We start from the raw sequence: 144,179 nt of genomic DNA, 5'->3' as shown, positions 1-144,179 counted from the left end.
AGATTATAATAAATAGCAAATATGAGGAAGTTATAGAGGCTGTGTAACCTTCCCAAGATCCTCTGGAAGTGGCCCACCTTTAGCTCCTGACGTCCTATAGCATTGTCTTCCCAGAGTCAGATGACAGCCTTGCCACTTGCTACCTGGGTGATCTTGGGCAGTTATTTAACCTCCCAGACCACGTCTGTAAAATGCACCTACTTCTTCAGGTTGGAGTTAACACTCAAGAAGTTTGTATATTTGAAAGTCTTAGCACAGAGAAACTGCTAAATAAATGTCATATAGACTGAATTGTACCCCCCCCGCCCGCCCTCCAAATTCAGATGTTAAAGCCCAACCTTCAATATGACTATATTTGGAAATAGGCCTTTAAAGAGGGAATTAAGCATAAATGAGGTCATAAGGGTTGGGCCCTAATCCAGTATGACTGGTGTCTTATAACAAAAGAAAGAGACACTAGGGGTACATTAACAGAGAAAAGACAATTTGAGGACATAGTGGCCAACTACAAGCCAAGGAGAGAGGTTTAGGAGAAACCAAATCTGTTGATACCGTGATCTCGGACTTCTCACAGTCTCCAGAACTGTGAGAAAACAAATTCCTGTTGTTAAGCCACCCTATTTGGAATATTTTGTTATGCAACCCTAGCTGACGAATGCACATGTTAATTACACTTCTTTTTCTTTCTTTGTTTTTTGAACACACTCAGACATTCAAAGGCAAATCAGAATTTGAACTAGAAAAATTTGACCTGCTTGAGCCCAGCTTGAGCCGCTAGGACTCAAAACTTGGAAAGACAGCAAAGGGTGGGCAGTCTGTCTTCTCAGTGTCATAGTGAAACACTCTTTACAGGCCTGCCAAGAATTATTGAATGGTCTAGGCTGAGTAGTGGGCCTTTGCTTGAGTTTCTGTTTACTATTGACCAAAGGCCACTTTGAAGTTACACCAGAACCTATAGACTTGTATCCTGTAGAGATGTAAATGAATTCTGAAAGGTAGAAAACATAATCCTCAAGTTATGGTTCTATTGCTTGTAGGACAACCAATTTTTTGTCTAATCCAACCATCTCATGCCAACATTCTTTCTCCAATGCCTGTATAATTCCAATTCCTCTAATTCTCTTTGGAATCAGTTTTACCACCCTTCGCTAATGAATTGAATAAATCTCCAACATGTGTTCATTCTATACTTTTATAAGAGTTATATTTTTGACTTTTTGAAGAGTATACTTTAAGTGCAAGGAATTCTAGTATTTCTAGAATATAAAAATCATACTTCAAGGTAATATAAGGCCTTCTTGGATTGTAATTTGCTTTTTTATTTCTAGGTTTTCTCTGTTTCCATATTAGCAGTTTTAAAGCACCAAGGTTCAGGAAGCATAATAATCTATTAGTTACAGAAGAATTTGATTCCCTCAACAGACAGAGCAAACCTGAAGCCAAATGGTTTTCATCTTTTATTTACTCCTTCTCTCCTTTCCACCTTGCCATGTACTGACAGAGCCCTTTAATCTGGGCTTTTTATTCTAGTTCTTTGTCTCAGGTGGTGGGAAATATCTGACAGGATACAAGGTATGAATGACAGCAAGAGGTTCCTCCAAGGCCAGTTGTATTGAAATAGGGGATGGAAGCTTTAACCTAGTGGCTTTTGGACTGTAGTTCTTGGGCTTTGCATCTACCTCCCTAAACTTTCCCTCTCTCTGCCTCTCCTCCCCATAAATACACGTCAGCCAGAACAACTCCATTTATATACTAAGATTCAGGTAAGATTTCATTTGAATGATCCGTTTCTTAGGAGATTCATTTAACCCAAAGAAATGAAGTTTTAATGATGGCAGAGGCAACTGTGGTATAGTGGGAAGAATCCTGAAGTTAAGACACATGGTAAGTCCTTGCTTTGCCCTTTACCACCTGTGTAATCTTGTGCAGATTACTTGATTTCACAGAGTCTTGAGGTCCATATTTATAACACTACCTTGCAAGAGAATTGTGAGTGTTAAGAGAGATCACGTAAAGTGACGTGTGATTGTGAAGCGTCGCTATGAACAACTTTTCAGGCATTGCCAACATGCAATGGAGGAGATGTTTGGGGACCATAGGAGGAGCCCCTAGAACTCCTCAAATCATGCCAATTAGGTGGCCACCTAGTCATATGGCTATTGATTTTAACCTTAGCATATGAGCAATTGCTCCCTCACTAACTTATATTCCTTTTGCCACCCATCTGGTTCTCCAGTTTCTAATTAAAATTTGGAAGTTTCATGGAAACTCGGCAGGAACAGTTTTTATGAAATGTTTTCTCCAGTGAAGCAGATTGTGCTGCTCATCCGAGTCAGTTCTCAAATGAATTTAACTCTCAGCCCTGCAACCTTCATACGGAAAGGCAAGGAAGGCAAAAATGGAGGTGTGATGAACAGTGCCAACTGGACTGTCTCATGCTTCTGACTCATTTCAGAACCATTATAATGTCAATAGAAACATCCCCTCTATCCCCATATTTTTTGCAAGGAAATGCTATTAGTAAAACAAGGTCCAGAGAGAAGCAGCCCATTAACACCGTGCTCAGGCTTAAAGACAAAGCAGGGATAAACATACAGAGATCCCTTGGTCACTGGATGAAAGGGAAGAAGTAGCATTGGAAAGATGGGAAGGGAAAAGTCTATGTACGTAAAGTAGGGCAGATATCACACAATAATAAATAGCTATTAATTACTAAACATTTACTATGTTCCTGACACTGTGTTTAGACATAAATTATCTTGTTTGATCCTCACAATTGCTGTATTAGTCAGGGTAGGCTAACTGCCATAACAAACAATCCCCAAATCTCAATAACTTAATAAGGTAAAGGCTAATTGCTTACTCACGTCCCCATCCTCCCCAGGACCTTGAAGTTCTTTACTGGACTCCATATCCTCCAGCAGGTGAGGGGAGAGGGAGAGAGTGCTTGTGGGGAGGATCCCATGGGAGGGTTCCTTTTTTTATTATTTTTTATTATTTTTTATTTTTTGGCTGCATTGGGTCTTCGTTGCTGTGTGCTGGCTTTCTCTAGTTGCTGCGAGCGGGGGCTACTCTTTGTTGCGGTAAGCGGGCTTCTCACTGTGGTGGCTTCTCTTGTTGCAGAGCACGGGCTCTAGGCATGCGGGCTTCAGTAGTTGAGGCACAGGGGCTCAGTAGTTGTGGCTCCCGGGCTCTAGAGCACAGGCTCAGTAGTTGTGGCGCACGGGCTTAGTTGCTCCGCGGCATGTGGGATCTTCCCAGACCAGGGCTCAAACCCGTGTCCCCTGCGTTGGCAGGCGGATTCTTAACCACTGTGCCACCAGGGAAGCCCATGGGAGGGTTTTTACGGTCGAGGCCTGGATGTGGCACGCATCACTTCTGCCCACATTCCGTTGGCCAGAGCTCAGTCACATGGCCCTACCTAACTGCAAGGGAGGTTGGGAAATGTCCACTATGCATATGACCAGGAGAAAAAGGAAACAAGGCATGGTGAACACATAGCATCTTCCATAACAACGCATCATTACCCCCATTTTACAGATGAAACTGAGTTTTAGACAAGTGAAGTACCTTGCCTAATAGCACATAGCAAATGAGTGGGAGAACCTGGATAAGTTCTTGGTATGATACATTCTTGGTAGAGCCCAAGAACATGACTGCAAATTATTAGACTTTGCAACTAGAAAAGAAACTGTCTCTTCTCCTGAGCACATTCCCTAAGCTTGGGCATTTCCTGAAATTTATGAGGTAACGTGGACATTATGGTTTTCAGGACTATAATGGAGAGACAATAGTGGGTGAGGACAAGATAATCCAAGGGTGGTACCTTCGTAATGTACTTGATTCCCTCCAAAGGTGCAGGTCTGGCTCCCTGGCTTGGTCCCCATGTGTTAGATGATAAAATTGAGCTCATCTTGTGCTGCTGCAGACCCTGAACCCTTAACCATTGTACATTTTCTCAAAGATTCCTTTAAGATTCTCTTGTTTAATAGCATCTGCTGTGATATAGCTGCAGGGACATCTACCACATTTTAGACTTGAGGACAGGGAGTTAGAAGCTACACCACCACTTCCATGTCCCACTGAGCAGTGGTGTCCCAAGTGTGTCACCTGAGGCTTTTACTTCCCTATTCTGTGTTCCAAGCATGTAGAACTATGAATACCTCCATAAACTCACCCTGTTCTCCAGGCCTTCTCATTCATTGTTTCTTCAGCCCAGATGGGTCTAGAATCACTGGGGTGGGCCTAGACATTGGGAATTTTTTTTCACTCCCTTGGTGGTCCTATTTTATGGCGAGGGAAGAGGACAAACGAAAGGATTGGTCTAAGCCGATCGTGGCCAGTCACATTCTCCTTGGCCAGATGGACAAATGAATGTACTCCTTATCATTCAAGATAGATAAGATTTTGAGGAGTTCACTCTCATGACCACAATTATTTTTCTGATTGTCCTAGACTGACTTGAGTATCTTTCCAAGGGCTCCTGTAATACCTTTAACCTATTCCTATCATAGAACTAATTAGTCCATATTACATGATAGACCAGTCTAGGAGATGCTACGCTAACAGTTTGGAAGACTGTCTATTCCCAGTGTGCTTTTGTAGCTCTCTAAGGCCTCCCTGAGGCTACCACTGCTCTGCAGAACACAGAAGTGGTGGTGGTGGGTTCTGGTTCCTTGCCCCAAGTCTAAAAGGTGGTACAAATGGCACCTTTCCAGGGTATCTTTATATCCCATGGAGAGAATGACAGCTTTTTAAAACATTGACCCCTCTGTATTCCCCTATGTCTCCCAATTTTAGACCCCTCCAAATGGCCCTGCCTTTCTATGACATCCCCAGCTCCCTACTCCTGCATGAATTCCATGTCCAACTGAATGAAGGTTGCTTGAGGCCAAGATTACCCAGTACCTCACCGAGGAGAAGGCCCAGGCTGGTGCCATCCCCAAGGTCAGCGCTGTGAGGTGTAGATGCCTGGGCAGGCCCCTCACTGGGGAACCATCATGTATGTAAGACTCACAGATTTCAAGCCTGGCTACTGGATTGTTGTCCACTATGATGAGCCACTAGGGGGAAATGATGATAGTGTGAATGGGAAATAATACTTTGAATGCCAGGCCAAGTATGGCACCCTTGTCAAGCCATCAGTTGTGACAGAAGGGGACTTCACCGTGGAGGACTATGGATTGGAGAAGATGTGATGCCCAAGGAAGGACATCCCCCTGGCTCCAGGTCCTGACCCATCCACTCATTGCCCCTCCCTATGTGCGCCCAAAACCCATTTTAATTTTATTCCCCTTTCCCTTACCATTGACTTTTGAGACGTATACATTCAATTTGCCAGAAACCTGGGGGCAAAAAACCTACTCTGTCTTTGGTGATACTGTTTGTTTTTCTAGCATGCCCACCTCCTCTTCTCCTTCCCACCCTTGAGGTTCTGTTCAAATGTTATCTCCTTGAACTTGAGCTCAGAGCTTTTAAGCTCTCCAGGGAGAAGAGAATCAAGGAAGGGGTTCTGGGAACGTTATAAGGCTGATGCTGGGCTGCTGATCCAGCCACCAAGTACCGTGGACCTGCCTTAGGGGCAAGGTGGCTCTGTGTGTGTGAGTGTGTGTACATTGAAAATTCTGGGTGCTGTAACACCAGAAGCACAGGCCTGTTTGGTGCAGAGGTTGCAAGATGGGCACAGAGAAAGAGACATCCTCTCCTGACGCTCCCTAAGCATCTCTTAGGACTGTCAGTGGTTGGCTGTCTTGGTACTGTAGCAATATCCAAAATATACAGAGGCTCACTCTAGACAACTGGACTTTACTTCTTTTGCACTAATGTAAAGCAGTGCAAACAGCAGACAGCAGAGCCCCTTAGTAGACTGACCAGACTTTCTGTTTTCTTCTTCTGTCAGGCAGTATTAACTAATTAACAATGAATAGGTTAACCACTCTGGACTCCGTTCTCCCGGAGCTCTTGCTCTTATTAATGGGACAAGTACACTAGTGAGAGTAGAATAGACTCTCCTGATCAACAAGATGAAACTTTAGAATCATTATGGTTTGAGCACTGAAACAAATGTGGCTTCATTTTGCACCAAAGGCAGATGAAGCAACACATGCCAATTAAATTGATGAAACAAAACCCCTTTAATGTGATATCTTATTTTCTTCTTCATATCGCCCATGTGCTGAACTCATTCGATAAATGTAGACTGAGTGCTTGTTATGTGCCAGGCACACTTGTCGGCACTGGAATGTGGCAGGGAACAGAGAGAGACGTTTCTGCCCCCGAGGAGCTTCTTGACTGTGAGTGGAAGTTCTTACTCCATTCTCAGAATCTCTCCTTTGCGGGCATCTAGCTGTGTTAGAGGGAATTCAAAAGCAGCTTTAATATTTCCCCTGAACAGGTAATCAGTATGGGAAGAAAGGAATTGTGACTTTGACCCCTATGAATGGAAGGATGGATGTCTTTGTTCCATGTCTGTTTTCTACGTGTAAGAAGCAATCAGCTTCACTGATTATGTACTGTTGAGGGTGACCTTTCCATTTTTCTGTCTTGGAAATGTGTAATTTAATGTGAAGCATCTACTGGTGGGCTGCAAGTACAAAGAATTCTCAGGATAATGAGCTTGATTTTCCCCCTTGAAATCAATTCACATTTATTAAGCGTCTTTTATAAAAGCGGCGTGGAACAAGGTGCTTCACATACATTATCTCATTTAGCCTCATTTAAGCCTCCCAATCACCTCTAATGTAGGCATCATTAGCCAGCGTTTTCAGACAAGATAAAAGGGGAACGAGGAAATGTTCACTCAAGGCTCTGAAAAGTGCTAATTCACTTCCAGGGGATGAATACGCTTCCTGTCTGGTTTCTATTAGATGGATTTCAATAAACATTTTTAATATTAATACCTGCCTCACATTTGCATAATCCTTTCAACTTTTCAAAGCACTGTCACCTCGTTCACATCTCATCTGATGCTCATACTAGCCCTGTACTAACAGTCGAGAACTATTTGATGGCATCGTTTTTTCGAGCCTACATCTCTGCAGAGGAACTTGCTTTGGTTGCCATAGCTAAGGTTCATGATGAAGCCAATAGGAGTCTTGCTTCCAGAAATCGAATCCACATCTTCATTTGCAGGGTCTCCCTGGGAGGGTGTGATCTGCTGCTCAGTACAGCAGTGCACATCGGTACTCTCCTACCAGAGCTAATCGCTATGGTTACATCTGCCCCCAACATTCCCTAAAACTCTAGATTTTAGAAATTTAAGTGTCTTTACTACTACCCTGTCCTTGTCTGGATCTTCCTGCCATTCAGTTTGCCCCAGTTAATGACAGAAAAAAAAAAAAAGAAAGGAAAAAAGAGGTTTGTGTGCTTGTGCAATGAGGTGCCTTTATTCTCAAAAAAACCAGATACCAGCCTAAATGAAGCAGGGAGGGGGTGACAGCAGATGAAGCATAAAGCAGGTGCTTACTTAATTGCTGCAGCTGGTGCCAAGTATTTGGCATAATTTTTCTCCTCATTTCCAATTATTGGCACTGGTGCTTATTTAAATTTTTAGCTGAAGCATTTGAGAAGAGTCTAGGAACTGCTCTGCCCCTCTCTTCCAGGAAAGCAAGCAGGCAGTTTCCTTACAAATATTGTAAGTAAATACAATCCTGAGGATTTTTTTTTTTTGCCTCAAAACGACTCATTGATTATGGAAAGGGAAATTGGCTTACATGTCAATGTCAAATTGGCAAATGGACATTTTATTTGATTCTTCCCAAATTGCCATGGGTTGAATTTTTTTTTTTTAAACATCTTTATTGGAGTATAATTGCTTTACAATGGTGTGTTAGTTTCTGCTTTATAACAAAGTGAATCAGTTATACATATACGTATGTTCCCATATCTCTTCCCTCTTGCATCTCCCTCCCTCCCACCCTCCCTATCCCACCCCTCTAGGTGGTCACAAAGCACCGAGCTGATCTCCCTGTGCTATGCGGCTGCTTCATGGGTTGAATTTTTAATTTGCTTCCCAAGACTTGATTCCACTGTTCAAACTCATCTGTGGGATTTAGATTTCAGAACTGTGGGTCTGAGCCCATAGCTTCCTCAGGTGTTTTCTTTAGAAATCAGGTTGTTAAATTCACCAGTTGATGTGGCACATTCATTGCACTATTGGACTTTCCTCCTTTAAGTGGTGAAGGGAAATGTTGCAACAATATTGAATGCAAGTCATTTGATGCCCTGTCATTCTACAAATATTTACGAAGAGTGAGCACTGTGCCAAAACCTTATGTAGAACAAACAACTGTGCCCCAACAATACCAAGAACCAGGAGGCACGCAAAGATAAATACAATAAGGTCTTTTCCTTTCAGCGGGTTTGGTCCTGAAAGAAAATGAGACAAGAACAAGGAACAACAAAATGCAGTTCTAAAGGGAGGAACGGTAATATGATAAAGAAAAGCACGGGGATCAATCACTTCTGATGGCAGACATAGCATAAAGGGAAAAGGTCTGCATTCCCACCCATTAAGGTAATTTGACTTAGAGGATGCTATTCAGTTACTGTATTTAAGGTGATATTTGATTTCTGTGCATTTAGCGGACCTTTATCTCCTTCTATTGGCTCTAATCTGTGTTTGAATATGTATATAGTACAGTTATATATACATATATGTATACACACACACACACACACACAAATGTATGTATGTATACAGAAAAAATATATATAGTACAATTTTGAACTGACTTAAAAAAATTTTGGAAATATATTTCAGGTTGCATTTGAGGGAGGGGGAATGAGAGAAGAGAGAAAGGTTGTAGTTCAGAGAAGGCATCAGGAGACGTGGGTTCCGGTCTTCTTTTCACCTGGGTCACCTGTGTTCCTGGGTCCCTGGGGGCTTAGCCTGGGTGACCCCCAAGGTGCCTTTCAGTCTAAATGGTCTGAATGTGATGCCTCTCGTTTCGTGCTGATGGGAGCAAAGGACAGTGGAGGCTTGAGGGCATATCAGAGGTGCTGGAAGTGGGACAGAAAGAGTGGTATTTGGGTGAGACACTCTCAGCCTCTCTGCTTCCTCAGCTTCCTATTTAAATGCCACATCATTTGTAGAAAGCCACAAGTTCAGAACCACTCACAGTTTATAGTGGGCCTGATTCCTTTCAGTTCCCAGTGGGTATAGCACTGGCTCTGAAGAATGTAGAGCATGGCCTAGAAAAACATGTCTAAAAGATCTACAAGCAGGCTAAAGTTTGTGCTGAGCTGTGTCCACAAATCAGCCTTGAAGGCAAAGAAGTGAATTCTGAGGAACAGACAGAAGGAAATTGGGGAAAGTGTGGCGTGAGGGATGCCATGTCTCTCCGTAGTTCTTTCCTGTCTCGTTTCACAGCCAGTAATCGGACCCAGGCCCTAACTGGCCACATGCCCAGAGGTTGCTGCTGGTTCCCCAACAATCCCCTCCCTTCAGACTCTTTCTGTCCAGTTCACACATCACTGTTCGTCCTCAGACATGCCACTCACCCTGTTGCTTCCCTGCATGGCGATTTATCACGAGTCCCTGTTACCTAGTGCATCCCATCTCAGCCCAAGTTTCGGGGTCATTCATCCAAGAAGCATGGTATTAAAACAGGAGACCTCACTTTAGCCTTGGCCTTTGCAGCATTAAAGCTGTGTGACTTTGGGCAAGTGGTTAAACTTCCCTCGCCTTCATTTTCCTTCTCTGTAAGATGACTGGGGACTGAGGTCTCCAACTGTAAATGATCTCTTGGAATTACTGATCCAACGTGATGGCCCTGGTCTCACACAACCCAGGAGTGCCCAGATTCAAATATGCTGACCCACAATCCCAATGGCATCTATAAACTTGGCAGGCCTCGGGTCCCAGGTTTTAGTTTTGGAAAGGTCACCATGCTGGCTTTCCAAGGCCATCTCCTATTATTCTCCATAGCGTTCCTCTGTTCCAGACAAGTCTGTGGTCTCAAGAGCTCTGAATAAACCTAAATGTTTCCATCCTATCTGCGCTGGCTCTGAGCCACTGCGACTGCCCGGAAGCTGCTCCTGGTCCCCTACACCACCCCATGGCAGTCAACTTCCAGATTAAAGCCCAGCTAATCCAGAAGCCCTCCCCGGTACCTATACCTAACAATGGCCACTCCTTTCCATGGTGGCAAACTCAATAGCCATATCCTTGGTCTCAGTGGCCTTTGGCAATCTATGCATTTAAAACTTCCAATCATTCCCCCAAGAGTGCTTTTTTAAAAAAACATAATTGTCATTGTGCAATAATTCAACAATGTATCATAGACGTTTTCTCTCACTGTCTCAGTCTTCAGAGGGTGTTAATGAATGCCTTGGGACTCTGCTAATTCTTCCCCTGTTATTTTATTTTTATTTTTTATCTTTTTGGCTGTGTTGGGTCTTCGCTGCTGTGCACGGGCTTTCTCTAGTTGCGGTGAGCGGGGGCTACTCTTCGTTGTGGTGCACGTGCTTCTCATCGCGGTGGCTTCTCTTGTTGCGGAGCAAGGGCTCTAGGCACACGGGCTTCAGTAGCTGTGATGCGCGTGCTCAGTAGTTGTGGCTCGCAGGCTCTAGAGCGCAGACTCAGTAGTTGTGACGCATGGGCTTAGTTGCTCTGCAGCATGTGGGATCTTCCCGGACCAGGGCTCAAACCCGTGTCCCCTGCATTGGCAGGCGGATTCTTAACCACTGTGCCACCAGGGAAGTCCCTTCCCCTGTTATTGTTGGGCAATTGTTTAGTCTTTCAATATCATAACTATCTCGGTACATATGACTTTTTGAATATTTTACATTATTTTCCTAGTCAACTCAGATGCATTGTTATTGTAAGACATAAACTTTTTGCAGCATCTTGTAGTTCGGCAACACTTGCACGTATCTCTAGTTGACTCGCGCGCGTCCACCTCTAACAGGTGTCCCAGACCTCCTTCTCTGTGCCTTCAGCCTCCACGTACTCCCCCTGCCACCCTCACACTCAGCAGATGGCCTTGTCTGAGGCACTGCATGACTTTGCATCCAAGGTCCCGGCCTCTCCAACTATTCCCTGGTTCAGTGGTTCTCAAACTCCAGGTGTGTTGAATTGCCTGGAGGGCTTATTAAAACACAGATTGCTGCCCCCTTCCCTGAGTTTCTGACACAGTAGGTCTGGGGTAGAGCGGGAGAGTTGCATGTCTAACAAACTGCTGTGGTACTGAGGCTGCTGGACCAGAGTCCACACTTGGTGAACTCCTGCTCTAATTCTTTCCTCAGATATCAGGGGAAATAGGTTAGCTTCTCTAACTTGTATCCACCCCACTACCTGTCCTCTGCACCTCCTTCCCATCTGCTCCAGGACTGAGCTCCTACTCCTCATCTGTTTTTTTCTAGTGTCTTCAATCTGCACCACTGAAACTTCCCTTACTCCATCCTTCAAGCACCCTCCCATCACTGCTATTTTATTTTATTTTATTTTATTTTAACATCTTTATTGGAGTATAATTGCTTTACAATGGTGTGTTAGTTTCTGCTTTATAACAAAGTGAATCAGCTATACATATACATATATCCCCATATCCCCTCCCTCTTGCGTCTCCCTCCCACCCTCCCTATCCCACCTCTCTAGGTGGTCACAAAGCACCGAGCTGGTCTCCTGCGCTATGCGGCTGCTTCCCACTAGCTATCTATTTTACATTTGGTAGTGTGTATATGTCAATGCTACTCTCTCACTTCATCCCAGCGTACCCTTCCCCCTCCCCGTGTCCTCAAGTCCATTCTCTAGTCTGTGTCTTTATTCCTGTCCTGCCCCTACATTCATCAGAACCATTTTTTTTTTAGATTCCATGTATATGTGTTAGCATATGGTATCTGTTTTTCTCTTTCTGACTTAACTTCACTCTGTATGACAGATTCTAGGTCCATCCACCTCACTACAAATAACTCAATTTCGTTTCTTTTTATGGCTGAGTAATATTCCATTGTATCTATGTGCCACATCTTCTTTATCCATTCCTCTGTTGATGGACACTTAAGTTGCTTCCATGTCCTGGCTATTGTATATAGTGCTGCAGTGAACATTGTGGTACATGACTCTTTTTGAATTATGGTTTTCTCAGGGTATATGCTCAGTAGTGGGATTGCTGGGTCGTATGGTAGTTCTATTTTTACTTTTTTTTTTTTTTAATTAATTAATTTATTTTTATGGCTGTGTTGGGTCTTCGTTTCTGTGCGAGGGCTTTCTCTAGTTGTGGCAAGCGGGGGCCACTCTTCATCGCGGTGCGCGGGCCTCTCACTATCGCGGCCTCTCTTGTTGCAGAGCACAGGCTCCAGACTCGCAGGCTCAGTAATTGTGGCTCACGGGCCCAGTTGCTCCGTGGCATGTGGGATCTTCCCAGACCATGGCTCGATCCCGTGTTCCCTGCATTGGCAGGCAGATTCTCAACCACTGCGCCACCAGGGAAGCCCTATTTTTAATTTTAAGGAACCTCCATACTGTTCTCCATAGTGGCTGTACCAATTTACATTCCCACCAACAGTGCAAGAGAGGTCCCTTTTCTCAACACCCTCTTCAGCATTTATTGTTTGTAGATTTTTTGATGATGGCCATTCTGACCGGTGTAAGGTAATACCTCATTGTAGTTTTGATTTGCATTCCTCTAATGATTAGTGATGTTGAGCATCCTTTCATGTGTTTGTTGGCAATCTGTATATCTTCTTTGGAGAAATGTCTATTTAGGTCTAATGCCCATTTTCATATTGGGTTGTTTGTTTTTTTGATATTGAGCTGCATGAGCTGCTTGTCAATTTTGGAGATTAATCCTTTGTCAGTTGCTTCATTTGAAAATATTTTCTCCCATTCTGAAGGTTGTCTTTTCGTCTTGTTTATGGTTTTCTTTGCTGTGCAAAACCTTTTAAATTTGATTAGGTCCCATTTGTTTATTTTTGTTTTTATGTCCATTTCTCTAGGAGGTGGGTCAAAAAGGATCTTGCTGTGATTTATGTCATAGAGTGTTCTGCCTATGTTTTCCTCTAAGAGTTTTATAATGTCTGGCTTTACATTTAGGTCTTTAATCCATTTTGAGTTTATTTTTGTGTATGGTGTCAGGGAGTGTTCTAATTTCCTTCTTTTACATGTAGCTGTCCAGTTTTCCCAGCACCACTTATTGAAGAGGCTGTCTTTTCTCCACTGTATATTCTTGCCTCCTTTGTCAAAAATAAGGTGACCATATGCATCACTGCTATTTTAGTAATAACCTTTCTCCTACCAACATTACCCAGTTCTAACTAACAAGCCAAATGTCTTTCCTCCTGCTGCAAATTTTTCTGAGCTTGAACTTGATCTTCACTTGCTGCTTCTACTTCTTATCCACATATTTCCTTTTTAATTCCCAGAAATTTCCCAAGCTCCACTACTGAAACTCTCTGGAAAATTTTAAATTACCCTCTTCCCAAATCCAGTGGCCTTTCTTTATTATGTAATAATAGCAGTTGACGTTGATTGACTTCTAACTGTGTTCCAGGCATTGTGCTAAGCACTGTGTATATATAATATATATTTTATATATATATATATATATATATATATATATATATATATATATATATATATATATACATATATATATATAATCTCATATGAAGATTGTCCTTATATCAATTCTATGTAGTAGGTAATATTTCAGATTTTAAAAAGCTAGGGCTCATAGAGGTTAAATAATTTGCCCAACGGCTGAAGCGAAGGAGCCAGAATCAGACCCAGCTCTAATTCTACATCCCACGTGTTTAAACACGACTTGGAACATACATCAGAATCCCTAAGCACCTATTAAAATGCCAATTCCTGGCTCCAGAGACAGAGGTTCCAAACCAGGGGTGGCTGAGGCCTAGGAGTCTGAATTCTTAATAACCCCCCACGTGGTTCTGAGGTGGGTATTCCCAGAGGCACATACATTCTGAGAAACAGTCCCTCTGTATTGACATAATCGGCCACTTCCTTTCTTTAAACACTTCCCTCGGTTGCTATGATACAACATTCTTCTCTGGCTCTGTGGGCTCTCCTCGTCTGCTGTTCTCAATCTCCTGCTTCCTCTCCTACCCAGATCAATGCCCCAAACTCTGCCTTCCGCCTTCTCCTTCCTCTCCCGCCTATCCCTAGGAGCCCGTTCACTTGCAGCTCTCCAACTTGGGCAGATGGTTCCCAACCTTGCCCTTCGTGTGCCAGCATCCTGGTGAGAGTCATGGAGCAGCACGACATGATTTTGGAACAGTGATGACCTATTGCCCAGACCCTGGACAAAAAGGTGAGGCAGGTGCCATTGATTCTGGTGCCGCATTGCCCCACACCACCCTTGGACTTTCCTCTTGCCTGGAAGATCCCTGTGCTTTGCAACTTTCTAATCAAATCAGTTCAGCAAAAGAGCTGATTATTTTACACAGTCACCCTAATGTGTTAATCTCTCACTCACTTGCATTGTTAATAGCCGTTTTTCTCTTTTTGTGGGTTCAACTGTTGTTTGCATGTTGACATTTCAGGTTTCACTTAGCAGATAGGGGGTATTTAGAGGAAAACTGGGACCAAAGAGGAAGGAGGGTGAGTTGGTTTGGGAGGGCTCCTTCTCTTCCCCTTGAAATTTTTTGAACCTGAGACTCAAAGGCAGCTGGGAGGGCAGGCTTTGGCCTTTCTGGCCTCCTGCACACCAGGGCAGTGGTAAACAGTAATTGCGGCTGCTGCAGACCTGTCCTAAAAGTACAGAGGGTGAGGACAGACTGCAGATCAGCTACTTGGCTGGCTTCCTGCCGCACTCCACACTCGGAATGGCTGGCTTCTCTTCATCTTTCAAGTATCAGCTTAAATGTTCTCTTCCGAGAGATCACTCCTGACCACCCTGCTTACGTAGGCCCCTCTGGGTGATTCGCTGTGCTGGCAGCTGTTTTCCTTCATTGCATTTATCACAGTTTGTAATTATCCTACTTGTTTATTCATTTGTTCTTCCCGTCCCTGTTTGGACAGTAAAGCTCAAGAGGGCAGAGACTATTCAGCCTTGTTCCCCACTGTGCTTGTAGCATAATGCTGGCTCACAGTAAATATTCAGTGTTTGTAGCAGGAGTGGCTGGATAGCTACACCTCCACCACCTGGCACTTAATGACTAGTCCTTGAACTGAACTAACTAACTGCTCCCAGTAGCTATCCCAGTGCTGAAAGACTTGAGGCAGTTGGAGAGCAGCTTGTTCACCTCACTGCTGGGATAACGCTGGGAGTGGCCTGGGGTGGCATCAGGAAAATTTGTGAAAGACTTTGAAAAAGGAAAATGGATTACTAGGTATCCTGTCTAGCACCCAATCAAGTTATGAGACTTTCATTGTCTTTGAGCTATTTTATACAACTTTTTAAGTTGTATAAAACTGATAGCAATACAAATGAGTCATGTCAATAGGGATGCAAATGAATTTTGTCTAGTTGAGGTGCAATTGATTATTGCCCTGTGGATATTGATCAGTTTTGCATCCATTTGTAAATTCATATTAACTTTCCTGATTGCCTATATATGTGTGTTCTCTAAATTCTCCTTTGAACTGGGGGGTAACATCTTGCTGCTTGCCTCGTGAATTAGGTAAGTAAAAATCTCTGATGTGCAGTAATTTTATATGTGTACAGGAGTCATGATTTTAGCCTTTTAAAAAAATTATCTTTTTAAATTGGATTTTATCAAAATCAAGAACTTTTGTGCATCAAAAAATACTACCAAGAAAGTGAAAAGACAACTTATAGGATGGAGAAAATATTTGCAAATTGTTTATCTGAAAAGAGACGAATATCTGGAATCTATAAAGCATTAAAACTCAACAACAAAAAAACAAAAAACCCAATTCAAAAATAGTCAAAGGACTTAAATAGACAGTTCTCCAAAGAAGGTATTAAATGGTGAATAAGCACATGAAAAGATGCTCAATATCATTAGTCATTAGGGAAATCAAATCAAAACTACAATGAGATACCACTTCACACCAATTAGGATGGCTGTAAAAAAAGAAAAGGAAAAAAAGGGGGGGAATAACATGTTGGCGAGGATGTGGAGAAGGTAGGAATATTAAATGGTAGCTGTTGTGGAAAACAGATTGGTGGTTTCACAAAGGTTAAGCAGAGAACTCCCATATGACCCAATAATTCTACTCCTAGGAATATATCAAAAGAATTGAAAGCAGGGGACTCGAACAGATATTTGTATACCAGTGTTCATAGCATTATGAACATAGCATACTCACAGTAGCCAAAAGGTAAAAATGACCCGTGTCTGTCAACAGATGAATGGATAAACAAAATGTGATATAGATAGATAGATAGATATGGTGAATATTATTAAGCCATTAAAAAGATATAAACTGGGGGCACATAAACATGTAGATTGTCCTCTGAGCCATGGGAATGGCTGATAGAGTAGGGAGAGAAGAACACCCAGCCCCAACCCTGCAGAACATCAGAGCCTATGAAGGCATAGGCTGAAGAAGAGGAAAAACTTGAGTGTGGTATCATGGAAGACAAGACAGACTAGAGACCTTACTCCTGACGTCTAGCATCTCACTGCCCAGTGACTTGGGGTCACTTCAGTGGCTGCTTAATTCTTGTCCTGTGAGAGGGCATCATCCACCAGATAATAATTCTGTTCATAAACAATATTTTAAACAGCACACTTTATTGTCAGAAATTGTGCAAAATAATATAGGATGCATAAGGACATGATCAAACAAAAAACAAATCTGGACTTAGCTGGGAGAGACGTTTTTCAAAAAAAATTTGCAAGGGGGGTAGAGGGACTCTTGTGATAGGAAAGGAGGGAGGACAATTGCAACAGGGAGAACCTGCAGGGGTCTCAAGGGTCGGGCAAATACAGGGTTTGTTTGCTTGCTTTTGGTCTTATTTTAATAGAGAGGCATGAACAGGGCTGGAAAGAACCAAATGTGGGAAATTTGAATGAAAGGGTGGCACGATCAGACTGTAGATCAGAGAATAATTTATGCTGAGCCCAGTCTGTTCCCTGTATGCTGGCTCAGGCTGACGGTGGGCCCAACTTCAGGGGCTTGGAGGAAGGAAAGCAGCTCAACCGAAGTTTGGTTAACAAGCATTTCGATCCAGTTGATCAGTGGGGATGAGCAGTCCAGTTCATAATTTATGAGGCAAAGAATGGGAATTTGCGGGGGTCTGTGTGTAGCTTTGTCATAGGTTAAACAGGCGGCATCTGAGGCTTATCTAAGTCATATGGGAAAGAGTGGTTCTTTGCAATAGCTCTCTTCCAGATCACAAAAACTGGGAAATTCCTTTAATTGGCCCTGTTTTCCAGGAGCAAAGGGCTCAGGCAAAATTCAGCATTGTCACTGTGTGCTGGGATGTGAGTTCCATGCCCCCAGTCGGGGTGACACCCTGGGCCTCTCAGTTGGCATAGATATTCCTCTCCAGGGACTTACAGATTACCCCTTGCTGTGACCAGGCTGTGAGCCCCCTTTCCCAAGTGTTTATTTAAGTCTTTTGATTCCTTCCTTGAAGGAGTGTCCATGCCTGACTTACCAGGAGTCTGTTTTATTCTCAAGAATGCATCCAAAACAGGCTCAGAACCTCTGCTTGCAAACCACCACCCCACCACCGCCGAGGTGCAGTCCTGAGGTCGAAGGATTACCCCTTGGAAATCTGCCTCCCATGGGCTGAGTTCAGCTCACAGAAGTGCTTTGGCCCAAAGGGTGTTTTGCTTTAATTTTTAAACTTGAATTGGATGCCAATATTAAAAATCAGAATATTGAATCTAAAAATCCAGATTGCCAACTTCTCTAGAAAAATGGATTGCTCTAACAATCCTGGCCTGCATTTCTATTGTATGCCTCCTATACTATTGAACAAAATTCCTGACAATAAAGTATGCCATTGAGAAAGTTCTATTTATGGATCCCAGTATTACTTTGGGTGCTGTTGCTTTTATATGGCTGAAGTAAGGAAAGGCATGAGCCCTCCATCTCCTGTTTACCATTGTTCCTCAGAACCTATTCAGTCATTTAGCTTATCCCTCTGTGTTTAAGTGTTTCCATTTCCTACTACCAATTATCACCTTCAGTATCAGAACAGCTAGTCAAAGAGGTGTTAGTTTCAGAGAATATGTTAATTAAGGCATCACTGAGGAAAATTGCTTACTATTTACATCTGGTTGCCTGACCACATAATAATGATATGTATCCTTAAATACACAACAGACCTACTTCACTGGACGTTTCACTTGACTATGCAACACGCTCTGTACACAGTTAACTTGTGTTCACAAACTGTGAAATCGTGTGATATGTATTCTTATGAAACCCTGTACATACGTAATTAAATTTGACTTTCTCCTGGTAATCTGTCTCATGTCAATTTAATTCTTAGACCAGCCAGAAGAACTTAGACGGATAGAGGTTTTCTTTCCTCCTCTATAGCCTCGATGGGGGCAATTATGTCTTTTCCATGATTATAGGCCCAGCCAGCCCTTGAAGAAGGATCCAGAGTTACAGCAGCCAACATCTTTCATTATTATAATGTCTCCCCACTTTGCAGTTTCCTGAATGAGGCCTGAAATCTTGATACCCACAGATATTATATGACAAAAAATAAGTGCATCAGTTTTCCGGTGACATTTAGTATTCCTGGTCTCTGCTTCTCATCTCATTGACCTGGTAAGTGTCTCCCTATCTCTTAATCACAAGGCTCCTTCTCCACCACTGCCTCAGAGAGGCATTTTATAGACATCCTGTCTCTGTTCTCGCCTCCTGGGAGCAGGCCTAAAAATGACAGTCAATTCATTTGGCTAACTGGTATATTGCTGTCTCTCCACTTTGCTTCTCAACGTCCATCCAACCACAGTGTTCGTGCTCTGGCTGCCTCTTCCAGGCACTTACACAAGCGAGTGACCAACCTCTGACCAGATCGCAAAAGATAACAATTAGATTGTGTCTCTGTTCATGGGCTGAGCTGTACTACGGAGGTTGTGGAGATGCCTTCTGCCAGATCCTGGCTTATAAATGTACAGGAAGTACAGCTGACCGTGCCAAGTGTTCGAGGCCTGGGCAATGTCAGTCCTTTGGGTGCTGACTAGAGTCTTTCTCAGCACTTACAGAGCCCCCGTCTGCCTCCATCTTGGTGCCTACAGGAAATTTGTCTTTGGCTACGCAAGCATTTATGTGGCATGAATTCTGAGACCCCAGGAAATCCCACCTGTCTACTCCCTAACTTATTCTGCCATGCCTGAAATCGCTTTAATCACCAACACTCCCATTGATCAATTAGAGTCAAAGTTATAAAAACCTCTAGGAACAGTTAAATTTTGTAAATGTAAATTCTTTATTGAAGCACAGCATACATACATAAAAGTACACAAATCATAGGTAGAAATGAACCACTCATGTAGTGAATGCCAGAGTCAAGAAACAGAATATTGGGCTTCCCTGGTGGCGCAGTGGTTGGGAGTCTGCCTGCCAATGCAGGGCACAGGGGTTCGAGCCCTGGTCTGGGAAGATCCCACACGCTGCGGAGCAATGAAGCCCGTGCACCACAACTACTGAGCCTGCGCTCTAGAGCCCGCGAGCCACAACTACGGACGCCTGCGTGCCTAGAGCCCTTGCTCCGCAACAAGAGAAGCCACTGCAATGAGAAGCCCACGCACTGCAACTAAGAGTGGCCCCTGCTCGCCGCAACTGGAGAAAGCACACACGCAGCAAGGAAGAGCCAACGCAGCCAAAAATAAAAATAAAAAAAAAAAAAAAAAAAAGAAACAGAATATTACCATTTCCCCAGAAGCCCTGTCCCGCCATGACCTTGTGCCCCCTTCCAGTCACCTCCTCTATACCCACCAGGGGCGTCATTATCCTGACTTGTCACAGATAGATTACTTTTCCTTTTGTCTTTTATATGAATAGGATTGTGTCATATGTATTCTTTTGCATATACAATGCTTCTTTTGTTTAGCATTACATTGATGAGATTCATCTATGCTAATGCATATAGTTGTAGTTTGTCTGTTTTTATTGCTGTATAGTATTCCATTGTGTGAATAAGTCATAATTTATTAAACTATTCTAATGCTGCTGAACATTTGGGTTGCTTCCAGTTTTTGACTTATAAATAGTGCTAGTGCTTTCTAATTCAGGTCTTTTGATGAATATATGTTCACTTTTCTGTTGAAGGTATTCTGAGGAGTGGAATATATAAGACATAGAATATACCCACATTCAGCATTAGCAGATACTATTGAACACCTTTTCCAAGGTGATTGTACCAATTTACACTCCCATCGGCAGTATATAAGAGTTATAGTCATACCACATCTCCATCGGCACTAGATCTGTCTTTTCCAGTTAGCCATTCTTGTAGGTGTGTAATGGTGTGCATTGTGTTCTTAACTTTCATTTCTCTGATAACTAGTGAAGACAAGCCCTTTGTTTTATGTTCATTGGCTATTTGGACATCTTTTTTGTGAACTGCCTATTCAAGTCTTTAGCTAATTTTTCTATTGGGTTTCTGCCTTTTACTTATTTTTAAAGTTCTTCATATAATCTGACAATTTGTTAAATGTGTCTACTGCAATATTTTCTCCCACTCTGTGACTTAAATTTTTTTCTTTTTTTTTGGCCACCATGCGTGTCATGTGGGATCTTAGCTCCCTGACCAGGCATCGGACCCATGCCCCCTGCAGTGGAAGCATGGAGTCTTAACCACAGGACCACCAGGGAATTCCCCTTAACTTTTCATTTTTTAATAAAGTCTTTTAAATGAACCGAAGTCAGTAATTTATTTTTGTCCTTTATGGTTAGCCCTTTGTGTGTCCTATCTAAGAAAATTTCTCCTGCCCTAATGAAGAGATCATGGAATATCACGAAGAGGTTTTCCTGTGTTTTCTTTGAAGGTGACTAATATGTATGGTGTGAATCAAGTTAGGAATTGAGTTGTTTTTTTTTTTTTTTACTGTAATCTTAAACTGGCTCAGAACTATTTGTTGAGAAGTCCATACTTAAACCTATGCCATTAATCATAGGATTATATAAGTGTGGATCTGTTTCTAGGCCATACTCAAGAAGAAGTTAATTGTTAAACTAAATCACAAGAATTTCCTCAAGAAATGCTACTTTCCTCAAGTAGCATTTATTATATTCTTATTATGAACTATGCATCATTCTAGCCATTTTAGCTGCATTGTTTTGTTTTAAACCTCATAACCCACTATGAGATAGTTATTACTATTATCTCCATTTTATAGTTGAGGAAATAAAGACTTACTCAATTAAAAACTTGCCCAAGATCTCCTAGCTAGTAAGTGACAGAAACCTAACTTGATTGTGGGTCTGGCTGATTTTGAAGTGGAGTTCTTTATTATACTGTTTCCCAGAGCAGCATTTTTTTTTCTGGGGAGGGGGGAAGGGTGGCGGGGAATAAGGGTGTGTGTGTGAGAGGAGGGTGATGGAGTGGAGTGGGGACCAACTTCCCTCACCCCCACCACATACCTATCGTAGTATTTTGTTGCTTTATTTGAGTTATGTAACATTGGTGTCCATGTAAATTTTCATATTCATTAAAATAGAACATTTTATAGATTGGGAAGCTGGTAAATGCCCTTGAGGGCATTATGCTAATTGTGATAAATCAGAGAAAGACAGCTACTGTATAATATCACCTATACGTTAAGTCCAAAAATTCAAATTCATAGAAACAGTCTAGGATGGTTGTTACCAGGGGCTGGGAGGGTTGGGGGACTGAATGGAGAAATGTTGGTCAAACTGACAAACTTCCAGTTATAAGATGAATAAGTTGGGGATCTGAAGTATACAGCATGGTGATTACAGATAATACTGTATTATATATGTGAAAGTTGCTAAGAGAGTATATTTTAAATGTTTTCACCACAAAAATGTAATAGTATATATGTGAGGTGATGGAGGTGTTAGCTAACACCATGGTGGTAATCATTTTGCAATATGTAAGTGTATCAATTCAACACATTGTACACCTTAAACTTACGCAATGTTGTATGTCAATATATCTCAGTAAAGCTGTGCCATTTACCAGGCACTTCATATATGATAGAATATTTTTTTTTCTATATATTTGTTCTTTCTTACTAGTCAACCTTTGAGAGTAAGGAGTGACTTTTACATATTTGTAACCCTGATGATTATGACAGTGCTCTGTCCAGAGCAGGCCCCTAATAAATATTTGCAGTTTTTATAGTTGTTGAGCAGTAATTGCTAACTTGAGATTTCCTGATCAGGTAGGTTGTCTAGCCTGTATTAATTGTTTTTAGTTCAGATCATGTGATCTATCCCTAACATATATTTTCTATTTTCTCTCCTTCAATAACTGCTGCCTCAAAGGGAGAAATGCAAATCTTTGGCTGAATGATCTGGTAGCAACAGATCTGAAATTCTTAAAATGTTAGGACCAGAAGCTATTTCTCACACAGTTGATGAGTTAAAAAGAGAGAGAGAAAGAAAGAGTATGGGGCTTCCCTGGTGGCACAGTGGTTAAGAATCTGCCTGCCAATGCCAGGGGACACGGGTTCAAGCCCTTGTCCGGGAAGATCCCACATGCCACGGAGCAACTAAGCCCGTGCGCCACAACTACTGAGCCCACGTGCCACAACTACTGAAGCCCATGTGCCTAGAGCCCGTGCTCTGCAACAAGAGAAGCCACTGCAATGAGAAGTCCGCACACCGCAAGGAAGAGTAGCCCCTGCTAGCCTCAACTGGAGAAAGCCCGCGCGCAGCAACAAAGACCCAACGCAGTCAAAATAAAAACAAATAAATATGTAAATTTAAAAAGAAAGAATTTGACAGAGAGAGAGCCACAGAGAGAAAACAGGGTCTTGTCGAGAAACAAGTCTTCCCAGTTTCTAGACCCTCACCAGGCCTGTGGCTCTGAGTTCTGTGCTTCTATTTCTAACATGCAAAATGGGGCTAATAACACTGCATGCAGCACAGGCTTGTTGTAAGAGGAAAATGAAGCAACAGACAAAATATATCAAAAATGGTAGAAAATGCTATTAAAGGTCACATATTGGTAGAAAGGAAATTGAATACCAGGTACAAGTGTGTTTGGTTTTATCGATAATAAATAAAAGAACAGAATATTTTAGATATTTACTAAAAAAGGAACTGCTTGACAAAATAATTCAATGTAGTATAATGTTAAATCGTGAGGCTTCCTACTGCTTTAAATATTTTAATAAACTTTTTTTTTTTTTAAAGAAATTCACGTTCTTTTATTTATTTATTTATGACTGTGTTGAGTCTTCGTTTCTGTGCGAGGGCTTTCTCTATCTGCGGCAAGTGGGGACCCCTCTTCATCGCGGTGCGCGGGCCTCTCACCATCGCGGCCTCTCTTGTTGCGGAGCACAGGCTCCAGATGCGCAGGCTCAGTAATTGTGGCTCACGGGCCCAGTTACTCCGTGGCATTTGGGATCTTCCCAGACCAGGGCTCAAACCCGTGTCCCCTGCATTGGCAGGCAGATTCTCAACCACTGCACCACCAGGGAAGCCCTAATAAATGTTTTTAACTGAAGGTTAATCTGATTGCATTTTGAAATAATTGAATTTACAATAATTTAACTTACAGATTTTTAAAGATCATATTTACTGCATTGGGTAAAGCAGGTTGTATCTGTAATTTACTGTCAGGGGTAGAAGGAGGGCTTGAACTGGTAGATATTGTTATCTACTGTTTGGTGCAAAAGATGTAAAATGAGTGTAAACGTGCTAAGGTTTTCACTAAAATGAGCCCGCTGTGAAAGTCAGTGGCGTGCCAGTTCAATTCAACAAATATTTAATTAGCGCTTGTGATTTCCAGGGAACCGTGTTGGGTACCGAGGAGGAAGCAAAGATGAATAGCATCAGCCGGAGGGAGACAAGACACGAACCCAGTAACTAGGCTGTAAAGCAGAATGGGGCATCATAATTTAGAAAAGGTAAAACACAGGGAGAACCTGGCAGAGCTTAAAATAATTTAACTTTTCCTGCCTGCATTTTTTTTCTTTTCTTTCCTTCTTTCTTTTTCTTTTCTCTCTCTCTCTTTTTTTTTTTTTTAGTAACTATTGTGGCTCTCTTTTCACCTGTGCCAAGTCACTTGGCTGCAGAGGATTCGCGACCCTGTGAAATCGCCCCTATTCCCTCTTCAGCCTCTTCTCGCATCTTCGATGAGCTCCTCTGCCACCAGCACTGCATTTGGAATGGCATCTACTGTGTGGGTGGTGAAGCGATGGAAAGCTATTTTTGTTCTAATTATGAGAACTGTTTTATTGGGGGGAGGGGGGCAGAGGGAGGAGAGGCAGATCGGAGACTGAGACGCTCAGCGACCTTGCTCCGAGGAGGCGTTTCTAAGGTTACTAGAAAGAGGACGGCAAGTGATATTCAGGCAGGGTTTTTTCTAAAACGAAGTAAATTTTCAGACGAGGGGCGTGGGCTTAGTATGAGCTGTGCCACACGAGATTAGATGTTGGGCTTCCCAGAGGGTAATGGAAGAAGGCCCAGGAAAACACCGAGCGCGGCGACTTCGGGAAAGCTGGGAACCTCCACCTTCCCTCCCGGCCCTGTTCTCCCTCGGCCTTTGTTTCCCGGGGCTGTTTTGGCTGTAACACAAAGTCGGCGCGCCCGGGAACGGTGTCATTTAAGTGAGACGCGCGGCCGAGCCGGACCGGAAGCAGCGCCCAGCTGGGACCCGTAGGGAGAGGCGGGGAGCGCGCGGCGGCGGCCGTTGTGGCTCTGGCAGTGGTGGCGACAGTGGCGAGGCTACGCAGCCGGGGCGACGGGTCTGGTGCCGCAGCGGCTCGTTCAGGCCGTGCGTCGTCGCTGCAGACGCGGGCAGAGGAGGGAACAACGACTCAGCGGGAGCACTTGGCAGAGGAGGGGAAGGGGTGTGTGAGAGGGCCATGAGTGTTTGGGGTCGGGGAGAAGGATCTCGAAACTTGTTCCTCATATGCTACTAGTTGATTTTTTTTTTTTTTTTTAAATGACAGATTCAGAAGACACCCCGCGTCTCCCTTCTCGAATTTCTGTTGGTTCTTGTCAGTTGATTCGTAGCCTGAAGTGAGTGAGAACTTTTTAATGCAACTACTGAGTTCAGATGGGTATGGGATGGATGAGAAACAAACGAGACAGGGGGAACAAGGGTAGGAGGTGGTGTCCCAGGGTGTAGGAACATCATGACGGTAATAGTAGTTAAAATTGGGAGGGTTTTACTGTACCAGATGTTGTTCTAAAACTCTTTATATGCGGTAACTCATTTAATGCCCAGTTCTGTGATACCGGTACTTTCATTAGCCTCCCTTTATGGAGGGGGAAACAGGCTCCTAGAGGTTAAGGAGCGTGCCCAGAGAAAGACCTGAAACGTCTTTAATGCAGAGCCAGGATTTGCGTTCTGGCAGGCTGACCCCAGAGCTTATCTCTAAGCTACCCACAATGGTTGTCCCCCATCAGGATGTGAAGAAAGTGAGGACATACGACAAGGAGTGAGAGGCTGGTATGGTTTGAACAGATGTGATAAAAACAGCGGAAGTAAGGAGTTGACATGGTAAAAAGGTGTGAGATCCAGGTGTGTCTTAGTGAGGGTAGAGTTGAAAGTGGCCTAAACCTTCGCCTCAGCCTTGGCTAGGGCCGGCCTCTCTTGAACTCTGTGGGGCAGGGAAGAGAGATATACACCCATACACGTAAGTTTGAAAATGGAATTATGAAGATCACAGACTCATAGGATTTAAAGATTGTTTGATGTAGCCACCTTATTTAGCAGATACAGTCAAGTAATCCATCCATCTGCCATTAATGTATATCCCAAATTCTAGGTAATGCTGAAACCAGGAGCTGCTTTCTAACACAACTGAGTGACAATTGAGATCTTTCAGTATTTCTAAGAATTTTGATTTAAAAGTGAATAGGAACAAGATAAAGGTATCTAGAACAAAGGACAAGGTGGTTTACCGTGAAGAAACTGTTTCAAAGAAAAAGGAAATCTTCACGTATGTTGAAAGAAGATAGGAAAATTTTTATCAATTGATCGTGTACTGTTCACAAATCCATTAAGTCTAATGGAATACAGTAATCAAAATGTTAGCATATTCCAGAGAGTCAGTTTGTAGTAGTTGAGATCATGGGCTTAAGAATCAAGCAGATCTGCTTAGCTACATATTTGCTCTGTATAATTGATTTACTTTGTCTTTGATTTCTTCATCTCTAAAATGAAGGTAATAGTTCCTAACTTGCAGAATTAGAAGCAGTGTTTGTAAAGAACCTAGCATAATGTCTGGAACAAAGTTGATAAATACCAGCAACCGTTATTACTCTGAATCAAATAAAAGTAAAGCATTGCTGAACCTTGTATGCAATGACATGTTAGCTTCTAGACCTGGTTTTAAATGGAAAGGTCAAAGAGTAATCTTCCTTGTTGGTAATTAAAGTGAAAAACATTGATTCATTTTCTGAAGGGTAAGTTTGTTACTTCAAAGTGATTGAAAGTTTTAGATGGCTAGATAACCCCTGATATGCCCACCACAATCCTTTAAAGCTGTTGTGGCTTTTAAAGATAACTTATTTTTGAACTATTCTGTTTCCTGAACTATGGGCAATTTAGGTTCTAAGTAACTGACTGTACTTCTTTACAGATGCATGGTCATGGAGGCTATGACTCTGATTTTAGTGATGATGAACACTGTGGAGAATCTAGCAAAAGGAAAAAAAAGTAAGTAATTTTTTATTGATCTGTGTTTCCGATCCTTTCTAAATTGAGATGAGGTATAAATAATATTTAAAGTTTTTGCATTGTGTTTACATGTGAAGACAGCGATGCTCTACTGAATGAATTTTTGTTTATTAAACTATAATGAATTGACTCAAAAATTTGAGAACAGTTATGTAAAAGATAAGTAATGTTTATGCTGTGAAGGGATTTATGGAAAGGGAAGCATAAGGAAAAAAAGGAAATCAGTTAAAGCTCTTGGATTTCTCTGTTGCATCTATTTTTCATTCAACTGTCAAGGACCCTACTTGCAACTGTCATAGCTAAGAAGGGGCTTGGTTGGTTGTCCCTTTGCTAGTACCTGACTTCAAAATGAGGTTACTGTGGAGAATGAGATTGTGATGCAGCACAATTCTTAGGATTTTGTGAATGAGCAGACTAAGTGGCCAGAGGAAGGAGTTCATGGAAGTCTTTATTGAATGGAAGAGGTAAGAACTCTTAGCAGATAAAGCCTGAGCCTTACAAGGAGGCCATATCGTGGTGGAGTGCCTGTGTTTAGGGAGGGGCATTGTTTTCAGCCTTCAGTGCTTAGAAACTTGATTTTATCCATTAACTTAGGAGTGGTTGACTGATTCATGTTAACCAAACTTAAAAAAGTTGGTTTATTATTTGACACTGAAAACAATATATAAGCATACTAGTTGGGACTGAACATTTTTGTTGGGTACTCAGTCTTCATGGATAACCAAAAGAATAGAAATAATTATATAATAAATTACATTTTTATGTAATGAAATGAAATTAAAATGCTTTACATTTTCAAGGTTTTTCATTCAAAAATATTACTTTGTAAGAATAGAATTTGAGCCAATCTAGTTGGATAGTCTTGTGTGCTCTAGGATTGTATCTATTTACGTAACTAGGGCTGATCACCTATAGTCTATATATCATCTATAATCAGCCCTTCTTTTTCCATGTTATCAGTTACTGAAAGCTTTGTTATCTCTACTTTACAAACAAGGAAGTTGTGGCACAAAAAGATTAAGTAATTTAAGATTAAGATAATTAATGACAGAGCCAAAATTTGAACCAAGGACCCCAGGTGGTGTGACACCAGAACCCATGCATTTGTTAGTCTCGTCTTCTCCATTTTATAGGTATTAAATAAAGTTAAGATATTAATTAAGCTATTAAAGGAGATGTAAAATATCTCATTAAAGATCAGTGAGTCTTTAAGAGTTGAATTCTTTAAAACATGTTCCAATTATGAAAATAATAAAGAAATAGGAAACACTCTGAGAAAAATGAGCTCTTCTAATAATTTTTCTTCTTAACAAACCAGGACAGTTGAAGATGATTTACTGCTCAAAAAGCCATTTCAGAAGGAAAAACATGGAAAGGTGGTCCATAAACAAGTTGCTGCAGAATTGCTGGATAGGTATGGTACTTCAATGTACATTACTTTTTTTTGGTTTGAGATGTTGGTGATTTGATTATATTAATTAAATATAGACATTTGAATTTGCTTGAAATAAAATTTTTCTTAACAGGGAAGAAGCAAGAAATAGAAGGTTTCATCTCATAGCTATGGATGCTGTATCCTTTTATATTTCTAGATTTTGTGACTAATACAATTTTTTAAATCTATTTTATTTCATAAAATCTTGTGAAGTCAGATAGACATAAATTTTATATTTAAAGATAAGTGTTTATTGATATGGAATTTTGCCATTTATACTTCTGAGTACAATTCTCTTTTACTAATATATAAGAAATATTTAGAGGCAAAAAATAATAAAAAACATATTACTAATCTTCTATAAATAGGTTTACAAAGTCCATGTACTTGCAGATATTTTTTCCAATCGATCTTTGTCAAGCTGTCAACATTTCTCATTTTTATACTATTATCTTCAGTCTCATTTTAACTCTTACTCTTTTCCTACCTGGTTCTTGGCTATTTAATGTCTTGGTAAAACTGTGTTTAATAATAGGTCTGTTTGATCATTAGAGAAATGCAAATCAAAACCACAATGAGGTATCGCCTCGCACTGGTCAGAATGGCCATCATCAAAAAATCTACAAACAATAAATGCTGGAGAGGGTGTGGAGAAAAGGGAACCCTCTTGCACTGTTGGTGGGAATGTAAATTAATACAGCCACCATGGAGGTTCCTTAAAAAACTAAAAATAGAATTACCATATGACCCAGCAATCCCACTCCTGGGCATATGCCCTGACAAAACCATAATTCAAAAAGAGTCATGTACCACAATGTTCATTGCAGCACTGTTTACAATAGCCAGGACATGGAAGCAACCTAAGTGTCCATTGACAGATGAATGGATAAAGAAGATGTGGCCCATATATACAATGGAATATTACTCGGCCATAAAAAGAAACGAAATTGAGTTATTTGTAGTGAGGTGGATGGACCTAGAGTCTGTCATACAGAGTGAAGTAAGTGAGAAAGAGAAAAACAAATACCGTATGCTAACACATATATGTGGAATCTAAAAAAAAAAAAAAATGGTTCTGATGAATGTAGGGGCAGGACAGGAATAAAGACACAGACTAGAGAATGGACTTGAGGACACAGGGTGGAGGAAGGGTAAGCTGGGACAAAGTGAGAGAGTGGCATGGACATATATACACTACCAAATGTAAAATAGATAGCTAGTGAGAAGCAGCTGCATAGCACAGGGAGACCAGCTCGGTGCTTTGTGACCACCTAGAGGGGTGGCATAGGGAGGGTGGGAGGGAGACGCAAGAGGGAGGGGATATGGGGATATATGTATACATAGAGCTTATTCACTTTGTTATACAGCAGAAACTAACAGAACATTTTAAAGCAATTATATTCCAGTAAAGATGTTAGAAAAAATAAAAATGAAAAAAAAATAATAGGTCTGTTTGTGGACTGTCTCAGGCCTGCTGTGGCTTCAGCTTTCAGGCATGAATTGGGGCTGTCTTTAAGTTATACCTTGTTTCTCTGTGATAGCCATCTCTCAGCTCAATTTTTTGGTAAGACTGTGGCTTATTACATAAGCCGCTACCACTGGCCATCCATATTACTGTTGGGAATATTGGAGAGTGAAAGTATTTCTGGGTATTTATTACTGTGGTCAGGATAGGGAGAAGGGGACGATGTCAATTAGATATACCCACTATCCTGTGGTCACCACTTTCACTTTATTGTTCCTGATCCTTTTCTTTAAGTTACAGAAGTTCTCTTGTCACCAATTTATTTATTCCTCTTATCTCCTAACCCAATAGCTTAGCTTTCCCATGGATCTCATCTGCTGCTGCTCCTTTAGCATTTCAACATCTACTCTTCCTCCTATTACACCACTCAGTTGGGGGTGTTAGGGCATCTAGTTACAGCCTGGTGAGGGTGAAAGTCTAGATCCCCTTTTCTTGCATGGCTGGAGGTGGGGCCATAGATTTTCTGGAGTGTTTGGCTGGAATAGAGTAGTTACTGCCTAAAAGTTATCTTTCCTGTTAGGCTGCCTCTCTCCTGATTATTTTGTTAGAGGGAACAGACTTTTGTTGGGACTTCTTTTGTCTCTGCTTGTAGGTATTTCCAGCTATCCAGCTTCTTCACCTCCAAGTCTGGCATTTATTAAGCAAAAAGAAAACCTGGGGAACTCAGCACCATGTCATACCATGGGTCCTGAGGTCCATAGCTGGTCTGCCTTCTTCTCTCTACCTTTCAGAGTCTTCTTATGTTTGTTTTATATATAATTTCCAAGGTTTTTAGTTCTCAGTGGGAGGAATAGGGAGGAGTGCAGTTGACCCTTGAAAAACACAGGGTTTGAACTGTGAGGGTCCACTTATACAAGGATTTTTATTTTACTGTATTACTTGTGTAAATATGGGTATTTATTTTACTGTAGTACTAACGATCTGCAGTTGGTTGAATCCACAGATGCAGAGGGCTGATTATACATTATGTGCAGGTTTTGGACAATGAGGAGGGTGGGTGTTCTGTCCACCCTGTTCAGGGATCAACTGTACATCTTTGCTCCATCTTCCAGGAAGCAAAGTCCCACCTACCACCTGTTTTTGTAAATAAAAGTTTTATTGGAACACAGCTGTGCTCATTCATTTAGGTGTTATCTGTGCCTACTTTCATGCTAAAGTGGCAGAGTTGAGTAGTTTTAACAGAGACCGTATGGCCTGCATATTTACTATTTACAGGAAAAGTTTGCTGACTTGAGCTCTTGAAAGATTTAAGTGACTTGCCAGTGTCACATGACCAGTTTGTGATAGACCAAGAGCTAGAACCCAGATCTCTGGGTATCTGGCTTTTCTCTTTTTTCTTTTCTGAAATGTTAATTGCTTTGTTGCTCGTTTCAGAATTATGTTTTGATTCGCTATTCTGTTAGAACACATTGTGATCAATTAAATAACTGTTTGTCTTTAATATAATAGGCTGTAGTCACAGACAATATTATGTCAGTTCTGTTATGTGTGTGTTCAGCTCTAGAGAGAGTACCATGGAGCTTTTTAAAACAAGTAAAATGCTCATGTGTCTTGTTGTGTTGCACTGAAAATAAACATGACTGTAGTTTCTTTGAATATTAAAAGAGAGTATAAAAAAATAACGTGATTTCTTATATTTACTTCTTTTTGAAAGCCTCATGTTAGGATTTAATTTAATAAAAGTTACATCTTCTATTTTGGAGGCTTTATTGTTACTGAAATAGCTAAATTATATTTTATAATGAAGAAAAATTCTACTCCTCACCTTTAACTTTAGAAACTATAATTTGTTTTTCATATTTTGATGATTAAAATGAGTGGTGGTGTGAGGCTGTATATAGGAAGCTGTCCTTCTCCCCAGAGAGTTATTGCTTGAAAATGTTCAAAACAATATAGAGTATTCATTAGAAAGTGAAAGCCCCTCTACTGTACCGTGTTCACTCTTAACAGTTTAATATTTATCCTTTTAGATCTTTTTTTAATTTATAAGCATGGATAGCATATATTTGTGTATTTTTAAAAAACGAAATAGACTCATACTATGCTTTTTTTTTCCCTACTCAGTAATATGTCATTGATACCCAACTACTCCTGAACAAGTAAAATCCTTAATTTTTTGCATTTCAGTATCAAAGGCATACAAAGTTTGTAAATGACTATATTTTATACTATGGTGGCAAAAAAGAGGACTTCAGGCGATTGGGGTAAGTGTCATAAAGTTTATTTTACATAATGGGAGGTAGGTATGGGTGTCTTTGAAGACTCACAGCTACTATATCTTCTGATTCTGTCATTTTCTCCTGCTTTCCATTCCAGTTTTGTTGTTATAAGGTGGAGAGGCCATTCGAAGCTTCTAGCTAAGCAACTCATCATGAACCCCATTTCTCTGGCAACAGGCCTCAGGCAGCCTGCTGATCCTGGCAATAACAGGATTATGTGAGGAATACTCACGTGCCTGATTATGCAGTGATTTTTTTTTTTTCCCCCACAAGGATCTTTGAAATAATGAACTTTTTAGACCTCAGGTTTGGGATTGCTTTTTAAAAGATAGGGCAAACAAGAGACCTCACTCTAATTATTTCCCACACATGAAATTCCTTCTTATATCTGAGGCTCTTCTGTCAGAGCCTCTTGGTTTTGTGTGGGTTTTTTTCTCTTTACTTAACGATTTTCTGAGTTGATAGTGCCCTGAAAAACTTTATACCAGCTCATCAGCCACAAACTTAGCTCTCCTCTGAATTTAGCCTGTATTTCTCAACAATCCCTTGTTCTGTCCCCAATCTGTTATCATGTTGAAAAATCATCTCCTTCAGTTCTCTTCCTTCCTTACTCAGTCTTCCTAGGAAGCTGTAGTAAAATGAGGTGTGGAAAAATTCTTTATATATTTTTAAAATTAGATCACAATAGGATGGTGTTACTTATTTTAGGTTCTGAAACTTATTTTCATTCATCTTCCTTATCCATTTAGTGTTTATTCAGATTTCTCATCCTAGTTTTGGTAATTTAGCACCCTTTGTATAATTGAACCAGCGCTAGAGATGGGTGGATGCCTTATCTGTTTGTTTCTGTAGCAGCACTGTTTATAACTGCCTTTTGAAAATACTGAAATACTTTTTATAAATATACATACATACATATAAAACTGTCTTTGTGTATCTTATTTTTACTCAGGTGCTCAAAAATTTCACACACTGTTTAACTTAAATTTGACTAATTTTGTTTTCATATTGAATTTGAAATTGTTTTATTTTTCAGGGAAAATGACAAGATAGACATGGATGTTATACGAGAAAATCACAGATTCCTATGGAATGAGGAGGATGAAATGGACATGAATTGGTAATTGTACACGTGTGAGACATAATGCATCAAATGCTATAGTCTTGTCTCTCCTGCTCCCTGAGTGTTTTCTTGTTTTGTCGCCTGTCCAAAGCATTTGGCCCCTGCATGGAACAGTTCTGAATTGAGAACATAAAACCGTGCCTCAGATTATTGAATCTGGTTTGATTCTTTTGGTAATTTTTAACAATTTTAACTGACTTCTCATTGCTTGACTTTGTCTTTAAAAAATAATTTATAAAATTTTTACAATATTATTTGTTGTCTTGTAGTATGCTTCTTTTTAAATTTTAAAAATATTTTGGGAAAACGTAAAACCTGAAAATGGTTTTAAAAATTCAAACATTACAGAGGGTAAAGAGTGAAGAGTCAGTCTCCTTCTCATCTTTGACTATTAGTCTTCCAGCTTCCCTCCCTAGAGACCCACTATTAATAGTTAATATTCAGATATTCTATGCACATGTAAGTAATAGACCTCTTTTAAAACATTAATGTTTATATCATATGCGTTATTTATTTGACATTGCCTCCAAGTAGCAAACAATGGTTGAATTTCTAAATGTGTAAGATTTATATTTTTTTAATGAATCTAGGGAGAAGAGACTTGCAAAGAAATACTATGATAAATTATTCAAGGAATACTGCGTAGCAGATCTCACCAGATACAAAGAAAATAAGGTATGCCTTCCAAATATTTATAGAAGAAGGTTCTTATTCACATACAGTATTACTTTTTGATATACTATTGTGCCCTGTATTATTCTTTTGAGATGCTAATTCAATTCTAAGTTGTCCTCCATCTATGAAGTATCAATTGGACCATTTAACCTTGATAGCTGTGGAATTTACAAAGGGCCCCGAAGTCAAGGGTGCCTCTTTGTGAGATGAGACATGAAAAGTCTAAAATGAAACACAGGTGGCTACTGAATCTTGTTTTATCCTGACTCTAATCCAGAGCCTCTAGTCGTTATGATTTGACCCTTTGAATGATGTCTTCTTTCACAAATGATGTTTGAAATTGATAGGCTTTTTTTTTTAAATGGATTACCATATAAAGAGGCAGATGCACATCTTCTGTTACGTAAATGTCTATTCTAGTAAAATTAGCTCTTATCAGTGCCAATTAGTAATGGCAAATTTCCCTTCCTGCTTTACATCTTACTTTAGTTAATTTTTTTTTAATTAATTTTATTTATTTTTGGCTGCATTGGGTCTTCGTTGCTGCATGCAGGCTTTCTCTAGTTGTGGCGAGTGGGGGCTACTCTTCGTTGCGGTGCACAGGCTTCTCATTGCGGTGGCTTCTCTTGTTGCCGAGCATGGGCTCTAGGCGCACGGGCTTCAGTAGTTGCAGCATGCAGGCTCAGTAGTTGCGGCACATGGGCCCTAGAGCACGTGGGCTTCAGTAGTTGCAGTGCGTGAGCTCAGTAGTTGCGGTGCGCAAGCTCTAGGGTGCGTGGGCTTCAGTAGTTGTGGCATGCGGGCTCAGTAGTTGTGGCGCACAGGCTCTAGAGCGTAGGCTCGGTAGTTGTGGCGCATGGGCTTAGTTGCTCCGCAGCATGTGGGATCTTCCTGGACTAGGGATCGAACCCATGTCCCCTGCATTGGCAGGCGGATTCTTAACCACTGCGCCACCAGGGAAGTCCTATTTTAGTTAATATTAAAGGGATTTAAAAAAAATAGAAGTAGAGTTGATTTACAATGTTGTGTTTCAGGTGTATAGCAAAGTGATTTGGTTATATATATTTTTTCCCTTTTTTCGATTCTTTTCCATCATAGGTTATTACAAGATATTAAATATAGTTCCCTGTGCTACCCAGTAAATCCTTGTTGTTTATATTATATATGGTATCGCGTATCTGTAATCTCATACTCATAATTTATCCCTTCCCCCATATTCCCCTTTGGTAACCATACATTTGTTTTCTGTGTCTGTGAGTCTGTTTCTGTTTTATAAATAAGTTCATTTGTACTATTTTTAGATATCCGCCTATAAGTGATATCGTATAATACTTGTCTTTCTCTGTCTGTTTTACTTAGTATGATCATTTCTAGGTCCATCTATGTTGCTGCAAATGGCATTATTTCATTCTTTTTTATGGCTAAGTAATATTCCGTTGTATATATATACCACATCTTCTTTATCCATTCATCTGTCGATGGACATTTAGGTTGCTTCCATGTCTTGGCTATTGTAAATAGTGCTGCTGTGAACGTTGGGGTGTGTGTATCTTTTTTGAATTAGAGTTGTCATCTTTTCCAGATACACGCCCAGGAGTGGCATTGCTGGATCATATAGTAACTTTATTTTTAGTTTTTTAAGGAACCTCCATACTCCATACTGTTTTTCCACAGTGACTGCACCAATTTACATTCCCAACAACAGTGTAGGAGGGTTCCCTTTTCTCCACACCTTCTCCAGCATTTATTATTTGTATACTTTTTGATGATAGCCATTCTGACTGGTGTGAGGTGATATCTCATTGTAGTTTTGATTTGCATTTCTCTAATAACTAGCAATGTTGAGCATCTTTTCATATGCCTGTTGGCCATCTGGATGTCTACTTTGGAGAAATGTCTATTTAGGTCTTCTGCCCATTTTTTGATTGAGTTTTTTGGGTTTTTTTATATTGAGCTGTGTGAGCTGTTTGTACATTTTGGAAATTAAGCCCTTGTTGGTCTCATAATTTGCAAATATTTTCTCCCATTCCATAGGTTGTCTTTTCATTTTGTTCATGGTTTCCTTTGCTATGCAAAAGCTTTTAAGTTTCATAGGTCCCATTTGTTTATTTTTGCTTTTATTTCTTTTGCCTTGTGAGACTGACCTAAGAAAATATTGCTACAATTTATGTCAGAGAACGTTTTGCCTATGTTCTCTTCAAGGAGTTTTATGGTGTCACGTCTTATATTAAAGTCTTTAAGCCATTTTTAGTTTATTTTTGTGTATGGTGTTAGAGTGTGTTCTAATTTCATTGATTCACATGTTGGCTGTCCAGCTTTCCCAATACCACTTGTTAAAGAGACTGACTGTCTTTTCTCCATTGTATATTCTCGCCTCCTTTGTCGAAGATTAATTGACCATAGTGTGTGGGTTTATCTCTGGGCTCTCTGTTCTGTTCCATTGATCTGTATGTCTGTTTTGTGCCAGAACCATGCTGTTTTGATTGCTGTGGCTTTATAGTATTTTCTGAAGTCTGGAAGGGTTATGCCTCCAGCTTTGTTCTTTTTCCTCAGGATTACTTCGGCAATTCTGGGTCTTTTGTGATTACATATAAATTTTAGGATTATTTATTCTAGTTCTGTGAAAAATGTCATGGGTTATTTGATAGGGATCACATTAATCTGTAGATTGCTTTGGGTAGTATGGCCATTTTAACTATATTAAGTCTTCCAGTGCAAGAGCATGGGCTATCCTCCGATTTCATTGAATCATCTTCTGTTTCCTTTATCAATGTTTTATAGTTCTCAGCATACAAGTCTTTCACCTCCTTGATTAGGTTTATTCCTAGATATTTTTCTTTTTTTTGGATGCGATTTTAAGTGGGAATTTATTTTACTTTCTCTTTCTGATATTTCATTGTTAGTATGAAGAAATACAGCAGATTTCTGTATATTAATGTTGTATTCTGCTACCTTGCTGAATTCATTTATCAGTTCTAGTAGTTTTTGTGCAGAGTCTTTAGGGTTTTCTGTATAGGGTATCATGTAATCTGCACAAAATGACAATTTTACCTTTTCCCTTCCAATTTGGATACCTTTTATTTTTTCTCATCTGACTGCTGTGGCTAGGAATTCCAATACTGTGTTGAGTAGAAGTGGTGAGAGTGGACATCCTTGTTTTGTTCCAGATTTTAGCAGGAAGGCTTTCAGCTTTTCACCATTTAGTATTATGTTGGCTAAGTGGGTTCCCTCTATACCCACTTTGATGAGAGATTTTAATCATGAATGGATATTGAATTGTATCAAATGCTTTTTCTACATCCATTGAGATGATCATGTGGTTTTTGTCTTTTGTTGATGTGATATATCAGATTGATTGATTTGCATATGTTGAACTATTCTTGTGACCCTGGAATGAACCCAACTTAATTATGGTGTATGACCTTTTTATGGATTGTTGGATTTGGTTTGCTAATATTTGTTGAGGATTTTTGCATCTATATTCATCAAAGATATTGTCCTGTAATTTTCTTTTTTGTTAGCGTCTTTGTCTGGTTTTGGTGTCAGGGTGATAGGTGGCTTCATAGGATGGCTTTGGGAGTGTTCCCGCCTCTTCAGTCTTTTGGGAGAGTTTGAGAAGGATCAGTATGAGTTCTTCTCGGTATGTTTGGTGCAATTCCCCAATGAAGCCATCCAGTCCTGGACTTTTGTTTGCAGGGAATTTTTTAAATTACAGATTCTATTTCACTTCTAGTGATAGATCTGTTCAAATCATCTGTTTCTTCTTGATTCAGTTTTTACAGGCTATTTCTAGAAACTTGTCCATTTCTTCTAAGTAGTCCATTTTGTTGGCATATAACTGTTCATAATATCTTCTTATGATTTGTTGTATTTCTATAGTGTCGGTTATTATTTCTCCCTTTCATTTCTTATTTTATTTATTTGGGTCCTCTCTCTTTTCTTCTTGGTGAGCCTGGCCAGAAGTTTGTTGATTTTGTTTATCTGTTCAAAAAACCAGCTCATGGTATTATTGATTTTTCTGTTGTTTTTTAATCTTTATTTTATTTATTTCTTCTCTGATCTTTATTATTTCCTTCCTTCTGATGACTTTAGGTTTTATTTGCTCTTCTTTTTCTAATTCTTTTAGGTGGTAGGTTAGGTTATTTATTTGTGAGTTTTCTTGTTTTTTGAGGAAGGCCTGTATCGCCGTGAACTTCCCTCTAAGGACTGCTTTTGCTGCATCCCGTAGATTTTGTATGGTTGTGTTTTCATTGTTGTTGTCTCAAGATATTTTTTATTTCCTCTTTGATTTCATTGTTGACCCACTGGTTTTTAGTAGCATGTTGTTTCATCTCCATGTAATAGTTTTTTTCCTCGTCTCTCTTTCTGTGGTTGATTTCTAGTTTCATGTAGTTGTGGTCAGAAAAGATGCTTGAAATAATTTCTGTCCTCTTAAATTTGTTGAGCCTTGTTTTGTGTCCTAGTATGTGGTCTATCCTAAAGAATGTTCCATGTGTGCTTGAAAAGTATGTGTTTTCTGCTTTATTTGGATGTAGTATCCTGTAGATTTCAATTAAGTCTAACTGTTCTATTGTGTCATTTGGGATCTCTGTTGCCTTATTGCTTTTCTGTCTGGAAGATCTGTCCATTGATGTGAGTGAGGTGTTAAAAGTCTCCTACTATTATTGTATTCCCATCAGTTTCTCCCTTTATGTCTGTTATTATTTGTTTTATGTATCTAGGTGCTCCTATATTGGGTGTGTATATGTTAACCAGTGTGATATCCTCTTCTTGTATTGATCCTTTTATCATTATATAGTGTCCTTCTTAGTCTTTCTTTATGGCCTTTGTTTTAAAGTCTGGTATGAGAATTGCTACCCTCGCTTTCTTGTCATTTCCATTTGCGTGAAATATCTTTTTCCATCTCCTCACTTTCAATCTATATGTGTCTTTAGCCCTAAAGTGGGTCTCCCGTAGGCAGCATATTATAGGTTCTTGTTTTATTATCCAATCTGCCACTCTGTGTCTTTTGATCAATGTTTTTAGTCCATTGACTCTTAAAGTAATTATTGATAAGTGTATTTATTGCCATTTTAAACCTTGTTTTCCTGTTGATTTTGTATTTCTTTGTTCCTTTCTTCTTTTTGTTTTTCCTTTTGTGCTTTGATGGTTTTCTTTTGTATTATGCTTGAATTCCTTTCATTTTGGTTTTTGTGAGTCTGTTGTATGTTTTTGATTTGTGGTTACCCTGGTTTTCAAGTATGTTAACCCATAACTCTATCTACTTGCTTTAGACTGGTGGTCATATCAGGTCAAACACTTTCTAAAAGATCTACATTTTCTTACTCCCTTCCTCCACATTTTGCAATTTTGATGCCCTGTTTCTCATCTTCATGTTTATCTTTTTGCTGTTCATTGTGATTATAATCGCTTTCACAGAATTTTTTGATTTTTTTTTAATCTATGTACTGCCTGATTTAAGTGGTCTTCAATCTTTTTATGTATTTACTTTTCCTATTGTGATTTTCCATTTCTTATAGATTCCTGCTTCTTTTCTATTTAGAGAACACCTTTTAGTATTTCTTTTAGAGTAGGTTTAGTGTTGCTGTATTCTTTTATTTTTTCTTTGAGAAATTCTTTCTCTCTCCTTCCATGCTTAATGATAATCTTGCTGGGTAGGGTATCATAGGTTGCAGGTTTTTCCCTTTCAGGACTTTAAAGGTATCTTGCCACTCCCTTCTGGCATGCAAAGTTTCTGTAGAGAAATCAACTGATACCCTTATGGCGGTTCCCTTGTAACTGACTCTTTGTTTTTATCTTGCTGCCTTTAGAATCCTCTCTAACTTTTGCCATTATCATTATGACGTCTTGGAGTAGGTCCGTTTGGGACCCTCTGTGCTTCCTGTATCTGGATATCTGTTTCCTTCTTTAGGTTTGGGAAGTTTTCAGCCATAATTTCTTCAAATAAATTTTTGATTCCCTTTCCTCTTTCTTCTTCTGGGATTCCTTTTATTGCATAGATTGGCGTGCTTTATATTATCCCATAATCTCATATGTTGCTTTCATTTTTTTTTTTTTTCATTTGTCATTCTGTCTGCTGTTCTGATTGGGTGATTTCCATTATTCTGTCTTCCAGATCACTTATTCATTCTTCTACCTTATTTAGTTTGCTATTTATTGCCTTTAGCTTGGTTTTCATCTTGGCAATTGGGTTGTCTAATTTTGATTGGCTCCTCTTTATAGTTTCTAGTTCCTTGTTATGGTGATCTGCATTTCTGTCAATAGTCTTTCTTAATTCCTTCAGCATTTTTATTACCTCCTTTTTGAGCTTGGGGCCTGGTAGGCTGGAGAAGTCTGTTTCATTGTTCTTTCAGGGGATTTCTCTTGTTCTGTTAATTGGCAATAGTTCCTTTGTTTTTTCATTTTACTTACATTTCTTTGACTCTATGAATTTAGGAGAAACAGTTATCTACTGTGGCTGTTTTTATGTCAGAGCAACCCTGTGTAGACTGTGGGAGTCCAGTATTCTTGGTGCAAGGGTTGTTTTTGGTAGGATTCTTGCCATATCTTTTCTCAGGGTGTGTTGGCCCTTGTCCCCTTGCTGGCAGTGTGTTTGGTGGTGTTGTGATCAGAGCCTGCATTGGATGTTGGGCAGAACCTCCTCTTTGCTCTGCGGTTGTCACAGCCCTGTCAGGGGCAGGGTCTGCTCCCCAGTTGTAAGAGTAGAAGCCCCCGGGTCAGGTTCTAAGCTGCAGTGTGAGGTAGGTGGGACTGGAGCACTCTCTCTGGGAAAGGAGCTGCTGTGTATTCTTCCCCAGTAGCTGTCCGCTGGGACGTGCAACTCTGATGCTGCCTGCCACCTGGTGCACGCGCCCACAAAGATCACTGTTGTTGGCACTGCCTTCGGTGTCTGGTTCCTCTGTGGGAGCACCGGTAATCGGCTTGGAGGTCCCTTAGGCACGTATGCATGCTCACAAAGCCACTGATGCGAAAACCTACTGAAGGTGTGCCCACTGTGGGAGCTCCGGTAATTGGCTCAGATTTCAGCCCTGCCTCCACGTGTGCGCATCCACAGAGTTTGCAAAACCCTCAGTGGCCGGAGCTATGTCCCATTGCAAGCATGCTGATAATGAGGCTGCTATGGCAGAAGCACTCTCTTTCCTGTGCACACCCCCGGTTTTGGCCCAGGCCACACTCCTGGCGCTTCAGGCTGTCTCCACGCAGCCAAACCAAGTCCTCTCCCCAGGTGTGTCCACTGAAGCCCAAGTTTCACCACCCAGTTGCTGTGCACTTCAGGCACGTGTCTCTGGCTAGGAAGTGCAGCTACATGGCGGGGATCATCTATACTGGTCTTTCTTTACCCTGTAGGGCTGCAGGCCAGCTCCTGTGCTCTTCTCTCGAGCCTCTGAAGCTCCCTATCTGTCCCAGCAGACCTCCCAGCTGGTGAAGGAGGTTCCCAGGGTGAGGGGACCTTTCCTTTTTCACAGCTCCCTACCAGGGGTGTAGGTCTCATCCCAATTCCTCTTCTTCTCCCTGTTCCCTTTGTCTTCCCCAGTTATGTGGGGATCTTTCTTGCATCTCTGGTTGTATAGGATCTTTAAGCTTTCAGTAGGTATTCTCTGAGAATTGTTCTATGAGTAGATGTATTTTTGTTGTATTTGTGGGAGGAGGTGAGCTCCATGTCTCTCTGCCATTTTGATCGCCTCCTCTAGGATGATTTTTATTCCTATCTCATTTTTCACATTTTTAGCTACTGATAGATAAATTGACCCAGAAACAAATGATCTCAGTTTGAAATGGGAGGGGAAGGGATGTTGCATAAATCTGTATGTTTTGGATAGTGTGCGTTTGTATTAAGAAAGACAACCTATTTAAAAAGCTTTTTTTAAAAAAAAAATTAATTAATTTATTTTTGGCTGCTTTGGGTCTTCGTTGCTGTGCACAGGCTTTCTCTAGTTGCGGTGAGCAGGAGCTGCTCTTTGTTGCGGTGTGCAGGCTTCTCCTTGCAGTGGCTCCTCTTGTTGCGGAGCACAGGCTCTAGGTGCGTGGGCTTCAGTAGTTGCAGCTCTCGGGCTCTAGAGCACAGGCTCACTAGTTGTGCATATGGGCTTAGTTGCTCCGTGGCATGTGGGATCTTCCCTGACCAGGCCTCAAACCCGTGTCCCTTGCATCAGCAGGCAGATTCTTAACCACTGCGCCACCAGGGAAGTCCCTAAAAAGCTATCTTAGATTTGTTTATCCTAAGGATTTCTTTTCATTTAAATAGTTAAATCTCAGAACCATAATTGGTTTAATAATTTTTCACTAGTGCCTTTAATATGTGGGTTGCTTCACAATATTCTTATAGATAGTAGTAGTGTGCATTTTTATAACCCTGTTTACAAACCCCAGCACTTGGTGTGTCCCCAAAACATCCTCAGTTTCTTGTAAACTAGCTCTCATCTCGCTAATAGTTATTGACCATATTGAATCCAAAAAGCACCACAGCAGTTGGAGTTACTTGAAGGTATTATACTGCAAGTTGAGGGTGAAGTATAAGTCTTTCAAGGAGCACATAACAAAACTTTTTCAACCCTGGTTCGTTTGTTGATTGTTTTCCAGTATTTATAGAGGACTGGGCTTGGTGCTATGGGTTAAAGCATGGTGTCTGCCCTCAAAAAAAAACTATAGTTGAGGGAAGAAAGTGGACATAAATAATAGTTAAATATTTATATTCCCCATTTATAAAAACACAGTATATTACTGGAACTCATACTTTATAGTGCATAGGGACTTCCCAAAAATAAATAATAATAAATCATTTAAATAAATAAAATAAAGTGCATAATCTTGAAACAAGTTGTGTTTTTCTACTAGAACATGATGAGTTAGTTAGATACCAGGGTAAGTGCAAGTAAGAAATCACATATGACTTGCAGGTTTTGAGTATAGATCCTAGAGAAATAGGAAATATGGAGAGAGGGACATCTTTTTCTTAAGGCTGTTTTTTAGAGCAGTTTTAAGTTCACGGCAAAATTGAGGGAAAGGTACAGAGATTTCCCATATCCTGCTCCACACATACCAGGGGGATCTTCTTGGCAAAGATAATGATTGTTTTTTTTGGCATACTATTTTGGAGAAAGAGTAATGCTGCTGACTTTCTTACTACTATGCATTTTCTCATAGTTTTACTTACACAAAGACAGTGTTTTATTCATTTTTAATTAACAAGCTCCTAGCCAAGTGCCTAATATATATAGTAGATACTTAGGGCATTTTTAGTGAATTCCAGCCTTTGTTTCACACCCCCATTTCCTTCTTTGTTGCTTTTTCCCTTTCATCATTGAGAATTTGGTTGGATCATTGTATCAGTTAGGGTAAGATTCAGATACAGGGACCAGCAAGCAGTCCCAAATAACAGTGGCTTAAATGAACTACAAGTTTGTTTTCCTTTCACATAAAAGTCCAAGTGGATGATCATGGAACTTTGTGTTGTCAGGAAGTCAGGATACTTCTCTCTTATTGCTTGCATGTGTGACCTCCTTGTTCTAGAGGGTAGAGTGAGAAGAAAAGGAGGCTAAGCACCACACCCTGAGTAATTCAAGTGTTTAATCCAACATATCAACAGGAATATTTGTCAGGAAAGAACAGAAAAACATATTGAGGCAAAACCTCTATGCAGTCTTTAACTAGTAGGACATATTGTAGTTGTTTGTTACATTTCTTGTCCATCATAAGATTATAACCTTCTTGGTGACAGACACTTATTTTAATAATCACTTTATACTCTCAGCAGAGTGCCAAGCCCAGTAAGTAGTTGCTTAATAATTGTTGAATAGATTAATGAATGAAAGAAAAAGTTTGGGAACTGTTGCTGTACACATTTGACTGTGCTTCAGTAGACATTCCAGCATCTGTTAGATGACAAACAATCCTCACATAAATGTATGGGCTTAAAAATAGAATTAAATACAGAGTTATTTCGAATTTTTTATTTCTTTTTTTCCTAGACTGGGGGATTTTATTTTATTTTCAGTTAGAATATTTTGAAATATTTTGAGCCCTCATTTGCATTTAAAATACAAAATTGCCTAATTCAAATAATAGATGATTAAAAAATAAAATAAAAATAAGCAAAGTTAACCAGGCATTGAACGCTTCATCTGAATTATCTTTCTTAATTACAACAACCTATGAGATTAGGATTTTACTCATAAAAAGGAAATAGACTGAGAAGTAACTTTCCCAACCTCACAGCTAGTTAATAAGAGCTTGCATTGGGTCAGCATGATTCTAGAGCTGAGCTTTTAACTGTATGGTAAATTGAATAGAAAACTAAACCATTTACTAAAATTATAGTAATTTAGCATATGAATGTGAGTCTTATAAGATAGTGGAGAAAACATTTTAACATTGTATCATTTTTAGCCAAAAAGCAAATACAGTTGACCCTTGAACAACATGGGTTTGAACTGTGTGGATTCTTTCACTAAATACGTACTATAGTACTACACAGTCTGCGGTTGGTTGAGTTTGCAGATGTGGAACCCTGGATTTGGAGGGCTAAGTGTAAATTTATGCTCAGATTTTCAGCTGCGTAGTGGTCAGTGCCCCTAAACGCCATGTTCAAGGGTCAACTATAAAGTTATGTTTAGGAATCAGGAGGGAAATTTAACAACTTTCCACTTTAGGGCTCCAGACTGGTACCACTGCTCTTTCCTGTTCATTACTATGCTGTTGTAGTGGGAAAAGAGCCATATACAAATGAATGGTTGTGGTTGTGTTCCATTAAAACTTTATTTATAGAAATAGGCAGCAGGCCTGTAGACCATTATCTGCTAACCCCTGGTGTACTATACACCAGATACTATTATAAGTACTTTATATGTATTATTCCATTTAAACGTCTTAACCCAAAGCAGGAGTACTCGTGTTACCTCTATATGAGGCAACTGAGCCATAAATAGATTAAATAACTTGTCCAGTATTATATAGCTGTCAAGTGATGGAGGTAAGACATAAACCCAAACAATCTGACTCCAAAGACTGTACTCTCATATTATAGTATACTACTTCTTTATTGTACTATAACTTCTTTTTTTTTCTGTCAGTGTTATAGAACAGTATATATTTTTTGTTAATTTACATACCTTGTCCCTGGCACCTATAACTTTTAATAAGAAGTCTAAAAGTAAAGAGGGGCTTCCCTGGTGGCGCAGTGGTTAAGAATTTGCCTGCCAATGCAGGGGACACGGGTTCGAGCCCTGGTCTGGGAAGATCCCACATGCCGCGGAGCAACTAAGCCCGTGAGCCACAACTACTGAGCCTGCGCGTCTGGAGCCTGTGCTCCGCAACAAGAGAGGCCGCGACAGAGAGAGGCCCGCGCACCGCGATGAAGAGTGGCCCCCGCTCGCCGCAACTGGAGAAAGCCCTCGCACAGAAACGAAGACCCAACACAGCCAAAAATAAATATAAATAAATTAATTAATTAAAGAAACGTTTAAAAAAAAATACTTTAAAAAAAAAATAAAAAAATAAATAAAAGTAAAGAGGATTGGACTTCCCTGGTGGCGCAGTGGTTAAGAATCCACCTGCCAATGCAGGGGACACAGGTTCAAGCCCTGGGCCAGGAAGATCCCACATACCACGGAACAACTAAGCCTGTGCGCCACAACTACTGAGCCCACACGCCACAACTACTGAAGCCCATGCACCTAGAGCCTATGCTCTGCAACAAGAGAAGCCACTGCAATGAGAAGCCTGTGCACCGCAATGAAGAGTAGGCCCTGCTCGCAGCAACTAGAGAAAGCCGGCACACAGCAATGAAGACCCAACACAGCCAAAAATGAATAAATAAACTTTTTTAAAAAGTAAAGAGGGTGGGGCTTCCCTGGTGGCGCAGTGGTAGAGAATCTGCCTGCCAATGCAGGGGACACGGGTTCGAGCCCTGGTCTGGGAGGATCCCACATGCCGCGGAGCAACTAGACCCGTGAGCCACAACTACTGAGCCTGTGCGTCTGGAGCCTGTGCTCTGCAACAAGAGAGGCCGCGACAGTGGGAGGCCTGCGCACCGCGACAGTGGGAGGCCTGCGCATCGCGATGAAGAGTGGCCCCCACTCGCCGCAACTAGAGAAAGCCCTCGCACAGAAACGAAGACCCAACACAGCCAAAAATAATAAATAAATAAAAATTAAAAAAAAAAAAAAAAAAGAAAGTAAAGAGGATTGTTCCTTAACAGAGAGGTTGGTTAATTGTTCAGATGTATTTTTAAGTACCTGGAATCCTATAAGGAGAGAAAAAACTATCATGATGGGAATTAGGTTTACTTTTTAGATTAGTAAGTGTCATTATGTTAATTGTTGGCTCCATGTTAAGATTTATCTACAATTTAAATTATTGTTTAAATTTACTCTGGCATAAATGTATTTTTTTTTTTCTTGTCAGTTTGGATTTAGGTGGCGAGTAGAAAAAGAAGTAATTTCAGGGAAAGGTAATTCTTTTTCTTTATTTTAGTTTTTAATAGGATAAGGTTATTTTGTTATGTTATTGAAGTCATTGGGTAAGATTATTCCTAATGTATACAATAAGTGATTATCTACAAAATACAAAGTAAAATTAGAGAAGGTGTATTAATGATATATTGCTAACAAAGTTCAAAATATAATGCTTTAACGTTTTTTACCTTTAGAATTTTTGCTTCTAGGATATTCAATTGCAGATAAGTAGAAAATGTTCAAAGAGTTAAAAGTTTCCTAAGAAGGAAACTATCAACAGATGAATACTTGAGTTTTTCTCTTTATTAATTTTTGGAATAATGTGTTGGTATTACTGTATTCCAGTCAAATCCACATTTTGCAGATAGAAATTAAATATTACTTTGAACCTAATAGAATTTTTAGACGGGCTAGTTCTTAGGGAGTCACTGAGTTTGAGCCCAAATATTTACTCTGACAGAAAAAGAACAAGTATTTGGTAGACAATCAGTAAATGCTTTTTCTATGCATTGTAATCTATTCATAAAATTTTTCTGAAAATTTAATATTTCTATACTATCTCATGCTATAAAATTAGCTTTGTATTATTGGTGATTGCATTTAAGTGTTAATCTCTATACTATCTCATGCTATAAAATTAGCTCTTTATTGGTGATGGCATTTTAAGTGTTAATGCTTCTGAAAACTACATAGGAACATTAAGGAGATAATTTTAAACTAAAAACTTTAAAAAATCTTTGAAAATAAAGGTTTCGTTTTTAAATGATTAAACATTTATGCTGTCAGTGTGGCTCTTATACATCTTCCATAAATTAAGATCAGCCCTAAAGGTACTATAGAGGAGAAGGAAAAAGAATAATTTTAAAGCTATTTTTAACTTTTCTTAGCATTACATTTTAGTTTGTGCTTTTACCTAAGACAATGAGAACTGTTGAAATGTCTATCACAATTTTAAAATTTTATACTTTTATTGAATGGAATTTTCAAGTGACAGTAAGTAATGCTGCCTTTAAAAAAAAATTGATGGACATTCTCTAAATTCATGTAATTGAAAAAAGTTTTAATTGAGAAGGGGAAAGAAAGCTATTTGCTGTGATTGAATCTTGGTGCTTTTTTAACAATAGAGCTGTTGCTAAACATACAGATTTAATGAAGTATTTATTTGGAATGAGTAAAACAATGCCAATTTAGAAAAGTTATCAGCCTTTGAACTGGTAATTTTCAAAATTCATTTTGACAGTTTCTTTTTTATGAAAAAAAGTCAGTTCCTGTTGGTGCAAATTATTGAGATATAAATCCTTTTTTTTAGTTTGTGCAAATAAGTTTGATCTTGTCTTTTTCTGTTAGTTAGTAATTGTTGAGTAGTTTATTTTTTTTTCCCCTCTTGGATCATCAATATTAGTCCTTTTTTGCATAAGGTTTTAATACACAATGGATATGATAATAAGGTGTTGATTTTAGTGTCAAGTGATTCTAAAATTTAGAGCATCAGGTTTGATTACTTATTCTACTTAATCTCAAAATGCTAGTTAAAATGTGCTTTAAATGTCATTTTATGCTGGTACTTAAATGCTGTATTAAAAATTTCAATTTTTATCAATTTTAATATTATTAAATATTGAAAAAGATTGTCCCAGGTATAAGTGCATGTACTTTGGAAAATATACTTATTCTTTTAGGGTATTAGTGAGTACACTTTTTTAGTACTTCCATCTTCCAAAGTGTAAGATTCCCTCACATGGAGTCACTAAAAATCTGAATCTTAATATAAACAGTCAACTTGATAGATGGTCAACTATCTATCAAGTAAAGAATTCTGGAACTGATTTTTTTTTTTTAAACAGTTCATTCAGCAATTTGATTTGATTGTTGAACATACCACAATTATTGTGGTCAGTTTTTTAATGATTATTTTATAGAGCTAGGAATTTATATATGTATGTCATATATGTTATGTATGTATGTTGAGTAAATTTCAGAGGTAATACCAGATTGTATAGATAAATATTGTCACCAACCATCATAGCTAATATTCCTTCCTTTATTTGCAGGCCAGTTTTGCTGTGGAAATAAATGTTGTGATAAAAAAGAAGGCCTAAAGAGTTGGGAAGTTAATTTTGGTTATATTGAGCATGGTGAAAAGAGAAATGCGCTTGTTAAATTAAGTAAGTTGACTTTAGGTGGGGTATGATTGATTTCTTCAAAGTTTATCTAGTAATTTAGATTTTAAAATATATAGGCTAATTTAAGATTCAATTTAAAATTTTTAATGTGTCTTCTTGGAAACTCTTTTTTTCTCAGAGCTTATGAAAGTTGCAGGAGTGACATTAGGGGAAATAGTTCTAATGCCAGATGTAAACCAGTAATTCGTGAAGTGAAGACCTCTTTCCATTAATTTGAGAATGTCACCAGTGCAGAGTGAGATGCAAAGTATCAGAAAAGGCAATGTAAAGTCTCACATTAGCTGATAGCCATATTGTTATGGTGTAGACTTAATTGTGTCAATAAAGAAAAAATTTTAGGAGGGCAGATTGTTCTTGATATCAGTCTTAAAAGCTTAGGATTATAACCCAGAATACAAAAGTTTCTCTTAATATACATGTTTTAGGATCTGTTGCTCATTCTTTTTTTTTTTGTTTGTTTTTTTCTAAGCTAGTCTTTTATGTGTCAGCTTCTTCTCTGCATCATGTTAACAACCTTCTCTGGTTCCTAAATACGTGTGCCCTTAGAGTGTCTGCCCACTCCGGGTAGAAATCAAGGATTTCCCCATGTGCCACTTGGTACACACCAATGAAGGTTGGTGTCTGAGTTCTTCCTGGAAGTGCTTATGAGGAAGAGTCAACTAGTGTGAACTGAGATTAAAGCAAAAAAGAGACCACAATAGAGGAACTTTTTTGCAAGTTCTTCTCCATTTGAAAACTCTTAGAGTACTTCAGAGGAAATGACTATACCCACACTATTGTTATTAGATGTTTTTGATGTGAGATACAATTAATGCTGCCTGTGAAACAGTTTGCTTTTAGAATAACTTGACAGCACCACTTTCTAAAGCAATGGCAGAATATTTTCAATTTCTCAAGCATTCTAATACAATTTTTATTATATATATACATTTTTTGAGGTGGGAGAGAATCAGATTGTTTTCTTCAGATTATTTGTTTCCCCTCTTACAGTAAAGGAATGTAAGGAAAAATGACAATTTATGATATTAAAAGTAAAGTAGCAGTGCAGTTATTAAAATTTAGCAATTCCGTGGTGTTACTCTTTTTTTTTTTTTTTTTTTTAGGATTATGCCAAGAATGTTCCTTTAAATTAAATTTTCATCACAGGTAATATGATCTTTTAAAATGTGGTTGTTAATTTTAGTAGTCTTGGACGTAGTCACCTGCACTGGATGTCTAAAGTAGACTTGAATGGTTGATGGTTTAATTAGTTGATTGTATATAAAATCCACCATTACCATATGACCACATAAACCAGGGAACTGGAAGTTCGTCATGCCTAACTCTAGCCAAGCAGTTGTAAATGTGAAGGTCTGTGCAGGGTGGTAGATAGATGCTAGAATTTTTGGTTTGGAATCAGTGTTCAGATACTGTAATATTCTTAGAAACTATATTGTAAAGCAGGTCTTCATAAAGTGATTCCTATGTCTCATTTAAACATTGTTTTAATTAGAGTTTGTCATTCTTACAAAGGATTATACCTCTGTACTCATTTTAGATGTTAAAATCAGGCTCCTATTGAATGAGCTAGACTGTGTCTGCCATACTGAATGGGGGAGGAGTATCAGTGTTCTGCATTGTGCAGTATATATAGATGGTAGGCTTTCCTATGTATTCCTCTCAGCTAATCTACTTACTAGTCTTCTTGGGCAAGCTACTTAACCTATGTAAGACTCAATTTTATTATCTCTAAAAATGAGTATACTAAGGTTATTGTGGGGATTAAATGAAAATGCATATAAAATGCTTGACACAGTGTCTGGCGTATGGTAAGTCAAGCATAATGAAGTCCCTGGCATTGCAGATGTTCAGACAAAATCTGTGTAACCTGGCATGATTGTGGTGGTCAAGCTTCATGTCCTGAGTAACACTTGAAAGTCTTAACAGTAAGATTATGCAACTTTATAAAATGTATATATTAGTATATTAATTTAAAATCAGCTGTGTTCTAAATGAGCCTTATCTAGTATTTTAGCTATTAAAAATAAATAAAAAATTTTAAATTCTTAAAATTAGCAAAGTTTTTAGATTACTTGATTTCCCCTCTCTATCAATGATACTGAAAGGTAACAAAGATGTTTTTTTGACGTTGAGTTTTGAGCTTCATTTCAAAATTGAAATTATTCTTACAAGAGGCAAAAAGTTATTACTGTATTAAACAGTATTGTAGTATTTGGTGTATCTTAATTTGAAAGGTCTGATAAGCAAGTTTGTTGAAAATAATCTACTCTGTTGTCTCTTCATCCTCTTTCCCAGTCCCAGTTTCAGCATTATCACCTTTTCCTATTTAGTGTTTCTTTTCTTAACCAATTAAAATCAGTTGCTTGCCATCTATGGTACTGACAACCTTGTAAACTTGGCCTAGAAGAGATACAGCTACAGCAGTAAAAGGATAAGTGGTCTAAAGTAGCCATATGAGTTAACAGTAAGCCTTTCCATCCTCATTCTATTATACCTTTGCTGTATTCCTTTATTCTTAAGAGAAGAATTTTCTATTTACTGGTGGTTGAGAACTGTTAGAGTGGTTTCTTCTTGTTGTATGTGTTTTTTCAAAGTGTAGGTAGATATGAATTATGTGGAGGGAAATGAGATTTGATTTTGTAATTTTTTTAGAATGGCTAAATGATAGAATATAGAAAGGAAATGAGTAAAACTATGATTTACATTTACTAAGGTTTATACTCAGAACTTATAAAAAATAATCCTTTGTCTCAGAGTGTTCAGGCTTCATAATCTTATAGAATTGTTTTAATTAACATACTAACCTAAAAATATTTACAGACTCATTTAAGGGTTCCTTATTATGTAAACTACATTTTAAAAATGAGTACTTTAACTGATTTGATTTTTTTACCCATTGATTTTTATTTTTTATAAAATTCAGTTGAAAAAGTTAACTTTATATTGTTCAACATAAAGGAGAAAAGAAGTCAAGTCAAAAAAAAGAAAGGATAAAGCCAGAAAAGATTGTGAAGAGCCATCACATAAAAAATCCAGATTATCTTCTGTAGAAGAGTCCTCTAAGAAAAAGGATAAAGGTAAAAGGGAATTAAAATATTTACTCATATTTCTGAACATGAAGTATAATATGCCATATGTCTCAAATGTTGAATTTAATTAGTAAATGCATTTAGAATTCTGTTTTATAGTAGTTGAAAGGAAACTGGTTGGAGAATTTTAATATGAATTTACAGTAACTTACAGGAGTTTCAAGAACAAGGTTGGTTTTGATTCATTTTTGGCAGATAGTATAATATTGCAACAGCATTCTAATTTCTGGATTTGTTACTTACAGACTTGTTACCTTGAGCAAGTCACTGAATTTCTTGTGTTTCACTTTCCTCGTGTACGTAGTGGTGATGTGAATACCTGCTCTCTATACTGCTGGTGCTTATTGTGGAGAATCAAATAAGGATGTGAAAGGCACTTTGAACACTGTAAATCAGTACATAACCTATAAGTCAGTTTAACATTGTAACACTGTGATTTCAATTATGGTCTGTGATTTTTCTCACTAGCTTATGAGCTTCTTGAAATGATAGAGGTTGATATGTATGTTTCCTCAGAACCTAACATGGTGCTGTGCACATACAATTAGTAAATAACTGTTAAATTCAAATCCAAGTCAACTGCTACTTTTCCTCAGCAGTCCTTAAGCTGTCTAAGCCTTAGTTTTTTCATGTGTAAAATGGTCATGATAATCGTACCTAGTAGGTCATAGGATTTTTCAGAAGTTGAAATGAGATAATGCATGTAAGCAGTTTGCATAGTACTTGGTACATAGTTAGCTATTATGAAGGTTACTGCTAGTTGCTTTTTCAGTCCATAATAAAGTAGAGTCAAATTGACTGTAACTTAGAGTGAATTGGACTTAAATTAGGTAGGTAATGGTAGATTGAATTAGGTTCCAGCCAATGTTAACATAATACTTGAACAGGAGAGGGCTGCCTTGCTCCAGCTATGAAAATCATTAGATATGTTATGTTCTTACGTACATTTTTTTCTTCTAACATGTCATGATACATTCAAGTATATGTATTGCCAAGTTTTTGACTTGATAAAATCGATAGATGTTGAGAGGAAAAATACTGATATTCTATTGTTTATTGAGAAATGGTATTTGAAACAGAATACCTTTTTTGTCTCTAAATCATGTTCCAAATTTCAAAATAAATTTTAATTAATAAGTGTGAGAATCTCATTTGAGTTTTTAAAAATTTTTATTTATCCTCATGTGCCAGTAAAATATTTAGTGTATTATATCTGAGGATTTTGTAGCATTCACTATTATATAATATATTTATATCATAGTATGATACTATGTTAATCATTGCATATTCCAAATAAAAGAAGAACCAATCCCTACCTTGTAAAAGTTTATTCAGTACCTCCAAAACAGATAATTAGGTAGCTGGATACTCAGGGCTAGGGATGGGGTTGCACCCCTCAAATTATAATATATATGCATGTGATCTTCCTTATAGATGTTTTTCCTTTAGTGTTTCTATATTTCAGTAGGTGATACCTCTGTCAACCTAAAAACTAATATCGGAAATCGGGAAATTATCCTTGATGCCTTCTTTTTTTCTCGTTATTTATGTAAATACTATCAATTTTACCCCCAGGGTATGTATTTCTCATGTTCTCTCTAGTCTAGATCGAACTACCATGTTCTCTCATCTAGGCTACTACTATATTATCCGTACTGATTCTAACACTGTCTTGTCATCCCACCTCCCTCTCCTTAATCCATTCTCCATCTAGTAGTGATTTCCTATGTTCTTAGGATATAACCAATATCTGGACAAGGCCCAAAGGCTCTCTGTATGATCCAGCATACAAGGCTTGTTTATCACTACTCTTCACCTTACGTTCACACTCCACGCACATAGCCTTTCAGTTTCTAGGAAATGCCGAACTTCTTTCTGTTTAAGGACTGTATAGGTGCTGCTTCCTCTCTAAAACCTCCAGTCCCATCCTAACTCATCCTTCAGATTTAAGCTTAAATGTCACTTCCTCAGGGATCCTTTCCTGACCATGAATCTAAATTCGGACTCCCATTTATAATGCTGTCACAACCTTGGAACTTTTCCTTCATTACACATATGACAATTACATAAAACATAAGGAGAACAGGGGTTCTGTCTGCTGTGTTCATTGCTCTATCCCTAGCACCCCACTAGCACATGTAAGGCATAAATAATAAAGAATAAGAAAATAAAAGACTTGAAGATTGTTTCAGGGCAACTTCAGAGATAGAAAACCAAAGCAGAGTGGAATTGAGACATCTGTGTCTTATTTACTGTTTATTCAGAGAACCTTTCATAGCAGAGAGCACAGGATATAGTTCTTTTTTCCAGCTTCTTTGGTATAAAGCAGAAAATGACAACATCTTAGCAAACTTTTAGGAAGACCATGTAGACCTCTTTAATATCTTCTCATCTGGGATCGATCATCTGGAACTAGGTTGATCTTGATATGATACTTTCTTGCCAGGCCACCTTAATTTGGCCCAGACTTGAATAGTAATTAATAAATGCTTAATATCTCAGCTGCATTTGGACTGTCGTCATTCCTCAGAACAGTTACTTTCTTGATCTTTTTCCTATCTTTTCAGCCTCTCCTCAGCCTCTTGACTATAATTCCTCCTCCATCTTACCCTTGTTGGAATTGCTCAAGGCTCTTACAGAACTTCTTTTTATTCTCTCTGTTCTCCCTGTGTGATCTCATCAACCCCGTTAGCCTTAGGTTACCATCATACAAAATGTTAAATAAGTGGATGGATGGATGGATAATTGGATGGCTAGATAGCTGAATGGATAGAGAGGAAATGTAAGAAAGATCAAAGCTTGACTTTGAGGACCAGTCTGCTTTGGCAGCTGTGAACAGAACAGGGTATTTAGGTAAATTGTCTGGGCAGGAAGTTCAAGATCTTATCCCTCCCACCTCCACCCTGCCCCCAAGCTCAGTTCCTTGGATAGGCCTTTTCTGACACCCTTCACCCCACTCCTCCAGGCGAGATTAGGTCCCTGTTAGCACGTTCTGATAGCACCCTGCACTCTCCTTTAGAAATACATATCATTCTTGGAATAATTTTTCTGTTAAGGAAGGGACTTTGTGACTTGTTTAGTTCTCTATCCCCAATTCCTAAGCACAGTGCTTGCTCCACATAGTAGGCATTCAGTAAATGTTAGGTGAGTGAGTCAGTGAAATCAACCAGTTTCTCAATGTTGAAAGGAACATCAGAGATCAGCCCTGGAATCATGATCAAAAATATTTTCTGTGGTTTTACCTTTCAAAATATGGTCCTTTGCACTGTCATCACTTGGGAGCTTGTTAGAAATGCATAATTTCAGACCCTTCCAGATCTCCTAAATTAGAGTTGCACTTAAAGTTCTCAGAATGATTCATATGTACAATAAAGGTTAAGATGCACTGCTCTTTATCATGTATTTGTTCTGCTTTAGCTTCAACACCTCCAGGGAAAAGGAACCCATTTTCCAAAATACTCCTTTACATTTCAGACAGCTGTAATTGCTAGCAGGTTTCTCTTAACATTTAGCCCAAACGTACAACTTCTTCCTTCTGGTTCCAATTGTGTCCTTTTTTTAACCTATTGACACTTGGAAGCAGGTATCATTGTTCCTTACATGACAGAGAAGAATACATTTCTTTTGCCATTGGAAGTTTAGCTATGTTTTTGTTTTTTGTTTTTTTTAAACTTCAGGTTTATTTATTTATTTATTTATTTATGGCTGTGTTGGGTCTTCGTTTCTGTGCGAGGGCTTTCTCTAGTTGCGGCAAGTGGGGGCCACTCTTCATCGCGGTGCGCGGGCCTCTCATTATCGCGGCCTCTCTTGTTGCGGAGCACAGGCTCCAGACGCGCAGGCTCAGTAATTGTGGCTCACGGGCCTAGTTGCTCCGCGGCATGTGGGATCTTCCCAGACCAGGGCTCAAACCCGTGTCCCCTGCATTGGCAGGCAGATTCTCAACCACTGCGCCACCAGGGAAGCCGTAGCTATGTTTTTATTTGCTCTCTGATGACTAGGAAATAAGTAGGAGTGAAGAAACAATAACATAAAGCAGTTGTTGCAGTCCAGGCCTTGGCTTCCTTTGGAATCTTTACCCTGTAGTTCTCACACCCCCTTGTCTGGCCTTAAGGGGCCATTCATGCGACAACTTGGGCTAATTATGAGACCTGTCCAGGGACGTTGGAGGAATTGTTACTCTCCATCTGTCTTCTGTTCTTTTTTGATTTAGCAGCCTTCAGAAATATTTCCCCTGAGGTCTTACTGCAGGAGATTGTATAATGATGATTTTTTTAGATTACTTTAATAGATCTTCAGTACTTTTTCTCTGTTTCCCTCACTGGGTAAACCATTGTAGAATTGAAAATGTTTGTTTTATGACATAATTTTTTGTGTGATTTTCAGTTACAGAGAATTCTCACCTGTACGTGATCATCAAAAAAGATTAAGAAAGATTAAAAGATTTTTTTAACCTTCTTTTTCTTAAAAGATTAAGAAAAGGCATTTATTTGTAAACTGCTTTCAGATGTTGAACATCTGTAGATAAAATATTGTTTGTATTGCAGCTAATCTATGAGGGTTTTTTGGGGTTTTTTTGTTTTTTTGCTTTTTTTTGTCCTATCAACATGAGATATTTTTTTTATAGGTGTTCATTATTTTTTATGTTTTGTGCTAGGTATTCCAGTCTGTACAAGAGCATAAAATACCCTTCCCTAAAAGAATCTAACATTTTAATTAGGGAGATAAGTCTAAGGAACAGGAAAGATTAGAAGACAGGGAAGTGCTTTCCTGTAAGACTATACACTAGACTATTGGGAAGAATTCCAGTTATAGCTATAGCTGTTACACCACTGCAAGGTAATTCTTGACAAAACAGTGCTGGGTTTTTTGTTTTTGTTTTTGTTTTTCAGCACATTCACTCTCAGTGAAATCAGAAAATTCTATCAACAGTATCAAGTTTTTATTTAATAAAAGTATACAAATTCAAGTTATTTACAATTTGGGTTTCCCACAAACTGTGACTTGTTCTGATGTAAATTTTTTGTTTTTGTACTGTGTGAGAAAAATCATAGAAAAAAGAGCAAAAGTGTATTTCTTCCCCAAATTAGAACATTTAAAAGTTTCTTATGTCAAGTATAGAAGAGCATAAATTTTTTTTTTCAGTAAATACAGTGGATAAACATTTTAACTTCACATCATGAAGTATGAAGGAAGAGAACAAGAGGGATGAAGTTGGGATAGAAAAATTGGGGAGGTGGATTAAAATTTAAGAAATATTGCTTATATTGCACAAGGCTGAGTGATCGCTTGTCATTTGGTGATTTTGATTGATCAAATTAAATATGTGGTTTGTACATAGAAAGCAAATGTTAGCAACGGTTGTTACTGGTCAGGTTTTTAATAAGTCCTGTAGTTTTCATCAGATTGGATTTCATTGAATATTTGCTACAAATTTTATTGTTTTTTCCCTGCAACATTCCAAAAAGTATTCACAATGACTTACAAAAATATATACTATAAGATTTTTTAAAGGTGAAATCAAAATAATGGAAAAATAAGATAGAATAGGAAAGTAAAGCTAGAGGTAAAATTAATACAGACAAATATTTACCAAAAAGTCTTGCATAATTGCAAAAGTAGATCACAGATTTGTCACTGTTCTTCCTCACAACCAAACGAAAGAAAGGAAACCACCAGTAGAATGATTAATTGTACCCATACAATATTAAAGAGAACTCACAGGGTGTTCAGCTTTTTCCAGGCAGTTTTGAGAGCAGAATCTACTGTGGGTTCATAAAAGGGGGTATCCATTTGTGATATAACAAACAGTAACCTTGTATCTCAACAGTAATACAATGTAGAATTTCTTAAAGAACTTGCAATAAATAGGGTCTAACAAAGTGTAGTTCAATAACATATCTAATTTATGTTATAATATCTGGACTTATTTATAGAAATTTAGAGATTTGAGACTTCTAGCCTTACTTGTAAATTTATAAACTTAAGAATTAATTTTTTTCTGATTTTAAAGTAATATATATTTATGTGGCAAACTCAGGAAAATATTTAGTAATTGCTCCAAATCACCATTCAATTTAAACTTTATTAGCATTTTAGTATATAATTCTTTTTTTTTAAGTTTCTTTTTCTTTTTTTAAATTTTATTAATTAATTTATTTATTTTTGGCTGTGTTGGGTCTTCGTTTCTGTGCGAGGGCTTTCTCTAGTTGTGGCAAGCGGGGGCCACTCTTCATCGCAGTGCGCGGGCCTCTCACTATCGCGGCCTCTCTTGTTGCGGAGCACAGGCTCCAGTCACGCAGGCTCAGTAGTTGTGGCTCACGGCCCTAGTTGCTCCGCGGCATGTGGGATCCTCCCAGACCAGGGCTCGAACCCGTTTTCCCCTGCATTGGCAGGCAGATTCTCAACCACTGCGCCACCAGGGAAGCCCCTAGTATATAATTCTTAAGGAGAATTTTTAAGTGTTCAGTAATCAGAAATTTTAGAGAAATAGAATTTTAAAGATATTTACTGTTTAAAATTTTAATGAAGAGGGAGATATCAGTGGAGCTATTCTTCTAGTTTAGGAATACAACATATTCCTTATGAATTATTTTACTCATACCATTTTGTTTTCAACACATTTGAAGTGTCCTTAAAGCACTGACACTTCCTTTCTCCCCATGTGAATCCTAATCTATCAGTAGTTCCTTCTTCTAAATTAGATTAAGTTTCCTGACAGCTTATAGAACATAGCCAGGCATGAGACGATAGATTTAAGCTATCTGAGGATGGGGTAGCAAGTATATATATTTTTAGAAAGCATACACAGGTTAAAATGCGAAATTTTATAGTTTTTGCCAATTTCCAACTATCTGTTGCAGTGAGAGGTGTGAAGGCCTATTTAATGTAAAAAAATAACATTGCCCTTCTCCAATTCCAATTTTTATTAAAAAATCTTTTGGGGAAAGGTCTTGACTGACTTGTTTATATTCATTCTTTTGTTTCCTCTTCCTTCCTTCTCCCTCCCACTGTCCTTCCCCCAGCCCTCTCAAACCTCCCTCATTTCCCAGAAATAATCTTATGTCTCTTCACCCTCCTCAGCTAGGTCAAACTTCTAGTGGTAGGGAGAGGAGAATACTGTAGCCAACCTGAAGAATCTCTAGCTTAGCTTGGTTCTTGAAGTAGAACCATTTCAAGCAGGGGACATGTACCTTTTTATAGTTTGCCAAACCCAGATATCTTCTCAGGTGGTCAGTGACCTGTCTTAGGTAGTCTTGGCAATTTTACAACTCAAATTCTGCTGTTTCTATTATATATTTCATTTCCATTTGGATAATATTCAGTTACCCTTTTACCCTCATTTAACATATGGATTATTTACACCAGATCCATAAAGAAAAACCCAATTTCTATGGGGAAAAAGAATTTTAACTTGCTTTTGTTGATTGTCAGCCATAATCGCAAGTGGTTTAGTTGTGTACCTCATTTAATCATAGTAATGGGCATATAATAACCCATTTTGCAGATAAGAGAACCAAGACCCAGAGAATTTACATAAATTGCATAAGGTCAAATAGTTGGTTAATGGCAGAGCTATGATTAAACACAGGTTTATAACTCCAGAGTCTGCTCTTTTACTTATATCATCAATAACTGTTCATCAGTGAATCAAACGTTAGTCCACTCTTTATACCTCAGTTTGGGCAGATATATTACACAAATCCACATTAAATGATTTGATCTGTGTCTCAGTTCTATCTGTAAAATGGGTATAAAGAGACTTGACTTCATTGGATTATTATCAGAGTCAAGTGAAATAATAAACATGTAAAGCATGTGTCTTATATGAAGTAGTCTTTGATAACCTGTAGCTATTATATCAGAGAAAAGGAAAATACTGGACATTAGATTTTGTGTTTGTTCTTCACAATGGGTCAGATCAAAAGTTAAGTCTGTAAAAGTCTGACCTGTCCATTGTTTTCATAATTGGAGACTTGCCACTTCTTCAGTAGGCCAAGTTATTTAGGTATGTAATATCCAGAAAAACCAAGATGATAGACCTACTTGCATTATTCAGAGCATATAGGGAAAATTATATGCAGTTTGCATTACATTCTAAAAGCAACATTGAAATCTTAAAGCAGGTCAAGAATAGAACAACCAAAGTGTTGTCAGAACTTGAAATGTTGTTATAGGAAGAAGGTTGAAGGAACCGTAGATGTTTAGCTTAGGAAAAAGTGAAGAGGGAAGGGGTAAGGAGGTAGACATGGAAACTGTAGATATTTTCAAGACTGCTACTATGTAGGAGACTTATTTTTGGTGGCTGGTTGGCAGAACTAGAGTCTATGGATAAAAATAGCCCAAGGACAGATTTTTGCCTTAATTTAAGGAAAAATTTGTCAATTAGAACTATCTGAAGAAAGGAATGGAGAAATGGGCTGCTTCAGGAGGTAGTGAGGTGTTTAGATTGGACAGCCACTTGTTATTGGAAGTATTACAGTAAGGTGTTCATTCACTGGATAAGGGCTGGACCTCCAAGCTCCCCTTCCAGTACAGAGTCAGTGACTTAGATTCTGATCCCCACTTGTCAATAATTACTGTGTAGATTTGATACTGATAGAAATGCAAGCATCGTTTTGTGTTGCCCGTTCTTCTAAATGTTATTTCCTTAGCAGCACCCTTCCCACCTCTGGCAGGTTGTAACAGTTATCAAAAAAGTGATTTGTAGTTACTGTCAACCTCATGGAACTAGGTGTTTTAGATTCGTAGTTAAATATTAATAGATTCATAGGGTTGTAAGGGACCTTAAAGGTCATATAATCCAATCTTGTAGATTTGATTCTCTAAGGATATTTGATCACTTTTTCAGGATGTCCTCTTTCAAAGAGAGTTATTTTATAATGTTATTCTAAACTGATTGTATTTTTTAGTAAAACTGGATCGTCTGCTATCAGAAAACTGGTGTAGGAAAGCTGGCATGTGGGCAGTACTCTTGAGAGGGAACAAGAAAACAGGTGGTTGTAAGGCCTTTTGAAATTAGCTGCCCACTTTCAAAGGCCTTGTAGGTTTGTTCTCTGACATCATTAACGGGATAACACCATGGTGATAACTTTACTAGGCCTAATTAGTTTTTCTGTGCTTTCTTTATCTCAGTTAGTGAATTTTCATAAAAATAAGAGCAGAAGACTGTTTTGTTTGTTTGTTTTGTTTTTGTTTTTTGGCTGCGTTGGGTCTTGGGTCTTCGTTGCTGCGCATGGGCTTTCTCTAGTTGTGGCGAGCAGGGGTCTACTCTTTGTTGTGGTGCGCAGGCTTCTCATTGAGATGGCTCCTCTTGTTGCAGAGCATGGGCTCTAGGTGCACAGGCTTCAGTAGTTGCAGCATGCGGGCTCAGTAGTTGTGGCTCACGGGCTCTAGAGCGCCGGCTCAGTGGTTGTGGCACACGGGCTTAGTTGCTCCGCGGCATGTGGGATCTTCCTGGACCAGGGCTCGAACCCGTGTCCCCTGCATTGCAGGCGAATTCTTAACCACTGCGCCACCAGGGAAGTCCCAAGCAGAAGACTTTTTTCTTTTCACATATTCAGTTTGGGACACTGGCGTTCCAGTGCTGGCTGTGGTTGAGTGGGAATCTTATTCCCAGAGCTTTATAATTTTATCATCTTCGTGTGTCGATCGTTAGAAGCAAAACCCCCACTCCCTTTTTTTTTTTTTTTTTTTTTTTTTTTTGCTGTTTTTGTTAGAATTTGTGCTAGAATAGATTCAATTAGGATCAAAGTTCAGACATACATGTTGATTCAAGGATCAAAGTCCAACAGGAAAAAAGGCTAGAACCACCATGGCAAATCAGTACTGTTTTATTTTTGTGTTGTGTTTAACTAAGGTACATTCTTATTGACAGGCCAAATTTGTGTCACTTCTTTTCCAGACTAATGGTCATTATTGGAGAGGAATTATTTGCTAACATAATTACTTTGTGGCATATAATTTTGTTGTCTCATAATACATGTTTCAGTATTTGATAATTTTTAGTTGACTAATATAGGGCGATTCATTTGAAACATGTCTATTTTGTTATGTTTTAAAAATAAAATACATTGTTTTTACTGATCTTTAAAGGTAATACATGATTATTGTTTAAAATATAAAAAAATTTGGAAATGCTTAAAGAGTAAAACTATCCCAGGCCCACAAGTAATATAATCACTGTTAAGTTTGGTTGGTCCTTACAAATTATTTATATATATATGTGTGTGTGTGTGTGTGTATTTATTTATATACACACACACACTCATAAATAATAATATATATATCTATATGTAGATACAATGTTTTAATACAGATTGTATTATACTGTGCCTGCTTTCTGTAACTTTTAAAAATTTTGATATAGCATACACATTTTTCTATGGTAATTCAGATGTGCTATGGTTTTTTTTTAATAGCTGTATAGTATTTATTTAACCAAGCCTTAATCCCTAATTGGTGGGGATTTAACTTGTTTTCTTTCGCTGTTGTTGTTATACAATGGACATCTTTGTACATACATCTGAGGTGCTCGTTTATTCTAAGTAAATAATTAAGTTCCTAAAAGCAGCATTGCTGGTCAAAGGGTATCTATATTTTAAAGTGATCTATATTGCCAGATTTTCCTCAAGAAAATGGTATTTACTCCTAACAATGTATGAGAACATCTGTTTCTTCATTGAAATGGACTTCCTCTAGTTAATGTAATCAGCATTAATTTTTTTTTAAGTCTGACAAATTTTTTTTCATAATTTAACTAGCTAGTCCTATATACTAGTTCAGTTCTTAAGGTCTTGATCCTAATGTAAATACTCTCTACAAAAATCTTAACCTGCATGTCTTTTGTATGATCAATAAAAATAAGAAACTAAATTAAAGACAACTGTATTGCAAGAGATAATTCCTTTATAATATAGAGTTAATATTGGAATTGTTACTTTAACTCAGTATAACTTATAGAAGTTTCCCATGAGACTCTAAATCCTTGGTCTATTTGCTGAGGCTCTTTGGTATATCTCAGCTTATTATCTTTCAAAAGAATTTATTGGTCTGGAAAAGTGCATTAAATTTTCAGAGAGCCATAAAAGTTGAAGCTAAACCACAGGTACATCTGGAATTTATTTAATTGCATTGGTGGGTAGTTCAAAATGTGTTTTAAATGTAATGTGCACATTTTAAAAAATCTCTTTTAAATGAACAGGAAGCGCTGATGAGGAAGGAAGTACTTCAGAATCTGAACTTTGGAAGGGCCCACTACCAGAGACAGATGAAAAATCACAGTAAGTCCTGATAATAGTATTAATAGACAATGATAATGCATACCTTCTCCATCAGTCTAGGAAGCTATGACCACAGCCATTTTTGATAACAGTTAATGAAAAACTTAGCATCATGAATGTCTTTTTAAAGCCAAGGACCACCTGGCCTGCTAAGGTCAGAGTTTTTTCCCAGCCATTGTTTATGGCCATAAACAGCCAACTTGTCCAGCTCCCTCTTGGTGAGTAAATCTTTCCTCAGCTCACATTGTTTCAGAGAGATGCTGTTTACTAGCTTCCAGAGCAGCCTATCCATGATATTCTGATTATCATAAACCTATACAGGGGAGCCCCTTGCAGATATATACAGGTGTATAAGTTTTCTTGCCAACAGCCACCTTAGCCCCGAGAGATACACAAGTCAACACATGCATTGTTCTCTGCTATTGGTTGGAAGAGCTGTCTGCATATAGGCTGGAATATTATCAGTTCTTCTCATATACTGGGATGTTCACCACTTGAGCTTTATCTGTTGAAAGGGGATAAAATAATACCTACTACAAAGAGTTTATTGTGAAGATTTAATAGAATAAAGAATGTAAAGCACCTGGTCTGGCACAATACCTACCAATATAGTAAGTGCTCAATAAATTTTAGTCCCATTTTGTTACTCTAGGCATATTGGTTCATAATAAGAGACCTGTTGAATCAATCATAATTCGCTAATTTAAGCTGATTATAAAACATATTGCTAATTATATAATATGTTCTCAGTGTAATAGAATTCAGGTATGTTGGAAAGAGGTTTTTTTTAAAAAAAAAAAAAAGATTAGTTTTTTTCTATGACCTTAACCTTTATTTTTTTCAGCCAAATAAAGAATTCCCAAATGAATCGTCATTATAGATCAGATTATAAAAAAGGTATCGCTATCCTAGTAAAACTATCAGCTGAACTTTTGACCATATAACTTTCCCTTGAAGAGCTGAAAATGACAGAATAGGTCTTGGAGTCAACTCACCTTTTTGGCAGTAAAGATACATGAATAAAGTCTAAGAGGGATTTCATAATCCAAAGCTCTTTGTGACCTTATAAAAACTTGACATCAGGTACTGACATCTAAGTTCACACAGAAATTCAGCTAATTTCATATATTTAAGTTCTTACTATAATTTAAAAAATTCCACTGCATTTTGCTGTCATGCTTCGGAAAAGGGACAGTAGCCAGGAGAATACCAAATTGTAGGTAATTTTAAATCAACTTTATCTGATTCTGGAATTAATTTTTTTAAAATTTGGACATGGTTGTGGTGGCTGTATGCATTCACAATTATTTAAAATCAAATGATGGAGTCCCATTGTGAATCTCTGATCTAAAAGAACATTTTCTGAAGAGACTGGTACACAGAATTTGTCCAGCTTGATTCTCTGTTCCCAGAAGGGAGAAAAGCAATTGTACATACATTTAATCTTCAGAACAGCTCTATGAGGAAATGTGATGTTCTTTATTTTATAGATAAGGAAACTGAGCCCAGAGAAGTTAAATAACTTGCTTGCTCAGCAAATAAGTGACAGAGCTAGGACTTAAAAAACACTGTCTGACTTGAAAACCTGTGCTATTTCCATTGTACTTCTCTGGCTCCTAGCACTAGTATTTATTTAGTACTTTACAATTTTCATAAGAGTTTAACACATTATAGTTTAATATCTCCTTTCAGAGTTCTGTTCTTTGTTTTAGACATAATCTTCACTACTACAGATACACATTTACTCTTCTCAGAGTAATAAAATCTGCAGCCTAAGCAGATTTTCCCTATTCCTAGGAGTAAGACTTGTATTTTTCCTTAAAATTGTTTTTTTCATTCATTTTTTGATCAGGCTATAATTTGAAATGAGAATGAACAGAGTAAGTTATAAAGTCAACCAAAAAGTAAAGAGAAGCAATGACATTTCACAAAGTACTTCAAAGTAAAATCTTAGGTAATAAATACGTTCAGGGAGACGTGCCAACATATACATTTTCAATTTAATCAGTCTTGGTATAGTTATGATTATTTTAGAAGCCAAGAATTATTTGATACCTGAATCATGAAATATATTGCTATATAAATGAATCAGCAAATATGTTGGATTAAAATATTTTATTTTTATTAATCTCATATAATGTGTCACCTAGTAATTTTTTTCTCTAATTGTTGATTTTAATCAATATGTATACTTTTTCTTTTAAATAGGGAAGAAGAATTTGATGAATATTTTCAAGGTTTATTTCTGTGAGATGGAAGAGGGATGCCTACATTCCTTAATGTGAAAATATACTTTGAACCTCTTCACAAAATTTTGTCTACAAGTTGCAACTTGAGTGGTTTGTCTTTGGAAATAAAAATACAGCTACTCTCAGGATGTCAGATGCTTTGGAAGTTTTTCAGTTTTATTGGAGGCACTTTTCCCTATTTATCTTTTCAGTTGTTTATCTACAACTCTGTTCCATCTGTAGCTCCTAGAGTATGGACCTAGTACATCCTCTAGTACAGAGATCCATTGTGCCTATATTTTTGTAGGTTTTTTTTTTCCCCACTGATTCACATTTAAGTTCCCTTGCCTCAGCTTAAATTTTTAGGATTATTGGGATCTCACGAAATTACAAAGTAGATTAAGTATGTCTTCGCGTACCCCTCTTTTGAGTACCTATTTTGTCATTAGCTGCCTTTTCTTTTTTTCCTTACATTTCTCTTGCTTCCATCTCACCTCTACCACTTAACGGAGTTTGTTACAATCAAATTTGATTCCCCAGTGTATAGGTAATTTTTTATAAAGTAAATTAATACCACAGGGGGCCAAATGAGATTCCAGTAGTCTAAAACAGCAGATGTGTTCATGAAACTTGACTCTTCAGCAGAGATTATACAGTAACATAATTTAACTGAACAATACTGTGTGCATAGAGCTTGTCTCAGATACAGTCATACAGATATGGATATACTTATATGCAGAGATATTTTATAAAATGTAACTTTTTTTTATAAATTTATTTATTTTTGGCTGCATTGGGTCTTTGTTGCTGCACGTGGGCTTTCTCTAGTTGCGGCGAGCAGGGGCTACTCTTCGTTGCAGCGCGCGGGCTTCTCACTGCGGTGGCTTCTCGTTGTGGAGCACGGGCTCTAGGCGCACGGGCTTTAGTAGTTGTGGCACTTGGGCTCAGTAGTTGTGGCTCACAGGCTGTAGAGAGCAGCCTCAGTAGTTGTGGAGCACGGGCTTAGTTGCTCCACGGCACGTGGGATCTTCCTGGAGCAGGGATTGAACCCATGTCCCCTGCATTGGCAGGGGGATTCTTAACCACTGTGCCACCAGGGAAGTCCAAAATGTAACTTCTTAATTTGGGGTTCATACCCACAAGAGTCAGTGGATGTGCTTCAGGAAATCTAAACACTCCTAGAATCTATGTGTAAACTTCTGTAATTATGTGTGTTTTTTGGGGAAAGGGTCCATAGTTTTCATCAAATTTTCAAAAGGATATATTGATTTTTTTTTTCAAAAGGTCAGACCCATTTTTATAAACAGCCAAGAGGTTAATAGAGGAGAAGATGCATGATTTGGTGAGTAAGAGAGGACCTGTAAAAAATGATTGTACCATTCCAATTATTTTGTTGAAGATATGCTATTTTAAATGACATTTAAACATGGAATGATTGGCATTAAACTGTAAAATAGGCAATTATAGTATCTTATTTTTAAATAGTATCAGATTATCTTTTAATTAAACAGTTGTTATTCATTAAATATCATGCTTCTGTTATGTGTGAGACACTGCTACAAAAGAAGTATCTAGGAAATAATTATGCAGTCATTTCTAAACCATCAGAAAACAGTAAATCAGTATTGGTTTATTAACCAACAGATAAGTAAACAATTTTGTTTTGTCGTTCTCAGCTCACAACTTTTAGTGAAAAAGAATCTTGATTTCTGAGGAAAGTGTTGAAATGTCCAGCGGCAAAACTTATATTAGTAATAGAATATATGAAGCTAAAACATTTTATGATAAAAATACAGTTTATTGGTCATCAGAAAATAAAATTCCTGCAAAACTAAACAGTGACTAGGAAGAATATTTAAAGACCCTTTTAAAATAGATCCATATATTTGGTATTGCAAGTATGGTTTATGGACATCAAGTTCATTTATAAATTTAGATCATTATATGTAATCAGTGTTTAATCCATTCATACACAATGGCAGATAATGGGAGTCATATTTTAAAGGAGTCTTTGGAAAGGCCTCAAGATGATGCGTTTAAAGATTTTTTTAAATTTAATTTTTATTTTATATTAGAGTATAGTTGACTTACAGCACTGTGTTAGTTTCAGGTGTACAGCTAAGTGATTCAGTTATACATATACATATATCCATTCTTCTTCAGATTCTTTCCCCACATAGGTTATTACAGAATATTGAGTAGATTTCCCTGTACTATATAGTAGGTCCTTGTTGATTATCTGTTATCTAGAGTTTAAAGATTAATTCTCCAGCAGACCTATCTTAATCTTGGCCGTAGTGTAGTCAGTGGTGTTCAGCAGACCATTGGTTTGGGATATGAAGTTATGCTTTCTTATACTTGCTCTTAAGCAAAGTTCCTATTTTTGCAGACCTCCTCATCTCTGCCCCTCAGTTCATTTTCTAGTGAATGAGGAGAGGAAGTTGTTTGAGCTGACTGATATTTTGGGGTCTAAAATTATATAAGGCTTAAAGGAAGAGGGTTTCTTATACAGTTTCTAAAATAATCCTAGAAGTGTGGTTTCAAAATTATTTTAAGCAATGAAAATAAGATGTACATATATCACCAAAGGTGATAACATATAGACAACAATCATTTGGGTGTATATATTGAGTTTTTTTCTCCCTAAAAATATTTTATTAACTTCCAGGCACTCTTCATTTATATGTTTGTTACAATATTTATTCAAAATATTCATTCATGTTTACTGAGTGCCTACCTTGTGCCAGGCACTACTCTAAGTGTGAGCATAGAGATGTGAACAAAACAGACAAAAAGAGGCAAAAAAATCTTTCCTCTCGTGAACCTTATATTCTAATGTGAGAGGAAGAATCTCATAATTCTACAGTACCTGACTTACTTGTAAAAATGTAACAAATGGTGATTTATTTCTCAACTGCTTAAAACTGAACACTGTCTTCTCTATAACAAAACATTTGAGGTTCAGAGACCAATTCATTATAATTTAGATACGTTTTACAAGAAAATCTGTGGTATAATTAATATTTGGTCTGTTTTATAATTTGGTCATTACAGGTAAGAAAGAAATCTTCTCTGATGTACGGATATGTACCATGTAGTAGAAGTAGTTGATTAGTTTCTCTTGACAGGTCAATATTTAGAATTCCTGGTAGACAGTCCTAGTAATCATTTTTAAAAGTAATCTCTGTTAAAAGTCCTTCTGAACTGTTTTTGATAGTAATGTTTTTGCATAATCAAATCACATGCTTCTTAATAATGCATAATATTTATTAGCTGATTTAACTTGCATTAGGATTATCCAGGTAATGTCTTACAAATTGATAATTCTTTCAGTGAGAATAGTTCTGAATGTAAGAATGTATTCTTAGTTACACATAAAATAATTGATTTCAGACTTGGGGGAAAGGATGGGTGTAGGATGACGATGTACTTTTAAGCTGCTAAAAGTGGTGTGGTCTTCACTATTATCAAGGGTAAAAAGTGGAGGAAAGAAGCATTTCAGATGGAATAACATTTAACATCCTTTTTCTTTGTTTCTTATATAGTATTTACATACGTTACACATTCTATACTCTATTTACTCTTACATTAAGACATGTTGATGAGAGACTTTTGGATCAGGAAGGGATGTGAGGTGTGAATCATGATTATTATTAATGTTATGGGTTGAATTGTGTCCCATCTGAAATTCCTATGTTGAAATCTTGACCACTGTACCTTAGAATGCGGCTGTATTTGTAGATAGGGCATTTAAAGAGGTAGTTAAGGTAAAATGAGGTCATATGAGTGGGTCCTAATCCAATATGAGTGGTGTCCTTATAAGAAGAATGAGGACACAGACCCACAAGAGGGAAGACTGAAGACCAGGTGAAGACACAGGGAGAAGATGGCTATTGGCAAACCAAGGAGAGAGGCATCACAAGAAACCAACCCTGCCAACACCTTAATCTTGGACTTCAAGTCTCCAGAATTGTGAGAAAATAAATTTCTGTTGTTTGTTTAAGCCACCCAGTCTGGGGCATTTTGCTGTAAGTAGCCCTAGTAAATGAATACAGTTAATAAGAACCTTTAAAGAAAAGAATTGGTGACGAATTTCAGGATTATATTATTTTTAATTTAAAACAAATTGGCACCAAAAATGCACTTATTTTTGTCTTATTTTGCACTTTCGTTGAACTTAACTTTACCCTCAGGGCTTTTAGGCTAGCAGTATATTTTCTCATGCTAGTCACAGGGTAGCTTTTCTGAAGATTCTCTTACTCTGTTACTTGATGGTTTGATGAATGAAATTTGCTGATGTTCTTTTGAATGTTTTCTTGTTGTCTTCAAATGTAGAAACAATATTTGAAATTTAGACCAGTTGGACTGTATTACAGCATTAGACATGTTTTGGACTTTTTGTCATCACCACCACCTCCTGAATCTTCTGCAGCTAGTAAAAAGGAGAAAAGCAGTATTATTGGGAGTCAGTGGATATACAGTGTTTTTTTCCTAATATTAGTGTAACTTTATAGCCTACTTCATAGTTTTAACCTACAGCAAGTACTAAGGGTTTGACCATTTAAAAACTTGAATTCATATTCAGAATTAGTCCATTTAGAAAATAAAATCTAATAAATGATTAGCCAATTAACATCTCAGTTTCACAAAAGAACCACTGAACTATGCGATCCGGGAATCTGAGTTGTTGCTTTGTGCCAGGCACAAAGCTTGTTGCCTGGAGATAAAATAATATATTCTTAGTTTACAGAGACTTCTCAGTGTAGTAGGAAAAAAATTTGGAAGTAATTTTTTATGTAAATAAGGATAGAAGATCCATATCCAATATACTGAATACTAAAAAAAAAAAAGTTAGGAGCCACTTAAAGGGCTTGATAACCTGTTCATCATAAAATTGAGGTAAAGATTAATTGTACTAAGAAATACCTTTTCTGTTCACTTGCTTGTTATCTTTTTGAAGTGCAAATCAGATGTTATCACTTTCCTGTTTAAATCCCTTTAAGGATTTCCCAGTGCTCTCTGGAGGACAAATCCTTAGCAAGGCCTTCAAGGCAACACACTGTCTGGCAGAGCTTCCTGCATTCCCAGCTTCATCTGGCACTTTGCCCTCCTTTGTAGCTCTCTAGACTCCAGCTACACCAGTTTTTAAGTTCTTTAATTGCACCAAGCTTATTTCCACTTCAAGGCCTTTGTGCACATTCTGTTCTTTCCTCTTCAACTCCTCCTCCTTTCTCTGCTTAGGCAAAGCCTACGTAGTCTTACGTTTAGCATAAGCATCCTTTAGGAAAGCCTTCCCAGTTAGCATAAGCATCCTTTAGGAAAGTCTTCCCGGATGCCCCAGGTACATACCTCATGCTTCCTCTGATAGTTATAGTTAGTTAGATAATCAATTGTTCATTTGTTGGTTTGTCTAGCTCCCCCACCAGGTGGTAAGCTCTATGAGATAAGGACCCCATCTTTCCCCAGGGCCTGCCTAACACAGGGCCTCATACAGACTACACACCCAATAAATATGTAAATGGATGTATATCCCAGAGTCAGTAACTCCTGTTTTTATTCTGTTGAAGGATATCCTTAACCCTTTAAGCAAAATGCTTTCTCCCTCTATGAATTCTTTAAAATACCACTAAATATAAGAACCATCTAAAAAGAATGTTGCATCTTCTTTTTTTTATGAGGCCTTTCCAGATAGAGATGATTTCTTTGTTAAACAATAAGAATTTCTTACAAAACCTTTTGAGTGTTGAGCTCTTGAGACAAAATATAAAATCATGATATTAGTATTCCACTTTCCAGATGACGTTTGAGGCATCTGATGAACTAATAGGTGATCATAAGCATCTTAACAGAGGCTTTCTGAAGATTATCTTCAACCTAACTGAGTGACTTTAGGAGTAGAAATTTCATCAGGATAAACAGCACTAAGTAGAGACATCTGAGGCATAGGCAAAGTCTTGGGGTACCGGTCAAGTCACCCCACTCAGCTGACCAGCTTTACATCTAGGGCTTCCTTAGGTCTGGAAGTGAGGCTGGAGATCTGTAAAACCTTCTCATTATCTGGAGAGGAACATTAGGCTCAGACAGGTTAAGCAAGATGCCCAAAGTCTCACAGCTAATGCATAATGTTAGGACTAAAATTATTTTCTCACCTAATCCTGATTGATCCCACTGATTCTATGGTTTTCATATTATTTCTAAAAACTCAGTATTCTGCAGAGGTACCTCAGGAGCCATATTCTAGAGTGGATGAAGAAACCTAACCCTAACCTCTACTTCAACTGGACCAATCAATTCCATCTGGAATTACAAAGTAAGATCTTGTTTGAGGGGGATAAAAATCCCTGAAAACCACTAATCCGCTTCTTGTAATTACCAGTCTGTGTGCAGTAAAGCAAATTTCCTGTTTGCATTTACTTTTTATGCTTTTGTCATGAGATTAAGCTCTGCTTGACTTTCAGCTACTTTACAAGAAGTCAAAACAGATTCCATCTTACCTTTTTCAGTCGTATTTCCTTCTTCCTGCTTTTTCTTCTCTTCAGTTACCTTCATCTTTGCATCATACTCATCAGCTAGGGATTTCCATTCCACTCTGTTGTTTTGAAGGCCATTCAGCATAGGTATGATTTCTCTGTGAAACCGTGAGAACTCCTAGATAGAATTTTAGGTCAGAAACTACTTAGATCATATAGTTCATTTTTAGTACTTTTCATATGCAGAGAAGGAGCCCTAAGGAATTATTACAGCGCTCAGAGCTGCTAGGATGAGATTAGCTCAGTGCCTCAGAAGTGGGAAAGGTAGCTGTTTTCCTTCCTGCCTGCCTAAGTAAGTCTGTTCCATTTGCTTACATCTGAGTTCTCTCACCTTTCATTCCACCCCTGAATGAGAGATTAAGGTAATACCTCAGACTACCTTGGAGAAACAAGGACACCCCTAATGACTTTCCTTGAGGGTGACTTTGATTTTGGTTACAGTTTGAAAGAAAAATTCTCATCCAGAAGATGATATATTTCACTCAGATAATCAGTTTGTTTACTTACCTTATATACAAAAGTACAAAGTCAATAAATCCAACTTGAAGTTTAGGTAGTTCATCTTTTTTGTTTCTGTCCATCATAGGCTAGAAAGAGAAATAAATTCTTTAAAGATCTTTTTCTGAGATTCAGTGAACAAGATAGACTGATTTGTATTGATAATTTTTAATAAGTAGTGCATTTTTATGTCAAGGTCTTTACAATTGGTTGTTGCTGCAGCACTCACTATTCTCTCCAGATCTCCTTGTTCCCAAAATTCATTTGCAACCTGACGTGCTACCTGCAAAGAGGGACATGATTCATGAAAGTGACTTGTTTGCATTTTATTGTGACATTTAAGGATAGAATTTATAATTAATGCTTGAGGTGTTGTTATATCATGTGCTCTTTGGTTTTAAAAGGATGTCATTTACAGATTATATTGAAATGGGAAAAGGGTATTTCTCTTCCTACTTCAGCGTGGTAGACTCATTCTAGGAGTGCCTATCTCCTATTTGCTATTGCCACCACCTCTCAACAATAAAAGGGGGAGATGGGAGATTGTAATTCCATTACATTCTGCTTCATGCTCTAAAGCTTCCCAGATCCTCCTCTTGTCCTGCTTATCTCTTAGCATCTAGCATGTATCTGCATGTGTGTTTGTGCACATACATGCAGTTTAGAACACAGCTTCATCTGATTATGGTGTGAGGATATTTGAGGGTCCAATTATAGTTTTTTAAAAACCAGTATTGTCAAGTTTATTGAAAACCTGCTAGCTGCCTTACATTGGCATGAGCCAGGCTTACCAAGAGGAGTAACATGTGACCTTTATCTTTAAGATGCTCACAGTCTAATGAAGACAGTCATGTAAACAATGTGGTAAGTGCTATAATAGTAACAGTATGAACTGCTGTGGATCAAGGAGAAGGGAGAAAGATAAGGGAGGTTGCATTTATGCTGTATCATCAAGGATGACTAGTAGTTTGCCAATAAAGAAGAGGGGGAAGACTATGTACAGATAAAATTAAACATCCAGCTTTTTTTTTTTTTTTTTAATTTTTGGCTGTGTTGGGTCTTCGTTGCTGCGTGCGGGCTTTCTCTAGTTGCGGCGAGTGGGGGCTACTCTTCGTTGCAACGTGCGGGCTTCTCATTGCGGTGGCCTCTCCTGCTGCGGAGCACAGGCTCTAGGTGCGTGGGCTTCAGTGGTTTTGGCTCACAGGCTCAGTAGTTGTGGTGCACGGGCTTTGTTGCTCCGCAGCATGTGGGATCTTCCCCGACCGGGGCTCGAACCCATGTCCCCTGCATTGGCAGGTGGATTCTCAAGCACTGCGCCACCAGGGAAGTCCCCAACATCCAGCTGTTATGTGAGTAGGAGCTTAGAGTGTGAGGCGGTGACATGGGAAAGAGTGAAAAGAAAGAAACTGGGGAGCAGGAGTTAAGGACAGGTAATGACAGGCCATGTAAGCTTTGCTGGGAAGTTTAACCTGATTCTCTGGGCCAGTAGTTCTTATTCTTTGAGCCATAGGGTCCCTCCGAAGTGCACGAGTGGCACAAAAGTGGATGCCAAGAGAAATTTAAGCTGAAGTAACTTTGCTTTTTTCTCTTTTATAAAGTGATCTTTGTACAACTTTTTGTGTGAGAAAAATAGACTTTGCTTCTTTCTTTAAAAAAAGGTTGAAAACCTCCAGCATTGGGGAGTTTAGAAGGCTTTTAAGCAATGCTGTGGCCAAGCAGAGGTCTATTTATAAGCAGTCCCAGCAGCAGCTCAGAGGAAGGTTGGAGAGTTCATGATAAGAGAGGATCACTTAGGAGGCTGCCACCATAGTTCTGATGAAAGAGGGAAAGTATTAACTAAGGTGGTAGCAAGAGTGATGGACAGGAATGGTTTTGAAATGAGGGAGATGGACTCAAGCAAGACCCCAGGTTCTGGCGTGGGTGATGATGTAGACAAAGAATAGAGAAGGAAGAGCAGGCAGCCAGTGCAGAAGGAGCACAAGTGTTTGGTTTGGGGGTTGATGGCTCCGATTATTCTATCTTTACAGATAAAATCCACATTTATAGTTGAACCCAGTGAATTCTGGCCTCTTCTGCTTAGGGTTTTCCCTGTGCATTAACTGAGGGAGAAAGAGAAGCTTCTTTCATTGATTGATTAGTAAGAAACCAAGTGGTAAATGAATGGCTCCCACTCTCACTCCCCAAGGTTGGGGAAGAACTTCCTTGGAAGACGCCCTTAAATATGACCTCGCAGATAGTGCCATCTGGTAACTGACAGCACACTGAAGAGGAGATTGTAAGTGCAAAGCCACCCTTGACGGATGAAGGCACTAATGATTCATCCTTGTCTCGTCCTTTATCTCCTCTATTAAAAATGCAGACACTCCCTGAATAATTTTATATAAACTTCTTACAGCCAGTCCAGTGATAAAGGAATTCTTTTCAGAAAGCATTTTCTTTCCAAGGTTCCCTCTATTTGCCTTGTTCTGGGCTTGACCAAATGACCTATTGTCTCACTGACATTTGTGAGCTCTTGAAAGCTGTTTGCTTTTCTTCACTAACAGAAACCCAACAGGGAACATTGTACTTTTGTCTTAACTTCTTAAATTCCTTTTTTCTTCTTTGTAAATTATAAACCTATTGTTTCAGAGGACAAGACCAGGGTAATGAAGATAATTGCTTACAAAATATATTGTCATATAACTGATAGCTGTCATTAAATTCTGAGGTTGCCTGATACCTTCATGTTCTCTTTCACATGGGACCTAGACAGAGCCCGAGTATGCGATAGAAAAGGGGAACTACTCGCCTGACTTTGTATCTCCCAGGGCTTGGTTATAGCTGACAGGTCACACGCAGTCATCATCATTGCCCTTTAAAAGAAAACAAAAAGTGTTAAAATAGAAATATAAAACAAGTTATTTTTGCCAAAAGAGAAATAAAATTCTGACTACTCACATGATAATCTCTTTTTTGGTTGGATCAATGGTTACGTATTTGATGGCCTCTTCTTCAGTTTGCATTTTTTCACAGGCATCAACAATTTTTTGAAACATGGTTCTCTTCCTAAAAAAGGTACAGCTGTGCAACAATTTTAGCATATAAGACCAGAGATAAAAAGTGTCTTTAATGCGTGCTTTTCAGGTTTCATGTTCCCAGTTTTCATCAAATGTCCATGTAGTGGATCAAAGGGGCAAGGGGAGCAGAACAGGGAATGGCTGTGTAACTTTGGCATAGAAAGGGTTTAAGACAGAAAAAGCACCAACCAGAAAGGGAAAAAAACCGGTAAGTTTGAATACATTAAAACTAAGAGTTACATGTGACAAAAAAAGATAACATAAAGGCCACAGGCTGTGATGAAACACTGTAATGCATAAAACCAACAAAAAATTAGAAGCCAAAATATATGAAAAGATATGAAAATACAAGTGTGAACGATAAGATATCATCTCACACTCAGATTAACAAAATAGATTTAAATAAGCCCAGATCAAGAAGAATCCAGATATGGGATAACAGGGAGTCTTGTATGCTGCTGGTGAGAGTTTAAATTGGCATACCTACTCAGGAGTGCAGTAGATTTACAATGTGGTATAAAATTAAAAATATGCAAACCCTACAACAATCCCATTTCTAGATATGTACTTTACAGAAACTCTCATATATATACAAGGATATACAATGTAGGCAGTGATGAAAAATTGGAAATAATCTAAATGTCCATGAATAGAAGAATGGCTAAATTATGGTATATTCACACAGGTGAATATACATTTAAAAAGAATGAACTGGATTTCCATTTACCACCAAGCTAAATCTTCAAAACATTGTTGTGTGAAAACAAGCTGCAGAAAGGTATACACGGTATGATACCATTTATGGAAAAATTTTAAACACACTTAATGCCATATAAAAACATGAATGGGAAGGATGAATACACAGCAATTATCAGGATGGTGGTATCTGCGAAGGAGAAGGGAGAGGGTTTTCATGATAGAGTGGGCATGGGATGCCTCAATTGCATCACTTTTTCTCCTTAAAAAAAAAAAAAAAAGATGTAAGACAAAATCTTAGCATTTGTTGAATCTGAGCTATAGCTATTTGGATATCAATTATATATTTCTAAATATCTGTCTTCATGTTTGAACTATTTAACATAAATTTTTAATGAAGAAGGATCAGAGAGGCACAATTTAATACTGCCCATCCAAGTTGTTAAATACTTAGATCCTATAACTTGTTCACCTTGTTCTAATGCATTTTAAACTTTACAATTCACCGACAAGAAATTGTGCGGAAGCTTGGAGTATCTGGCCTCCTTGGTAATCATTATTATTATTATAAATAGGGTAGTGCTCTGCTGTATATAACTCAGCATTTTTTGAGTTTGTTAATGTGCATCAGTATCACCAAGATTTTTCAGCTCTCAGACTCTGGCAGGATCAGATGTCTGAGCCTGCAACTCTAAATACCAGATTGTGGACTACGATGAATTCACCAGGACACAAGGCACCTCGTAAGGTTTTGTCGCGTCGATCTTCTGGCAGTGCACCTACCTTGCTGCATATTCTTTAATTCAAATTTCTTCAGATAAACGAATTAATATTAGGGGCTTAGCTTTTTAAAATATGTTTCCAGATGTCATTATCAGGCATCTTAAGGGTATTCTATTGATAATCCAAAAAGAAAAGAAGTGTGTGTGTAAATAAATACCTTTTAACTTTAAGGCAACAGACCATTTACGGAAGGCAGAACCACACAGAGTACAAGGGAGTTCTGTACTTACTTGAAATATAAAGCCAGGTCAGTTGCTATTATTGCAACTTCAAACAAATGAATAACTGTTTCAAACTGGCGTTTATTTAGGTTCTGGAAGATGTTTAAACTCTGTAAGATGAAAACTCACAATAAAGTGCCATCATTAATTTGCCTTTGATTCAACATACAAACCAAACAATGCTTAATAACATATAGATTATCCTATTATAGAAAGAAGAAAAACTAGGTCTTTCACTTTTTTTGCTTTCAATTTTCTCTCTTGGATTAGGTTACCCATCTACTGTACTTTGAGTAAGGTAATTTAAACTGTAAAAACAGATATCATTAGCAAATATTCAGGTAATCAATGTATAAGACTTTGGAGCAAATAAAAGTGTTTTCTTCCAGGACCATTTCAACAAAAACAATTGATTTAAAATTTTCTGTAGTAATTGAAGAGCCTTAATAAAGAATATCTGGTATTTGTCCTATTGTTAGACATGTTGAATTATTTACTAGATAATTTCAGAGTGATTACAGAAATTGCTGGAAAACTTTCAGAAGCTGCAGATTACAATAGTACTCACATACACATAGGAAAAAGTAAATTCTTCCAAGTTGTTCTTAAAATGATGTCTTGCAATTATATTTTACAAAGACTTAACTATACCTTTCTTCAAAGAGTTTCCCACTAATTATCTCTTCATACATGGATCAGCCTCAATTTTTAGTGTTCTAGAAAATGAGAGTGTAAATCTGGGAGTGTTTTTTAAAAGGTATGATATTCCAAAAACACCATTTTAGGAATACAGGCCAAAGGACAAATGTATAGTGGTTTTGCCAAATGAAGTTAACAGTTATGAAATACAGAAATATTCCACTGGAAAGGAGGAAACAGTCTATTCACCTATGTAGAGAGAGAGGCAGCATAATGTAGAAAAGAATACTGGGTCAAGCACCAAATAATAATAGTAAACACTCACCTAATGCTTACTACTTCCTGGGCACTGTTCTAAGTGCTCTATGAACACTCTTAATTGCACAACAAACCACAGCATAGAGAGGTTAGGTAATTGCTCAAGGTTAAACAGTACACAGCAGAGCAGATATTTAAACCAGAGCAGCAGGGCACTACACTGCCTCTCAGCAAGGAGCCCAGGTTCAGCTCCCAGCTTCCCCACTTGGTAGTTGTGTAATCCTGAACACCTCACTTAACGACTGTATTTGTTATATCAAATGGGGATATTAACAGCTGCCCTAACTGCCTAGCACGCAGTCTGTGATCAATAAATATTTATGGAATGTTGATGCAAATGAGATAACTGGGAATGCATTTCAGAACTATAAGTTGCTACAAAATTTACTTAAATTATTTAATTATTATATATCAGTATATATAAAGTTTTGAGGTAATCCCCGGGTAAAAATAGAATTGCAAACCCAAGACCAAATATAGCTGTGTCATTCCAGGAGATTGAAATATTAGCAAGAAGTAGACTAGAATTATGTGTTACTGTATACATAATACAAACCTCCACTTAAGTCATCTTTTTATAACACCTTCCATGACAAGAAAAATGGTATTTTACACAGCAGATACAAGTAGTAGAAAAGCAAGCTGTAATATTTGTTAAAATAATGAGTTTATAATAGCAGTTATATTTTTAAATTGATAGAAGGAAGAAATGGCTGTTGGACACTACAATAAACGAAAAGAAAGCTTGTCTAGATCAGAATTAATGTCTTACTTGAGACAGTGCACAGCAGCCCCTTGGGCATAATCTCTGCACCAAATTGTCTGGATACAGGTTATTTTTAACCTGGTCTGGATTGACCAAGAAGAAGGAAGAGTGGGCCATTTGTCATTTTAATCCCACTTAACCTGCTCCTGATTTTGGTACACTGGTGGCCTGTCCTTGGACCGGTTGAGGACCCAGTTGCATATTTACATCACTGAGTCACTGCCTTTATCTGTTCACTGATACACCTTATTATGTTCCCAAAGTAATGTGTATTCTGTAATTCCGACACATACTTTGTAGATCCAGTAGCACTTAAAGTCATCCTTGACTGCTGTACTAAGGACAAAAAGTTGGGGTCATGTGTGGAAATGCCTTAAACTTTTAGACAAATTAATAGCACATGAAGTCATTTTAATCCTTAGTATATACTGAAAAGTTTGCTAAAAGTGGATTTCAGGTGTTCTCACCACACACACACAAAAAGGTTAATATTAATTAACTTGACTGTAGTAATCATTTTACTATATATGTATATCAAAACAGCATGTTGTATACATTAAATATATGTAATTTTAAAAAATTAAAACAAAAACTTAGAAAAAAAAGAGCCAAATAAAACCATTATAGAATGGGGAGAGGGGGCACACAAAGCAGGCTGCTGAATTTAAAGAAATCCCTTAGGATAGACCTTGAGTCTACCAAATGCCAGATTGTACAGACTACACAACCATCAACCAAGTAAATCAATATTTTTTATGCACAAATTACTTTAATACAGGTACTTTTATTTTTAAACCTGGATACCTGTTGCTATTTACTAAATATATGTGTGTGAGAGAGAAAAGCTATATATAAAGAGATAAAAGTAAATGACTTAATACTGTTATACTTCATTTAAGTCATACCTTTTTCTAATCCAAAATAATAAAACAGCTATATTAAAGCAGACAGATTGTCAAAAGGTCTTTCACTTTACAAAGTAAATCAATACTGGATTTTTAAAAAAGATGATTAATGTCACACTTTTAAAATTAGTATAATTAAGAAAAAAGTGTACATTCAACTCTTTTCAGTAGTGCTTCCTTTGTTGATAGCACAATATTCCTTATTTTCACTCTTATCTTTTTCTTCTCACTCATTTTCACTTTCATCTAAAAACACTGTGCAGGCCTCTAATTGAAAAACCCTTTCTTAATTCAATATTCTATTTTCTCTTTTCCTTCTCTCACAGCTAAGGTTCTTAAAAGAAGAGCTTCTAAGTGGTTTCTTTTTCAGCTATGGATATAGATTCACATAAAAGATCCTGCTTCTGTTTTGTATTGGTTGCTAGAAAGCTCTTCACCAAATCTGTGGCCCATGTCTAATAAATGTTTATACTTTTCACCGTATACATTTTGGGCCTTCACCATACTTCATCTTATTTTTATATTCCCATTAGCCCTCATTTTTTTTTCTTTAATGTTATATTAATTTTTGGACACTCCATTAAAAACATTTTGGAACAAGTTGAGGATTAAACATATATACATGCATGCAGTTTTTTTTTGAGTAAGCAAAGGCAGAGCCAGTGATCTTTTAATCGGAGCAAGAGGTCTTAGGATGTGGACAGCACACAGAAGAAGGAAGGATGTCCCTCAAAAATCCAGTTTGACAACACAGAGCAGCAGCAGAAGAGGAACTGATGGGAAGGCTATGCTGACATATATCTGCACTGACTCCGATTACTTAGTCGTCTGTGCCAAAGAGAATGCCCTGGGTAACAAGAAGGGATGGCAGGAAGTTTGGCATCAATGGCCGGATCCTAACACAGAGCCTGTAGCTTCAAGGGCTTTGCTTAACATGAGCCTTCCCAACTTCTGGAAAGCCCAAATTAAAAAGGTGTGTTCCCCAGACCAAAGAAATAGAATCGGTGAGGCAGTGTTTGAGACAATAAATAGGAAGCTGAGGCTGTCCTCAGTGCATTTCTGCCCTTCCTCACAGGATTCTTCAGCAGATGGCAAGTTCCATTAAGGAATGAGTCGTTTTCAAAACAAAACAAGCGTAAAACCTCTGCATAAAGACCACAAGAACACAAACTCTATGGACTCAATGCAATTCCAACCAGAATACCAACAGGTTTGTGGATATGTGTATGTAAATTGACAAACTGATTTTAAAATTCAAATGAAAATACAAAGGTTTAATAAAAGCCAAGGCAGACTTGAAGTAGAACAAAGCTGGAGAATTTATACTGAAAGAAATTAAGACTTATTATAAAGCTACAGTAGTTAAGATGGTATGATATTGACAAAGGAGAAACTGATCAGTGGAACGGAACAGAACAGAGAGTACGGAAGCAGTCCACCTTATTTTATAATCAGTTACCTGATTTATGACAAAAGGTCTCACTGAAGTGAAGTGAGAAAAGGGTGGCCTTTTTAATAAATGGTGCTGGGTCATCTGGATTTCCACCTGGACAGAAAAATGTATATTGATCTCTACATCAAACCATATATAAAGATAAGTTGTGGACTTCCTTGGTGGCGCAGTGGTTAAGAATCCGCCTGCCAATGCAGGGGACACGGATTCGAGCCCTGGTCCAGGAAGATCCCACATGCTGCGGAGCAGCTGAGCCCGTGCATCACAACTACTGAGCCTGTGCTCTGGAGCCTGTGAGCCACAACTGCTGAAGCCCGCACGCCTAGAGCCCATGCTCCGCAACAAAAGAAGCCACCACAATGAGAAGCCCGCGCACTGCAACAAAGAGTAGCCCCTTCTGGTTGCAACTAGAGAAAGCCCGCGCACAGCAATGAAGACCCAACGCAGCCAAAAATAAATTTATTTTTTTAAAAAAAAGGTAAGTTGTAAAAAGATTGTGGATCTAAATGAGAAAGGTAGAACAATAACAGTTATAGAGAAAAATATCTTCATTACCTTGAATAGTCAAAGATTTTTCAGATGAGAAAAAAACAGCTAATCTTTAAAAAATTGATCAAATGGACTACATTAAAATTAAGAACTTCTATTCATCCAAATCCAACATTAAGAGTAAAAAGGCAATTCACAGAAAGGGAGAAAATATTTGCAATACAGATTTCTGACAAAAGATATATAAACCAGAATAAAGAATTCCTACAAATCAAGTTGAGAACAACCCCAAAACAGAGAATTTCAAAAGGTCAATAAACATAAACTGTAGTTCATATGTTAATCAATGCTATTTAATTTGACACAAATTAAATTCAGTGCAATGTCACTGCATTCCCATCAGAGTGACTAAAATGAGAAAGACGGAAAGTACAAGGTGTTGGAGAGGATGGCGAGCCACTGGAACCGTTGGTAAGAACATATATTAGTACAACCATTTTGGAAAACTGCTTGTCAGCATTCACCAAAGTTGAACATATGCTCATCCTTTGGCCAAGCAACTCTATTTCTAGGTACATACCAAACAGAAATGCACATGTGTATTCACAAAAAGACATGTACTAGAGAGTCACAGAACACCATACGTAACAACCCTGAATCAGAAATCACATAAATGTCTTTCAGTAGTTGACTGAGTACATAAATGTAGTGTACACACACACACACACACACACACACTCACACACACACCAAACTAAGAAGATAACAACGGAAGAAAGGAACACAAAAAGCAAATGAAAAATATATCAAAGGAAATACCCAGTGGAACATGAAAAACTCACACCAGTAATATCCATAGTTTCAAAACCACAAGAACTTAAAGAGGAGACTGCAAGGCAACAGTAAAATTAAAAGTGAACTAGCAGAACTAGTAGTAGAATGAAAAAAATGGAATTGAACATAAAAGCAATATAATTGATGAAATCCACGTGAAAGCTATACTCAAGTAGAATAAGCAACTGAACTGCAGCAAGGGACATAGTCCACAGTCTTGAGGAAATTAAAATGGAAAAGAATAAATCTATGAAAATATACAGGCACCTCCCTGGTGGTCCAGTGGTTAAGAATCCGCTTTCCTATGAAGGGGATGTGGGTTCAATCCCTGGTTGGGGAACTAAGATCCCACATGCCGTGGGGCAACTAAGCCCGCACACCACAACTACTGAGCCCTCAAACCACAACTACTGAGCCTGTGCACCACAACTAGAAGGCCACGCGATGCAACTAAGAGCCCACGCGCCGCAACGAAAGATTCCCATGTGCCGAAACTAAGACCTGATGCAGTCATAAATAAATAAATATTTTAAATATATATATAAAGAACATAATAGAAATAAATGGCAAGAAGACTCAATATATACATAACTGGTATTCCCAGTGTATTAGAAAAATGTTCAAAGATACAATGAAAATAAAAAACTTCCCTGAAATTAAAAAAAAAGAATTCTATGGATCATAAGTGTAACCCGTGACAAGGAAAAAATAGATGCAGGATGGTCAATACCCAGACATTCAGACAAAGTTACTAAAATATGAAGAATTAAGAATCATATGAAAAGGTATACAATGGAGAAAAGACAGCCTCTTCAGTAAGTGGTGCTGGGAAAACTGGACAGCTACATGTAAAAGAATGAAATTAGAACACTCCCTAACACCATACACAAAAATAAACTCAAAATGGATTCGAGACCTAAACGTAAGACCGGACACTATAAAACTCTTAGAGGAAAACATAGGAAGAACATTCTTTGACATAAATCACAGCAAGATCTTTTTTGATCCACCTCCTAGAGTAATGGAAATAAAAACAAAAATAAACAAATGGGACCTAATGAAACTTCAAAGCTTTTGCACAGCAAAGGAGACCACAAACAAGACGAAAAGACAACCCTCAAAATGGGAGAAAATATTTGCAAACGAATCAACGGACAAAGGATTAATCTCCAAAATATATAAACAACTCATGCAGCTCAATATTAAAGAAACAAACAACCCAATCCAAAAATGGGCAGAAGACCTAAATAGACATTTCTCCAAAGAAGACATACAGATGGCCAAGAAGCACATGAAAAGCTGCTCAACATCACTAATTATTAGAGAAATGCAAATCAAAACTACAATGAGGTATCACCTCACACCAGTTAGAATGGGCATCATCAGAAAATCTACAAACAATAAATGCTGGCGAGGGTGTGGAGAAAAGGGAACCCTCTTGCACTGTTGGTGGGAATGTAAATTGATACAGCCACTATGGAGAACAGTATGGAGGTTCCTTAAAGAACTAAAAGTAGAATTACCATATGATCCAGCAATCCCACTACTGGGCATATACCCAGAGAAAACCATAATTCAAAAAGACACATGCACCCCAATGTTCATTGCAGCACTATTTACAATAGCCAGGTCGTGGAAGCAACCTAAATGCCCATCGACAGACGAATGGATAAAGAAGTTGTGGTACATATATACAATGGAATACTACTCAGCCATAAAAAGGAACGAAATTGAGTCATTTGTTGAGAAGTGGATGGATCTAAAGACTGTCATACAGAGTGAAATAAGTCAGAAAGAGAAAAACAAATATCGTATATTAACACATGTATGTGGAACCTAGAAAAATGGTACAGATGAACCAGTTTGCAGGGCAGAAGTTGAGACACAGATGTAGAGAACAAACGTGTGGACACCAAGGGGGGAAAGCCACTGTGGGGTGGGGATGGTGGTGTGCTGAATTGGGTGATTGGGATTGACATGTATACACTGATGTGTATGATGAAATTGATGACTAATAAGAACTTGCAGTATAAAAAAAACAAACAAACACACGAACAAAAAAGAATCACATGAGTATCCATGCAGAAAAATCAAGTCACATTAGAGGGAGAAAATCAGGTTGGCCATTTATACCTCTCAGGGCAATGCTTCAATGCCGAAAGACATTGGAGCAAGGTCCTACAATTTCTGAGAAAAAGACAGTATGACCCAAGACCTTTATATTCTGCAAAACTGACTTTATTCTGCAAAACTAAATGTAACAAACAGATCTTCTTAGGCATGTACTTAGCTTAGACTCTCTGGGAGAAACTACCAGATAACACAAATCGAGCTAATCAAGATAAATTAAAATACACAGGAATGGACAAGCCATGGTAGAAAGACTGCGGTTAAGTATCAGGCCCATTTAAAAGTAGAATTAGGAATAAACAATTGTGCCTCTTTGGTCTTGGCCACAGAAGAGAGATGACAAAGGGAACACTGTCATTTGGAAAGCATCACAATGAGACGCACACTGTGGCTCTAAGGCCTCCCACCTTCAGAAGCACACCTGTGACACATGTGGCTGCCCTACCAGGCAGAAGAAGAAGTGTGCCTGGAGTGCCTAGGCTGAGGACAGAACATCACTGGGGCCGGGCAAGTGAAGCACCTACAGATTGTATACTGAAGATTCAGGCATGGATTCTGGGGAGAACAACACCTAACCCAAGAGAGCCACTGGGGTAAGATCCAGTTCATCTTAGGGATTTCAGCCATTAGTCATGCAATAAATGCTCTGGTTTAAAAAAAATAGACAATTGTGGAAATTATAGAGCAAAATGAATTTTATAACTACTGATAACAGTAAAAAAAAAATACTTTTAATGATAATAAATACCTTACAAAACAGAGGTGGAGATGCTGGAAGCAGTATAAGTATTGAATAATTGTTTCACGTTTCATAGCAGGGAGTTCATGGATGATGTAAAGTTAACACGTATGGTCTAAAATCAAACATCTAAATGCTTGTTATAGTTTTTCACACTTTCCCGTAATCACTGGTTATTGATTTTAGGGTTCTCTTTAAGAACTAATATCTCTTGTGATAAGAACACAGTTCTCTGAAGTTCTGTAATTCTTTCCATTAAAAAAAAAAGTTTCTTCTGTTAAATTCAAGTAAAATTAAAATTTTCATTGAAAATAAATGGACTACCACTTAGCAATGAAAAGGAATGAATCACTGCTGATTCATTCATTCAGCACGAACAAATCACAAAATTATTATTCTGTATGAAAGAATCCAGCACAAAAGAGTAATAATTGCATGACTGCATTTATATAAAAATCTAGAAGATTTAAACTATAGTGACTAAAAACATTTCACTGGTTGCTTCGGGCTGGGAGGAGAGAGAGGCATCGACTGCCTGGGGGCACGAGGAATCCTTTGGGATGACAGAAGTGGTCTGTATCTTGAGTGTGGTAGTTCCCAGGTGTATGAATAGAATCCATAGAATTTTTATGAAAAACACATTAAAGGGATGCCGCTTATTGTACATACATTACACTTCAATAAACTTAATAAAAACTCTAACCAAAAAAATAGCTTGGATAGTAAGATCCCATTTTTCTAAAATTGTTTCTATCCTTCTCCCTTTATATATTCACAGAGGGCTACAATGAAGTTCATTAAATGTTAATGAAATGTCTATTTCTGAGTGATAGGATTTAAAGTGACTTTTTAATATTTATCTTTGGAATGTTTCCTATTGCTTGAATTTTTATAGTGGGCATGTGTAATTTTTACAACAACTATTGTCATTAATTTAAAATATAGATAAGTCTATAATATTCCATGTGTTCTTCCGGGGAATTGTGCTGGACACGTGATGTAGAGACAGGTGCACAGAACAAGAGAGGAGGCCTCCTGTCCCAGCCCCACTCCAGCTGGGCCCCCATCTGCTCAGCTGGTTTCACGTGCCCACAGAAAGCGTCTAACTTTGCTCCCCCTCTACCAATAACAGGCCATTTTTGTTCTCCTAGTGCCATGAAAATGGCAATAAAATATAAGTTCTGCATAGCACACCAAAATAGAAATGGCCCCCAATTCATCCTGATGAGGGCACTCAGGGGAGATGAGTTCTAGTCTTCAATGTGGTACATGCGACACCCATAAGAGAAGATTGCCAACATGTTTGTGGTTTGCTGGTGACCATACACAAGATATTTAATTTCTTCTTCATTCCTTCTTTGTATAATACAAGGTCAATGTGAAAAAGCATAAATAAAGTTCGTGAAGAAGTGTTTTGAATAATAAAAGTGTTGTTATTTATGCTGAGCAATGCGTTTTGTCATTCCGACAGTACACTGTAGTATTAAAGTTTCTATTCTGACAAATTTGGCTAACGACTTTTCCACCTATTCATTAGGTTAAAGGGTGGATTTCTGACTAGTTTAGAATACAGATGGTTCTGTCCTCAAAGCAGGGAATCCAACTCTACTGGGACATAAAGATATTTTAGTTCAAAGCCTGATAATATACAAAACAAAATGAGTAGCGTCCACAATATGACAAAATTGCTAGATAAAATCATAAGGATTTCCCTTATGTAAAAAAATTAGTTTTAAGTGTAAACATTTTCTTTATACAATAAATAAATAAAAGAACTATTGTCTCTCAAAAAAAATGTACTGAGACAACTGTATTGTCTCAAAAAAGAACATCTGATGGTTAAAATTTCATTTTTTTCAGCATTCAATTTGCCTGCTCATAAAATGCTCTGTGATTGCATTTATTGCCTAGCGACTCTATTTACAACCCTTAAAAGTCTACAATTAGCAGGTCGAATAGCACTGTAGACAGGTCCTCGCCAAGGTGGTACGGATTACTAAGATGCAATATTCCTTTTTAGAAAGAATAATAAGCCTTTATATAGCCATCAAAACCAGTTCAGACTGCAGAGTAAATAACATTTAAAAAATTAAGATGGAAAACAACTCTATTATAAACTCTCAAATCCCAGAAAGGAAAAACATGAGCTACTAGGAGCCTTCCAAAGTTAAGCACTTAAACATTTGGCTGTAAAGGTTTTAAAATATATTTTGCGTTAGTAGGTAAACGTAAAATAAATTATTTTTGATACTACCTGCCTGTGGTATACGTCATCAGTGGGATGAATGGAAAATTCTTACTCAAAAACACAAGACTGTCCCAACCAGTAAAACAAAGACTCATAACGAATTGGATAATAACAATTTACTCTTATCTTCCTGAACTACTTTCAATTCTACTCTTCTAATTCTCATAGGACAGATATTATCATCCTTTTTATGATACTACTGCAGGGACAGGTCCTGGCTACACATGAGAATTATGAAAATTCTTATTAAAAATGCAGATTCCTGGGTCCAATCCCCAGGGAGCCTGGTAAGCGCTAGATGAAGCCCAGGATGTGTTTTTAAAAGCCTGCCCACCTCCGCCCTGTGAAATCGATCATTCTGACACAGATGGTCTGTGTCCCCCTGTCTGGATGCAGCCTGCAATCACAGGCTGTTAAAAACATTTAAATCATGTGTTTGTTTGTTTTGTTTTTCCACTTTTCTGCTGGTTGCCCTGTCTTACAAGTTTTCCCACTTGGCTTTTGATTATATAGAAGAATGCAGTGTTATCTTTCTAAACTTGGACGTATTTCCATATACCCCCATCCCCTGAGCCTAAAAAAAGATTATTATTGAAACTGAAAAAAGCTCCACTCTCCCGAGGGCTTATTTATCCTAACGAACTCGTATGATTCTAGACAGTTTCTCTGTCGAGACAAAACAGTATTCCCCTCCATCTAATAATGATTCATTCTGGGTTAGAATTTTCTCAAGATATTTTTTTTTAAAGTATAACTAGATTATATTCACCACCTTTCTCACAAGCCTATATACCCCTCAAATAAAATCAGTAAAAAGAATAATGACTGCCTTCTACAGAAGGTTAGTAGTACATGATATTGCGTACATCAAAGTGAATTCAAGACAAAGCTTAAGCCACTTCCTGTGAAAAGCTTCCTGATCCCGCCCCTCTTCTCCCCTGTGTCCTGCCCACTCCTGAATGTGACACCTCCCTCTGGAACTCTGGGGAGATTCACTCAGTGCCTCTGATGGCAGTTGTCCGATCTGTTGTACAGCCTGATTTCACGCCTGCCCCCCAGCTACCAAAGCTTGACTTTCTCAAAGATACAGACAGTGCCTTACAGTACATGCCACATGAACCAGAAAAGCAGTGGCTGCGTAGCCTCCTTTTCTCTTTACATTCATACATACCCAGGGTGCACAGAGCCCTCTCACATCCACCTTAAGCTTTTTCTTCTTTCTTCACAAACCCACAGAGATTCTGTGACTTTCCATGGCTCTTTTCTCCTCTATCTCAGCTACTTCCAACTTGGCTGTTCAAAAACTATTGCAGGGGCTTCCCTGGTGGCGCAGTGGTTGAGAATCTGCCTGCCAATGCAGGGGACACGGGTTCGAGCCCCGGTCTGGGAAGATCCCACATGCCGCGGAGCAACTAGGCCCGTGAGCCACAGTTACTGAGCCTGCGCGTCTGGAGCCTGTGCTCCGCAACAAGAGAGGCCGCGATAATGAGAGGCCCGCGCACCGTGATGAAGAGTGGCCCACTTGCCGCAACTAGGGAAAGCCCTCGCACAGAAACGAAGACCCAACACAGCCATATATAAATAAATTAATTTTTTAAAAAAAGAAAAAAAAAAACTCTTGCAATATAGCAATTTCTATCAATTGACTTCAATAAGGGTATATACTGTCAACCGCCAGAACTCAAGGCCTTCCTCTTTCTAAGCATTTTCTGTGGCTTAGTGCTTTGATCCAGAGCTTGTGAGCTGCCCTAGAGAGAGAGAGAGAGAGACCCACGTACCTCATCCTGCAGGAGAGTCTTACTGTACTCCAGGTGGTGCCTCTCCAAGATGGACAATCCATGAAGCCTTGCTAATGGAGATGTGGATCTAGGAGGAAAAGGATAATTTTAGCTATTTAAACATTACACATAAGGTTACATGATACAGAATCTTTACAATCTGAGGATTTTTTTTCATTTCTTCCCTCTCCCCTAATGCCTGTGAAACAGTTGGAAGTAACATATTGGAAAAGAATTTTTAGATTTAGAACAGGAGAATATGCTCTTTTTAAAAAATCCTTCAAAAAAAAAAAAACCCTAATTTGTTAAATGCATAAAATGATTGACTTGTTTAAACTACGAAGTTTGGTTCACTCCCTGCATCTAAAATTGTTAACTTCCCTGGAGCTTATGGAGGTGACTATGACTTATAGAACATGTAGCAAACTTGTTGAAGCCCATAGTTTATTTGCACAGAAAGTGTATATTAAGAATTTCCAGGAACCAAAATGAAAATGATGATAAAGTAACATTTCTTTTCTCCTCTAAGACAGTGACATAAAATTAAATTTCCCATTTGTTAGTGGTGAGGTCACAGCTTTATGTAAAGTGGGGTCTTTGGTACCCTGTCTTTCTACAATTCTTCCTGTTCAAGGAAGGGGAAGCAACATTGAAAATAAAAAGGTGTGCACAGGGAACTCTGTTCAATATTCTATAATAACCTAAATGGGAAAAAAACTTGAAAAAGAACAGATACATGTATATGTATAACTGAATCACTTTGCTGTACACCTGAAACTAACACAACATTGTAAATCACCTATACTCCAATATAAAATAAAAATTTTTTTAAAAAAGAAAATAAAAAGGTGAAAAGAAAAGATGGAGAGAAGCTGAGGTGAAAGGTCTAATAGATAATATGAAGACTTTGTTATAGAAATATGGAATAAATAATTTTAAGGAAGGGAGAAATCAGAAATATGGGTGGCAGTCTTAGTAGAGTTTCATTTAATTTCAGAAAGAACAGAACTTTAGGGAGGAGAGGAGTCATTAACAGGTCACTAACAGGTCTGGTAAACCACGTATTCTAGTTAGGGAACAATCAGACTATGTCCGATCCATATTATAATTGATCATAATTTTAATACATATTCAAATACCTACACTGTGTCAGCACTGGAGATTTAAACAAATAAAAAAAGCTCAATTTCAGTTAGAAATGAGTGGTATCTTAGTTCCTTTAGGTTTAAAAACATTACTCAAGAAAGGTTACTGGGGAGCTAGATATTCAACCAGTCTCAAAATAACACCTCACGGATTACATATTAATACAAAGGAGAAAATGTACCTTTGCATAAAGAGATCTGCTGAATATTACTCATAAACAGTTTAACTTAACCTTGTAGTTAATGGAACAAATTGATATCATGAGCCTCCTGATGCAATGCAATGAGAAGGACACAACATCACCTACGTAGAATTCCCACCAAAAATGTTTACCCTGAATCTAGTAATCAGAAAACAACTGGACAAATCCAAATTGAGGGGTATTATGCAAAACAACCGGTCTAGACTCTTCAAAAATGTCAACATTCTGAAAGATCAAAAAAAGTTAAGGAACAATTCTAGATTAAAGGAGATTCAAGATATTTGATGACTAAATGCAATGTATGAGCCTTGATTGGACCCAAAACAGAGAAGAAAAGATAGTTATAAAGGACACTATTGGGGAAATTGGAATAAACATTCTATATTAGATAACAGTATTGTACCAATGTTAAATTTCTTGAGAGCGATCCTTATATTGTGTTTATATAAACAAATGTCCTCCACGTTCTCAGGAAATATGTGCTGAAATATTTTCGGGTGAAATGTCATGCATGAGGCCTGCAACTATCTCACAAATGGTTTAGTAAAGAAAAAAAGAAAAAAATTATTTTACACACACACACATCTGTTAACCCAGTTGAGTAACATCCCAACTTCCTGAAGGAATCTGAAGATGTGGGGTGGGTGTGGGCGACTATTGTCAGTATATTCTGGGAAATTTTGCAGTGGTAAAGATGATTGAAGACTGGATACAAGTAAATTTTATCCTAAAATTTAAGAAGTAGAAAATGGTATAATCTGTAGATGACAGAACAGGGAGATTGACGTTAATCTATGAAACAGTTTAAACTGCTTCAGAGTTTGTAAGCACTTACAGAATAACTACTAGGAAATTCCAGAGAAGGTTTAGAAAGAGAAAATGATGCTGAATTGATGTTATGAACACTTTTGTGATATGGTTTGTGAGAGAGGAAGGCCAGAAACAGTGTGTGTCTGGATTCCAGCAAGACAACTGAGAAGAAGCCTCAAGATATGTTCTGTATGAGTTGGAATATTGAGTGTGGACAAATACTGAACAGCACCGCCCAGTGAGTGCTGCTTAATTAACTGTCTTCCCCAGGGATAGCTTTCTAGCCCCAAGTCTCAGAACTCTGCCCTGGTTTTGTCCTGATGCACAGTTTTATCAATGACTTGAATGAATATTGATGGAAATCATGACTATCGAATTTTCAGATGATAAAAAAGCTGGAAAAAATAAGTAATCCATTGGCTGACAGACTGCTTTAAAAGGCAATTTCAATTAAGAGTGGAATAAAGAATCAGATTAATACAGCAAAGGAAACCATAAGTGAAATGAAAAGACAACCTACGGAATGGGAGAAAATATTGGCAAACAATGTGACCGCCAAGCGATTAATTTCCAAAATATACAAACAGCTCATACAGCTCAATATAAAAAAACAAACTAACGACCCAATCAAAAAACGGGCAGAAGACCTAAATAGACATCTCTCCAAAGAAGACATACAGATGGCCAACAGGCACAAGAAAAGATGCTCAACATTGCTAATTACTAGAGAAATGCAAATCAAAACTACAATGAGGTATCACCTCACACCAGTCAGAATGGCCATCATTTAAAAAATCTACAAATAATAAATGCTGGAGAGGATGTGGAGAAAAGCGAACCCTCCTACGGTGTTGGTGGGAATGTAAGTTGGTGCAGTCACTATGGAAAACAGTATGGAGGTTCCTTATAAAACTAAAAATAGAGTTATTATGTGATTCAGCAATCCCACTCCTGGGCATATATCAGGAAAAGACGAAAACTCTAATTCAGAAAGATACATGCACCCCAATGTTCATAGCAGCACTATTTACAATAGCCAAGACATGGAAGCAACCTAAATGTCCATCGACAGATGAACGGATACAGAAGATGTGGTATATATATATATATGGTATACATATCATACAGAAAATGTGGGAGATATATATATGTGTGTGTGTATATATATATATATATATGGTGGAATATTACTCAGCCATATAAAAGAATGAAATAATGCTACTTGCAGCAACATGGATGGACCTAGAGATTATCCTATTAAGTGAAGTAAGCCAGACAGAGAAAGACAAATATTATATGATATCACTTATATGTGGAATCAAAAAATCATACAAATGAACTTATTTACAAAACAGAAATAGACTCACAGACATAGAAAACAAACTTAGGTTACCAATGGGGAAAGAGGGAGGGAGGGATAAATTAGGAGTTTGGGAATAACACACACACACCACCATATATAAAACAGATAAACATCAAGGACCTACTGTATAGCACAGGGAACTATATTCAATATCTTATAATAACCTTTAATGGAAAAGAATCTGAAAAAGATAGATTATATATATACATATATATGTATATATATAAAACTGAATCACTTTGCTGTACACCAGAAACTAACACAACGTTGTAAATCAACTAAACTTCAATTTAAAAAAAAGAACCAAATTAAGAAGATGAAATTTAATTAGTATTAAATATAAAGTATTTCAGATCATGTTTGGATTATCATGTCAAACCCCAAGACCCACATTTAAGGAATGGCATAAAAACACTGGAGTGGGTTCACAGAAGAATAACAGATAAAATTATATGTATAGAAAATATTATATGAGAAATGATTAAAACAAAACTTCAACCAGGAAAAGAGGAGGGGGAAATAATAATTCTCTTTAATATACGAAGGAATAGCCTGTGGATGAGAAATTATACATATTCTAACAGCTTCAGAGACTTGAACTAGGACTAACAGAAGTTATAAGGAGACCAATTTCAATTTGATATCATGAAGAACATTCAGCCATTAGAATCATCCAAAAATATAAGAGTCTGCCTTGTGAGCCATTATAAAAAATAATGGAATGTAGACTAGAGACTCGGGAAGAAATACAGTAGGAAGAGGCCTGCGTTGAATGTGGGGCGGGGGAGGATGAGATAAATGCTAAAATTCCTCAGATTTTTTGCTGATAACCACATCTCTTCAGACACAAAACAGAGGTGAGTAAAGGAGACTGAAAGATGAGAGAATTGAAAAACTAACCAAGAAAAGGGGGATGAAAGGAACAAAGAAATCTATGAACCTATAAAAGAATGAAGCAGAAAACAAAATGGCCAGAAAAGTGAACAAAGAGAACAAAATAACTCAAGGGAATAATAAAAATTTGAAAATGGCAAGGTTTCTAGGGCATTGCCAGAGGGCATAGTCTAAAGCTGGGAGATAAGGATGAAAACCAGAACCCAGAGGGTTAGACATTTTGGAGACAAGAAATCAGACCAAGGGCACAAGGTCAAGCCAGGAAGCTGTGTCCCAACAGCTTCAGCTTACACTGCACAGTAGCCTGATCGGTACCATCAACATGAGAATAATAATTCAGTCTTATTCAATCTTCTGCTAACTGTATTTACCAGCGTAATGTCTCCAGATCTTTGTGGACTCCTGAGCAATTCCCCCAGCACAGTAAGGGCACATGAGGAGATTCATCAAGAATCATTATGGAGGACAGGGTGCAAAAAGACACTTGATCACAGCAGCTTAGCGGAGCTGCCAGAACCATTACACCTGTGCTAAGGTGCCTGCGGTCAGGAACCCCTCACACAGGTCCCAGTCCTTCCATCACCACATGTTCTTGCTGTCCAGTCCACAGAGAGAAATGCAAGAAGGTCAGCACGCCCATCGCTGATGAACAAAAGGACCCACGTAGACTCCCAAAGCCAGGCCAAAGCAGCAGTCTGGGACGTGGCCTCATCCTTTCTGCAATCCTGGAGACGAGATGCCACATCCAATTTGGCTACTTCTTTTAATCTAAGGCAAGTTAGATTTGACTGCTTAGAGGCGGATAATAGTACCTCCCACATGGGAGGGCTGTGAGGATTAAAAGAGGCCATGGGTATCAAGTTCTCAGCCTGATCTCTAGCACACAAGAAGTGCTCGGTGTGGTACACATATACAGTGGAATACTACTCAGCCATTAAAAAGAATGAAATAATGCCATTTGCAGCAGCAGGGGTGGACCTAGAGATTGTCATACTGAGTGAAGTCAGTCAGACGGAGAAAGAGAATATCGTATGATATTGCTTATATGCGGAATCAAAAAAGAAATAATACAAATGAACTTATTTACAAAACAGAAACAGACTCACAGACTTAGAGAATGAACTTACGGTTACCAGGGGAGAAAGGTGCGGGGAAGGGATAGTTAGGGAGTTTGGGATTGACATGTACACACTGCTATATTTAAAATGGATAACTGGGACTTCCCTGGTGGTCCAGTGGTTAGGATTCCACGCTTCCACTACAGCGGGACACAGGTAAGAATCGATACATGTATATGTATAAATGAACCACTTTGCTGTACATGTAAAGCTATCACAACACTATTAATCAACTATACTCCAATATAAAATAAAAAGTTAAAAAAAATAAATAAAGGGCTGGAACTCTCAAGACGAAGACGTTGCTTACCCGGAACCCAGAGTGGAGATTCCCTTTTCAAGGCAAAGCCTGATTGGTAGAGTTGCTGAAGGTGAAAAGTCACTGCTCACAAGGTGCATTTCATTCACTGAGTAAATTTCTTTAGCATCTACCATGTTTCACATATACAATTTCATGTGATTCTCACAGCAGTCTTTAAGAGGTCGACATTATACCCATTTTACAGTTAAGAAACAGAATCTCAAATAGATTAAATGATTTGCCCAAGATCCCTCAACCGGGAAGTATCTGGATCCCATAAAACCAGACTCCAAAGCTCATTCTCTCTAAATTGTCTCACTCCCTCTGGTACCTCTGGAGATGGGTAGGTCATGTGTCACAGATGAAGATACAGTGTGGCCAAGGCAGATAGAGCTTCTTAAATGTCACTATCAAGGAGTTAGGCTGGCTATGGCACTGCTGATGAATTTTGAAAAGTGCCAATGACACAATAACAGTAATAATAATAATATTTAATAATTATTAACTGCCAAGAGCCAACCATGAGCTGAGTGCCTTATATGCATAGTCTCATTTAATCTTTACAACGACCTTAAGTGTTAGGTACCGTTACTATAATTCTTATTTTCCCAATGAGGAACTCGAAGCTTAGAGAGTTTAAATAACTTGTGAACCCAATAAATCCAAATCTGTCTGAGCTGAGGGCCTGTACCCTTATAATTGCACTTCCTTTCTTGGGCAAGAGAGGAAGATGGCGATGATGTTAAGATGCAAGGTCAGCTGAAGGTCAGTTGGTGGAAGTATAAGGACCAGGGACGTGAGAGGTAGTCAGCCCGGGAAGAAATGTTCTCTAGCTTGAGCTGGTGGGGTGCTACCCAGGTGTGTACAGGTGTAAGCCAAAGATCAATGCTCTTTAATGTATGAATTCAATACTTTGATGAAGCAAAGTTGAAAAAAGGAGTGAAGGCGTTTACAAATAAGGCGGGGGCACCAGAACACACTGACGTGGCCGCATGTGTTCACTTACTTCATCTGATACAAATTATTGGTGCCTCTGTGGTCAATGTCACGGCAGAAGGCAGCAGCAAGCATGCCAAAGGCTTCAAGATCCGTGTAGTATTTCTTCAGTCTTCCTGTCTAAAAAAATAGACATATATATTTACTTGGATTAATGCACCTCTGCAGCATGTGCAGTGAGGCCAGCCTGCAATGGAGAAGGGGGTCTGCTGTGTTTTTAGAGCAAGCTGGCTTTATTTCTTGAGGACAGTAGCTCATTCTGGGCAGTTACAAACCCAGCAGGTAACTGAATTTTCCTTTATGGATATAAGGACATGAGTGTCAGAGTGATAATTCAGCCAAACGCCCAGGGATACCCACGTACCCTGGCATTATCTCCAGGGGGGTTGGGGGTTTATGGGACTGTACCCATGAATTCCAAAATTACTGATCTAAAGTGATGGACTGTATCCATTTCTCACCACACTCAGGAGGGAGATGCACAGGTTTATGATGATTCACGGGCTCTGTACCTACCATCAGCAAAGTGAACATCGTCTGCCCCACATTGAACCCGTGTCGCCAGTTGTGGTAAGTGACGGCACGGTACCCCTTCCTCACCGTGTACATCCATCTGCTGAGAACCTGCCACCAAAGAAGACAACACCACTCAGACTTTGGAGTAGAATTCTAAAGGTAAGAAGGTCTGTGACAACCTTATCTGAAAAGATAGGTTGGCCTTGTTTACAGGGTTTAAGTGGACATATTGACGAAGTTAATGATAATTTAAAATCCACCCTGCAGGGAATCTTTTGAACCACAGGAAATTTTAGTGGAGTACAGCCACAGAATCACAGCATTTTAAATTAAATACCATCTGACCTCTACAGGTACTTTGAATTTCTCCACCACATTTATTTCAAAAAACAGCCGAAGTCCACACTTAATCAGTTCGTGCTCTGTGATGGGGAAGTCGCTGAAGCGGAGTTCATACAGGCCTACGGCCTGTGGGTCTGGTAGGTCCTCTTTCTGTTGAAACAAGGACCAAGTGTTCCAGATTACATTCATTTTTTTCCATTTAGTCTCATATACCCAACATTGGACATAAAACAAAATTACAATAAAAGGATGCCACATGCAATTCACTGAGCTTCTACCTGCCCGGTGCTGGGTTATGCCTTATTACGCTCACAACAAACCGACACAATGATCCTCAGTTTCCAGATGGCGAAACTGAGGCTCAGCTACACTAAGAAGCTTTCTAAGTGATGGCATTCAATTCTAAATCAGACCCCAGTGGCTATTTTCTTTCTTTGATGCAAGATAAAATGTTTACTTGCAGCAGCCTAACCCATTTTCAATACTCAACTTCTCTTTTTTCCATTCCAGAAATATTCAGTAAACAGTAAACGATGGCTTAATTCAATTCTATCGTATTATCTTTACCTGTTCAGTGATGCTTTCCTGCTCGTCTGTGGGCTCCGTAAGGATGGGATCTGGTCTGTTTTATTTGCTGTGGTATCTCAGAACCTGTAGGGCCTGTCCCACGGAGGTGCTTGGTAAATGTTTGTTGAGTGAATGAATGAATGAATGCCCCGCAGTGTACTGGTACACTTGCAGACATCTCATTAAACCCACCCCACTGTCAGGATTTAGGACTAGGTGAAAAAACAGTGAATTAGTCCCATGAATATTGACATGGCTTGGGAGATAAAAATATGGATCTTGGCCTTGAGGAACTTATCTTACTAAAATGGTTATAAAATACAGACCAGTGAAAGGTGAGAGCTTAGAACATTCCCAGAGCACAGAGTCAGTGCCAGGGCTGGGAGAAATTGCAGGCAGGCTGGGGGAACTGAAGGAGGAGAGACTCTGGAGGGCTGTGTATTCAGCTGATCTGGTAGAAGGCAGGTCAGAGACAGTCCCACGGGAGGAGAGAAGCAGGCGAGGGCTGTGTGGGTCCAGCAGATGGACGTGCAGGAGCAAAATTCAGTTCAGTGGGTATTTACTGAGCCCATTATAAATCCTTAATACTGTGCTAAGATCACGTCCCTCAGTAAGTTCAAGGTTTCCCAGAGGATGATTCATGCTCTATTTGTACAAATGTCAACACCAAATGGTATATGGCTCTTTTAAGTACAATTATGGTTTCTGTTCCCCTAACCCCCGGGTCTGGGCTGGCCCCTCAAACCCTTGCCCTTCTCTTCAGGGAACTTCCTGGTCCTCCTGCGCCCCCTTCTCATCAAGGCCACTCTCAGACTGTCACTTTAGGCAGAGATCTCTCTCCTACAAACCTATGGTTTGGAGCCAGGAGACTAATATTCAGTTCTGGGTTGGTATTAGCTATTGGGTTGGCCAAAAGGTTCGTTCGGGTTTTTCCGTAAGATGCTACCCAATACATCAATGTTCTCATCTGTGAAATGGGAATGACAAGAGGAACATTTTTGTCTTTGTTGTTTTAATGAAAAAGCAGTGCCAATTTTATTTGCGTGTGTCAGAGAAAATTAGAGGGGATTCAACTCATGGCCCCTAGTAACACTTCACAAAACTCCTTTCTCATAGGACCTCCTGTGTCCTCTGCTAAAGCCTTCTCATCACTTTCTCTCTCTCCAGACCCTCCCAGATTCCTTGCCCAAAGGGGTCTTTTTCTGCATTCATTTTTATTCATTCAACAAACATTTATTGGTTCCTATCTGTGTTGTAGGCATTATGGATAAAGCAATGAAGAAAGCAGACATTGTCACTGCCCCTGAAACACACATTCTCGTGGGGAGAGACAAAAAATAAGCACATCTTTTAAAAAATCAGACTAAGAAAAGAATTACGGGGTATGGTGGGGGGTGCCCAATGCCCAGAACCTCCCTGTTGGAGGTCGCCTCAGCCCTGCTGTTCTCAGAGTATTATATAAAGATCAAACGTGAAAATGCTTTTTAGCGCATTATCGGGTCAGTCACACTAAAGCGTAAATGTGCATTTCAGCAGGAAACAAAGTAAGAAGTTCTCAGAATTATGACTCCCAGGCCCCATTTACAGTTACAGGTGAACCGATAAAACAATACTACAATATGGAAATCACAGGTTTTGAAAAACAGCAGTCATACAGCAGTGATACAGAGAGGTTGATAGAAATAAAGGCTTTTGATTCATCTGATAAGTAGGAACTCTGGCCCCAAAGGCTGGTCTTCCCCTCTTTGACGGAACCCACAGCTGAGGTGGAATGAGAGGAGGGGGCTGCTGCCACCCCACGTGCCATAACATGGCGCCACCCACCTGCTGCATCCCGGCTGGCTCACTCCCTCTGCTCCGGGAAGAAGCCCCTGGGTATCTGATCAGGTCCCTTCGCAGGTCCCAGTGTGCCAGGCTGCCATGGTCTCGTCCCACCACCCTGCCAGGCCTCACGGGCTGCTCCCCTGTTCCGCTCACTGGGGCTCCAGCCATACCCAGCTGTCTTCGGTCTCCTGTGTCCCCATGCCCTGGTCTGCACTGTCCTGCTTCCCCTTCCCATCTCCAGCCATCTCCAAGCCCCCACTGTCAATCTCTGCCCAGCCAATTCCTGCTTTCCCTGCAGGCCTCCATGCCATGGCCTCATCTCGCATTCTATTGTCTTCTGTGAGCGGAATCAGGCCCTTAGCCTCCCCAGGGCCCTTGGTGCTCAAGCCCTGTGAACCCATTCATTCAAGGCAGTGTCACTGCTTGTATTTTTTGTCTTCCTAATAAACAGGGGGCTTCTTGAACCAGGTAAAAACCAGACCACACTATCTTTTGCCCTCGAGACTTAACAGTTCCTTGTATCATAGGACATCTCAGTAATTACTGAATGAATGAAAAAAAAAACTGAATGAAGGAGGAGTGAATGCGGTACTTCTCTGGGACGCCCTCTCCTCATCTCCCATGGTCTGGTAAACATGAGCTGCAGGGCATGCGCAAGTGAACTGAAATGTCCTGGGAAGCAGAGGGGAAGATGGGAGGATGACTTTCCCCACTTCCTTTGCCCGAGTCACTGCACTGCTACCTCAGTGCTTCCCAACCCAGCAACATGCACCTGCTGTTATACCTATAAAAGGGACCACACCTTCCCTGAACTGAGAGTTAAAATGCATCCCTGCAGAAAATCATGGTAAGTGGAGATGCATAAATATTTATGTAGCTTGGAAATTATGCCAATAGTTTTGGAGAACCCCTCTGAAATATGTTTGTTTCTTGAGTTAAGTTTTATGCGGCAATGATTTGGGATGAGGTTAGAGCACATTTTACGTTCAAAATAGGCCATTTTATTGTAAAGCTACTGGTTCTTTGCCCATTTTATTGCTTCTCCATCATAAGACCCTTCCTCCTCTAAATAGAGAACTAGAAAATTTCCAACATGTCATGGATGTCAATTAAAGCTTTGTTTTACAAGAAGATAAGTTTTGTTGGGGGTAAATGAGGAGAAGGAGTCATCTTCTGGACCAGGTGTGAGAGGAAAGTGCTCAGAGGTAAAGCCAAAGAGAGTGAGAGAAGGAGGAAGAGCCTCAAGTGACATGAAAATATAAAGGTGGGAGCAGATCCCTGAAAAAGGGGTCACAGGCCACTGGCTCTGTGGTGGTACAGCCAAGGGCCAGGACGGGAGGACAGAGCCCATAAAAATGGGAATGCAGAAGGTGAGATATTCAGTACATCTTAGTTCAGAAAGAAGAACACATGTCGTGGATTGGATAGGGGCAGTGGAAAACAGGATGAGGTAGTTAGGGAGGGAAATAAGTGTGATATTATTTCAATTTTGAGTACACTGTATTCAAGCCTCTGAAATTGAAGGTCTAGGGGCCTTGGTAATCCCAGGTTCTTAATTGGGATCCCAGAAGGGCCACGCTCGAGAAATAAGGGCTCTACCCTAGTAGCAAGAGCAAAACTGAAATAGACCACCCCTAACAAAATCTAAAACCAACTCCTTCACCTGCCAGAAGAAAATCTAACCCTTTGAACAGAAAGATAGTATCTCCCAGAGCCCCTACAAGTCTTAATCCACAGTGTGTGGTTTTCAATTTAAAAACTATGAAGTATGCTTTAAAATGATCAAATGACCAAAACCCAAGGGTAAAAATAGACAGTAGAACCAGACATATAGGTGATTCAGGTATCTAGATGGAGAATTCAAAATCACTATGGTGAATAAATTTAAGAAGATAGAGAGATAAAGTAGATTAAATGATGGAAAGTTTCAGCACAGAGTTGGAATCTTGAAAAAAAAGAATTAAATATACATTCTAGAACTGAAAAAGATAATCTCTGAAATTAAAAACTTACTGGATGGGTTTAACAGTTGATTGTAGAACATGTGTTTGGGTGGGTTTAAACAGCAGACACAACAAAATACAGGCTTAATGACTGGAAGAGAAGTTATTTCAACTAGATATAATAGGGGTGACCCAATGGCAACAATAGGAAAGAACTGAATTCCTCCAGGGTCCAGAAGAGAAGCTAGCAATGGCAGATGATAATGGTGCCTCTAAGGGTCTATCTACATTCTATTGTAATTCTGCCATGTCTTCCAGGGTGGCCATACTGTAATCCAGAGCTATTAAAATAAACCAGGCCATGCTACCCCTAGAGTCTGTGCCTGCATTCCCTTATGCAGTAATCTAGTTTAACTATGATTCTAAATTATCTTTGTGGATTGTACTGTAGGGGACAAAGAGAAAGAAAAGCAAGGACCCAGAAGATCACTCTGTAGAAGAAATCTCTTTCCCTTTTAGCTTTGAAAGGTGCCAGAGAAGAGGAAACTCAACACTAACTTGAAAAATGAGAACAAGTGTCCTACTATATTTTATTTAAAAGGCATTAAGGATAGAAGTAAAACACTTACCAAAATTGTGACAAGTTGTTTTTCTTCACAGTCTTCAATTACATCTATATTTAACTTCTCTTTAAATTTCTAAAATGTAAAAGCAAAGGAGGTGTGAAATTCCTATAAAGTTGATTTCTATCTGATTCCTTTACTCTTAAAATCAGTTAAAATAAACTATGTTGTAATGAGTTCCATGAAAGATGCATTCTGGATACAAAGAAGATCTATAGCACTTGATTATGTAGAATTTTCTCTAAAAAATAATTATTCTCTCTTTTCCCCCCAAAATGTAACAGTAGCTGTCTCAAAAAAAGAGAGAGAGGGAGAGGGTGAGGGAGACGTCGGTTGTTTGCATGTAGGCGAGAAAAATGAATAGCTTACATCTGTTTTTCTTTAGTTTATAGCAATTTCCCTTTATTCTCCCCAGACATTTTCATCTTCAATGTCTCAAACTCTCAAATCAAATTTCTTTTAAGTCTCAAACCACCCAGCAAAACCAAAACCAACCAACCAACCAACCCAACAAACAAAAACACCCCAGGAAAACTACATCCACACACACTCTGAAAGCTTTTGAAATAAAGGAATAGAGACAGTGGGTGTGTTATATTTTCCCTTCATTTGGTGGTGATTAGAACACTGTTAGCGAATATCTACTTGCTCTCCAATCGTCCATGATGCTGATCTTGGTCATGTTTGTACCTTGAAAATTTTAGTGAATTTGATGTGAGGAAAGAACTGAAATGAGCTTGCACAGCTGGACTTGCTCTCTTGTACTTGTCATCACCATGAGAAGAACATCTATCAGGTAGCTGCTGATCAAGGATGATAGATGCAGAAAGCAAACCAAACACACAGCTTGGAGCCCAGCCCAACCAAGATTAGTTGAAGTCTGGTCAACCCACAGACTCATAAGTGAGAAATAAATGCTTATTGTCATATACCACTGAGAGGTTATGGTTGTTATACAGCATTACACGGCAACAGCTGACATTTCGCTCCCTAGAAATATTTTTTTCCTTGCTAACACTCTTGACTCTAGACCTCATTACTCCAGCTCCTACAGAGCTATTTTTAACAAAGTGCTATTCCAACCAAGCAGCCTGGAAATTCAGTAAGGCTCTGGGTACTGTGGACCACTCAAGTTCCCCCCAACCCCTCCTTCTTTGTTTCTCCCCTCCTTAGCCCAGAACTAAACCTATTCTCATTTGTCAGACCTCTGGGTAATTAGGCGAATTCCAGAAGCCATGGTTAGATAGCATCTAATGTCACAGGACTGAATTCCTCACTTACCAAAATGGACTTGATTTCATCAGGAGTAGCTTTGGTGTGGTTCATGAGCATTTCCTGGGCTATGTCCTTTCTGTTTTCTAGTTTATTCATTTTCTCATAGGTGTCAGTATTTAAAAGAGACCATCCGAGAAACTGTGTGAGAGTCTGAAATAGATAAAATGTGATTCGATTCTCTAAAACTAAAGAAAAAATAATTTGGAGGCAACAGTTTGCATGCTTTCCTATCAATCAATCTCCCTTCCACCATCCACAACCCAGTTCCTTGTTTTAATCTAAGAAAAAAAAAGAAAAAGTAAAATAATCAGCCCCAGACAATAAAATTGGCTAAGCCCTTGCTTTTCAAAGTGCTCCATGCACCGTGAATACTTTATTAGAGGAGAGGAATTACAAAAATCCAGTAGATAAAGCATGACCTGAAAATCAGAGAGGGCTGGAGGTGGCAGCAAGGGTGAGAGGTGATAGAAGGGGAGTAGGAGGTAAGGAGAGAGAGACCTTTCCCCAATTCCCTAGTACTGAAAAGAATTTTATTAAGCCAAAAGTTCACACTTTGGTAGAAAACGGTACAGTTTACGGAAGTCAGGAAACAGAAATGACACAATAACAACCTATTGACGGCAACCATGTGTGACTCACGTCTTAATTGCCCTTCAGAAACACCATTCCAGAATAACAAATAATTATGCAACTTCTATTATTTCATGCATTTCATCTACCTCCATTATTTTATAATTGCACTTACCTCAGTGATGTGCTCATCATACTCATCAAAAGGCTTTCCATCCTTCCTGTTGTAAAATGTAGCTACGCCCACGATGTCTTCTTTCTTGTTGACAATAGGCAGGGACAAGACGTTTTTAATGACCCAACCAGTCTCATCTACAGGTCCTTTCTACAAACAATAAAGACACTGAGGTTATTTTTTTAACTTTTTTTTTTTTTGAAATAACTATAGGCACACAGGAGGTTGCAAAAGAAATGTACAGAGAAGTCCCATGTACCCTTTACCCAGTTTTCTCCATGATAACATCTTGTGTCACTATGGTACACTAACAAAACCAGGGAATACATATTGGTACGATCCATGGAGCTTATTCAGATTTCACCAGATTTATATGTATTTGTGCACGTGCGGGGGTATGCAGGAGTGTTTCTATGCAAATTCATCACATAGGTAGATATGTGCAACCTCCCCTAGAACCGAGATAGAGAACTAATCCATCATCACGGGGCTCCCTTGCACTACCCCTTTACAGCCACCCCTCACTATTCCCCATTTAGGTTATTTTCAGTTTAAAGAAAGAATAATTGGGGGGTGTTAGATGCACAATTCCTATGTTGTATCAGAACATGGCTAGAACTGTACAGCCATAAAAGTGCTGTAGTACATTTAAGTGTCCTAGAACCAAGTGTCTGTATTGTGACAACCCTACCCTCTTCTCTTTGACCTCCCCCGCTCCAGCCCTAGAGATGGGAAGCATTTACCTGTGTTACCTCAGTGTCCCCTGTTTATTTCTTCTGTCCTCCAACACCTGTTTAGCTAAATTCTTATATTAAATTACCTCTGTTGAAATACCTAGTGTGGTTTCTGCTTTCCTGACTGATCCATCAAGAACGTTTTTTGTTCTGTGGTGTGGTTCCACTTAGTAAACATCTGTCAAGCCCCCATGATGTTTCAGGACCTGGGCTAGTTGCTGGGGGTGCAAAGGTGAATAATAAATCACTGTCCCTAACCTCAAGATAACAGTCTAGTAGGGAATGCAGACACAGAAGTTCAGGACTGTTTCTCAAAGTGTTGCCCAAAGATCAAGGGCAACAGATTGTTTTCTTTTTAGCTTGTTTCATAATCTCTGGGCATCCATCTTAAATAGGCTCCCCAGGTAATTCTAAAGTCCTCCAAAGTCTGAGAACCATGGTGTGGCACCTGCACAGCATGCAACAAGGCAAAGGTAGCCGAGCACCCATCACACCAGGCTATTCCTTCTTCTGCCTGTCCTCGGCTTATTTAGTCATCCTCACAGGCTCTGGTTAAGTCTCACCTCTCCCTTGAAGCCTTCTCTAACTTTTTCCACCCATATGGAACTTTTCTTTTTCAGAATTCCATCAGCACTTCTAGACTTGACCATACAATTTAGCATTTAGATAATTTCCAAATGCTTTGGAACTGCTGATTGTTGTCTCTGAGGCTATTTTCTAATCTTACCAAAGAGCGGTTTTATAAACTGTTAAATTCTACATAAGTGACAGGACAGTGCTGGGCATATAAGGGATGCTCAATAAACAACTGCTTATTAGTTGAAGAGCTTGCCTTTATACTTAGAATGAAAAGCAGAGAAACCAAACCTCAGTTCATGCTTCCTAATGGTCAAAGCTTTGGGGGAAAGAAAGAGCAGTGCACAGTGGTTCTCAAAGTCTTCATTTTTGGAAAATACTATGAAATATTTATATACTTATATCCTCACAAGGATGAGAGACAACATCAATAACAGAAAATATTACCTGTGTGCAAGGTAAGCACCTGTGTATTTATTTTTAAAAAGCTTCCAAAATAAGCTTTACTGACTGCCTCTGTTTTTTCAGTACATATTCAGTTGTTACCTGTTCATGCTCATGTGTCTTGCTATTAAGTTAGAGTTTGTTCACAGAAAAGTGATAGAAGGAACTTAAGATTTAAGAAAAATAGGACAAAAACTTAAGACAGAAAATTCTATGTACTTTTTCTTCTGTGAATTGGGGTCACTTTAATTCATGTTAAATGAAGAGCCCCTTACTCCACTTCAAGGAACACCGGGAAGACGTCTACTTCCTAATCCCTGGAATCTGTGAACAAGTTACTTTAAATGGGGAAGGAGCATTAAACCAGCAGACGGAATTCAGGTTGTTAGTCAGCTGATCTTAAAATAGGGAAATTAGCCTGGATTTTCCAGGTGGACCCAATGTAATTACAAGGATCCTTAAAAGTAGAAAACAGAGTCAGGATCAAAAATCAGAGAAGGAGATATGACAGCAGAAGCAAAGTCAGGGCGATGTGACTGCTGGCTTTGAAGATGGAAGGGAGCCATGAGCCAAGGCAGCTCCAGAAGCTGGAAAAGGCAAGGAGACAGGTTCTCCCCCAGATCCTTTAGAAAGGAACACAGTCCTGCCAGCACCTTGAATTTAGCCCAGTGTGACGCATTTCAGACTGCTGACTCCAGAACCGTAAGATAACTCAGTTGTGTTGCTTTAAGCCACTAAGTGATAATTGTTACAGCAGCAACAGGAAGCTAATATGTATACCTTGCCCCCAAGAAACATAGTTTGAGAATCATTGCCTTTGCAGGTTTGTTCTGACCATAGTTCACTTTGAATCACTGGTTTTTTCATTAAACTTCTCAGGTACAAGAGGAACTAGTGAGAATGGAGGTGGGTGTGTGCAGGTGGAGACAGAATGGGAAGGCCAAGCAGGGTGGAGGCTTGGGGAGGATGGGCACCCTATCCTGAGTCTGCCCTTTGGAATGATCCACAGGGGCAATGCCTGTGAGGGAAAACAGAAAGGGAGGCTGAGAGCCCATCAAGATGCAGTCCTGGGCTTCCCTGGTGGTGCAGTAGTTAAGAATCCACCTGCCAATGCAGGGGACACGGGTTCAAGCCCTGGTCCAGGAAGATCCCACATGCCATGGAGCAACTAAGCCCGTGCGCCACAACTACTGAGCCTGCGCTTTAGAGCCTGTGAGCCACAACTACTGAAGCCCACGCGCCTAGAGCCTGTGCTCTGCAACAAGAGAAGCCACTGCAATGAGAAGCCCACGCACTGCAACTAAAGAAAGCCCACATGCAGCAATGAAGACCCAATGCAGCCAAAAATAAATAAATAAAATAAATAAATTTATTAAAAAAAAAAGATGCAGTCCTGACCCCAGGGCTAAGGACAGAGGGAAGGATGGAGAGCTGGATGGGAGTGTCTTAGACCACAGTGCAGTTCTGAAAGAGTTTGCAGGGCTGAAGGGGATTCCTAGGACCAACAGTGCTGGTCAGAGGAGTCTGGCATCTCCCAGGAACTGGCCTGAGTGAGTATCCCGGCCCACAGCAAGTGTAGCCTCCGCGCTGACCGCGGATTTCCCAGCCCAGCAGCCATTTGACGGTCATCCTTCCTACAGTCAGAGACCTGAGAAGCACGTTTTCACGGGCACTACGCTGATGTTTCTTAGGGAGCTGGGCAAGTCCTATAGGCTGGAGGTTTACACCAGGTGGGTGCCCAGCCTCCTCTGCGCTGTCAGAGCCCTTGTGTGGCTGCTCCCATGGGGGCCACACGAGGCCCCCCCCACCGAAAGCACAGGCCCTCAAACCTCTGAGCGCAGCCTGATTCTTCTGGGCCAGCTCCCTGCCCTCCCTGTTCAGACTAAGACTGCTTAAGGCTCAGACACCTTAGAGAGTCCTTGTCCCTTTTTCCTGCCTGTGCACTCTTTCCTGGCACCCAGTTGCCATAAACAGAGGGGTCAGGGTTGGGCACAGTGTGGTCACAATTAGGCCTTCGGAGGCAAGGAGGAAGGAGCTGGAGCAAACGCCGTGTGGTGTCTGCACGCTTCCATGGCAGTGAGCAGAGAGGAGTGCGGAGAACAGAAGGAAACCTGCCCCGTAACTGAGCAAGCAGCACAGGTTTCCCAGGCCTGGGCCCCTGCTGCTGAGGGTGCGCCCCTCACCCCACCCACCCCAGGCGGGCTTCGGCTTCGCCACGTGGGCAGAGATGGGGCTCTGTGGGCGCGTCTGGGTGAGACCGGAAGATGGACGCTAGTGGCCCCCACTGGGAAGGCTATCTCCACTCCCGACTGGGGCAGGGCTCCAACTGGATGTCAGCTAAAACAGGACACAGAACGGCAAGGGCCAGAAGGCGGAAAAGGAGAGGTTGCCGGGCCAAATGCCAGTTTACCCCAATGGTCAGGTGGGGAGGGGGTGGAAGAGGGGACAGGTGGGGAGGGGCATCTCTGGATGTTGGAGGAGGAAAGATAAAACCAAGAGTCTGACAGCAGGAGGGGCCCCCAAGAACCCAACAAGAAGTTCCTTTTCCTGATAACAGCAGCAATAAGCCGCCTGGACGGGCCCGAGAAACCTCCAAAGGGCTGAATTCAGGTGGTAGGATGTATCCAGCTAATCATTCAGGCAGAGACCATTTACTGAGCACCTGTGATGCGCCAGGGCTGTTTTAGGCACTGGGTGGGAGAGAACGGAGAAGTGGCAGCCCCCCTGCCGAATGCTGGGGTGACAAACACCCTTCTCTCCTCCCCCTCCTTCTCCTCCCCCCTCTTCTCCTTTCCCTGAAGAACGTGCTACTTGGTGGTCACTGGCCCAGCCAGGGTGAGTGGGACATAAGCCTTGAGTGTGCCTCCTGGTCACCCCCGAGCATAAAGCAGGCTCTGGGGATGGAGAGGGTCAGTGCCGCCCCCCTCCCCGCACTGACAGGGGAGGCCTGGCAGAGGGCAGTTACCTGAAATGTGAAGTATTCATCCGCTGGGGCGTTCAGCATGTTGCAGATCTGTTGCAAAGCAAGAGGAGCCATTAACCCACAAAGCAGAACGAGAAAGAACGCGGGGAGCAAGGGTTTCCTCCCTAGGTCTCCACAGCTCGCAGGCAAATTATTCACCCTAGACCTCAGTGAGGCCACATGTGCTAACAACACGCTGGAGCTGAGATGGGCTGGGACCTGGGCCCCTTTACTGGAGTGCTTGCATCTGAGCAAACATCTCCTGGAGCAACAGAATACAAAGAAACTATACGGGACTAAAAACAACTGCATGCATGCCCAGTTGGGGCAAATCACGAACGATAAGATACAAAAAGGCCACAAACCAACTGCCACTTCTGAGGTGCCAGGAGCAAAAGCAGGGTACTGCGTGTGATCCCTGCACACAGCACGGCCAAGGAGGTGGGCAGACTACTTAAACCACCCCTCCGGCCCAACCCACCAATCCGCCCCTACCCTCGCCCCATGTAAGGAGCCAGCTCGCCCCTCCCAGGAAGCAAACAAGGGCACCTGTGTCTTGTTTTTGCTCCCTCATGCTGCAGCACGAGTGCCAATAAAGCCTTGCCTGAATTTCTCCTCTGGCCTCTTACCAATTGCTATTGATTAAAGAGTCCAAGGACCTGGGTGGGTAACAAAGTTAGCTTCTCTTCTACTAATTAAGTCATTGGATGACATTTAGCCCCATCTCTGCTCCTTCCTACTCTCTCAGCCTCTAAGGATTCTTCTTCCAAATTCAAAGCAACTAGCTGTTCAGACCAAGGAGAGGAGGAGCCCAAGCACAAAGGCCTTTCTGCCTGGGCAGGTGTGGCAGCAATGCTGGGAAGGCTCTGTTTTCCTTCTTTTTTTTTTCTGATGTGGGATCCGGGTTGGAAGAAAGTGGCTAAGGGGCAGGAGGGAAAAGCCAGACAGCCTTTTAGGTACGTCAAAGTAAATATTCATTAGGAGACATCACTTTAAGTACTAAACTCAGAGACTATTGCTCACATCCATAAGGACAAGAAATCATTCCATTTTTGGTCATTTTGGATTATCTTTACATCAGGTCAAATCAACAAATGGGTCTTTTTTTTTTAAGTAACAAGCAGTGGATTTAATTTTGGGGGGGGGCTGTTTTTTTTTTTTATTCAAACAGAAAGTCACAAAAATTATAATCATCCTCATCAGTTCACTCAGTCCCATGTAATTAATTTTTTTTATCTTGATCTTTTGTTAGCACTTTTATGAATTCATCAGTTTTCCATTAGAGTTCTGAAAATGCTTATTCATTCAGTTCAGCAGTATAGTCAGTTACCAGAAACCTGTACTTGTCAGAGTCTTTTCCATGAATTCCTTGAAGATGAAACCCTTTTATAGGAACATATTTGCAAGAGCATCAGAGTACACCCAGAACTGTCTGTAAATGACAAAAGACTTAAAAATGACCACGGTTAAAGATTTGATGAAAGTTCACAATAATGCAATTGACAAGGAAATTTAGTTATTTCTGAGATATACATTTTAAAGTAATAACTAGAATTATGACTTATAACATTATACCAGAACATATAAGATTTTTAGAAATTTCATGTAATGTCTGAAACATTTATATTAATGTCTTAATAAAAGACAATATCTTTCTTTCCACCAAAAGTACATTAGATACTTTATTTTTGTTTGTTTGTTTTTGTTTTTCCAGCATCATGATTTAATTAAGGGAGCATATTCATTGTAGAGAATATATTGATGATTGTAAATCTGACTCCTCATTACAGCCTTAAAATTTTTGAAACACCAAAGCACAAAGATGTAAATTATATATCCAAACTACAGGTACAAAACAAATACATGCATTTTCCATGTTCCAAAACTGAGTACACACTGTACTGTCACAGGGAAGGGGTTTACCAATGAAGACGTGACAATGAAGTACTCAAGATTGATATACCAAAATAAAACATAAAATAGGAGTTTATAAAAACAAGTTTGACAATAGCAGAGAGGACCCTTCGCATTTCTGAGCAAAAATGCATTTCATTATATGTACTCTCTCCTAAAATGAATAAACTGGTCACTTGAGAATGCTCTGTTTATTTCTTCTATTATACTACAACATTCTCCATGTCTTTGGAAAAAAAATTTGTGCAGGATCTGTGGGATAAGCATGCATGGTGATGGAACAGCACAATTGCACTGGTTCTTACAACTCACTTCTAGATAAGGAGGAAGTGTTATTCATTAGTATGGCCCAGTCTTAGCCAATATTCAGTTTGGAAAGACACTGGGTGAAGATCAGAATGATCTGAAATTCCAAGTTCTAGAATTGATGATTTTATATGCCATTGTATTAGCCAGACATCTTTTCTTTTTATTTTTAAATTTTTATTGGAGTATAGTTCATCTACAATGTTGTGTTAGTTTCTACTGTACAGCAAAGTGAATTGGCCACATATACCCATATATCCACTCTTCTTTACATTCCCCTCCCACACAGGTCATTATAGAGTATTGAGAAGAGCTCCCCGATAAATTAGATACTTTAAATCATAGCATTTTAAAGTTAGAAGGCACTTTAATAATTGTTTAAGCTTTTCTTTTCAAAGATGAGGAAATCGAAGCCCAAAGAGGATAAGTGATTTTGTTCAAATCCCTGGGATGAAACGAGAACTGGGATCTCCAGCGAGGGTGCTGGTGGAATCACCTCTCCTGCTAGGGGTGGGGAAAGCCCTGATTTGTATCATTAACCAATTCCATGTTGTAAATACTCCCACCATGGAGGATTTCAAGTTGCCAACAGTTTAACACCCTGCTTACCAAATTCCCGAAAATCTACCAATCTGGTGAGTAGGTAAGAGCAGGCCTCTCCATCTAGTGCACTAACTGCGCCGGCCCCTCCGGCCCAAGGGAAGTGCTTTCTGAGAGTGCTTGAGCCAGGCCTACTATTTTTGTACTACTCTTACAAAGCAAATGGGACCATCTTTCAAAGTTTTTGTTAGTATATACAGTCTAAGAATTTAAGGACTCGTTTGTGCTATCCATTCATTTTATAATCTAATTTGAATAAATAACATGAACTGATTGGCTGAGCATCCTTCAGGTGTGTGTTAAAGAGACAAAAAGCAGTTTAGTTCTCTTTTCTGACCTTTCCATCAGCAGTATCTGTTTTGGTCCAGGCTTCTCCAGCCTTTAGAGAACATCTATAGATGGGTCAAGGTCCTCGAGGCCAAGTATTTAACTCAATATTCAAAAATCCTAGGGCTTCCCTGGTGGCGCAGTGGTTAAGAATCCGCCTGCCAATGCAGGGGACACAGGTTCGATCCCTGGTCCGGGAAGATTCCACATGCCGCGGAGCAACTAGGCTCGTGCGTCACAGCTACTGAGCCTGCGCTCTGGAGCCCGCAAGCCACAACTACTGAGCCTGAGTGCCACAACTACTGAAGCCCACACACCTAGAGCCTGTGCTCCACAACAAGAGAAGCCACCGCAATGAGAAGCCCGCGCACCGCAATTAAGAGCAGCCCATGCTCGTCGCAACTAGAGAAACCCTCGCGCAGCAACGAAGACCCAATGCAGCCAAAAATAAATAAATAAACTTATTAAAAAAAAAATCCTCTCTACCCTCCCCATCTCTCTCTCTGTCTCTGTTTCTGTCTCTCTGTCTCTCTCTGTCTCTCTCTAAGTTTACAGCTCATCTTGATTCCAGCTTGGTTTGATCCTGTACTTAATGCCTCCAATTCTATAAATGTAATTCTACAAACTAATTTTCATTTTTAATATCTCATGTTTTCAACTCTAAAAAGTCACTCAACTGAAGTCTGCCGTTTCCCATTCAGAGCTGGGATTTACTGGTTTGATGAGAACTCTGTGGGCACGTGTTCCCTAAGTGCAGCAAGGTCCAGCTGAAGGACCTCTGAGACTGCTCACCTGAAAGCCTGCCTTTACTCTATTAGAAAGGGTTTGCGAGAAAATTATCAAGGGAAAAGTTTGAAAAAGCTAAAAGGAAAAGTTTCAAGCAGTCTAGAGGAGCATCATATATATACAATTAATTATGATTTAACTTGCACATCATGGACTTCCCTGGTAGCGCAGTGGTTAAGAACCCGCCTGCCAGTGCAGGGGACACAGGTTTGAGCCCTGGTCTGGGAAGATCCCACATGCCGCGGAGCAAGTAAGCCCGTGTGCCACAACAACTGAGCCCACGTGCCACAACTACCGAAGCCCGCGCGCCTAGAGCCTGTGCTCCGCAACGAGAAGCCACCACAATGAGAAGCCCGCGCACCGCAACGAAGAGTAGCCCCCACTCGCCACAACTAGAGAAAACCCCGCACACAGCAACAAAGACCCAACGCAGCCAAAAATAAATAAATGAATAAATAAATTTATTTTTAAAAATTGCACATCATTTTTATTATCCAGAAAACAGCATTTAAAGATTCCTGAAGGCCCCGTCTCTTAAATAATTAGGTCAACAACCTCATTTTACAGATGATGACATTAAAACCCAGAGAAGTCAAGGGATTTGCCCAAGGTCAAGGATTTGCCAATGGATTTGCTCAAGGCAGGACTGAGTCATGGCACCCAGGGATCCTGATTCATAGCCCCTTGCTCTCTTCACCAAAACCCACCATCATATCACAAAAGTCCCCCAGGAATGGCACTGCTCTGGCTGGGTCTGCTGAAATGTTTGATATCATCCTCTAGACCAGTGGTTCTCATCCATGGGTGATTTTACCCACCAGGAGATATTTAGCAACGTCTGAGACATTTTGGATTGTCACAGCAGGGTGGTGCTACTGGCATCTAATGGGTAGAGGGCAGGGAGGCTGCTAAAAACCCTACAATTCAGAGGACAGCTCCCCACTACAAAGAATTATCTCGTCCACAATGTCAGTAGTGGCAAGTTTGAGAAATCCTGTTCTATACACAAAAAAAATGTTTTTAATAGATCCTGCCTTTTGTAAGCACATAGTATAGGGTGACACATTTGGGAGTGAAAGGGAAGGCTGAATAACTCATGAGGACAACAGGTGTAAATGGAAGATGTCCCATACAAACTGGGAGGTATGTTCACCCCAATTCTGGAGTCCCAGGAAATGGCTCAAGGTCAATTCTCTGCAAATCACTTCGGGAATGCTAACTTGTCTAATGAGCAATTTGGTGAGAAATGCCTTAAACTAGATTTACACCAATTTGCCATCAGTCTTGGGCTACCAGCAGAAAGGATAACAGCAGGGGTGAGGCCAAGGGCAGCAGCTGAGAGGTGAAAGGCAGCAGTAAAGCAAATGCAATGAATCTGTGATAGAACCAAAATCTGGGGGGAAAAAGTCCTCCACAGCTTTGGAATCGACTCTGGCAAGTTGGTTATATGGCAAATTGATGATTTGGCAAATGAACCATTCAATGAGTTGGCTTTTGATGCATTAACTCTCTCCAAATTGATTTTTGGACAGTAACATGTTTACCTAGGAAACATCTAGGAGAGAAGAGGTGCTTAAAAAATGGGCATAATAAAAAAGAATAAAATAATGCCATTTGCAGCAACATGGATGGACCTATAGATTATAATGTTAGGTGAAATAAGTCAGAGAAAAGACAAATATCATATGATATTGCTCATATATGGAATTTAAAAAAATGGTACAAATGAACTTATTTACAAAACAGAAATAGAGTCACAGATGTAGAAAACAAATATGGTTATGGGGGAGGGATAAATTGGGAGATTGGGATTGACATATACGCTCTACTATATATAAAATAGATAACTAATAAGGACCTACTGTATAGCACAGGGAACTCTGCTCAATACTCTGTAATGACCTATATGGGAAAAGATTCTAAAAAAGAGTGGATATATGTATATGTATAACAGATTCACTTTGCTGTAGTACAGCAGAAACTAACACAACATTGCAAAGAAAATACACTCCAATAAAAAAAATTTTTTTTAAGTGGGGCATAAATTTCTTTATACCGGCTACAGCAGCTTTGGGGTATCAAACTTGATAAAAACCCTAAATAGAGCCTGGTAGATGGGTTGCTGGGAAACTGAGGACAGGGGCCAATGGTCAAGCTATTTGGCTATTTTGGTGAGGCTGAAAAATTGTGGTATCTGTGGATTCAGTTAGAAATGAATTGGAATATTTTGGTCATTACCACCAGGTCAGGAATGACATTTAAAAATATTTCAATTATAAAAAAAAGGGGGGGGCGGGAATTCCCTGGTTGTCCAGTGGTTAGGACTCCACGCTTTCACTGCCAAGGACCAGGGTTCGATCCCTGGTCGGAGAACTAAGATCCCACAAGCCACGTGGTGTGGCCAAAAAAAAATTTTTTTTTTCAAAAATTTTCAGTTATTTTGGAGCAATTTTGAAAACATGACATTTGTTAGTATATATTACTGTTTACTCCTAAAAGACATAAGATTGCTTCTCCCTTCTTTTTCTTTTCTTCCCCTTTGGCATATCTCTACACTAAGAGATCATGTCACCTGGTAAGGCCACCTGGTTCTGTAACCAACTAAGCCCAGAGTTTGGGCATCCTCCTTGAAACCCAGGGTAAATCATCCCCACATAGAAAGATTATCTTGCAGTCACAATAGAATTTTCCTTACTCTGTCACCATTCTGAACCCAGAAATGTTCACACTAAGCAGAGGCAAATTTATGACAGTAAAAGAAAAAACACTAGACAACCTAGATTTTGTTTCACTTCTCCTATGACCCTTGGGTGACTCTTTTAGTCACTGTAATTTGCATGCCCATTTACTAAATAATGACGATGCATGAACACTAACAAAACACAATGCCAACACTAAAGAAGAAACAACTATGCAAATAAATGCTGTAAAAAATTTTTTTTAGAAAGTTGGGTTTGAAGGGGGAAGAAGGAAAAATGCCAACATAAAGAAACGTTAAAAGCACCAAACATTCTTGCAGGGAGGAATCTTGATGCGAAAAAAAAAAATGACACAGATGGTGGAACAGCCCAACTAGGGAGAGAAATCAGCCATGAGAAGGAAGGAAAGTATGGTCACGGCCGAGTGGGAAAGCTACAGAGACCTGGTCCTCTGGCCCTGAGGCCTATGGGACCTACCGGAGACCTCTTGTTGTCTTCCCACCCCTGACCTCTCTCAGCCAGACCTGGCCTACTGCCCCCCCATCCCACCCCCCCCACCGAGAGACCAGGGCAAAAATCTTCACTTCATCTATCAACTCACTACATTTTGCATTGCAATCAGTGGCAAAGTTCTTTCTTTATATATATTTTCCTTTTTGTCAGTAATTTTCCTTGTTTCAAAAGTCTTGACCAAGGGAACTATACTTGAGATCAAATTAAACCCAGCATGAATCATAGTCATGAACTGCCAAAGGATGTCTGAAATTTGTGTGGCCGCAGAATAAGAGGTTGGGGGATGGATTAATCTTTCTCATGTTAACTAAATATTTTCTTGTAGAGTTTAGGAGTTTCTAGTTCACTTACATTTGACTGCCAAGATTCCTCTCTCCTATGTCCTGTGCCAAAGCGGCCACCTCACCCTTACCTGGTGCATACTTGCTTTCATAATTGTTCCCATCTCTTAGCTAATAAAAGTTTCATCCAAAGTTATTTAAGATTTGAATTTGTTCAGTAACTTACAAATCCATTTTCAGCAACGTATGTTGGTAACCCACTAATGAGAGTCCAGTGGTCCGCAGGAGGTGTCCTTGAAGAAGATTAGAAGAAAGAAAATCAATGCTATACAGAGAAATGCACTGGATACAAAAATAAAATGGCAACTCCTGCCGCTGCTTCATGGCAATACTCACGGAATGACTCTGATCTCTTCTTTTCCACGTAAAATGTAATCGATGATTTTATAAAACATGACTTCCTAAGAGGAAAGAAAGAGAATATGAGAAAAATCTTACTTCCCAAAGAAGACACTTTTCCTTAATGAACTTATATTTTAAAATTTAAATAACACCTTATTTCCCAACCACATTTCTCTGCATAACATAAATTACCAAACTACTCATGTCCTAATTATAAGCCTGTAATAAGGCTGGAAATATCACTGGCCACTTATCTATATGAACAAGCCTACTGAACTATTCTAGAAAGTTGAATTCAGCCTAACTGCTTCTAGGGGAATCTTGGGTTTTCTTTTAATTTCTTTCTATTGTCCAGAAATAACTGACTAATCACTCCAGTGGAACAAGTCATGGAATTTCTCAACCACAGTCAATGTCTTCCCTTCCCAGCTGTACAGTGCACTTACCCCCTTCCAGCACTTGCTTATCCGAACAGGGTGCCTCAGAAGCAGGATTCGGTGGACACATTGTCAAAGCTGGAAGCAACTTGAAAACTAGTCTTTCTACTTCTTTGGGCAGATGAAGAACCTGAACGTTCCATCCCATGCCTTCCCTTTCCTGTGTGCTGGGGATACCGTGGTGGAACAAGCTTCCTATGAAGCCTGCAGTCAAGGGGGAAAGTAAATCTAACCCAACTCTTCCCTGGAGATCCCAGTCTAGGGTGTCAGAAGAAGGTCCTGGGCTCAGTGTGTTTAAAAAACTGTGCAGGAGGCTCTGATGCATCCCTCCCTATTGAGAAGCACTGATCCACCAAGCCCTGGCTTCACAGAAAACGAAACTGAGAAGTTAAACAATGAGTGAAGGCGAGAGCCACCCAGCTGGTTTGGGGCAGAGCTGGGACTTGAACCTCAACCTCCTTGTCCAGTGCTCTTTCTACTACTCCGAGGTCCCCCAGGAAGTCACAGGACTAGAAGCCAGTCCTTCTCGGGCCAGCGCTCTTTCCTTTATGCACAGCCTCCTCTAGTTTTAGCACCTGGTACAGATATCATCAACAAAGATGTCTGCACTCACTCTGCCATCTGGTGTCTTTGGACCTTTATAAGGCTCCACTTCTCCAAGCTTGACTGGCCACTCATCATAGAATTCCTGGAAGCAATTATATTTAAACATTATTAAGCAAACTGTTCCGTGACCTACCATATCTTATATGAAGGTCATTGGTTTGCATGTTTTATGTTAACTTATAATCCTGGAATTTTAAAGCTCTTTTTCAGCAATACCACTTATGAACTTGTGACTGTGAACAAGTCAACCTTTTTAATCTGTAAAATGGGGACAATAATGAAATTTATACTATAGGGTCATTGTGTGGATTAAATGAATAATACAGAGCACCTACCCTGACACATAGCTAAAAGTACTTAATAGATAGCAGCTCTTTTGTAGACAATTAAACTAAATCCAGATAGGTTAAGAGGCTTGTCCAAAGTCATGCAGAATGGACAACAGTGTTGCTTGCCTTACCCAACATTCAATTCCCCCTCTTCCTCGCTAACAAAACCTGATTTTATTTAGTTATCAGGTGGTGATTTGTTCAGGGAAGATGGGCCCTGCACAGCTCACGAGTGGTCTATGTAAGGTGCCTGGAATTAGTTTGAGGGCAGGTATGTGGCCTGGATACGGACAGTGAAGGAGAAGTCTTCCAAGGGCCTTCTGAAGAAAGGTTTTCTTTAGACCAAAGGTGATGAGGATGATATTTGTAGGAAATGTCTCCCAATTTTGTCATGTCTATGAACCAGGTCTTGAGCTGCAATAGCCATCTTACCACCACAAGAAGAGACCTCACCAACAATGCTGAAGGGAGCAGAGACTTTACCAGGAAAAAATGAAAAGCACCTGGGACTCTGATGCCTGTACCGAGCTCTGAATTAATCAGCCATAGAACTGCCCTACTCTGGGACTTCTTGTTAAATGAGGTAATAACTGTCAGGTTATTAAAGATGCTTTTAGTTGGGTTTGATGTTACTTGCAGCCAAAAGCATCCTAACTAATACACTCAGCTAGAAATTCCCAGAGCCAGGATCAGAACTCAGCCCTCCTGACACTTGGTCCCATGTTTATCCACTTAGAACAATTATTGTGAAAAGATAATTTCCAATCACATGGAGAGTAATAAATATAAATGATATGGTATTCATTAGTTATGCTGAACTAGGAGAGCTCCAACAGAATTAATGAAGCAAAATGAGAAATGAGCATTATATTGTGTGTGAGTAACATTAAATATTTTTTAATTTTTACTTTAAAATAATTTTTAACTTTTCAGAATATAAATCCTCAAACTGGTAATAAAAATACACTTTGGGCTTCCCTGGTGGTGCAGTGGTTGAGAATCTGCCTGCTAATCCAGGGGACACGGGTTCGAGCCCTGGTCTGGGAAGATCCCACATGCCACAGAGCAACTGGGCCCATGAGCCACAACTACTGAGCCTGCGCGTCTGGAGCCTGTGCTCCGCAACAAGAGAGGCCACGATAGTGAGAGGCCCGCGCACCGCGATGAAGAGTGGCCCCCGCTTGCCACAACTAGAGAAAGCCCTCGCACAGAAACGAAGACCCAACACAACCAAAAAAAAAATTAATTAATTAAAAAAAAAAAAAAAGAATAGCTCTTTAAAAAAAAATACACTTTTTTTTATGCCCTAATATGTGCTGGACACTATATAGATATAGATTTAGACATATAGCTATAGATAGATAGATATGGATATATAATTTCCAAATAATCTCAACCCTCACAACTGATGAGAGAAGTCCTCATTTTACAGATGCATAAACCAAGAATCAAGGAGGTTAAAAGAACTTGCTGAAAAGAAGCACAAAGTCAAAGAACGGACACTACCCAACTTCGAGACTTACTATATAGCTACCATAATCAAGAGAGTGTGACACTGGTGGAAGAATAGACGAATAAATCAATGGAACAGAATAGAGAGCCCAGAAATAGACCCACACAAATATAATCAATTGATCTTTGGCAAAGCAGCAAAGGCAATGGAGAAAGAATAGTCTTTTCAACAATTGTACTGGAACAATTGGACATCCACATGCAAAAAAAAAAAAAAAGAATCTAGATATAGATCTTATGACTTTCACGAAAAACAACTCACAATGGATCATAGACCTAAATGTAAAATGCAAAATTATAAAACTTCTAGAAGATGACATAGGAGAAAATCTAGGTGAACTTGGGTTTGGTGGGATTTTTTAGATACAACATCAAAAAATGGAAAAATTAGACTTCATTAAAATTAAAAGCTTCTGCTCTGCAAAAGATACTGTTAAGAGAAAGAAAATATAATACTCTGGCAGAGAATATTTGCAAAACACATATCCAATACAGGATTTGTATTTAAAATACTTAAAACTGAATGATAAGAAAATAACCCAATTAAAAAGTGAGCAAAAGATCTGAACAGACATCTCCCCAAAGAAGACATACAGATGGCAAATAAGCATATGAAAAGATGCCCACATCACATGTCGTCAGGAAATGCAAATTAAAACAATGAGATACCACTACACACCTATTAGAATGGCCAAAATCTGGAACACTGACAAAACCAAATGCTGGCGAGGATGTGGAGCAACAGGAACTCTCAATTATCGCCAGTGGGCATGCAAAATGGTACAGTCACTTTGGAAGACAGTCTGGCTGTTTCTTACAAAGCTAAACATAGTCTTATCGTGTGATCCAGCAATAGCCCTTCTTGGTATTTACCCAAAGGAGTTAAAAACTTACGTCCACACAAGAATCTACACACATTAACAGCAGCTTTATCCATAATTGCCAAAATTTGGAAGCAACCAAGATGTCTTGCAGTAGCTGAATGATTAAGCAAACTATGGTGTATCCAGACAAGGGAATATTATTCAGCATTAAAAAGAAATGAGCTATTAAGCCATGAAAAGACATGGAGGAAACACAAATGCATGTTGCTAAGGGAGATAATTTAATCTGAAAAACCTACATGCTATATGATTCCAACTATATGGCGTTACAGAGAAGGCAAAACTACAGAGGGAGTACAAGTATCAGTAGTTGCCAGGGGGCTGGGGTGGGGAGAGGAAAGGATGAATAGGTGGAGCGCAGAGGGTTTTTAGGGTGGGGAAACTATGCTGTATGATACTGTAATGGCAGATATATGACACTATGTATTTGTCAAAACGCATAGAACAGTATAATACAGAGAGTTGAATGTAGACTGTGGACTTTAGTTAATAATGACATATCAATATTGATTCAACAACTGTAACAAATGTACCACATCAAGGCAAGATGTTAATAACAGGGGAAAGGGTGGGGGTAAGGAAGGAAGAGGTCATGTATGGGAACTCTCTGATCTTCCTGCTCATTTTTTCTGTAAATCTAACATTACCCTAAAAGAATAAAGTCTATTAATTAAAAAAAAAAAAGACCTGCTGAAGGCATATAGCCAGGAAGTGGAAAAGCCAAGCCTAGATCTTTTTTGCTCCAAAAACGTACATGTTTACCTCTATACCATACTTTCTTGGCACCGGTTCTTATGATCTACCATGACAAGTAGTTTTCATAGCGTATCCATTTTTTTTTTAATGGATTGCATTTCATGTGATGTGCATTTTATAGGTGATGTTAGGTGAGACCAAATGTACGGAACAGTGACCTTCTCCTTGGTTATGTCCAGCAGTCCAATGGAGTATCGTTCACAGTTCAGGTATGTTCTAACAGTGTAGAGAGCTTTGTGAAACTGTCACTCAACATCCGTGAGCTCTTCAAATACTTTGTTGGCTGACCACATGAGGATCTGAAAGTAGGTATTAAACAGAAAACAATTAGAACAAAATACAGTACGAAGAGGAGCATTCGTCAGAAGAAAACAGGAGGTGCATCAAATAAAATGAATACATGTCACCAAACAATGCAATTCCATTTTGGCATATGTACATGTCCAACAAATTACTCAGATTTTCTGAGTGGGATGATGAGTAGACCTTTTGCAAGGATGTGGGTTTATGAAAGGGGAGAAGCCATGATTGGTCCCCACGTCCAAATGTTTTGGCTCCAAAGGGCAAGTGATCTAACAATAAATGCAGAGACAGTTCCTGGACAGAGGGCCCAGTATTGGTGGCCCACTGGCTCCTCCCGGTCCCTATGGGGAGGAAGCCACACGCCTCCTTCCATGCATTCTAAGCTAGTCAAAGGTCACCTTACCTAGGCAGTGAGCACAGGATGGGACCTTGGAAGTCCTCCATCCCAACCACCCTCCCACCATTGTACTGATGAAGAAACAGAGGTCCACAAAGCGGTCCAACTCAGGTATCCTGGCTACCAATGCTGCTCTTTATCCCTCTGGCTCAAGGAGGCAACACAGGAGTGATTTGCTTCTCAGATTAATACCTTTACTAGGTATTGGGTCGGCCAAAAAGTTCGTTCGGGTTTTTCCATAAGATTTTACAGAAAAACCCAAACGAATTTTTTGGCCGACCCAATACCAGGAATACATAGTTCTGCTAAAAGCTTTATGCGAACTAATTCATTTAATGACCATTTGATAGTCACAACAACCATGTGGGGTAAGTACTATAATTATCATTGCCATCTCATAGAGGAATAAACCACAGCTACCCAGGATATGGACTGAAGAAAGCAAGCCAGCTGTACCTACAGATAGAGGGACACGAAGATGGGGTGGGGGGAGGGGACCATAAGAGGACACTGAGGATAGAAGTTTGGGGACCTTATCCATGTGGTGTGGATAGGAAGGGTCTGGGCTTGTTGCCTCTGGGTTGCTTTGTCAGACAGGTCAGCATGGAGTGGTTAATGTCACCTTCTCTTTACCTGACTTCTTCGGGATTCAATACTGTACAAGTAGTTGGTATGATGAAGCTTTAGGATGACAGAAACAAAGTTGAGGTATCTGGAAAAGACCTACAGATGGCAGAGAAAAACAAATTAGGTGTGACATCTTTCTTTCATTATACAACAAATAAGTTTCCTGAGCCTCCTATGGGATGCCCAGGGTTAGCGTTACCTCTTCATCCCGTTTGGAAAATTCAGATGCATCTACTTTGTTAACTGCCATAACCACAGCAAAAGCCTCCTTGCCCATCACGATGGGGGCTGCCAGCAGGTTCCTGGTGACATATCCGGTTTGTTTGTCCATGAAGTCAGAAAAATGGCTGTTCTGCAAGATACATTCACACATTTGCCAAAGCAGCATAGGACCATGAGTGTAGATGTAGGGATGGCAACAGATCGTCCTCTCTAGTCCAAGTCCTACCAACAGACAACCAGGGCCGCTGCACAGTGGTCCCGAGCAAACATTCCCCACCCACCTCCCACCCTCAATTAGAGAGAATGAATGAAGCACAGAATGAAACTGCCTGTTTCTGAATGAGCATTTCCCGCCTGAGCTACGGCCTATCCCGGTTAGGCTGAGGTTGGGCCAGGAGAAAAGAGGTGATGTTGTGGCCAAATGGAAAGTGAGGCTCTAAGAGGTTGGGGGGGGCGGGTAGATGCAGGATTACAACAGGCGGAAAGTGTGTGTCAGAAGGAGAGCAGAGCTGGGATTCCATAGAGCTCTTCTTTTTAATCACAGAAGTAAAATGTGCACTTGAAACCACCCAACCCATCATAACACAAAGAAAAAATTATTAATCCCCCAAACTCCTCCTCCTTGAGGAAATCCATGTTCCTGCTTAATACATCTCTTTCTATGCCTTTCTCTCTGCTCGGACAAAGGGTTCACTTTTCTTTTTTTAAATAAAATTTCCTTTTCTAATTTTATACAATCCTTTCATCACTTAACACTACCTTGCGAACTTCCGATGTGTACGATGTGAACTCATCTTCTGGTTTCTTGTAGACCACTCCACAGTGCGGGGGCCCCGGATCTGCTCAGCCAGCCTCTACTGATTCAGTCTGTTGATAGTTTTCCCCACTGCAAACAATACTGCACTAATCACTCTTGCTTTTATTTTTATGTGATGGACTCGCCAAAGTGGAAATTCCTTTTGCTGGATCAACAGGTATATGCAGTTTTTACTTACGCTAAGGGCTTTTACAGATGGTTGAAATTCTTACCTCTCCTGGTCATGTATGAGAGGACCACCCTCTTGCCAGCACCAGATACTTATCAGTTTCTCAAAGTTCTACCAAGTCAATGTCTCTCATTCATATTTTTTCTTTCTTTCCTTGGGGAAAATGAAGTAGATCATCCCAGATACAAGCTTCAAGTAGTGGAAGCGAGAGATGACTCTAAGACAAGAACCATGGAAAGAGCAGAGCGATGAGTTTGGAGAGGCACACAAACGGAAGGGCTTGGGAAGAAGGTCAAGGACGGCAGTTATCTTATTAGCTGTAATTGAGAGGAATACCCACTCTAGTTGGGTGTAGACTCAGCCTGCTGTGGGTCCTGACTGTCTCCCCTTTGAGTCTTCTTCAATTAGAACTGAACTTTCCACCTGACTTGGAGACTCAGTGGCCAAAATTAACGTGGTGTTCCTTTCACACAAGCTGTATTATGTTCATTTCTGCATGTTGATGGTGCTTCTAAGAGCAGCACAAATCGTGGAGGCTGGGCTCTGTTCAGTTTCCCAAAGTAAAAATGTGAGAGTCCACTGGTGCGTGACTTCCGGGCCAGAGTTTCCACCAGAGAACAAGGGCTGCTTCGTCAACAGAACCACAGCTCTGCTCAGAGCAGTAGACCCGGGCTGTGCCTCAGAATCACCTGCAGACTGATGCAGATTTGCAGACCTCACAGCAGACCTACCGAATCCTAACTGCCTACAGTGGAATCTGTCTTCACCAGGAGTCTGAACTTCTGGTGGGTGAATCAGTTCTGTGGAGGATCCTTAGAGATGTGAGATGCTAAGGGATTCAGATGCAGCCCCTGACCCCAGATTTCTTCTATACCTTCCCGAAGTGGAACCACAGAAACGAGCTACTTATGTAGGAGGCAGCATTGCATAAGGGGTGAAGAAGGTTCTGGAGTCAGACCTCCTTGGCTGAAACCAGGCCCAGATTTACTAGCTGTGAGACCCTGGGCATGCTACTTACCCTCTGCATCCTCATTTTTTAGTCTGAACATGGGAACAATGAGATCATCTACTGTCTAGAGTCCCTGATGTGAAGAGAGAATAACATAGTGTGGGCAGAGCACTTAGAAAAGAGTCTGACACATATTAATAGTAGGTGCTCAATTAATACTAGGAAGAGAGACCTGGGACTTTGGGCGCCTCTCTGGGTGAGAAGTCATTCTGATTTTGCGTTACCATTCTGCTTCTACTTCTAGCTTTTCTAACCCATTCCAACCACTGAAGAAATTAGATGCTCTTAGCTGATGTAGGCCTCCTATGCCCAGGAACATGCTCGCTCCTGAGGGCTGAGTCTCTGTCCCACGCCAACAGAAGCCCCATTTTTTTGCTAACTGCTTTATCTGTGACTTCTCTCTACCTCCTGCAGAACCTTCACTCAGTCCAGAATAGCTCCAGACTTTGGGAGGTTCTTCCTCTTAATCCACTGCTATAGACCAGGCTGGCGCACTCTTCATCTTCCTCCTAACCTGTTATCCATTACGGAACGTGATCACTTTCACTTACACAGCAATGCTGGGCACTAAAGGAATAACCAAAATGCCCCAAACATGCAGCGTTTCTTGGCAAACGCTCTTCACTCTGCAGCTTCCAAACTGGATGCTATTTTATTCTAGATTCTAAACACAAGGAAATGTTCTTACATTCAATTGGCTGTTTTGAGAAAATGACTTGTAAGTTTCAAAATTTAATGCCCGCTTATCATTGCATCTGAAAATCCTGGATAAAACCATCTGTCAAATTACAGGGTAGGGTGAGGCAAGGTTTTCCAGCTTTGTATTTTCACTGGTTCAAACAATCCTTGGTGAAGTTGCTTTGAGTAAATCCTGTATCTTTCGGACTGACAAACTCCCCTTGGTGGTCATTCTTCAAAGAAGCCAATGAAGGAACATGGTTTAGAGCAGCGGGCCACCTGGATCCCTCATCCAATCTTAGCATTGTTAAATTCTGATTAAACATCTCGAGATCCAGAGTCAGAAAGAGAGGAGGGCAGAAAGGGAGCTATAAGCACCCTGTTAATTATTGAAAACTTAGGATTCTCGCATGGCTTTCTTTTAAACCACAGTCTGGAGAACCACCCATAGAGTTAATCACCGGCTTTCCCAATAGAATAAGAAATGATTAACTTGAGGAGGATATGTCTCAGTTTCCTGTTATTAAGTTTCCCTGCTTTTAAACCTGTTTTAAAAACAGGCCATAATCACTGACCCAGTTTTGGCCACCTACACCCAGCCCCCAACTTCTCTTGGCATTAATACAATATTACCATAGCTGTCATTTATTGAGCACCTACTAGGAGTCAGGCACCTTATGTACATTTCATCTGTACATTTGGTTGCTCTGTTTCTCAGGTGCAGAAACACAATCCATCACGCGGTTACCTTGTCTCAGACCTGGATCTTTGCCCAGGTCACCTGATGCCAAAGCTCTCACCCGACACCATGTGGCTTCTCTGTTGCCAAAGCTGGGAGCATGCAGTTCTGCCTCTCGTCTATGTGTGAGAAGTCCTTCCCTCCCTGTGCCCACACTGCCAAGCAGGGAGGAGTCCTGTGTGGTCAGGGCTATGGCAAGAAAAAGGAGGCCTTGAAAGACCTGGTTTAGGAGCCCAGACCCAGCACCTCCTGCCTAACTGACCTTGAGAGGATTCTCACATATACAGGATGGAAATAAAAATATGGTCCTTGCCCTCTGCACAGGGTCTTGGCCAGAATCAAGTGAGATAAAGAACGAGAGAAACCTTCATCAAGTGTCAAGTGCAATGAAAAGGTGAAGCATTAATAGAAACGTCACTTAAAACATTTCCAACTCCTTTCTCTTTGCAGATTTTACCACAACTTAAGTGCGGTGAAACTGCAGGGCTGCGGGGTGGGATGAGGGTGGGAACAGAGCGAGGAGGCCTCATCCTCTCCAGCCCCTCTCAGTCACTGACCAGACCCTGGACTCCAGGAGAGATGCAGCCCCCCATGACCTCAACTTCCTGTCTGCCCAAGGGAATAAACTAAAGGCTCCGGGAGCCCTTTCCATCTAATCATCCACAGTTGATTTGAAATTCACTTCCTCCTCTTACATCTGTTCATCCAATAGACCAGCAGTTTTCAACATTGGCTGCATATTAGAATCACCTGGGGAGCTTTTAAAAAATACTCCTGGCTGTGTCCCAGCCTCTGAGAGTCTGGTGTAATTGGTCTATTGAGAGTCTCACACATCCGTATTTTTAAAAGAGCTCCCAGTTTGATTTTAATGTGCATCCAGCGTTGAAAAGCACCATTCTCCGAGGGAAAAAAAAATGCTTAGAAGCAGTAGAAACGGAGAGCAAATGAAGTCTTTGTCCCTCCTCTGAGCTCAGGAGGGTGGGACGGTGTCTGACTTCACACATACTCAGAAAAAGGGAGAACAGAGCGAAGTGACCCCGCCTCCCCCCATTTACTGCCCTGTGCATATGGGGTGCCCATCATGGACAGCAACACACCCAGGCCACCTGATCGCTTAAGCAGCTCCTTTCTATCATCCTGTCCTCAACAGAACTGGGCTCATTCATAAAGGAGCTTAGCAGAAGTCATTTTATCCATCTCTTCTTTTAAAAAAAAAAAACTTTTTTTCTGAAAAAAAATCTTGCATGTCACTTTCTTAAGTTTGCTGTCCTAGTCGTTTTGGAGATGGCCTCAGTCGGAGACTGGCAAGAAGCATATTCCTGAGAGAAAACCTCAGGGTGTGCAGGCATAGCCTCCGCGCTGGGGGTCCAAGAACTTTGCCTTAAGGGCCTTTAGTCACCGGAAGCGGCTGCAGTGGGCCCAGAATCCTACTTAAACCAGCTGAAACGCGCTGCAGGGAGGGATGGTAAAGAGAGAGGACTCTCTGGTGCCCAGCGGCAACCCTTGCCCCTCTGGGCTGTCCTGTGGCTGTTTGCTGAGTGTTGCTAATGTTTGACAACTTCTGCACCTTCTGGATCCGCACGGCCCCCCTCCTGTAATCAGCTTCAAGAGGCATGTGGGGGATTATCCTCTCGCCTCCAGCTGCCCCTCCTCCACAAGCCGGCAATAAACCTCTATACAGTAAGCATTTCAGGGGCTGCTCCCAATCAATTCTGTTCCATCATCATCGAACTCTCCCCTTTGTTAACAGCAAATCAAAATGATGGGACGTGTGTGTGCAGGAAAAGGGCAGGCAGGAGAAACTCCAGGCTGGGACCTACGGTTATTGCTGAGTAGGGGGATTATGGGTGATTTGCATTTCCTTCTTTTTGTTTATTTGTATTTTCTAATTTTTCTAAGATGAACAAGCATTACATTGGTTCGGAGAAAGTTAATTTTTCTGCTTTTAAAAGAGCATAATAATTTATGCAATATACAATTAGTCTTCAGGAGGGCCCAAATGTCCCATTTACAAGATTGGAAATTCTTGATAGATCTGAGTTATGAGGGGTTGAGATGGCCAAATGTACTTAATCCTCACCTAAATTCACATTTTTAATGATCCAGATGGCAACATCTGAACTTTCAGAAGGTATCATTTTTCTTTTTGCACATTTGATCTATAGGTGAGAGAATCATTCATGAGCCAATTCACCCCCAAAGAGCTGAGTGTCTTCAAAGGATCGTGGGTGAGAAGCGGTTCAGGGGTCTTGGCATCTGGTGTGGTGGCTGATCATCTCACCAGTGAGCCGCCTGCTTTGCCCTGTGGGTCAGGACAGTGCCCAGAGCACAGAGGAGGTGTAAGGGAGTAGATGTGGACTGTACCAGGCCCAGGTAAGGCTGCCCAACATTACAGGCCCATGTAAAACACCCAACACCCATTTACAGGCCCATGTAAAACACCCAACATTACATGGGGCATACATTATCCCCTGTTGATCTCAAATTCAGATTGAACTGGGAATCTGGTAATTTTATTTGCTAAATCTGGCAACTCTTGGCCCAGGTGCTCCTCTTCCCCACCACCCACTCCCCAGCCAAACCAATGTCACAAGGATGGCCCCTGGACCCCCGCTCTCTTTCCCAGTGTTCCTCCCCGACGCCACCAAGACCTCCTCTCCGCTCCACTGTCACCATCAGGCCACTTACCTTTTTCACATCTGGGACACTGAAGGTTTTCTTCGTGTGAGCAACCCAACCCACTATCCCGACGTCCAGTGGAAAAACAACTTCTCTGTCGGGGACCACCAGGTTGTCCTCGAACTTGGAGGTGGAGGTGACGTCGAGCAGCTTGGAGGCCACCTCGGGCGAGCCGTTGCGCGCCCGGCACAGGAACATGCTGCAGCGGTCCGCCCGCAGCAGCCGCGCCAGCCTCCGCAGGGCCTTGTGCGCCGCCAGCTCCACGCTGCCGGCCTCCTCCCGCAAGGCCTCCAACAGCTCCAGGCACAGGGCCGCCTCCTCCGCCAGCGTCAGGCCCCGGAAGGACGCGCGGGCCGGCGCCTGCGCCCCGCCGGGCTGCGACATTTCTCCCGCCGCCTCCCCCCGCAGCTTCCGGTCGAAATACTCCTTGGCAAACGGAGGGTTGTCCTCCAGGTATTTCTCCACCGTCTCTTGGCTGATCTCACCCATGGCGTGGCTTGCTTTGCTGCTCTTGTCCAGAATGGAAGACCCTCAGAGCACCACCAGAGGCCGAGTGCCAACAAAGAGGTACCTCCTGGTCAAAGATACCGGGAAAGCCCTAAGGGGCACCTCACAGGACCCCCAAAGGCTGAGCAGAAAGGTTGTTTAGCAGAGCTTTCAAACGACCTGTAACTCTTGGGATGTGACAGAAGGTCCTGGCTTAGAGTGGGATTCAGGAAGCATGGGATTAAAGAGTTCTTCAGGACACGAAATCCCTAAGCATTATTAGCTCGTAAGTCCTCAGATAATCCGCAGAGCGTCTTAGATCAGCCAGCCAAGTAGCAAGTCAGAGTGACCATTCCAGAAAAATAGCTGAACCTTGGCTGCTGTCGGCGACAAGAAGAATCATGGATATATCCATTAATTATATTCCACAGGCATTGACAATACCACTTGTTCTTTCATGATAGCTCTATGAAATAAAACTATTTAGACCTCGGAAATGTCTGTTTGTTTATATGGCAACTTTAATGAACATTTGGGGGAGATGGAAGGGTTTAGCATAACACAACATAAAACCGAATATTAATCTTTCCTTTTCTCAAAAGTCCTATGATCAGCCAGATTGCTTGGTCTACTCTTTTTTTTTAAATCCTCACCTCTCAGTTCCCCTCATTTAAAAACTTGACCTCAGAAATGTTTTCAGGGAACAAACCTTTGGCTTATTCTAGAGAGGTGAACATGGAAAAATATTTGCCTATGATTGAAGCCTAATCAAGCCGCAATTTATACAATAATCCTTGTCAAAAGACATGATCGTAAAAGGCAACCCATGCAGCTGCCAACTGGGTTTTCCTGCTAAGCATATTAATTTGGATTTTGTTTTCAACAGTAATAGCCAGACCTCATGCCTTTTTGCTCCAAGGTACAGTCGGTTAAATCTACTGGATAATACCTGTCTTGTCTGTTGCTAGGATCTTTCACATCTCGGGGGCTTCTGGCATGGAAAAGACACTTACCACTACTTACTTTTGTTTAATGTTCAGGTTATCAAGCTTTTACATAGATTAAGCACATTTTCCCAAATATTTAAACACTATTATGCAACTAATAAGCCGAACTACACATTTCATGAACCAATTTCCTTGAATATTTACAGGCTGATTTCAAATTTAGTCAAAGGTCTTTTAAGCATTTCAATAAAGCTACAAACTTTATATGGAGAATTCTCTTGAATGAAAACATACGTAACAGTTACAGTGACTCTAAAAGTTACTGTTTCACCCACATTTAAATCCACTTCAAAAATAGCAAGGCTATGGGTTTCATTTATTTCTCCAGACCTAATGCTTACCTCTCTAGAGTGATAATGGTCTTCTTAGACAGAAAAGAAGAGGAGATCCATCGAGGCTTCAGGTTCTAGGTCATGAGATGAGAGATTCTTGATGGGAACATGGTTTTCCCAGGGGAACAGAACCCACACTGGCATTTGTTGAACCACGTCACTTCCTATGGTTGAGTCCACTTGCTCCCTCAAGGGGTCTTGTCAAGCACACACCCTTTCTTGCACCTCCCTCTGTCACACCCAAGTCTAGTCTCAGGAGGGTCCTCCTCAGATTACTGTTTACTTCATAATATCCTATTAGCATCTCATTATAATTAGAATAATACACAGGTTTATCTCCTAAGAGAAAGGAGTTGAGTCAGCTGAGTCACACCTATGGGACCACCATCCATCTTCTTCTAACACAGTTGCGGACACTCTTTCTCCCTGGTTGCTCTGTGTGACAGTGCAGTTCCTACTTCTCTCAAAAGCATGTGTGTGCTCACGATTCCCATCCTCTCCTCTTTACACACAGAGAGACAAAAACACATACCCATATCCCATACACAGATTTATACTTGAGGTGTAAACCTGTGTATGGGAAAAACCAAATGCCCATATATGTTTACATTCCTCTACTTATAAAAATGAAAATGAATTTTAAAATGAAGCATATTCTATTATAGTCAGCATTCTATGTTTTGAAGACTACTTTTATTTTTTATTTATTTATTTTTTGGCTGAGTTGGGTCTTTGTTGCTGCATGCGGGCTTTCTCTAGTTGCAGCGAGTGGGGGCTACTCTTCGTTGCGGTGCGCGGGCTTCTCACTGGGGTAGCTTCTCTCCTTGCGGAGCATGGGCTGTAGGCACGTGGGCTTCAGTAGTTGTGGTGCACAGGCTCAGTAGTTGTGGCGCATGGGGTTAGCTGCTCCACGGCATGTGGGATCTTCCCGGACCAGGGATCGAACCCGTGTCCCCTGCATTGGCAGGCGGATTCTTAACCACTGCACCACCAGGGAAGTCCAATAACTACTTTTAGATTCATTCGTTTGTTCTTCCAATACGTGTCTACTGATGGTCCACTATAAGCAAGACATCATACTAGCTCCTGTGGTAGAGACTCCATGTTCCCCTTTTTTCTGATTTTCCTCTCCTCCTAGGTGTATGGGAAGATTATTCTTCTCTGCCCCCCTCCCCCATTAGGGCCATGTGACTAATTTTGACCTACAGGTTGTGAGCATAAACGTCTCTTCCAAGTAGGAACAATCAATTGCCAGAATGAGACCCTAGAGCTCCCCCTTCTCCCTGCTGCCATGCCAGTTCCAGATGTAGGGGCCTCATGAATCCCTGAGTGAGGATGTCATGGAACAAAGCCCCCTGCTGACCTGAGATGGACATGTAGCATGAGTGAGAAATAAATCTTTCTTGTGTTCAGCCTTTGAGATGTGAGGGTTGTTTGTTACTGCAGCATAACCAAATCAATCCTGACTGAACACAAGGGATGAATAAGCCTTGGCTGCAGCTGTACAAGCACTAGTGGTGTAGCAAAAGAGATAATATTAGGACACAAAAAGTCATGAAGAACAGAACAGAATAGGATAAAAGCCAGAAGTGAGGTACATACATATAGCTATGAGACTTTACGTGATGTGGATATGGGATCATATCTAGACTGGGTAGAGATGGAGTAGAAATCGAGTGTGAGCCAGGTAGTGGTAACAGCAGAAGCAATAGCATGGAATGCAGAGTAACAGGGGGACTAGTGAGAGATGAATCTAGAAAGGTAGGTTAGGCCCAGATTAGGGCCTCAAAGGCTAGCTGAGGATTCTGAACCCTGGAAACTCTAAGGGGTAAGAAATGACATTAGAGTTCTTCTCTACAAACAATCTGGTCGTGCTTAAAAAGGTGACTTGGAGAAAAGAAATACTGGACATTAGGATACAAATTAAGAAGCTATATTGCATTTGGTTCATTATCAAATACCCTAAAAATGTGTACAGGCTTTGACTCTGCAACTCTTCTTTCATGAATTTAGCTTACAAAAGTAATTAAGGCTGTATATGATTAATGTTACAGGGGTGTTCATCAAAAGCACAATTATAAATGGAAAAGATTAGAAATAGCCTAGGAGGTTGAGTAAATAAATGGCATTATAGTCATACAATAGGAAACCATACATTAATTAATAATCCTATTGTAAAGGTCTGTTTATTAACAGATATTTATTATGTGCAATAAATTGCAAGATACTATTGCAGTATGATTCCACATCCACACATACATATATGGAGGTGTGTATACCAAAATGTTAACAGTGATTATTCCAAAGTGGTGGAATTCAATATAATAATTTTTTCTTCTCATTTGCTTACCTGATTTTTCTAAAGTATCTACAATGAACATATATAATTTATATAGTAAAGAAATTCATTCATTATAAACAAAGTTTTTAAGGCTATTCTCACAGGCTATGGGTGAGGGTGCTTGGGAATGAAAAAGGAAGGGACAAATGTGAGACATAATTTCAGGCAACAATCGACAGGACAAGGGAATTGATTAGTTAGAAAAGGCAAGCAAGAAAGAGGGATCACTTCTGACTACTCTGTGTATTGGATGACATTTGATAAAGGCAAATATTTTTTTAAGGGAAATACTGCAACCCAGCCTTTTAGTGCACTCACAAATATCCTTCTCCTCCTCCCCTGTCCTTGACTGAATCCCATCATCCCTGCTGCTCTTTTTCTGGGGTAGTCCTTGCAGAGTCTCTGTCCTGTGTTGACAAGACTTTTGTGTCTCTGTCCTAGGCACTGAAAAAACAAAATTTAAGAAAATGTAATATTTTTTAAATGACCAAACAGACACTTAGAATAAATTTTTAACACTACAAAATAATTGTTGACTTTGTTAAACTTCACCATTTATATCAGCATTTCCAGTTCGTTTAAAGAATAAGATTTTAAAAAATAGAACAGTAACTAGTGGGAAGAATGAGGAAAAAGACCAATATCTTAGACGTTACAGACATTGACAATCATTTATTTAGATAAAGCATCTCAGAAACAATAACTAAATTGATGTGAAAACTCCATTCCATTTACACAGAATATTTTTAGAAAGATAAGCCACAAGTAATGATAATTAAAAAGTGATCATAAGAATAGCTAACTTTAACACAGACATAGAGAATGAACTTGAGGACACAGGGAGGGGGAAGGGTAAGCTGGGACGAAGTGAGAGAGTGGCATGGACATATATACACTACCAAATGTAAAATAGATAGCTAGTGGGAAGCAGCCACATAGCACAGGGAGATCAGCTCGGTGCTTTGTGTCCACCTAGAGGGGTGGGATAGGGAGGGTGGGAGGGAGACGCAGGAGGGGAGGGGATATGGGGATATATGTATATGTATAGCTGATTCACTTTGTGATACAGCAGAAACTTAACACACCACTGTAAAGCAATTATACACCAATAAAGATGTTAAAAAAAAAAGAATAGCTAACTTTATAATATATAATCTGTGCCAGGCACCCTTCTAAGACCCTTATATATATATCATCTCATTTCATCCTAACAATAACCTTATGAGGTGGGTACTATTATTATCTGTATTTTACAGGTGAGAAATCGAAGCACAGAGAAATTAAATAAATTGCTCAAGGTCATACAGCTAGTGATAGTGACCTACCCCAAACTACGAGCTTAAACAGGAATAAATTTTAAAATACACCCATGAGGTGTACAAGATACCATAATAGCTGCTATAGGGGAACATACAAGACTTTTCCTTTAAGGAATTTAAAATCTAGACCTATATCATAAAATGTTAAACACCAATACAAGAATTAAATTAAAATTCCAGGAACTCATTTCAAAAGCCTACAGATATACCAAAGAATGGTTTAACTTCCTTAATCTTTCTGCTTAACAAATTTACATTTTTCAATAGTATACTATATTCATGAACACGTGTAATATTTAATTGCTAAAATTTTCCACTGCAGTTAACTATTTCTGCAGGAAGTAATGCTTATTTAACAGCCAAAAAAAAAAAAAAATGCACATGAGGTTGAAGCACTAACATAAAACGCACAACAATATACTGGACTAACCATGTGTATTTTGGATCATTATATTGGACCTGCTCTTCAGCTCCACTTTAGCCAAATTCTCTGCTCCTACCATTATTCATCACCAAAAGACATCCTCTAATGGCAGGGATTTCAGGCACATCACGACAGTCAACCACGAAGGGCCCTCTCACCTTGCACATTTGCTCTCATGAGAGCTTCTGCCTGCACCAAATTGATGGATATGACCAGGTATCTCAGGGATAATTCATTTGGTGGAATCCATGTTATTTTCAGCTAAATTGATGAAACTGACTGATGGCTTTGTAATCACTGAAAAAATCTTTATTAAAAAAATTAGTTTGACTTTTTGTACCTGAAAACATTGGCTAAATAACTAATCTTTCCATTTTCCCACCAATTATTTTGACATCTTTTAAATGCAGTCAGAAGATAAATGCTACCCAATTTCCTTGTTATTAATCTTTCTTGGCCTCTCTGTCAGGATGTGGGTGTAAATATCAGTTTGTACAAAATGGAGCTAGTTGCACATGCTTAATTTTTATGAGGCTAAGGACATAAATTTCTTGCATTGGTTCTTTTTTCAATTAGGGTAAAACACTTTTCAATATTTCCTAGGAATTAGTGACTTGCTTGCTACTGTATTAGTTAAGGTAACGCTAGCTTCTGTTACAGGTAACCCCCAAATCTCAGCAACTTAATCGAATGGAAGTTTATTTCTCATTCACATAAAGATAATCACTGGTGGGGTCCCAGGCTGATGGAGGCTTCACCAGCCAGCAGATGAGGAAAGACAGACAGCAAAGACAATTAGACCAGCAGCTTTTATAAGCCCCGTCTGGGAATGACACACAGCACTTTCAGCCACATTCCACTGACCAGAACATAGGCATGTGGTCTTACAGAGCTGCAGGAAGTGAGGAGGTGCCCTCTGGCAGGGTGGCTTCTTTCCAACAACTCTACACCATGGAAGGGAAGTGAAAACTTTTTTGGTGAAAGGACAGCTAGCCATCTCTGCTACAGTTGTTAAATCCTGGGAAATTATATTTTAGAAAGAGTGACCTCTGACCGGGTCTTTTTAAATAAATATTTTATAAAGCTTACCTAAAGTGACTGATTTCAGTAAAACAAATTAAATCAATATCTATTGATCAATCACCTACTATGTGTAACTCTCTTGAGAAATCCTGTGGAAAAGTTGGGGGTGGTGTGGATACCAAGATGAAGGAAACATGGTCTTTCTCTCCATGAAGTATGACAAGGCAATGAACTTTTGTGTATATTATATACAGTCCATAAGATGTAATTTAGACCATAATTTTACTTCTAGAAGAAAAAAAGAAAAATGTTTGCAACGAGAATATTTGTTTTATTTTCTGATTCATATTTTCACTGTAGGAAAATTTGGAAATTACAAAAAGGTACAAATCAGTAATAAACCTTTAAATGTCCCTAATCCTATCACACAGGTAATCACTGTGAACACTTTTCCTGTTGATATTATACACACATATGCATATTTTTAAAATTATTTTATGAAGGTAAATTTCAAAGCACCGAATTTAAAAACACCAGTTGACCTGTACTCAACATGTTTATAATCATGAAGAAATTCGAGTGAGCATGCCAATAAACTGTTTTTCTTTGCTGGTGTCTGGGACATCAAGGTTCATGATTTATCATTAAAAGAGAGGGGGGTGGGGCAGGACGAACAGTTACATCAACTTTTAAGCATCTAACAAATAAATAAAAACATATTGCTGCAAAAACAAGCACCATAAAAATGCATTGAAATCCCCTATATTTATTTCACATACGGCACGAGCAAGGACCACAAGAATACGTCCTGGAAGAAACAGCTGACAAGGGCTGGGAGTATGAGGAGAACTTTTCCGGCAGTCATAATGGTCCAAAGACAATTGGGCTCAGCCAGGAGCTCTCCATCACTGGAGGTGTTGGAGGACAGGCTGATAGATCTCTACTTCGGAATGTCAAAGAGGGGATCCATGCGTTGGACACGAGATAGAGAGGTACCCTAAAGTCCTTTCCCACGTAGGGAGCATAGGTACTACCACATGTAGGGACACATGCAGGGTCCCTGCAGGAGCAGCTCTGGAGCAGACCTTATTTGAGCTGTTTGGGATTATACATCTTGTGATAAAATTAACCGCACCAGAAGACCTCCTAGTTAGCTGGTAGGCCTGAAACAGGGCTTTCTTAGCAGGAAGAAGGAGGCAGTAAGGAGTTAACTGCATCACCGTTGGCATTCCCGAGACACTCCGAGACTCAAATGGAGAATAGCAGTGGAGGAGAAGGTGGGAAGTAGAAGCAGAGAACCGGGCAGGGAGATGTCCCAAGAGTCACAGGAAAGTGGCAGGAGCCACAGGTATTTTTTCAGGAGGCTCAGAAGTAACCCCAATGCCCTGTAAAGACCATCAAGTCTTTATTTCTCTGTTTGGCAGCCATCCTCCTCTACCTCCACCCGCTCTTATTTCAGGTCTGGCGGTAGCAAAATGGACCAAATTCATCTCGGTCCTTTCCAGTTTGGGCCATGGAGACACAGCTGATACTGTACAGCAGGCATTTTTACAAAAAGATAGCTCTTCGCCATATCTCTAATTCTCATTCAGTCCAAAGCTGCATCTTCTGACTGCTCTGATCAGAGCAGAGGAACTCTAACTCTGAATAGAAAGAGAAAAACACGGTCAGTGAATTGTGCCACGACTGCGCAAAATCACATAGCTAGGCGCAGCACTTCGACTTAATTGTCCATTGACGTTATAGAGTTTGTTCACCTCCCCCTCTTCTCCTCTCCTCAGTCAATTCACCTTAGCTGTTTTGAAAACAAAACAAAATTCCATTCTGGCTTTGAAATAAAATTGCAGCATAAACAATTGGTAGGTGTGTTTCCAAGTGGCTTGAGTGAAGTGCCACAGAGTAAGTAGGCGACCACCGAGGTTGCTAAAAAATTTCCTGTCCTGACCAGGGTTGCGTTTCTGGAGAATATTTAACAGGGAGGGTTTTAATGCTTCTAAAGATGTTGAAACTAAAGAACAAATATTGATCCAGAGAGCACCACAACTCCCCTGAAAGAGGGTAAAAGACGTCCTTTATAAAATGAAAAACTACTTGGCGGGAACAGTCCCAGACCGCTGCACAAGTAGCCCTCAGAGGGCCGAGGGGCCAGGTGGGCACGGCCAGGCCCGGGCACTAACGCACCGGGCAGCACCGCAGATGCCCCTCGCTCTGGGAGGCCACGGTCTTCCCGCCAGGCCGACCTGAGCCTCCGGCCAGAGCAACTGGGCCCCGAGGCCACCCCAGGCCGCAGCTGGCGGCCGCTGGCACCCGTGTCGGGTAACTAGGCCAGGGCTGGTTCCCGCGGCTCGCCGCCGCCGGAGAGTCGGGCTCCGCCGAGGCCACCCCGCGCGGCAGCTCCACAAGCCCCGGGCGGCGCTGGAGGTGAGGCTCTCGCCCAAAGGCACCCTCCCCGCGCCCGGGCGGCGGTGAGTCAGGGCGCGTTATGCAAGTCCTGGCCCGCCGGCCCCGGCGCCTCCCCCTCGGTCTTTCATCCCGCGCCGTTACGAAAGCGCGACCCCCCTCCCCCCGGAGCTTTATATAATGCGGCCGGGCGGCCCCCGCTCGCCTCCCTAGCTCCACGCGCGCCCGGACCCGCGACCAGGCTTGAGCGCAGCTCCCGACCGTGAGCGGCGGTCCGGCGGGACCGGGGGGCCGGCGCGGGAAGGATGGGGGGCCGGGATGAACGGGATGGGGGTACGGGGGCAGGAGGGATGGGGGACCGGGGGCCGGCGGGATGAGGGCTCGGCGCGGGCGGGATGGGGTCTAGGGACCGGCAGTGGCGGGTCGGCTGGTCCGGCCGCCAGGCGCTCACGGCGCGCGGTTCCCGCAGGGCGGACTCCCGAGCAAGATGGAGTGGGTGTGGGCGCTGGTGCTACTGGCGGCGCTGGGCAGCGCCCGGGCGGAGCGCGACTGCCGGGTGAGCAGCTTCCGAGTCAAGGAGAACTTCGACAAGGCTCGCGTGGGTACCTGCGTCCCGGATGCCCCGCGTTCCCCTTTACCGGCGGCCGGCCGTGCGCTCCCGGACACCAAACGCTGCTCTACTCTCTTCCCCAGTTCTCCGGCACCTGGTACGCCATGGCCAAGAAGGACCCCAAGGGCCTCTTTCTGCAGGACAACATCGTCGCCCAGTTCATGAACGAGAATGGCCACATGACAGCCACGGCCAAGGGCCGAGTCCGTCTCTTTAAGTCAGTGACCTCTGGGGGGCTGCGCTCTTTGCGCTGCAGGGTCCCCCGGGCTGAGCGCCAAACCCTGTTTGGGAAGGGACGGGAGCACCCGGGGTGGGATGCAGGGAGCCCGTCGCCCAGCCTGGCTCATGATCCCCTTGGCTTCTGCAGTAATTGGGACCTGTGCGCAGACATGCTGGGCACCTTCACAGACACCGAGGACCCTGCCAAGTTCAAGATGAAGTACTGGGGCGTAGCGTCCTTTCTCCAGAAAGGAAGTAAGTAGTCGGCTTAGTGGGACTGTCTTGGGGGATGGGAGACATACCTAGCTTTGGCTAGGGTTTCTCCTCCAGTGGCACCCTTGGGAAGAACGGTCTGTAAGCAACCAGAACTCTCAGCAGGGCTTAAAGCTAGAGGGGTGAAATTGCAAGTAGCCAGGCCCCTTCACTGCGCCCACCCCATCCCCCAGCTCAAAAACCTGACCCAAGCTCAAAAGGCTCTTGGGCCTGTCACGTGACCTCCTCCTGCCATTTACCCATACGGCCAGTGTGCCAGGGGGTGTGGCCTTCTCCATGCTGAGACCACCCACCTCCTCAAGACCCAACTCGCATCACCACCCAACCTGGTTTTGCATTTCGTCCATTTCTTTAGGCTGAATCCCTGAAACTGCTTGACTACTAGGGGCCCAGCAGAGACTCAGAGACTCTCATCCAAGGACGTAGGGAGCATTTATGCACAGGGTTGACTCACTCCAAGGTGCCCTACCTGCCGATGCTGAGATTCTGAGCCAGGCACAGTGCTCTGGGTGACAGTGACCTCTTCCCTTTCTCCCAAGCCCTGAAACTCATATGGGGGGCAGGGTGTTAAGGACTCTCAGAAGAGCATCCTAAACTTCAGCCTGATGTAGATGTTCGAGAGCATACATGTACAAGCTCTTTCTACTTTTTCCTCATTTCTCCTAAGTTTCAAATCTGCAGTCTGCTTGGTACCTAGAGAGTAATGCAGGCCACGGGGGCCATATCATGGAACCATAGAGACGGAGAGTTAACACTGTGAAGGGGGTTCAACATGCAGATGAATAAACTGAGGTCAAGAGAAGGTAGTGCTTTGTCCAAGGTCATGCAACAAGTTTGTTAGAGCCAGTGTCAGAAGCCAGGGGTTCCAGCTCCCAGGTCAGGATTAGGTGGCCCTGAACAGCAGGGACTCCTAATACAAACCAGCTTCTACAATTTTACAGAATACTGTTGGAACTCTCCCGGGAGACAGGCCCCAGAGGGCTGTTCAGGGGGACTCTTAGCTTGGTGAGCCAGGGCAGAAGTGTCCTTTCATGTAGCCCATCTACACGGGGCACGCACTCCTTGACTTCCTCTACAGTTGTGTTAGATGAACTTTTACTTTTTTTTTTATCGAATTGCATCTTCAGTATTGATTTACACTGTACATATGGAGTTGCTATTCAACGAGGGGAAAAAAGCTTTTATCCTTAGAGGTAATAAAAATTTTTTCGAATAACGCAGCAAAACTTCCTAAAGTGATCCATTTAGAGTAAAAGATAAACTTTTCTGATAATGGATTACAAAAATCAGTACCACGGGGCCCAAGGTTACTACTTTTTAGAATCTGCATCTTATCAAACAGGTGAGCATGGCCACCGCTGAGCAGTCGTATGTCTGCCCCTGACCCCCACATCCCGGTGTCTGACACATTCCCCATGGGAAAGCCTGGGACATTCAGGGGTGGCTCAGTCTTCCTCCTGGCGGGCCTGCAGTGAGCTGAAGAGGGGGCTCACCACCCACCGCTGTGCAGCTCTCCTACAGGGCATGGGTTTGGGCTGAGCCCCTTCTAGGCAGGGACTCCCAGGGTTCTCAGAGCCAAGAGACACACCCAGAGGTGACTTAGGCAAGGATTAGCGATCTCCCTTACACCCTTAATGCTGGGGGATCCAGGTTCCCCTGCGTTCCTGCAGCACAGAACATGACATAGAGCAGAGATCATCACTTGCCTCATGACCTGGGTGTGAAATGGAGACACAGAGGCTTTGCGTTTCTTGTTTCCTATCCCCTGTTGCCCCCAGTTTATTTATCGCCTGGAGACAGTGTGGTGTAGAGGTTAGGTATGGGGGCTCCAGAGTCAGATTGAAACTCAGTTCTGTCCTGCTCTTTGTGATCCTGGGTGAATTACTTAATTTCTCTGTGCCTCAGTTTCCTTATCTGGAAAATGGGGATGATAGTGTGCACTTTCAGGTCGTTGTGAAAAATAATTGAGAAAGCACAGAAAGTGTCCACACACTGAATGACACATAACTAAGTGCTCAGAAAGTCTTGGTCATGGTTATACATCAACAAGAATGTTAAGCAGAGATGTGACACGTTTTACCAAATGTGAGGTGTTTGGATATCCACATTGTTGTTTCTCCATGGCAAACCTCTCACATACATTCTTACTAACGTGGTTTCCCCATCCTGTCTTTATTGACGTTAGTACCACCTTTGTTTACACTTATGCTTCATGGCTTACATCCCAGTCTTAGGAAGAAATATAGTCTAAACTCTTCAAGGGCTCAGCTCTGCCTCTGTCAGGCGAGCTCTGAAGAGTATGAGCTCTAAGAAAGAATCTCTGATGTCAGAGGGTAGGCATCTTCTGCCCTCAAGGCAGAACCTACCCTCTTTTGCCAGCTTGGAGAAGTGAGTCAGGTTACTAAGCCAGAATTAGGATGGAGCCAGAAAAGCCGTGAACCAGATCATCCAGTGGACTGAGAGGCAGGAGAGCAGTGTGGATAGTGAGAGGACCGGGAACTAGCTGATACGGATCAGTGCCAAAGATTCATCCTGCTGTCGGGGGTAACATACGTTGGTGGCCGTCAATATCAGCCACAAAGGCACAAGATATTGTCAGAGGGTAGATGGAGGAGACATCAGTAGAAAGGTCTAGTCTGTGGTTTTGATGGGTCCACATTCTCGGTTGTTCTTTGGAAAGATACGATCACATTTATTATCAGGGAGAGAAAGAATTATGAAAGTGAATGAGGTTCCCCCCACCACTGACTCCAGGATTTTTTCCTGTAAAGGACAAGATCCTTTCTCATGGTCCCAATTTTCTAAGAGCTGTCAGAATTCTCTGTAGTCTCCTGCTTCCTAACTCCTGAATCCAGTTTTGGGAAGTGGCTGGTTTCTGGGGCCAGGCAGTAAGTTTCCCTGACATCTGAGTGGCGGAGGGAGATGCAGTGGCCCCGTGGCTTTCTGCCTTGCAGACGATGACCACTGGATCATTGACACGGACTACGACACCTATGCTGTGCAGTACTCCTGCCGCCTCCTGAACTTCGATGGCACCTGCGCCGACAGCTACTCCTTCGTGTTCGCCCGTGACCTGAATGGCTTTTCCCCGGAGGTGCAGAAAATCGTGAGGCAGAGGCAGGAGGAGCTGTGCCTGGCCAGGCAGTACCGGCTGATCGTTCACAATGGTGAGTGGTGTGTGGGAACAGGGCACCGGCTGCTCGCCCTTAAGGGTCCCTGGGTCTGCGTGCCCTGAGATGCATTTCATCTGCATGCAAGAGAAACCAGGGAGTCTTGGGAGCCCCCTCTGAGCCCAAGTCTTCGTCCCTCTTGACCAGATCTTTCACTAGCCTTATCATGGGGCTGATGCAGAAGGAGTGGGCAAAAGCCTTTTTTCCAAAACCTTGGCACTTTTAATTAAGTAAAACTGCAGGGGACAGCCTCTTCCTTTTTATCTGCTACCTTAGGCCCAGTCTGTGGTCACATGATTTTGCTCCTGGCTGCACTACCCCTAAAACCATTTTGACTAGATTAATATTGTCTGGGGAATTGAGTGGCCCCAGTGAAGAGCTGGGCATTGAATGTGGCCATTGGTGTAAAAACAACTTAAAGAGAGACATCACCATAGCAAGTTCAAAAGAGAGTTATTTCAACAAATGCTCTTTTTCTAATATGGAACTAAATATCCAATAAGTTGACCAGCTGGTTTTCCTCACTTATGTTTTTTTGAGATCCCCTGGAACACCCATTGAATCTTTCTACGGATACTACTCTTGTCTGATCTTGATTTAAAAACCAGCAATATTCTGGAGGAAAGTGCACATTTTATTTTGAATAGACACTCACTCTCATGGGAAACTGGGTTTCAAAATCCAAATAGGGTAATGCTAAATTGTAGGGGAAAAAAGAGAACAAAACTGAACTTCTCTGTTGGTCATCTAACTAGCTAACCCACACTACACCAAACAGATATGAATGCAGACCAAACAAGTAAATAAATAAGATTTTGATGTTTCACCCAGGGGCAGCTTAAGTGTAGGGCAGGATTTCACCCCAGCCAGGCTCCACACCAAGCCCTTTGCCTGCCTTATCTCACTTAATCCTGGAGACACCTTATGAAGTAGGTATTCTCATTACCCACATTCTACAAGATGAGAAAACAGAGGCTAAGAAAGATTACGAAGGTTGCCCAAGATCTTCAATAGATAGCTGAGTTGGATGCAAACCAAAGTGGTTTTGTGACTCTGAAGCCCATTGTGGCACCACCTGGTGACATATGACACAGGACACAGTGAACACTCTATAAAACTGCTAACAGAATAGCTGAGGTCAGGCTGACTTGGCCCTCACTTCCTGAAACAGGAGGACATACCCACATTCCTGTGAAATGCAGTGAGGCAAATTTAAGACAAATAAAAAAATAGCACTTTGATACAGGAGATCCTATGCTCTGGGGCCCACCCCATCACCCCCAGAGAAATTCAGAGGGTTTCAGAAAGCCTTGAAGATGTTTATGAATTAGAGCCACATCTAGCTATAACCTTACAAGAAGCATTTAAACAAAGCCGAGCCCTAAGGTCATCGAATATTCACTCTCTACATTTAACACCAGCTCCATATTTCTGTCATTAATATCTTTGTTTTCTACATTTCAGGTTACTGTGATGGCGAATCAGAATGAAATATTTTGTAGCAACATGGAGGGTGTCGTTTCATTAGGAAACTTCCCATTAACTCACTCAGCCTTCAACTTTTAGAGTTTAGTTTGCACCGCTCTCTTCCCCTCCCCTCCCCTCCCCTCCCCTCCCTTCCCCTCCCCTCCCCTCCCCTGCGTAAACATAAAACATTCAGTACACGTAAAAATATATGTGGGGATAAGTGAATCTCTTTGCACTCAAATGTCTGTGTTCCCTGGAGTTTTCTAAGGAATCATTTGAGGAATAGGACTCCAGACGCTGATTTATTAAAATATGTATAGTTACCTATTTCCTATGATTTGGGTTTTTATTTGTGTTCGCGTCTGTGTTGAAGCGAGAAGTTCTGCAGGTGGCTGGGTAGGATGCACTTTTCATATACCGGGAGGGGTTCTTCTCTCCTGGCTCTTTATGACCTTCGGCCTGTTCTAGTGCCTAACCTCCGTTATTAATGAATGTGGCTTCTCTTAACTTCCTGAAAAAGGGATTTCCCCATTAACCCAGGAAGGCCTTAACTACTGAGGCCAAAAGAGGTGAGTGTAGGTTAGGCCAGGCCAGTGACTCCAGCCTCAGGCAGCCCCAGGCCCTTGACAAGGCGGGCGGGGTGGCGGGCTTACCCCCAGCTGGTCTGAGACGCTGAGAGGCATGGGTTGGGGTGAGCTCTAAGAAACGCCCCCCAGCCCTT

General features: G+C 40.2%; 3 protein-coding genes across 4 annotated transcripts; 2 read left to right on the top strand and 1 right to left on the bottom strand.

Moving 5' to 3' along the window:
* The first annotated feature begins 24,673 nt into the window (after nucleotides 1–24,673).
* Nucleotides 24,674–65,080, top strand: LOC137767734 (protein FRA10AC1). 2 transcript variants are annotated; one of them, XM_068548982.1, is made up of 14 exons: nucleotides 24,674–24,885; nucleotides 24,988–25,057; nucleotides 26,626–26,702; nucleotides 28,042–28,137; nucleotides 28,250–28,295; nucleotides 31,811–31,887; nucleotides 32,939–33,022; nucleotides 33,616–33,700; nucleotides 46,103–46,148; nucleotides 48,204–48,317; nucleotides 49,439–49,481; nucleotides 51,294–51,412; nucleotides 62,625–62,703; nucleotides 64,912–65,080. In XM_068548982.1, exons 3-14 carry the CDS (start codon nucleotides 26,626–26,628, stop codon nucleotides 64,952–64,954), a joined length of 909 nt encoding a protein of 302 aa, XP_068405083.1. In that variant the 5' UTR covers nucleotides 24,674–24,885; nucleotides 24,988–25,057; the 3' UTR covers nucleotides 64,955–65,080. The 2 variants fall into 2 exon arrangements, with proteins under 2 accessions (XP_068405083.1, XP_068405084.1); XM_068548983.1 differs by lacking the exons at nucleotides 24,674–24,885; nucleotides 24,988–25,057; nucleotides 26,626–26,702 and adding an exon at nucleotides 27,102–27,187.
* A 4,115-nt stretch (nucleotides 65,081–69,195) lies between these two features.
* On the bottom strand, nucleotides 69,196–128,876 carry PDE6C (phosphodiesterase 6C). The gene is given in 23 exon segments (XM_068548981.1): nucleotides 69,196–69,363; nucleotides 71,426–71,579; nucleotides 71,965–72,048; nucleotides 72,164–72,187; nucleotides 72,189–72,242; nucleotides 74,748–74,811; nucleotides 74,897–75,004; nucleotides 76,725–76,825; nucleotides 89,015–89,102; nucleotides 95,855–95,964; nucleotides 96,361–96,468; nucleotides 96,706–96,852; nucleotides 101,666–101,734; nucleotides 102,941–103,084; nucleotides 103,680–103,829; nucleotides 108,399–108,446; nucleotides 116,048–116,114; nucleotides 116,218–116,282; nucleotides 117,274–117,348; nucleotides 120,906–121,046; nucleotides 122,081–122,170; nucleotides 122,274–122,426; nucleotides 128,397–128,876. Coding segments are annotated over 23 exon segments (2,586 nt in total). The 3' UTR covers nucleotides 69,196–69,301.
* Nucleotides 128,877–137,888: 9,012 nt separating this feature from the next.
* On the top strand, nucleotides 137,889–143,785 carry RBP4 (retinol binding protein 4). Its single transcript, XM_068548221.1, has 6 exons — nucleotides 137,889–137,981; nucleotides 138,189–138,317; nucleotides 138,413–138,546; nucleotides 138,697–138,803; nucleotides 141,776–141,988; nucleotides 143,456–143,785. Exons 2-6 carry the CDS (start codon nucleotides 138,207–138,209, stop codon nucleotides 143,479–143,481), a joined length of 591 nt encoding a protein of 196 aa, XP_068404322.1. The 5' UTR covers nucleotides 137,889–137,981; nucleotides 138,189–138,206; the 3' UTR covers nucleotides 143,482–143,785.
* Nucleotides 143,786–144,179: the final 394 nt, after the last annotated feature.

Source organism: Eschrichtius robustus, chromosome 7 (assembly GCF_028021215.1).
Source record: "Eschrichtius robustus isolate mEscRob2 chromosome 7, mEscRob2.pri, whole genome shotgun sequence".
Lineage (NCBI taxonomy): Eukaryota > Metazoa > Chordata > Mammalia > Artiodactyla > Eschrichtiidae > Eschrichtius > Eschrichtius robustus.
This window is presented reverse-complemented; position numbering and strand designations above follow the sequence as displayed.

What these genes read in the sequence shown, in the direction of transcription:
- LOC137767734 (XM_068548982.1), top strand. Translation starts at nt 26,626, where the DNA reads ATGCATGGTCATGGAGGCTATGACTCTGATTTTAGTGATGATGAACAC. An exon ending in TCTAGCAAAAGGAAAAAAAA is followed by an intron (nt 26,703 to 28,041) that starts GTAAGTAATTTT and finishes TTAACAAACCAG; the next exon opens with GACAGTTGAAGATGATTTAC. An exon ending in GAGACAGATGAAAAATCACA is followed by an intron (nt 62,704 to 64,911) that starts GTAAGTCCTGAT and finishes TCTTTTAAATAG; the next exon opens with GGAAGAAGAATTTGATGAAT.
- RBP4 (XM_068548221.1), top strand. Translation starts at nt 138,207, where the DNA reads ATGGAGTGGGTGTGGGCGCTGGTGCTACTGGCGGCGCTGGGCAGCGCC. An exon ending in AGAACTTCGACAAGGCTCGC is followed by an intron (nt 138,318 to 138,412) that starts GTGGGTACCTGC and finishes TCTCTTCCCCAG; the next exon opens with TTCTCCGGCACCTGGTACGC. An exon ending in GGCCGAGTCCGTCTCTTTAA is followed by an intron (nt 138,547 to 138,696) that starts GTCAGTGACCTC and finishes TGGCTTCTGCAG; the next exon opens with TAATTGGGACCTGTGCGCAG.